Source organism: Zootoca vivipara, chromosome 4 (genome assembly GCF_963506605.1).
Source record: "Zootoca vivipara chromosome 4, rZooViv1.1, whole genome shotgun sequence".
Lineage (NCBI taxonomy): Eukaryota > Metazoa > Chordata > Lepidosauria > Squamata > Lacertidae > Zootoca > Zootoca vivipara.
Window position 1 is genome coordinate 48,113,179 of NC_083279.1, and position 109,679 is coordinate 48,222,857.

Genomic DNA, 109,679 nt, shown 5'->3' on the forward strand with positions numbered 1-109,679 from the left:
GTGAAACCACCATCATGTTTCATCATGGGGAATCTGTGTGCTGCTGTTGAGGGCCCCCCACTCCTTTAGGAGGGAGGTAATCTCTGGGGAGGATGCATGTTGGCAGAGCCAATCCCTTCTCTCTCTGTCTGTCTCTCAATCTCCTAGTCTCTCTCTGTGCCACCTCCTTTGTTCTAATCTGCTCCCTGAGATTAGGGGAGCGTGGAATGAGCAAGGGAAGAATGTGTGGCTCTGAAACATGCTGCGAATGTCTTTCTGGATAAAAGCACAAAAAGAAAGATCATCTCAACAGTATCATCTGAATTACAGCTCAAAAACAGCACACTGTGTGTGGTTAAATGGAAAAGAGGACTTTTAGCAGAGCTGTTTTAAGTTAGACCTGGTAGGACATGAAGGTCGTGTGGCAATAAAATGAAAACTCCTGTTATGGACGCAGATACAACACCAGTCCCTGTTTGGTTTTCTTAGCCTTGTCTACCTTTCATTTCAACTTCTACAGCGTGCACATGAGTTTTCATGGGAACAAAGTGTTTTGGTTTTCCTTGTAAGATTAGTCCTATTTGCAACATTATATGTATGTTCAAATTTTGTGCTGCAAATGGTTTCAATCAAAAGATAAATGAATTCGATTATACAATGTTTCCATTTACCTTTAAGAGGAGCTTTCATATCCCCTGAGGATGCGATTCCCCCCTGGCTACGGTTACTATAGTGAATCTTTCAGTGCCGTGGAAACAAGTCAAAAGAGGTTTTCAGCGAAGGACTCAAAATAGATTTGCCAGCCATTTTGGACAACAGAAAATATTTTCAACACCCTTTTGCATCATTTGTCAGATGGGGGATTTTCCTACCCTTTGGGGCATTTTTTACTTCTTGGATATGGTTGGTAGTCTTTTACTTTTGTCTTAGTTTTCTAAAAATCTGTTACATTCTGCTCAATTCACACCTCAGATTCCTTATCATGATACCCAAAATATTTGAACCTTCCCTTCCCTAAATTCAGTTGTCCCAACCATTTCTATTTTTTCCCCTCTGTCTCATTTCTTTTTGTACATTTATTTGAATACAAAGTAAAATGAAATTCATCCATAAAGCAGCTTCTTGCTTATTGGTTGTGTGGTTTGTTACTGACCACTATTTGCTGGTAACACTAACTGTAAAAAAAAAACCAAAAACAACTTGAAGATACAAAGTTGTAAGCGTTGGTTGCTTTGTTTTATATTTGTACCACTCTCTGGACAAACCCACCTCTCTGATCTCCTCTAGACCATCCTGATTGGAATTACTGAGGGTTAAGACAGACCCAATGTGGCTTGCAGGTGTCAGATCCCTGGCTGCACACCTACCCACCCACCCCCACCACAAAAGGAAAAATAAAAGCTATTTTAGTACCCAGTGGCTGGGTTCCAAGGCATATCACACTCCACCACTGCCCACTGTCCAGCAGTCTAAGAAGATGGGACATCCCTAGTCCAGGTACCCAAATAATATTCTTTTTCATCAGTGACTTTGAACTGTACTGTCATATTACCCCTACCTAGCTCCAAATGTGTTAGGCAGAGTCTATCATTATGAAGCAAATAGATGGAGAGGGATGAGTCCGTCTGTTTTGAAAGAGCAATTGCCTGGGGCTACACTCTCTAGCGCTCTTGTTATCTAGCCTGCATGCTTAACACATGGCCCATAACTGCATAAGTTCATTAAGCTGATCTGAAAATAATTTTGGGTATGTGTGTAAAGACAGGACAGCTACCATCTTAAGGATATTTATCTGCATATCTCCTCACTTCTAAAAAATTATTCCACCCATCCTAGTAAGTTATAAACCTTGTTTTAAACAGAACTCTCTTATTTGCTAGTTCCTATTACGATCAATATTCAAAGTTTGTCTGTAGTATAATTGCTGGCCTATGATGTACATGTGTTTGGCAGGGAGGGCGGGAGGTATGGATAACTGGAGATAGTGAGAAGCAGTGGAAATTTAAATTAATGGAAGCATCTGTAATGTTGGACACTCCATTAGTACACTGAGAACACATGACCTTCTCTAAATGACCTTGCATCTTCTTCTGCGCATGTAACTCAAGGCTCTGACTTTAACAAGCCATAACCTGCACAGCTCCCATAGCACCTTATTAACTTGTTTATCCTTTCCATACTTTTGCATTCAAGTAAAACATGTTACATAATGATTATAAAAACAAAATCAAACATATATGTGCCTTCAAATTAGTATATTTATAAAGTGTCCATTTACTATGGGTTTTTTTATATCTGTTTTAAAAAAACAGTTGTTTTTTTTATATGTGTAAACACCCAAAGGCAGTGTGACACCGACAACTGAATTTGGAATAGTTTTATTTTTCTCATGTGTGTGATTCACTTGGAAAGAGCTAAATGATAAATTACAGTTTGTGAACTATCGGGGGCAGATCCCGCGGGCAATTCATATCCTGTGTTCATTACATGTCCTTTTTTAAATTATGATTTATTTTGGCTCAATTGCTAATACTGCTGAATAAAGCAAAGTAGCAGCCACAAAACTGACAGGTTTACAAATATAGTTAAGTATAAAACAGTGAATTTGCATTCACCAGAAGCTAAGCTTGAATCTGATAAGTTCTCCTGTCAACATCAATAGCAGCTACTTCAAGGAAATTTACCCTATAAGGAAATATAGGATTTTGTAGTTGCTAAAAGGGATTAAGAAAATTCAACATTATTTTCAGCTACTGACAGCCTTTGTTTCAGAGTTCTACACAGGCTTTATACACCCACACAAGAAAGGGGTAAATGTCCATTATCTAAATATACCTTGATTTTTTTACCTAAATTCATTCAAACTTTAGGGAGAAGAAAATTGTTATCTTTATTCCCCCCCCCCCAGAGTGCATCTAACAGTATGTGCTTCCTTCCAATCTATTCATAATTTTGTAGTGCTGAGGTATATAGATAAAATGGATTTTCTTAGTAGTGACACCTTAAAAGTGGAATGTCCTCCTTTTGGAAGTCTACCTGGCACTAACATAGCCTCCAACATTTATCTGATGAAAATTGGGACATCCTATTCCATCATCATCATCATCATGTTAATATTTATACCCTGCCCATCTGACTACGTTGCCCCCGCCATGTATTTAGGAGTGCCTGGCATGCTATGGTCCATGGGGTCATGAAGAGTTGGACACGACTAAATGACTAAACAACAACAATAAATACATAATAAATACCTTTCAAATACATAATAAATACATTTTATACATAATAAAATATGAAACATTAAAAAACCTACAGGGTTGGCTTCAGATGTCTTCTAAAGGTTATATAGTCACTTATCTCATTTGCTTGGGAGTCACAAAACTCCATACCCTCCAACATTTCTTCGATGAAAATAGGAAAAGTAGGACATTCCGGGATCAAATCAGAAACCAGGATGGCTTCTGTATATCTGGGATTCTCCCTGGAAAATAGGGGCACTTGTGGAGTTTGCAGTAATGGTTTAATCTTTTTGCCATCAGCTCCAATTCCCATCCCCCCCGGTACTTTTAAATACTGTGATTTAATAGCAGCTATTGGTTTTAAGAAATGTAAGTAATTGGAGCATTAGTTTTATCTTCTCCTCTGGTGAAATGCAATGTTTGCATATGTTTGTAACCCACCCTGTGGTCAAGAATGATAACGATAAAAATCTACATACGATAGATTGTAGATAAATTCTTTCACCTCTGCAACACATCAGATACAGAGCAGATTCTGTCAAACTGGCTGAAAGCTCATTTATATAACTGTTATTCACCAGACATCTCACCCTTTCAGGCTTAAATAACATGCTAAAAGAAGTTTTTTACAATGAAAGCGACCAGGTCTTGAAAGATCATAACTGAAATTACAAAGTGATACCTGTATTTTAAAAAGAGTCAGCTGTTTGTGAACAGCTCCAAGGATGTCCTTAGAGGAAGCCTACAACCACTTCAAAACAGACTTTAAGGACTGGGTCAATTATAAAGGTGACCGACTCTGGGGTTGCGGCACTTATCTCGTTTTACTGGCCGAGGGAGCCAGCATACAGCTTCCGGGTCATGTGGCCAGCATGACAAAGCTGCTTCTGGCAAACCAGAGCAGCACACGGAAATGCCGTTTACCTTCCCGCTGTAGCGGTTCCTATTTATCTACTCGCACTTTGACGTGCTTTCGAACTGCTAGGTTGGCAGGAGCAGGGACCGAGCAACGGGAGCTTACCCCATCGCAGGGATTCGAACCGCCGACCTTCTGATCGGCAAGCCCTAGGCTCTGTGGTTTAACCCACAGTGCCACCCGCATCCCAAAGTTAATTATATTATGTGCTATACACCTTTCAAAAATGTAGTTCATTGGGAGTAGGGAAATAATATATTTAACATCTCCCCAGTATAGAAAAAAAATTGTGTGCATGAAAACCTGCCAGAGGAAGGGTTTTTAGGGTCAATCTAAGTTTGATTCAGGAGGTCCTCTTTATCAATATCTTATATTTTTGCTCTTAAGTTCAAAACAGACATGCATGCTAAGGAGAATCAGACAGGCTGCAATGCGAGGGGAGGGGAGGTTTAATCCAGTCCCTTGCTGCCACCACCATTTTTCTGACTGAAACTATGCAGCCCAGCTGCACACCAGCCCTACCAATAGGCAGAGGTGGCAGCCTCCGCTGAGGGTTCCCCAGATGCACTATTTCCATCCTCCTGAGCTGGGGTGCCCTAGAGGCAAAAGTGCTTGTTTCTTGTTGACCTGGGCTGTCTTTCTGCCATGTATTGCGATGTATTTGGGAAAGGCACTTGACCAGGTCAGCAGAGAGGCAAACGGCCCAAGCCATGCACTCCAGAAAGTATTGCCCATGTATTGCTGTGCTCATGAAACACATGCTGGCATTTCCAGCATATTTGAGGGAGCAGGGGGCAGGTGGAGAGGGAAGCCAATTTTGGTGAGGTATTCAACGACAAGAGTTGTGCTATCCTTCACTCCCTAAGCTAGCCTGCTGCCCTCAGACACAGTGGAAGATGGTGTCTCATCATCACCTACCTGTTTGTGGATACAGGGAGTACACCTCAGACAGCAAAACATTTCAGGCCAGTCATGATTATATTCCTCCTCTCCCCACCTCCAAAAAGAAAAAAGAAAGTCTGCTAAATCCCCATGAGACAAATAGCATTTTGGTGATATAATTTAGATCAGAAAACATGGCAGAAGAAAAGGTTAAACTCCTCCCCTGCGCTGAGGCCCCGATCCCCACCCACCCCGCTTTGATTTAACAATAAACCAACCAACCATGAGAAAACCTTTCTACAGATATCCCACATCACATCTAGTTTGGTTCTTAGCTCAGCCTTCGTCCTAATGTTTTAACTTACTATGAGCAGAGAGAATGATAGAATAAAATCTTTATCTATGATATGCTATCTTTCTATTGGCAGGGAGCGGTTTCGGGTTTTTTACATTTTGAGGACGCACACAAAATAAGCCCAAGGTTTTCTCTTTAAAGCCTTCTGAATGTTATATGCACAAACCTCTTACACACAGAGAAATGGTGTTCCATTACTGCAAGTCCTGCCAAGAAACCTAATCCCTAAAGCCTTGTTAACAGGAAAATAACAGCTGTACATAACTACTATACTAATGAAGCAAAAATGTTTACAATTACCATTTTCATTGACTTTTTTTCCAGGGTGTGTGTTTGACTTCTCTACAGTTATGGTATGAACACAGTTTTTTAAAAAAATAAATAAATAAATAAAATGTAATTTTTGCTTTGAAATTTTAGAATTTGTACCTCAGGAGGGTTTTGATAGTTCAGTATATTTCAAGAAAATATACTTAAACCAAAAAAAGTTTGGTAGACTTTACTCAGAAGCAGTTCCACTGAATTCAGTACTAAGCATTTTCAGATTGTACAGCAAATCCCATTTGAATCAACAGGATTGTATGTGTCCAGATCAATTTTACTTCAATAAACATAGCTAATTTTCTTTGGATTTCATCCATCTCTGAGATACTGTACTCTGCCATAATTCTATGCACATCTACCCAGATGTCCACCGAGTTAATGTGTTACAGATGGAAGACAGTCTCTAAGTCTCCATTTGTTTTTAGTACTTTGTAATGGCTAAACAATTTTTAAAAAATGCAATATGTAAACAACTGTAAGTACATTATTGTGCTTTTGGCTCATGGTGTTTGTTTGTGTGTGTGTGTGTGTGTGTGTGTGTGTGTGTGTGAGAGAGAGAGAGAGAGAGAGAGAGAGAGAGAGAGAGAGAGAGAGAGAGGTTTTTTAAAATGTTTTTTATTAAAAGATTTTCATGGGTAACAAAAGAACATACAGAAAAAGAAGGGCTGGAACTCCCCATGAATGCCTCCCTTTTCTCTTATACAGTACTGGCAATGGCACCCACAGGAGAGGTACTGTACAGGAACTGTTTCAGCGAGTTCCAGCTGAAAAAAGCCCTGGTTATAGTCTGAGACATTGTTGCAATAGGCCAGGCACGTCCAACAGTTAGATTGTGATCTACTGGTAGATCACTTGATGTCTGTGGTAGATCACTGGCTCCCCCCAAACAAGCTCAACAACTTTGGCTCCTTTAAAAAAATTCAACAGTGTTAGCCTGCACCCCCCCCCAAAAAAACAAGGCTGTCCTTCTTTAATAAAGCTCAACAACTTTGACCTGAACCCCCAAAAGGGGGGTAGATCACTGCCAGTTTTTAACTCTATGAGGTAGATCATGGTGTCTTGGGAGTTGGCCACCCCTGTAATAGGCAATATGGGGTTGACAGGGTGGGGTGGGGGAGAGAACTGGGGGGAGAGAGAGCCAGAAAATCTAACCTCTAGGGATCACCACAACACATTATATGTGAGAATGTCTGAAGACAGTTCAGAAACTTCAGCTGGTGCAGAATCCAGTGGCTGGTGCTGAATTGCTCACGGGGGCAAGACAGTTTGAGCAAATGACGTTAATCATGGCCCAACCACACTGATTCCCAATTAGTTTCCGGAGCCAGTTCAAAGTGCTGGTTTTGACCTATAAAGCCTTAAACGGCTCAGGACAGCAATACCCCGAGGACCGCTTCTATGAACCAACCTGGGCTCAGTGATCATCATCTGAGGCCCTTCTTCATGTGCAATGGGCCTTTTATGCAGTGATTCCATGCTTGTGGAATGCTCTCCCCAGAGAGGACTGCCTGGTGCCATCTTCAGGCGCCAGACAAAAACTTTATAAGTTGGCCTTTAACTATGTGTAGCCTTTATTTAATGTATTTCTCTTTCCTCTTGGTTTTAATATACTGTATAGTAAGCCCAGGGGACCCATGTGGCGCTGTGGTTAAACCACTGAGCCTAGGGCAGTGATGGTGAACCTATGACACGCGTGTCAGATGTGACACGCAGAGCCCTCACTGCTGGCACACGCCCCATCGACCCATTCCTGTTGTTGTTGTCCCCCCCCCCCATTTGTTCTCCCGCTCCTCCAACTTGTCTCCGCGGATCCCTTTTTGTTGTTGTTGTTGCTGGTAGCCAGAGATTGGTTTTTAACCCCTTCTGTGCTGTTTTTTCTGGCACTTTGGCAGACTATGATTGGGTGTGGTTAAACCACTGAGCCTAGGGCAGTGATGGTGAACCTATGACACGCGTGTCAGATGTGACACGCAGAGCCCTCACTGCTGGCACACGCCCCATCGACCCATTCCTGTTGTTGTTGTCCCCCCCCCCATTTGTTCTCCCGCTCCTCCAACTTGTCTCCGCGGATCCTTTTTTGTTGTTGTTGTTGCTGGTCGCCAGAGATTGGTTTTTAACCCCTTCTGTGCTGTTTTTTCTGGCACTTTGGCAGACTATGATTGGGCTTGCTGATCAGAAGGTCGGCGGTTCGAATCCCTGTGACGGGGTGGGCTCCCGTTGCTTGGTCCCAGCTCCTGCCAACCTAGCAGTTCGAAAGCACCCGCTACAGCGGGAAGGTAAACGGCGTTTCCATGTGCTGCTCTGGTTTGCCAGAAGCGGCTTTGTCATGCTGGCCACATGACCTGGAAGCTATACACTGGCTCCCTCGGCCAATAATGTGAGATGAGCGCGCAACCCCAGAGTCGGTCACGACTGGACCTAATGGTCAGGGGTCCCTTTACCTTTATAGTAAGCCCACAATTTATGCACATTTAATTTGTGCACATCTAGCTTTACAAGCATGGTAATAAATAAATAAAATGGTTGTGGAAAGGGGCCAGGATTCTGGAGAAAATGACTTTGGCAATCCCACTCCAGAACATAACCCCCACATAAGTTATCATTGTATCATAGAATTGTAGAGTTGGAAGGGACCATGAGGGTCATCTAGTCAATCCCCTGCAATGCAGGAATCTTTTGCGCAACCTTCAGATTAAGAGTCTAATGCTCTACCTACGATGCTAGTCCTTTCCTGGGGTTGCAGGCTACTGTATCTATGTGGGGTTTATTGTCTGTTTGTTTGGTTCTAAGTTGCTTTGGATGACAAACTTAATGAATATAACTTATACAAACTTAATAAATAAAACAAATAAACTTATACAGAGAATGCACCGAATCAAGATTCCCTGGTAACAAGGGCAGCTACAGAAACTGAAAACCACAACTCAATTAAGTTGCATTCATTTTGCTGTTCTCACAAATCATGGGAGAGCAGCATGAATTCTTCACACATGCTAAAAGCATGTTTGCGCTTGTCCCGTGCCAGGTTATTTTCACATCTTGTGTGTGCTTTTTTCAATAAACAAAATTCAAAGGCGCAATCCAGCTGCTCAGCAGGCTTGGGATTCGCACTGGATACGAGGCACGGAAAGGCCTCGCCTGTGTAAACTCCCTGAAAATTAACTTGACGCTGAATCAGAGCCTCGTTTCCCTCTGCATTTGCGGGTGGGAAGGGGAACCTCGCCTTGATCAGCGGCAGGGCTGCAAGACTGAAACGCGTTCAGCAGGGGCACCGGCTGCTTTTAAGAGCCAGCTCGCACTATAAAGTCTTTGACTCCAGGAGGACGAAAATAGATGCCACTTATTATTGGCGTTTCCCAAGGCACAAGCGGCATTTTATTAAGAAAACAAAGACTGCTGGAAAGATATTTATCCCCCCCCCCCTTCTTTCTTCAGAACTCACACAGGCAGCAAGTTTCCACCCGGGAGTTTTTAGCTGACAGAGGCGCGCGCGTGTGTGTCGCGTATCCTGCCGCGGGAAGTGCTTACTAAGGGGAATCCACAGAGGAAAGTCTCCCTTCCTCATTCTTTTTTTAAAAAGGGGGGGGCCGCCTTGTGTCGGCTTCATGTCCCTTAGGCCTCTTCCTGCTGAGTTCCCGCCGCCCTTAGCAACGACCAGCGCCGCCCGCTCCCCGACTTGGCTTAGGCGGCCAATGCAGGGAGCGCTCGCTGGCAGTGGGGAGGAAAAACATCGCCCGCAATTGCTATGACACCCCATTAAACACCAACACGCTCCACCACCATTTCGGGCAATTTATGCTCCCTTGCCGCCGCCGCCCCGCCTGGCGCTGACCAATCGGAATGTTGCACACGTGACGAGCGTTCACTGCGATGACCTCATCCCTGGTGTGGGATGACGTCAAATTCAAGATGGATGGAATCACGGCGGTGGCGGCAGCGCGCGCGGGTGAATCGTAAAAGGAGGCGCCCGGAGAGTGGGGGGAAGGAAGGGGGGAGCCTGTCCAGCGGCGGAGAAGGTGAGTAGCGGGCCCCAGGTCCTGCCCGCTCAAGGCGGGTCTCCCCCCACCCTGCACAAAGGCGTGGGTTTCCCCATGCACAAAGGCGTCTTTTCCTGACGTAACTCTGAGGTATGTTTCCCCCCCCCCTCCACCGTGTAAGGGCTGCGGTCCCTGAGCTCTCATTTGCGCCTGCGCCGGTTACAAAACGGGTTCCCACCCCTTTGCGGCGCATGCGTCGATCCCAGCAGCCTCACTCATGGTATGGAATACGCATGCCCTTGTATTCCGCTGGGTGTCTACTACGCATGTCTGTTGCCCGCTCTCGGTGCATGGTTACTTCTTTTCACTGCGCCTGTGCGTTGCCCATACGGACACAGTTGACCGCACACCCGCTATGCTCGGGGTAGTCCCTGTGGGTGGGGTGAAAGAGGGTTTGGTGAGCGTGCGCAGGAAAATGGGTGTGGTGGGCTGTTGAGCCTTATGATGTCATTCTGGGTAAGGAGTAGGGGGGAATTGCTCTCTGCAGAAGGAAAAGGGTGCTAATGTGCCCTCTCATACGTCTTGAGATGCTAGCATTTGGAGATGGAGGTTCAAGCACAAATAGAATCTGCACCCTGTGCATAGCTGCCAAGTTTTCCCTTTTCTCGCGAGGAAGCCTATTCAGCATAAGGGAATTTCCCTTAAAAAAAGGGAGAACTTGGCAGCTATGACCCTGTGACATACTTTCCCCCAAACCAACATACACGTGGGTTGGTTCTAGTTATGCAGGAGGATTCTGGGGAGCGCTTTGGTGATAATAGCCATATGTGATTTTGCTTTTGTTTTATCACTTGCTCACCCCTCTTAATGAAAATAGTTATGGGTTTGAACTTACACTGGTACCTGAGAAACTATGATTTAGGTTTGTCCTTGTTGGTCTAGGTTACTACTGCTTTGTTAACTCCCCGATTTTTGTATTTTACAGTACAATCTTATGCATGTCAACTCTAAAGTATGCCCTATAGACTTCAAATGGGCTTACTCCCAGGTAAGTTGGTATGGAATTGAAGCCTTACTGTAATATTGTGATGATTTTTGATTATTATTATTTTAATCAGAATTGTGCTTTATTGTCATGTACTGTAATTGAATCAGATAAAATAGCATTATCTCATCATTGCTTTATAGTCAAGAAGTCAAAAATAAAAAGAGAGAGAAATGAGAAATCATAGCACAGAGGCATATGTATGTACAGATAAATAAACTATTTATTAATGGATAGAGTGGAAGAATATGTGGTGATAAATTCTTTAAAAATGGTGAGTAGAATCGAAAATGAGATAATATTAAGCAGAACATCTAAAATGGAAAGTCTCCAAATGAAAGAGCTGTTTAATGATCAAATCACTGTGATTGAGTTATAGGGGTAAATATTATCTTCAGTTTTCTCATTCCATTGACTTATGAAAAAAATCCAGTGCTCTGTGGACTTATTCTCATGTTGATCTATGTCTTCTCTTCTTAGATGTGCATTTTAATGCATCCTATTACTTGTCATTTATTTTCCAACCAGACTTTTAACTGAACACATGCTTTGATCTTCCTGTATTTTGCAATGTAAATTCCGGCAAGAGCTAGGAGAGTTACAATTGCTTCAAAATCAATTACTCTCACTTCAGATTTCAGGCACCAAAGAGAATATTTTATGGTGTATATATATATCTTGGGGCAGGGGGAGGGGACTTTTGTAGTTTAAAGTTAGGATATAAATGTGATAAAGAAATACAGTGTGGTGCTATCCAATACCATTGCCTGCTGAAATCAACTTGACCATACTGATGCCAAATCCAGCCACACAGACCAACAAGAACTAACTTGAGATCCAGCTAGGTCAGCTATAGAATCTGCAACTTCAATCCCAGAACTGTTTTCATTACAAGGTTCCAGCCCTGAGATACACGAAAATAAAGTGCATCTGGCCATGTCCTGTGTGCTGTCCAGCCGTCTTTTGAATAACTACAACCAGCCCATACAAATAAAGCATTCTGTTTAGATTTAATTTCAGTAGGCCCAAGCAGATGCACCAGAATGGCTTCATGTGGAACATGAGTTTTGTGATACATCTAGCAAATGTATGTCCCAATATGATACAATGGTGTCTAGTCATCTAAGTGAAAACTGATTGTGTATACAAATAAAACAACCCCATAACACACAAAGTAACACAAAAGAATCTGAGGAATAGAGGGTTACTGTTCATTGCAGGAGCAGGTGACAAAATAACAATGCCATCAGTTTCAGCCAATATCATTCCTAAAATGGTCTGAACAAGATGATGAAATTCAAGTAAATGAGATGGGCAGGTTTTCCTGGATAAAGTTGCTTTATACTGTATGTAGGTGCCACAACTGAAAAGGCCCTGCCACTTATGCTCAGCCATCACAGCCAAGTACAGGGGAAGAAGCATGTGTTAATAAAAATGGACCACTTCTGCTCTGCCCCCTTCCCACTTTAGTCACACAAAGGCACAAAGTTTAAACAATCCAAAATCCTAGGAAAACAAAAGTGCTGTTGGAGTACAGTTGTTCCTTTCCCAACATGCTTTGCCATTTCACTGGGAAGGCAGTCATGGAGAAGAAGCCCTTGGTGTGAATTTCTTGGCCACACCACAGGAAAGAGAATCCCCAACTCAGAGTGGCCATCCTGTGCTCCCAAGGTGAGGCAGAAGGCATCCTTGGGCATCACAGTCAGACATCACCTAACGTGGCTATAATAGACCTCCAAGTGAGGGCCACCAAGTGTTTCTCTCTTGAAGTCCTGCCTGTGTCAAAGACCCTTTGTGAAAAGCTAAAATGAAGATTGATGACAAGATTATTACCCCCCCCCTCCCACTTTGCCTCTCTTGTGCTTGAGTAATGCAGGCTGCTTTCTCCATGCTCTGCTCTAATACTTGAAGTGAACTAAGCTGGGGAGAGCAGTTGAAAGATGTGAAGTGCGGGTGGGGTGGGTTTTTCCTCACAATGTGTTCAGTTGTATGCGTTGGGCTTCATTACATGTGCTTTAGGCTTAGTAGGAGATGAGAACTAAAGTGGAACCTTTGAAGGAAGAGAGAAGTTGCCTCATGAAGGTGTTCTGTATGAGCATTCTTGACATAAGGAGTGGAAGGGAGAAAGAGCACAGTTGTTTAAGTGAGCAGGAAACCTTTAAATAGCTGGCAGAGTGGAGTGAAGGCCACGGGTAGTGATATATCAAGATACAGTAGTGTAGATAACATGCTTCAAAGCCATGGAGGACTGCACTTCAAAGGTGAGGCTGAGGTGTTTTTACGCAAATGGACAAGAAACCAGTGCAGGTGTTTTTGCAGGATGTCACATACTGTAGGCCAGGCATCCCCAAACTTCGTCCCTCCAGATGTTTTGGACTACATTTCCCATCTTCCCCAATCTCTGGTCCTGTTAGCTAGGGATCATGGGAGTTGTAGGCCAAAACATCTGGAGGGCTGCAGTTTGGGGGTGCCTGCTGTAGGCTGAACAGCAACATTGGTAAACAGGTCTTGCTTCAGTACCCAGCATAGTGAACTAAATTCTGGGCCTCACCAGCTCCAGGAGACCCACTTGGGCTGTTGCTGACCACTTTAAAAATGTTTTTTTATATAAAAAAAAACCAAAAGCAAATGGATGGCCCTGTGCTGTGCAGATGTGGTGGTGAAAAGATACAGCCAGTGCTGCAGTGATCATCTTTGTAAACCTGGGGAAGTGCTTGATAAATCTGAGGTAGGACTAAGGGGCGCAACTTGCTCAGGGGCCTCCTCTCTCGTGCCTGACACTGCTAAGCAGGGGGAAAGAAAACAAAGCCAAAACCTGACTTGTAATATAAGAACATGGGCAGAATGAGTGGGAGCAAAATTTTGTTCATGGCTGGCCACTTGTGGACGTTTGAAGGAAACAAACCACAGGCCCATGTGTTCGCACATTGTGACATGCCCTGTACAGCGCAGTAATGGAGGAGGAGCAAAGCACCTGAAAATGTGAAACTTTCACACATAGATAAGTTTTTTTCAAGCAAGCTGTTTTATCTCCCCCAGATCATCTGAGATGCAGGCCTGAAAGTAACTGCAAATTAAGGAAGAAATTCAATCCTGAATCTTTCTGTTGTTTTTGAGCATATTCTAAATTCAAGAAGAGAGAAGGAAGGTCTTATGGTATGTTTTATTTTTAAATTACATTTGTTTCAAGATTATACTTTTTTGAGAAATTTCATTGTTGGTGGGACAGGGGGACACTGCTGGAATGGGAGCCCTGGCAGACACACTTTGCAGGGTAGAAGTGAGGGTGAAGGGACAGTTTCTGTTCTTCTGTCTTTTCTTTTTCTTTTTAAAAGACATTTTATTAAATTTTCCAAATAAACACATTAAACAAAAATAAACACAACATCACATTTAAAAACCAAGAAAACACACACAAGTTTTCTCTTTTTAAACAATTATTTCCAAATTTCTAATTCCCAATGCTCTGCCGAGCTTAGACTTCCCTCCCTCCCCTCATTTGGTTTTCTTTCCAACTCTTGTCTCGCAGTTCCTTATTCCTTATTTAAAGTCAATTCGTAGGATTTATTTCAGTCCTGCAAGTGTCTTTAAACTTCTACAGTTCTTTTCCATATATTCCACAAATTTACTCCAGTCTTTTTGGAACTTTGTTTCCCCCTGGTTTCGGATCCTGCAAGTCAGCCTTGCTAATTCCGCATAGTCTATCATTTTTGTCTGCCACTCTTCAATTGTCGGTAAATCTTGAGTTTTCCATTTTTGGGCTAACAAATTCCTAGCCGTGGTTGTCGCATACAAAAATATTATATAATCCTCCTTTGCAGTTCTTCTGTCTTTTCTGGGCATTCCCTCCTTCCTTCACTCTCCATTTTGGAACTGTTCCCACTTTTTCCACTGGGAGGGAAATCACTTAGGTGAGCTCCAGGGGAGGCATATGTTTTCCCTAGTTTGGGGAGCAGTATTTCCAGGGGCTGGGAATTCTATGGGTCTTTCAGAGCCATTCCTTCACCATATCTGCCACCAGCATACCCCTTTTGTGACTCTTCTCGTGTTGGAAGTCCATTGTCAATGATGCAAGAGCGTTGGAGGTTTTCATGTCAAGCGGGTGCTACCCAAGGTTGGACCTTCCCCTCTGGGGTCAAATCTCTCTCTCCACCCTTGGAGTGGGAGGTCTGAAACACTCTATGGCCCCTGAAATGCTTTCCCAAAGGACATAGCATTGGAGGATAATAGTAAAATTAGCTGGAGAAAAGCTAGCCCATTTTGGATGCAAGGCTAAACTATAGCTAAGCCTTACATGAATGGGCAGAGGGAACCTGCAGTTTGTGTTACTAGGCTACATCTCTAATCATTTACAGCCATTGGCCATTCTCGTTGGGGCTGATGGATGTTGTAGTCCCACACAGGTTTCCACTGCTGAATTATATAAATAAGAACTGTTCCTAAAGTTTCCTTCACTTCTTTTCTGCTGCATAACTCATGATACATGAGCAGGTTCAACCCTCCTGCTCTTGACACAGCCTTCTAACCTGAGTCAACCTTGCTCTAACACACAATCCTATACATGTTTATCTGGAGGAAAGTTCCCTCTGAATTCAGTGAGACTTAACTTATCAGTCCACTATCTTACTGAGCAGTAACCTTTTTTTCTCTCTTTTTTTTTTAAAGAAGAATCCTCTTGGGTTTTCTTGCTTGGGCTGGAACAAAATTATAATAGGATTGCCTATATAATTGTTTGCATAATTCATTGTCATTGGCCTAGCATAAATATATAATCTACAACTTTTTAGAAAAGTTGTTCATGTAATCCTTGCGACAGTTGTTTCATGAGGCTGTCAGTAAAAAAAAAAAAAAGGATGGAACAATACTTGCCTTAAGCTATGCATGTCAGATACAAAAGGCTCAGTTTCCCAAACATTGGGCTGGAGCCAGACTAGGTTAGTTGCGCTTGATTACCATTGAAAGCAATGGGATATAAGTCATATTGATTACAATTTGAACAGACTAATTTAGTATCGATCCAAGCCAGCCTGCACATGTGTACAGTGGGATTGAAACTATACAGCACAGTCCATGTTTACTTAGCAATAAGTTCTGCTGTGTTGACTATATCTTTCTCCTTCGTAAGTATATTTAGAACTGTGCCCTTAATATTTGGTTAGAAATTCCAGAATCTGACTTTAAAGTATTTACATGCAGTTTGCTTTCATATTTTGGGTTCTTTTTTTGTTACAGAACAGGAGGGAATACCTAAACAATTTTTTTTGAACTCTGCTAGCTACTGTATGTAGTAATCACTACATTGGGCTGCCTTTTTTTTAAAGATAAGTTAGCTTTCATATGCCTAGAATCGTATCTGGTTGTTGTTGTTTGCATTTATGAATTGCTACTGATAAGGCATCCTGGAGTGATTTGCAATACAATAAAACATATATAAAACAGTTAAAACAATTGCATATATAAAAACAGCTACTGTATATATAAAACAGGCCTGTTGTAGTGGCTTACTGTGGGAGGAATTCAATCTGCGCCCTTCTGTTTATTCTGTGTGTGCAAGCATTGCTGCCAGATGGAAAATCCCCCCTCTCCTCCTTCCTCATGTTGTTCTGGGGTTTGACCTGGCTTTCCAGAGTGGATTTGGGAAGAGAAATGCCCACACGGCACTAAAGGAAGCCTTTGTGATGGCTTTTGTTAACACACCAGGTTAGTTGAATCAGGGTCGATGTATTGCTGTTTTAACTCCCATGGTGTATTAGGCATATCATCTTCCCTCTGTCTCCAAAGGAAAACAGATTACTATTTATATATTGATCTTTCAGCCTGTTACTGGAGAAGAAACTCCTACTTTTACAGCTTTCTTGCTTTCTTTTTTGTAAATGTACCTAAACACTATTGGTTTTATTTTTTCTTGTCTTTCAGGTATACCTAAATCATGGAGGGACTCTTGCATTATATAAATCCAGCACATGCTATTTCTCTCCTAAGTGCTTTAAATGAGGAACGACTAAAAGGGCAACTTTGTGATGTTGTTCTGATAGTGGGAGACCAAAAATTTCGAGCTCATAAAAATGTTCTGGCTGCCAGCAGTGAATATTTTCAGTCTCTGTTCACTAAAAAAGAAAATGAGTCTCAATCAGTGTTTCAGCTTGACTTTTGTGAACCAGATACTTTCGACAATGTATTAAACTACATTTACTCATCATCCTTGTTTGTTGAGAAAAGTAGCCTTGCTGGTGTGCAAGAAGTGGGCTACAGTCTTGGAATTTCCTTTCTTACTAACATTGTTTCCAAAAGTCCTCAAATTCCATTGCCTGCATGTCCTATTAAGAAAATATTTTTCCAAGAGGATGATGAAAGCAATTCCCAGAAAAGGAGTGTCATAGTTTGTCAGAGCAAAAATGAAGCACAGGGAAAAAATGTTGGTCAAACCCCACATGATGTAAGCCATAATTCTAAGTCCTCGTCCTCAGTTACTGTCAAACCTAAGCGGCCACAATCTACACAGCCAATTGAGTTTCTACATAGCCTATCGCAAAATGAAAGGAGATGGCTGAAAGACAGTTCTTTAAGATATTCCAAGTCCCATGAACATTCTTCGGCTACAGCAGATGATCAAAGCAGAACTAAAAGGGATGCAGTATTGTCACAGAAAACATCAGTAGAGAAAGAAGTGGCAGCAGATGAAGCAGGAGGAAGTGATCAGTTCCTAAGAGGAAAGGCAGCAGAAGTACCTTTGAAAAGACCTTGTCCACCAGTCTTATCATTACGTAGCTCATCCGAATCCACATTTTTGTTGAGAGAGACAGGAAAAGGAGCTGGTCCAGGGGAAGACAGGAATTTGCTATACTATTCAAAGTTAGGATTAGTGATCCCATCGAAGGTATCTGGTCCTGCGAACCAAAGTGTTGACAGGAGTGGGCCACTTGTAAAAAGTCTCCTTCGAAGGTCATTGTCCATGGATAGTCAAGTTCCTGTTTATTCTCCTTCTGTTGACTTCAAGTTTTCTCAAGGACCTTCAGTGGTGAACAACACACAAGGGAGAATGTTAAATGTAATGTCACAAAAGCCATCTGTGAAAGAGTCTTCGGGAGAGGCAGCTTCTAATGACAAGACACATGTAATGTACCCCCATCGCCTTAGGTCCTTTAGTGCCTCCCAGTCTGGAGACAGGGAGGTTGCTTCACCTCTTAGAGAAATACGGATTAAAACAGAACCTAGCAGTCCACTTTCAGAGCCTTCTGAAATAATAAGAATTACTGTTGGGGATGCTTCATCATCTTCCATTAAGATCAATGCTTTTAAAACAGAAGATGATCATAAGGTTCTCAGTAGACTCCCAGCTAAAAGGAGGTTTCAAGCAGACAGAAGGCTACCACTCAAAAAAATTAAAGTGGATGAACATGCTTCCCCTGGGTCCGAGGACAATTTTGAGGAAAACTCAAATCCTAAACCCCGTGATGCTGATTTCCCAGATTCTGACATTAGCAAAGATGAATATAGTGAGCTGGAAGAAACAAAGCCTAACAAAAAGTTTAAGTGCAAACATTGCCTTAAGATATTCAGGTCAACAGCAGGCCTTCATCGTCATGTCAATATGTACCACAACCCTGAAAAACCCTATTCTTGTGATATTTGTGATAAGAGATTTCATACAAACTTCAAAGTTTGGACGCATTGCCAGACACAGCATGGAATTGTGAAGAACCCTTCGCCGGCTTCCAGTTCCCACGCTATCTTGGATGAAAAGTTCCAAAGGAAATTAATTGATATAGTGAGGGAGCGAGAGATTAAAAAGGCCCTGATCGTCAAGCTAAGGCGTGGCAAGCAAGGTTTTCAAGGACAGGCTGGTTCACAAGCACAGCAAGTCATCAAAAGAAACCTGAGGTCGAGAACCAGAGGAGCCTATATATGTACCTACTGTGGGAAGGCATATCGCTTCCTCTCACAGTTCAAGCAGCATATAAAAATGCATCCAGGGGAAAAAGCAGTTGGAGGAAATAAGCCACTTAAGCCCAAAGAGGAACCTCGCATCGAAAGCCCAGTAGAAAACAAAAAAGTTTACCAGTGCCGCCTTTGTCATGCTAAGTTTCCCTCTCTTCTTGAACAGGGGAATCATGAGCGGCTCTGCCGGAATGCAACCGTCTGCCCATACTGCAGCCTCCGTTTTTCTTCTCTAAGCCTGAAGCATGACCATGAAATGGCATGCGAATACAAGAAGCTCACCTGTGTAGAATGTATGCGCACTTTCAAATCCTCTTTCAGTATTTGGCGTCACCAGGTTGAGGTTCACAATCAAAATACCATGACTCCGACAGAGAATCTGTCTCTGCCGGTCCTGGAACACAACGGCGAAGTGAGCGGCACTTCCAGGCTGCATTCTCAGCTGGAGCCGAACAAGACGAACAGCTTCGTTGCAGCCAAAGAAGACAGCGTGTTCAGCGACTCCTCTGAGCAGATTAATTTTGACTCGGAAGATTCCTCATGCCTCCCCGAAGATCTGAGCATCTCCAAGCAGTTTAAAATCCAAATCAAAGAAGAGCCTGCAGATGATTTAGAAGAGGAGGTCTCTGAAGGCAACCAGGAACACAAGGAAACCATCTCCAATAAAGACACTGGCTTGTGGCCTTGTGAAAAATGTGGGAAAATCTTTACAGTACACAAGCAGCTAGAGCGCCACCAGGAGCTTTTGTGTTCTGTGAAGCCCTTCATTTGCCATGTATGCAACAAGGCCTTCCGCACAAATTTCCGCCTGTGGAGTCATTTCCAGTCCCACATGGCACAAGCTACAGAGGAGCCTGTGCGAAAGGAACCTGAGATTTACGCACCAGCTAATTCTCCGTCGCCCCCACCTTTGCCTCCTCCCCCACCCCTTCCCAAAATACAACCTTTGGAACCCGATAGCCCTACTGGGTTGTCAGAAACTCCTTCAGCTACTGAGAAATTATTTGTCCCTCAGGAATCGGACACACTCTTTTACCACGCTCCACCACTTTCAGCGATCACTTTCAAAAGACAGTATATGTGCAAACTCTGCCATAGGACATTCAAAACTGCATTTAGTCTTTGGAGTCATGAACAGACACACAATTAAAAGAAAAAGGCATAAAGAATGCCTACAATGGATTTTTAAGATTTAATTTCCCTGATGTTTCTGAAGTTACAGCATTTGAAATGAAGTTTTTATATACACAGTATATATAAAGGGACAAGAACCCTCAGCAATTAAATTTGACATTTGTGGTGCAGCTTTGGATGTGGAGATTAAGGTAAACTCAATTTATTGTTAGTAAATTGCTCATATTTTAAGGCATTGTGGTCTAGGATCTCCTACTTAATGAATAATTGCATTCATTTAAATCTGGTTACATGTTCTTCAGCCTGTGAGCCTGGTATATATGGATTTATATAAAATGGCAACAGCAAGTTAAAAGAGTTTAGAATAATGCAAATCCTGAAAAATGTTTATTGTTTTCACAGAGATTAATTCTCTCATGGGCGCCATAGAAATATTGGTCATTCATTTGATGTTAAGGGAAGAAATTGAGAATTTTGCTGTGTTGACCTTGATCTTATTGAACGTTAGCAATAACAAATAAAACCTCGTTTGCGTTAACTTGACCCTTATTGAAAACTGATTAACATGGAGTTTTTTGGTTACTGAAATTTTCTGTATGGATATTGTGCAAGATACAATACAATTAAATGTTAGCAATATGTGAATATTTGGATTTTTATATATAAAGTAGCAGCCAGCCTGCTTCCAGCCATTTTAAAGCATTTTTGAAGGAAGAGTATCAAAATGAAGATGCTTTATTTGGGCCTCAGAGGCCGATATTCTATAGATATTTTGGTAACTAGACAATGTGCTAAGCAACTGCCAACTGATATCCTAATGCAAACTATATTACTGTTTTAAATACAAAACAGCATTGAGTGGATGTTGAAAATTAAGTTGTGCTTTGTTTCTTCTGATTTGTATTGGTGTGGATGTGTTTTATTACAGTGGAATGTATGACTATGCTAGTTCTGAAAAGGAGAAGCAAATGCAATTTTTTTGGTGGTGAGCTCTGCTGAGACTACAAGAAAGTTTTTTGGGGGGAAGTTCAGATGTAAATATTTACATATGTATAAGTGAATAAAATAAAAACACAGAACCTATATTAAATATAACTAGTTCGGAAAGGAAAATACAGTACCACAAATGTATTTCACAAATAATGAGCAGAATGTTTCTCTTACCCTGTATCATACTTTGAATATCTTTTCGTTTTGTACTTAAATAATAATAATAAAAAGATTGTTTAAAGCATATGAAGTACAATCCAATGCTCACTTAGGCATGCTTAAGGCCTATGGGTTGGATTCAACGCTGTTGTTCCACTTGTACCGCAGACTTCTACTTGTGCAATAGAATGTCCCCCATTCACCTGCAGACCCCTCAAAATCTGCTCCAGAGGCTTGGGGGACCCTACCGAGTAGATTTTGGGGGAGTAACAGGGGGGAGATAAAGTTTTGTTGTGCAAACGGAATTCTGTCACACAGCGTTTGATAGGACTCGTTGATTTTTGTGGGTCTATTTTTGTGGTGACATGCGGTCATTCTTACTGTGTAAAGAGCATGTAAATTCCACTTCATCCAGTGCAATTTACACACACACCTATTTATAGGACAGGGGTAGCCATATACCTTTTCCAAAGATCCATGTGTGCTTAGATTATATGCACAAATTCTCGTACACATTAAGTTTTCTCATACCTGTTGAAATAAAGGCAGAAACCATTGGGTAGGCAAGTTCTGTGTGCACTTTGGTACTCATGCAGTTGGAAAAGACTACTGGAGTTGGGTCATTGAGTTGAAGCAGGGCACTTGCTCCCAAATGGCAGAGTGGCATCATTAATACAGATATCTGCCAGGAAGCTCTTGCGGTTTTGTTTCCTACTCAGGAATTGACATTTAAAACTAATGAATTGCTAGTTGCATTTTAAACTTACGGTAATCTAATAGACTTGCCCTCACGGTTCATTCTAAGGTATGAACGCTGTAGTTGAATTCTTAGCTTTTGGAAAAGCTAAGTGGGAAAGTGGGAAAAGACAATAAACTTTGGTGTTCAGCACCAAGTAATTATGAGATTCATTAAAAGGAGTGAGAACTTGGTTCTTGAGTTCATGTAGAGCGGGAGTAACAACTGCCACCCCAATTTTAACTGAATTTATTTTTCAGGAATTATATTGATATCAATAGAATCAACTTCCATGCCAGTCCGGAAAGAACAACATCATAGCACATTTCCTAAGATTTACTACAAATTTGGAAAATAGTAGTAAAGAACCTAGTAGTACTTCCCATTAAGAAGTAATTTTGATCTATTTAATGCCATTAATGTGAAATATGGTTGGGGTTTTTTTTACTTGTTTTCTGAAGACTAGTGTATTAGAAGCTGCTTTTGAAACCCAGCTATATATTAAAAGCATGGGGAACTGCTCTTCAGAAATGCAAATAAAATAGCTCATTACCTGCATGGATCTTCCATGGCTCCGTTTTAAGATCCAACAGGGTGTGAGGCATACAAAAGTTTGATCTTTCTTTCCCAAACACTTAAGATTTTGCATGGCTTTCAAGTGGAATAAGAACATCAAGTGATAAAAGCATGAGTTGTGGCTTCGAACCCCATGTGGCGTAAAAGATTCCTGCACTGCTGGGGGTTGGACGAGATGATCTTCTGGGTCCCTTTCAGCTCTGCAATCCTGTGATTCTGTGCCGTGCAATAGAACAGCCAATTCTAAAAGTGGGAGCGGGGCCTATTGATTAGGAGCGAGACCTTTTTCTTTGGGCTATAAGCAAATATTTGTATCAAAACTCTGCTTATTCCATACTTAAAAGGTATTTAGGGCAGTATGCTCAGGGCTTTTCTCACACATTCCAGAATACCTTACCCATATCTGTGTGTAGCACATAAATACCTTCTGCAGAAATAGTAGAACCTTTTCCAACTGCTGTGACGAGAAATTTATGCTAGTTGCATCTTTTCTCCTTTAGTTTACACGTTGCGTGTCTCCATATGTTTATCTGCCTAGAGATGGGTATGACTACTCATATGTAGACAGCAACGGAAAGTGCAACTCAACCTGCCTACAGTTTGTCCATTGGTTTTATACTATGCGGTCAGTTTCATTCATCAGAACTTCACTGATGTTAGTTATAGAATTTGTATTAATTTCAATGGATTGGAGTCCATATCGTCCTTTCTAGATACCAGTATTTTATACTAGCAGGGCTCCTGTGCCTTTAAGCAGCTATGGAGCAGACATTTCCCCCAGCTTTGACTCCATACTGGGAATAGCTTCACCTGTTGAATTTCTGCTTACAAGCCTTGCCAAAACCAGGTCCCCCCACCTCAGTCCTAGAAAAGGGAAATATGCCTTCATAGCAGTGCTTTGTTAACTGAACCCTCAAGCATCTAGAAAAGGGAAGCCTGTCTAATAAGTGCTTCACTAACTTAATCCTTAGGCAGAAACTTCAACAGGAGTTCTGCTATATTACTATTTGGGTTATAGTAAGGTAATAAAACCTAAATAACTAGGAGTTTAAAGACTACGATATGCTTTTTAAGAAGTGGGGCTTTTTCTTACAAAAATAATACTAAGGATTTTTGTTAGTTTCTAATGTTAGGTCTGTTTTTGTTACCTTTTTCACATCAGTTCTCTGTTTTTTAAAAAATAAAATAAAAACCCTGCCTCTCAGAATACTTTTTGGGTACATGTTTATAGACAGAGGTTTTCCCTCTAGGTTTTTAATCCAATACTTTAAAAAGCTGTAAGAGTGTTTATTTTGCTGGACATGGAATAAATATGCTTCTGCTTAAAGATTAATATATGTTTTAAAAGTTATAAATTATGGAATATGTTGCTTATTATATACCTTAAATCTTCAAGGAATATATTTAGTTTGACCATAATAAAAATAAAATGAAAAGTATTGATTCGTTATTTATCATGTTTAATTCTGCAATGCTCTAATAAAATACTAAAATAGTCTCATTCTACACAAGAAAAGGCTTTGGCCTTTTGTTTGAGTATATATTTTTATCAAATAAATTTCACAGTCTCTCAAACTGAGGGATTTGGATATTAACATGAGAAAAATATGCAGATTTTAAATACATATTTTACAATACTTATTTAGGTCTGTTGCTAAAATGGACGAAATTCAGCCCTGCTCCAAATAGTCACTTAAATGAGAATTTAATGTCAACATGTTCAGAAGTAGCCCTTGAAATTAAAGTAATTTCAGACTTTTGTAATAAGAGTATTCCTCCAGAAAAGATTAATCAACATCTGGAAATGGACATTTAATTCTGAAAGCACCAATACTTGAAAAAGTGATTTATTATTATTATTTCATTATTTATACCCCGCCCATCTGGCTGGGCCTCCCCCGCCACTCTCGGCGGCTTCCAACAAGTACCAAAATACATTAAAATATCACAGATTAAAAACTTCCCTAAACAGGGCTGCCTTTAGGTGTTTTCTGAATGTCAGGTAGTTGTTTATCTCCTTGACCTCCGATGGAAGGGCGTTCCACAGGGCGGGTGCCACTACCAAGAAGGCCCTCTGTCTGGTTCCCTGTAGCTTTGCTTCTCGCAGTGAGGGAACCGCCAGAAGGCCCTCGGCGCTGGACCTCAGTGTCCGGGTAGAACGATGGGCGCAGAGACACTCCTTCAGGTATACTGGATTTTGTTTTAAGCAAGTGCTTTGCTGAATTCTTTCTACAAATAAATAGTAACTGTGGAAAAAACCTCAGTATTTCTCTAAAAAGGCTACGTTTTTAGCTAGCATGTAGGTATTTAAACATACTAAGGAAATGTAGCATTACTTTCCCATCTACCTTTGTTGGATTTTTCTGTATGGAAAGGAAGGGTTATGAAAACCTTTTATATATATATAAATAGATGCTTAAGTTATTCTCCCCACCCCACCCCACCCCCACAAAGCAACTACTGTATATTCCTGCATATAAGACTACTTTTTAACCCAGGAAAATCTTCTCAAAAGTCGGGGGTCGTCTTATACGCCGGGTCGTATTTCTTATACGGCGAGTATATCCCTAACTCTATATTTTAACTGGAAAAGTTGAGGGTCGTCTTATACGCCGGGTCGTCTTAGTACGCTGGAAAATACGGTATTGATGGCTCACTTCGAATAGCCACACTTAGGTCAATGGGATAATTTCAGAGAATTGCATCTGGGTGTCACCCTTGTGATTATATATTGGGATACCTTTACTTTATTTACTCTCCTATATTTACTAGGGCAGTACACATGATCTTGCCAGATCCCAAACCAAATTCAAGTTGAACTGGGGTGCAGCTGGATTGGATTGAGGCAGCCCCAGGTCAGATCAGGTCCACCTGGGGTGATCTGGGAGTGTCAAGGGCAGGGGCAGATGTGCAGGCAACCTGCATGTGTTATCCCCCACCCCACCCAATGACCATGCTTAATCAGGGTTTTTAAACCTAATTAAACGCTGTGTACAGACTTGGGTTGGTAGGGGTCCAGATCAGAGTTGCTTCAATCCCAGGTCAGATCAGGGCCTGCTCCAAAGCAAATAGTTACCTCTCTCACATTACAGAGTTTTCCAAATTATTGTTGTAATTCCTGGATTCAGAAGTGGGGAATCCAAAAAAAAAATTGCATTTAGCAACTTTGATTCCAAACTAGTTCGATGTATTGTTTAGACCACAACTTCAATGAAATTTTTTCTGCATCTTTAGCATCATGTCTGAATCTTGACTATTGGGTTAGATCAGGCATAGGCAAACTCAGCCCTCCAGATGTTTTGGGACTACAACTCCCATCATCCTTGTTAGCTAGGGATGATGGGAGTTGTAATCCCAAAATATCTGGAGGGCTGAGTTTGCCTATGCCTGGGTTAGAGACACAAAAGATTATTTTTTAAGAGCTGAAGGTGGTTCTCCCACAGTTATATTTGATTCAGGAGATCTTTCAAGTTTCTAAAATGAAAAACCTTTCAAACCTGTTTATCAGCGCCATAGGAAGGTGTATCATCATAGGTAAAAAATGCCTTTACCATGTTTCTCTGGAAGCGTGTTTTTATATCTTCTTCAACCCTAACCCATTGTCATTAGCAGCTGGTATGTGCCTATAGTCCTCTGTAACATTGTTTACATTTTCTTGCCTCAGTATTAGGGTAAAATAAACGTACATTTCTTTTTCCTACAGTGGTAACTAGTTCATCAGTACTGAAACCTTGTATAGAGCTGAACTTTACTGTAACAGTCTGGGCTGTAGTGTTGTATACAGGTAACTCACAGCTTACGTGCATTTAACTTGTGCGCATTCAACTTTACACTCTTGGCAAATAAAAAACAAGTAAAAGGGGTCATCTGGTGGGGGGGGCCTTTGGCAATTCCACTCGCCATTGCACTCCATGTGTTTTGACTATATGTGATTTTGGCTTTATGTGTTATTCCTGGAACTTAACCCCCGTGTAAGTTAAGAGTTGCCTATATTCTTATCTCAAAGATTTTGTATGGCTTAACTTGACCTGTGAAGGAACACTATCAAGATGAGCACTCCATGAGGTCCTTAACCATTTTACCACTTTATATTATGAAAAAACTATCTAAATTATAGGCCTCCTATGGCGATATCATTTATTTTTAAAGGACCACTGTTGTCAATAGAGCTAAATCTGCTTCTAATTGCGGCATTGACACTTATATGGTAAACAATTAAATGCCTACATGTGAATATTGCTAATTCTTTTTATATCTCTTGAACCCGATTGTGTGGACTGCACCAAGTTCTTGGTTTTTGTGTCTGTTACATTTTAATTTAGTTTTGCATTTCATAGCACTTTTTTTGGTTATACATACTGCCAGTTACCTTTCAGCTGTCTGTGAACTGGTTGCTAATTTATTTTATCCCCTTCCTACAGCCAAAGGTCAAATTTAAATGGCTTGAGGGAAGTTTCAAAAGAAAATTAACAAAAAAGGCTGATTTTTCTTAATAGTATTCCTATCTACTCTGGGGCTTCTTTAAAAGGGCAATTGGAGTAGCCATCACCAATATGCAAAAAGGACTGTAATTTAACTTCTATTGACATTGCTTCTGATCTCAAACTAAAGATATATACAAATTTCATTAAAAAGGGTCTGTTTTTATAATTATTTATATATTGTAGGCATTATACTGGTTTAATAAATCTGTGCTGAATTTTAAGTAGCAATCCAATTAACTTTTTTAGGACTGAGAAATCCTGTTTTCAGAATCCCTTCTTTTAATGTAACGTTGCTGCTTTGTATTACTTTTCTACTGTATGTTTTCTTTACCTAGATCTTTATTAAGAAAATTTGGAGTAAAATAAACATGTTCTTTCGAGTGATTCTGTCTCATGGGAGTCTAATATGAAATAGGCTGCCAAGTGCTCCAGTTCTCATTAGGTGGCAGTAAGACCCTGTGATAGCAGAGGAACTTATCACTAGTTTAACGTGTTGCAGCATTGGGATACATAAATTTTGTATTTTCATGCTGTGAACTGCCCTGAGATATTTGGATGAAGAGAGTAGTATACAAATTTAATAAATTTCAGAAGTGTCACATGCAGCCCAGTTGCATGCAGGAGTGCTTCCAGGGCCACCTGCCCTGTCCTTTCCACCCTTCCCCCTCTGCCACTACAGTTCCTCCTTCCCTTTGCAGTAGTTTTCCCTGTTGCCCTGCCTGTGTAGTTGCTTAAAGGCGCACTCTGATTCTTGGGATCAATAGCTAGGCCAGCATAGTCTCCTTCCCTGCTCTTGGCTCCCATGTTTATAATGGAAGCTGGCAGCCCAGGCAACTGATGCTGAGATCTCATTAAAATCCAGCTGTGCAGTGAAATTAAACGGCATTTTTTTCTTTAGCACTTAAAAATCCAAGCAATTGTTTTACTGTTAAGATAAGCAGCAGCTTAGATGGGCGCCCTGGGTTCCATACTGGGGTGTCAGAGAGCCAGGACACTTCATTCCCTCCCTCTGTTCTCCTATGGCTGCTTTCAGGAGGAGAAAATTAGCTTTTGAGATTCTTCCCTGCTTTAGTTGGACAACCAGAAACCTGATGAAATGATCTGCTACAGGCATGTGAGGTCCTTCCAGGGATGTTTTGGGTTAAGTGTAAGCTTAACCCAAGTATTTTTGGTTATTTTAAACCTACCTTCTAACCATATGTCTCACCTGCCCCTTCACATTTATATATCTTAGCAGGTACCACTGTAATACAGACCCATAATGGGGCGGGTGTGCTGATGTACAACTTTTCCTAATGTGTAAACATGCTGCATGGAGTTGACTGGAGAATGCATAGAGTACTTTCAAAAAGCATTTTCCCCACAGAGGATGCACGACAAGAAAAAATTGTTTTATTTTACATAATCTCAATAACTCAAACAATAAGCATAAAACAATATACAAATACTTAGAAATTACAATTTATCACTTATATAGGTAAGCATACTGTGTCCATGCTTCTCTGCTGTTTTCTTGTTATAGGTGCCAAAAATCACACCAGACCATACATGTATATAACAGTCTGACCTTTAGCCTCCTTCAGTTTGTTCTTGCCAAACTTTTCCAAACCGAGGCAGCTTTTCTGTTCTTGCCAAACTTTTCTAAGCCGAGGCAGCTCCCTTTAGCTCAGGGGTCCCCAGACTTACCGTGCGGCGGGCCGGTGCCCGCCGCGCCGACCGCGCGGTGGGCCGGAGGGCAGGGGAGTGCGCGCGCAGCGGGCCGGAGGGCGGGGGAGTGCGCGCCCGTGCGCATGCGCACACGCGCCCGTGCGGGGAAAAAATCACCGAAAATCGCTTGTGCGCATGCGTATGGGCCTCCCCTGACCCGGAAGTGCACCAGAAATGACCTCTTCCGGGTCAGGAGAGGCCCATACGCATGCGCACAAAGGATTTTCGGCGATTTTTTGGCGATTTTTTAGATCGCCGCTGCGCCGCGCGCCGTGAGAGCGGGCGGCGGAAGCGGGCGGCGGGGGTCGTCGCGGGCCGGATTGGAAGGCCGATTGGGCCGCATCCGGCCCGGGGGCCGTAGTTTGGGGACCCCTGCTTTAGCTCTTCCCAAAACCTGGCCACCTTTCGAGGAGCTGCCATCGAAAAATGCCCTATCCACTTTTTAGGTCTATATTTTGTCAAAGCTGTCACATTTCTGTTTTTTGGTCTTGTGGTACATTGTTAAAGGTAAAGGGACCCCTGACCATTAGGTCCAGTCGTGACCGACTCTGGGGTTGCGGCGCTCATCTCGCGAGGGAGCCAGCGTGCAGCTTCCAGGTCATGTGTCCAGCATGACAAAGCCGCTTCTGGCGAACCAGAGCAGCACATGGAAACGCTGTTTACCTTCCCGCTGTAGCGGTACCTATTTATCTACTTGCACTTTGGTGTGCTTTCAAACTGCTAGGTTGGCAAGAGCTGGGACCGAGCAATGGGAGCTCACCCTGTCGCAGGGATTTGAACCACCGACCTTCTGATCGGCAAGCCCTAGGCTCAGTGGTGTAACCCACAGCGCCACCTGCGTCCCTCATGGTACATTGTTGTCGTTGTCATTTAGTCATGTCTGACTCTTCGTGACCCCATGGACCATAGCACGCCAGGCACTCCTGTCTTCCACTGCCTCCCGCAGTTTGGTCAAACTCATTGTTATGCAGCATCAAACCACTTGCTTCAACTGTCAGTCAAAGAGGTGACCCAAACATTAATCCACATGTTCTATGTGTGAATATTCAGACAAACAGCTGACCAATTTTAGGGAAATGCCTTTTGCTTAGCAGTTATACCTATGTGGGGTCTTGGCTCACCATCTTTAAATAAGGCCAATCAATTTATCTGGGAACTTCAATAACACTTTGTGGGGTTTTTTTTGGCATTATTAAAGTAAGGGTCTTATCAAAGAATATGCCCTAAAACAATACGATTTTGGCCTGCCTCGAAACCTTGACAGCACTACGCAAAAGGGCTAATAAGCCCCAGAGATGCACCGCAAGGCTGCGCGCGCAGGCTGAAATCGGACCTGACATCTGAGATGGTTTCCCATTGTCCAGGCCGCTGGGCGGCCACTTCCGCAGGCTTGGCCGGAGGAAAGGTGGGCGCAACTGCTGCCCGCTGCTGCGCCTTTAAGGGCTGTGAGGTGCCGGCTGGGAAGGGCGGCCGAGGGATAAGGAGCCGCTGCTGCCCGGTCCGCGTGAGAGGGGAGGGGATTTCCTCCTCCCTCCCCTTCTCCTCCCCACAGGCGGCGGGGCAGCTTAGCTGAGAGCGGGACGACAAATCCCTCGACGCGCGGAGGCAGGACAGCTGCTGGGCCCCGAGGAGCCCCGCACGTCGCGCAGGGTTGCCCGGAGAGGAGCAGAGCGAGGGCAGGATGCGGCTGCTGGCTCCTCCGCTTCCCAGGGCCGAGGAGTGCGCTTTGTTGGCGGCGCTTCTGAAGGCGCGCTTTGCTGCTGCTGCTGCTGCTTCTCCTCCTCTTCTTCCCGGCCGGCGGCTGCGGTAGCTGCGCGCGTGTGGCGCTGCTTGAAGGCTCGGCTGGGCAGGTCCTGCCCTGTGACGCGGGCTCCTCCTCCTCCTCCTCGCGTCCCGCTCGCTGCTGGCTCCTCGCTCGGGCGACTTCTCTCTCGCGCCCTTCGCTGCTGAGGGAGGCGAATGTCCTTCGCGAGCCCTTCCGTCGCCAGGGCGCCTCGGCCGGAGCCGCTGCTCGCTCTCGCCCCTCAGGAGAGGGGATTCTTCGTTGTGGGCGGGCGGCAGCGCGGAAGAGCCCGATGCCTTGATGCTCGCGGGGAGGCGGGGAGGGATCCTGCTGCTGCCATGTGAGGAGGCTTCCCCCGCCGCTCGCCTAATTATGGTCAGTCATGTCTTGGCTGGCTTACTGGCTGGGCGAGCTGCAGCGCCTCTCGCTGCTCTCCTTGTTCGCGGCCGCCTTGACCGTGCTCGCCGTCTACCTGGTGCAGTGGGGCCTGGGCGCTCTGCGGCAAGGCGCGAGGAGGAAGCCCTCGCCGACGCCTGAACTTCTTCTGCCCGAGGACGAGGGTCCCCTCTTCGCCTGGCTGCTGTCTCTCAGCAGCTGGAGGAGCCAGTGGCAGAAAGCCTGGATAGCGGCGCTTAACCGGGAAGCCAAAGCAAGGGAGGTAAGACGGAGAAAGAATCGAGGGGATCTCTGAGCGGTTCCTTAGCCGTAGGGAGCTGGGCTCGCCATCTGCTTCCCTTCTCACCTCGCTGGTCGCGATCTTGCTTCGCCAAACTGTCATATAGATCTGCAACTCGGGAGAAGAGGACTTCGTGCACCTGAGGAAGCGCACCGTGGTCCAGGGAAGCTTCCGCCATCGTCATACTTTAGTTAGTCTTGGAGGGGCCACGGCAAGACTGCGTGCTGTTTTTGCTGCAAACAGACTACAGGGGATACGCTCAGGCGCTCTGCAGTCTGGAATTTAGCAACGACAAATGTTGTTTACAGAGGGGCGGGGGCAGAGAACTTGCACTCAAGTCAAGGTGCCATGAGAATTGCACCGTAAAAGTTGCTCGATTCTTAAGTGTTGTGGGTTGCACTGGTTGCACTGATCTGAGAGCAGGCGATTTTCGTTGACCACACACTGGCAGGATCTTTCAGCTTTGCTTAGGGAGTGGACTTGATGTCAACAGAGAGTGGTTGATAAGGGCCCAAGCATAAATTAATTGGGGCTGTACAGTTCCTTAAAATCAGTGAGACTTTGTGTGGAATGATCAGTGTCATTTTGTTTAATCTAAAATCTAAAAAAAGGGATCTTTTCCTCCTGGCTACCAGACAACAATTTGCAAGTAGGTTATGTATAGGCTCTATAGGTTTTCTTACATTTTTGGAAAATGGAGCAATTTCTTCACTATTGTTTGTGACTTTGTTCACTTACCTTATCCTTTAAAACTCCTATCCCAAGAGTTCATTAAGCCATCCTTTTCTCCCACCTATGGGCATAGACATGATTTAGGAGGGAACAGGCTTTTTGTTAGGGGAGACAGAACTGAGTTATCTGTGATGAAATTGGTCGGTTAAGTATTTTTTTTATTTACTTACTTGATCTAGGGGGGTAGCTGCCCCCCCGAGCTCTCTTTATTATTATTTCTCTTATGTTTTTGTTTCATGAAATTTATATAAAATATAAATCAAAGCAGTTGTGCCATGCATAGTCATCTAGCCCATTGGTCTGCAACTGGTAGGTCATGACCTGCTTGTGGATCATGGCCTGAGCCAAGGTGGGTTGCAAAAGGAGCACTACCACCAGAGGCATACCTAGGGTCCCTTATTGGTGCCCGCCCCTGAAAAATCACTTTACTGCACCCCTTTGTGTGAAGGATGGGAAGCTTATCCTGCATTTCAGTGCTTCGCCACATACATATATACACTGATAGGTGATTTTTGCTCATGAGCCCCCCAGGCCTGCAACCCCGATGAAGGCCAGTTTCACCAACCCTTAGGCATGCCTCTGACTAGCACCCTGCAATTATATGTATGGTAAAAGGTTAATAAATGTGTCCCCAAATGCATGTTTGGCTTAAAACTGGGTCCTAGGTCAGGAAAGGTTAATGATACCTGACCTAGCACGTTCCTTGTCTGTGTTCCTTTAGATCAGGCATCCCCAAACTGTGGCCCTCCAGATGTTTTGGCCTACAACTCCCATGAGCTAACAGGACCAGTGGTCGGGAAGATGGGATTTGTAGTCCAAAACATCTGGAGGGCCGAAGTTTGGGGATGCCTGCTTTAGATCTTAATATCTTTAAAACAAAACAAAAAAACCCCCTGCAAATTGAACTGTAAATTGTGAGGGGGGTCAAAGGCTAGGAAGCAAGCACACTGTAGGAAAGCTGATAGGAAACTAACAATGCCTTGCATGCGTACATCCTTTCCAAGAAAGCAACTGCATCCTTTTTCTTTTGATGAGTTCACTGCCTGGCAGTGCAATGTGTTTTTACTCTCTCACTGAGCCGTCCAACTCACAACAATGCTGTCATCAGGAAGCCAGTGAAACTCTGATTTGCTTCTTCTGTTTCATCACAGACTCGAGAAGAATGTTAATGTAACAACTGAGCATATGCAACATATAATAAGCAGTTGGTAGTTAAATGTGACTTCATTGCTAATGTTGCAAGTTCAAGAGATAACACACACACACACACACACACACACACACACACACACACACAGAGGCTTGAAATCCTAAATTTTTAGCAATGCAGATGGCTACTAAATTCTTCATATTTCCATGAAGGGGTGTGCGAGCTTTTATTTATTTTACTTATTTGTTACGTGACAAATGTGAACAGGTCATTAAAATCGCATCATACATGACTGGAAGTGCAAAAGAGAAAGGTAAATGTACCCAGTCTTAAGTGACCATGACTCTTTAAAAAAATGTTTTTATTAAAACACTACTTCAGGTATACTGGGCCAAGGCCGTTTAGGGCTTTAAAGGTCAGCACCAACACTTTGAATTGTGCTCGGAAACGAACTGGGAGCCAATGTAGGTCTTTCAGGACTGGTGTTATATGGTCTCGGCTGCTGCTCCCAGTCACCAGTCTAGCTGCCGCATTCTGGATAAGTTGTAGAGTGGGGGAGTTCATGTGAATGCTTTGAACACTCTAAAATGCTGTATAATGCTAAGTAACTTGTTGGTAAAATTACTCTGTTTAGTATTGTCAGTATGGGGTAGACATGGACTGCTCTCAGGGGTTACAGTAGTTCTTAAAACTACAGTGGTACCTCAGGTTACAGACGCTTCAGGTTACAGACTCTGTTAACCCAGAAATAGTACCTCGGGTTAAGAACTTTGCTTCAGGATGAGAATAGAAATCGTGTGGCGGCAGCAGTGGGAGGCCCCATTAGCTAAAGTGGTACCTCAAGTTAAGAACAGTTTCAGGTTAAGAATGGACCTCCAGAACGAATTAAGTTTACAGTGGTACCCTGGGTTAAGAACTTATGTCCACCACAGTATTAAGTAGCCATTACTTGGTTTCTGTTTATACTGAAGTAATAATTAGGTGACACAGTTAGGTGATGATCTTGTATCCACATGATTTATGACACACATTACTAAGCAAGATAAATATAAGTTGCTTTTTGGCTCTTCTAATATAAGCAGTTGAGATTCTCAGACACCTAATTCAGATTAAATCAAGCAGCTGTTATAGCAAGCATATTTGCATACTTAATTGTCAAATATTTCTTCCTAAATTTAGTCCTGTTCTAGGACTTGGAATTTAGCTGAACATCCAGTTGTTTGGGGTTCTTTGGAATCTGTGAACTTCAATTATAACATATACTCTGAAACTCATGCCAAAAAGGGAACTAAGAACGTCAGAGCCTGCTAGATCAGGCCAATGACCCATCTAGTCTAGCATCCTGTTCTCACCATGTTCATCCAGATGACTGTGGGAAACTCTCAAGGAGGACTTGAGCTCAAGAGCATTCTTCCTTCCTGTGGTTTCCAGCAACTGGAACTCAGAAGCATTTCTGCCTTTGGCTATGGAAACTATTTCAAATAAATGTTACTTTTCTCCCCCAGGACTCCCGCTTGTTTACATTTGAAGAACATGCAGCTCCTCAGCCTCTGGAGCTTGTGGTACAACATGTTGTAAGTGTGGTAAAGTCTGCTGATGAAAAGGTGAGCTTGCTTTACCTGCTAGTTCCTTACTTTGTGGGTCTCTTGTCTCGTTTTCCCATCCCCACCAAAATGTAGGTATTTGAATTTCTGAACTCTAGAATTTCTGAGTCAAGGACAATTTTTAAATGATACGTATCTGTCAGTGTAACAATTTATTTTCTTTATTGGACTGCACACCCAATCTTTGTCTGCCTGTCTCTGTCTGCCTTTTTCTTTTATGGTCATTAGTATACACAAATAAAGTGGTCTGTACTAAAAATGCAGTATGCCCCTATGCAACTGGTTAATAACTTGCCCTCTTATAAACTGCATCCCATAAAATATAAGCTATACAAATATAAAGACCAGGAATGAATATATACTTGTAAGGGCTGCATTTTGTTTTTCTAAGAAGCATATGCATAGTGTTTTAGCATCTGGTGTTAAGATAGAAGCCCTGCGAATTCACAGAAAGCCCTAGTTAGAATCTGAAATAATAATAAAAATGTTATATTTTAAGAACTCTGTCTTTGTTAGTAATATGCCAACCGACTTGGTTGTCAGGCTTTGGAATCTACATAGTCTTTAATTTAACTGGTACTACAAAATATTTTAGGACTGCTTTTTTGCAAGGCTGTTCTCACTGGAGTGTATCTGAAATCGCTCCAGTGAAGAAAATTATTTGCAAATCAGGCACAAGTATGCTAGGAATTGACATACCAGTGTCTCCATGAGAAGCAAACAAGAGCACAAGTCCTTCTGGCTTCACAATCTTTGAGTTTGTTGCAGAAGTACCCCGGTAATAATATCAAAACAGGAGGAAGGATCAAGGGTTCAATTTAATCCCTTGTAAACAAGCCTAGTAGGAGGTATGCGTTCATCTTGTAGGCTGGCCTTTCTGGATGGGGTTACACTTTTATCTCTCTGTTCCTGCTGTTCTTAGCTTAAGGCACACCCTGAACAAAGTTCACATAATTTTGTCTGCAATTCCTAACTGTTGTGAACTGTGGGAGTGGCATTCTGCAGACTTTTCACTTCATTGTTAAATACATGGTTTTCTCTAGCAGTGGGTGTGTCCTCTCAGTCACGTGCCTGTAAATATTGATAACAGAAAATCATACGGTAGCAATAATCCTCTTTATAATTTTCTTGCTATGGCCAGGATTATCTTATATTGAAAAAAGGGGGGGGGAATGCCCAATACAATGTGAAGACTTCTTCAGTAACAGCCTGAAGTAGCATAACTATTCCTGCACACTGTGCCTTGTTAACCCATTTCTTTGTTGGAATACTTTACTGCTAATGAATGGCTTCCTAGCACTAGTGAAATTAAGGAGATGTGGGCCTGATCAGTACAAGGAAGAAATATCACTTGAACTGTCTTCAGGCATTTTGTTAGCTAACTCATTCCTCAACCGGAGTTAACATTTGATCAGAACAGCGGCAGCCCCCTGTCACTGTCTCATCACTGCATGTTAACATAAACACACTTGTCGAATGCCCAATGAGTACTTTAGAGACCTAGTTATGCTGTTTGATACATAGATATTCAGCCCTCTCCCTGAGTTCCTTTCAGTAGATTCTGGTCTAGACCCTAAAAGAGTATAGACCACTTAATTTGCCCCCGAAAACATCACAGTTGGGGAAAATTGTAAGTGTTGCAATTTTAGTAACCATAGTGACAATTTAAGGCATAAATCCCATGTATGCTTACCTGGGAATAAGACCTACTGAGCTTAAAATACTTCTTTAAGCTGATATATAACACCAGTGGAATCACAGTAAGGAGTTCCCTGCTTGTTGTTATACAGTCTGTCCTGAGAGTATTGTATGAGTTGGCTGTTGAGTGGAGAGTTGGATATTTGTGGTCTTTTCTTTTTTGTAGCAAAATACAACGTTTATAAGGACTAGTAATGTAACAATATCACTACGCCCAGAAGTATGTGTTTATGGTTTTCACTAACTATCAATACAGTCTTGCCCAATTTGCTACTTGTGATGTTTCTCACAAAATGTTTGGCTAAATTGTGCATCATGCTGGTAAATAAACAACCTTTTCCATGTTAGCTATGTAAAAATTTGCACAGATCTCTTAATTACAGGATTAATGACTAGGGTTATGCCACTCTGCTTTTGAAAGTTAGCAGACAAGAAATAGTTAATAGGAATTACAAGGCAAACCTGTTCTTGGGAAAGAGAATAGGTTGAGAAAGAGAAATATGTGCTTATAATAGCCTTTGCCATTATTATTTGCAAAGGTTGTGGGAAAGGAACCAGGGGCAGGGAGAAAATGCTGTACTCTTGCAGCTAAGCCTAGAGGCGAATAGTGGTGGTTCATTGGTTTTCAGCAGAAATCAGACTAATAATGGTAATGAGAAAGCGTCTTCTTAATTTTGTCTGACCATCCTGACCTAACCTTCACAAATCTCTCTGTGGCCGTAAAGCAAGCAAGTAAAATAATTGTGTATTCTAATAGGATGTTGAAAATCTGTCAGTCACATGATTTCGCATTAGAGGCTGATTGTATTAATAACTAAACTTAGAGCAACAAACAGTCTGGACATGATTTACAAATTTTAAAGATACTGATTTCAGTTAAATGGCATGGCGGAGAAAAAAGTGAGGGGGTTCTGCTTCTGCCTGTGTAAAGGGTTCCCCCCTCTCTAATGAAGCAGAGCAACCGGTCTGTTAAAAGCATGTTGCAGAAAAATAACTGAGCTAGTTCCCTAACTTAATATATCTTCCTGTTAAATTTCATTTTCTGGTTATTTCATTTGACACCACTCGTCTCCCTACCACCACACACACACACACACACACACACACACACACATTCAAAATTCCATAGAAAGTTGAGGGTGTCAGTTGTGAAGGAAAGGAAAATGAAGCGGCTGGGGAGAGAGTAGGAACTGACCTGCTGAAGCCCCAAACAGCTTGTATCCTGGTTGGTGGGGGCGGGGCCAGAAACTCCCTGAACAATCCATGGCAGTTTCAGGAGGGAGGGAAGAAAAAACGCCCACCTCTTCCCTTTCCCTAGAAACTTCCTTATTCTCCAATACAGAGCAAGGCAGGGTGGAGAGATTGGGCTCAGGGCTAGCTCTACATAGCAACATAGGATGGAAGGGTGTCGGGAATGTGGGAAAGGGGGGTGGAAATCTCTATTCCTCTCTCCCCTCCCCTACAAATCCCAATTACTTAATGGAACCTTGAATGCTCTTTTCAGAGGCTGGGCATATAATGCACCATTTTGTGTTGCAGCTCCTCACTTGTTTGTTCTATTTCTGTCTTTAGAAGAATACAATTTTGGTTCTAAAATTAGACTTTTTGATACAATGGACAATATTATATGCTGGTTGTATTCACCTGAGGAGGTGGGGGAGAAGCCTCCTTTAATTTTAGACCACATGCATTGTCACAATGAAGGTTTGAACTCTACTGTCAGTGAGTGACAGTCAGTTACATAAATGCACATAGTAGTCTCCTGTATAAATGTGTGTATGCAGTCTCTAAAGCTAAGTTTTATTTTTATTCCAGGTGGTCTCTTGTAATGTAATTGGAAATGCCTTTCATTTTATTGTCAGTATGCCCAATCCTTCTTCTGTTTCTTCATCTGTTACTTCGGAATGTCAGTCTTACAGTGTAAAGCTGTCTCCACTTCATTTGCAGGTAAATTTTTGAATTTGCTTTGCTAAATCTTACCTATAGTTTTATTTAATTCTATTATTAGGTTAGCCCAGATAGTCTAGTAAGTGGAACTCTTTCAAAAGTCCTCCTCAAGTTTAATATTGACTGCATTTGAAGAATGCTGCTAGCCATGGTTTAGAGATGTAGGCTCAACTATTCCTCCTCCCCTTGCATGCAAGGCTTAAGTCATTACTTCCTTATTGAATCAAACCATAGTTTGCCAGTACATCTGAACTTAAAAACTATAGTTTGACTGAACCCTCAGAACCAGGATTCTAAATATAAACCGATATGGAGACATTATGAAATGTTGTGTCCCTAATATGCAGTTAATGACTGCTGTGGCTCAGCTTTTAGCAAGCGTGAATTATAAATTATGGCAGGTTAAATTGATCTAATTGTTTATGGTTATCAAGGAATTATGTGGGTGACTGGGCTCCCTTTGTGGCTATATATATCTACAAGCACAAAATATTCAGAGACTGACAATGGGAAATTCCCAGTACTTGCTTGATGAATTGCAACCATTGTGAACTGCTGGAAGAACTAGTATAGGCACCCCCCAACTTTGGCCCTCCAGATGTTTTGGACTACAATTCCCATCATCCCTGAACACTGGTCCTCTTAGCTAGGGATCATGGGAGTTGATGGGCCAAAACATCTGGAGGGCCACAGTCTGGGGATGCCTGAACTAGTAGAATTAGGGTACAAGATCTGTTAATGGACAAAACTAAAATGGTAATGGTATCGTATTTACAGCTGAAACTTTCAATGAAATCCAAAGAGGAAGACATTCAGGTCAAGTGGTCTTTCAGCTGGACCTCAGAAACAAACACTGAAATTAAGCCTACTAAAGTACAGGAGGTAAGTCTGTTAGCATTTGCTTGTGTCTAGCATGATTTCCATCAAAACTACATGTTAAATTAATGAAAATGTTTGCAGTAGCTTATACAAATTTGATTCTAACTTTTAAAATAATCACTAATACCTTGATCTGACACCTGGAAGGACTGCTTCCAAGGCAGATTACTTAGGAGCAGGATGTATAGCTGCAATCCATGGCATACTGGTTTGGAAGCATGGCTCTTTGAAATGATTAAAATTAAATGTTTAGGTGTCAGTTTTGCATGAGTAATTATAAGCCACTGCTTCCAATGCTCACCTTTAATAATAGTCTACAGATATTTTAATCTTTGCCACACTACAGAGAACAGTGATTAACTCCACACACCCAACGAGACTTCTTTTACATCCCCCCCCCTTGAGGATTAGTTTCCACCACACATCAAGCTTGGAAGACTTAAAAGCACTTTGTGGTGCAACAAAAAGGGCCGCTGTTTGCCCCAAATTATGTATTGGGGGGATGTTATGGTTGGCTTTCTCATCCTACAAGGGGACTTTTAAAGCTCTCTCTTCTAAAAGTCAAGGTTTAGAGACCCCACCTGAGCAGCAGTTTTTATGGGGGTCATGCTACTAAAATATCACATAGGAGTCAGGATTGGATTTAGCTTCTGTGTCTCCCACTGAATATTCAGAAATAGAAAAGGGGCAAATACTGGTATTTAAGTTGTTGCAGCGCACCTTTTAGGGGTAAGAATAAGGAGGTTAGCAGAGGGGTATACATGACTGAAGTATTGAAGAACAGTGTGTGTTCAAAGGGTGTTGGCAACATGCATACATGACCTGTGTCTTACCCTGGTCTTGGCTAAAGATGATATTCTGTTGGTCCTGTGTCTTAGTCATTATCCACAGCTAAATGTTGCACATGGATCGGCATCTGCACAAAGGAATTGCTTTTAAAAAAATGCAGAGAATTGTCAAGGTTGTTCAGAGTAAATGCTGCATTCTCCATAAATAGTCATAATGCAGCATTATGACCACAGACCCTACTTGGTGAGCAATGTGGATCAGCAATTTTGTTAATGACTTGTGGGGCCTTGCCAGGAAGTAAGCCAATCAGTGTGATCTCTTGCTTGGATCTTGGCTGATAACCACCGCTATGTTTTAGACTTGGCTTTTGACAATGTTGCTCTAATTGAGTGCATCATGGCTTTACAAACTGCTCTGACTATTTCCCTTTGCTGTAAGTAAGAGCATAGGAAAGGAGCTTATGTCTACACATATTTCCATTTTCCTGAGGCAACCTAAGCCCAGTGTTCCACGAGCAGAGAAGTGGAGCAAAAATCTGTTTTTGTTCAGTACAGTGCATGTAGAGCAATATAGCTGTACAGTGGAACCTCGGTTTATGAACACCTCGGTTTATGAATTTTCGGTTTATGAACGCCGCAGACCCATCTGGAACAGATTAATTCACTTTCCATTACTTTTAATGGGAAAGTTCGCTTCAGTTTATGAACGCTTCAGTTTATGAACAGACTTCCGGAACCAATTACACCCATGTTTCAGTTTATGAACGCTTCAGTTTAAGTACTTCGCGGACCCGTCTGGAACAGATTAATCCACTTTCCATTACTTTCAATGGGAAAGTTCGCTTCAGTTTATGAACGGTTACTCCACGGACCGTCTGGAACGGATTAATCCACTTTCCATTACTTTCAATGGGAAAGTTCGCTTCAGTTTATGAACGCTTCAGTTTATGAACAGACTTCCGGAACCAATTGTGTTCATAAACCGAGGTACCACTGTAGTGTCTTTCGAAAGCGAACCAAGCTTCTGAATTTTACAAGCAGTGCAATGTATCAATGTATTCTTCCTTTTTAGGACCAGACAGCTGGGGCCTGTGCAGTATCAGAAACACTTAAAGGTGTGCTGCGGTATCTCATAAATTCAGCATCTCCCTCTGTGATTCTGAGTACAAAACCTACAGATGTAAAGGCATTGCAGGTATTTATCTATTTTTATTTTAAAGTCTGTTTTTTGTTTTGTTTTTTTGTCGCTGCTGTGCCTCCATCTTCATTACTGCTGTGGTAAGTTATGACTCAGGGCTTTGGCTAAATCTGTTTGTCCAATTCACACATATGTATGACTGTTGGAAGTTAATTGATGTGAACATAAATTGCTTGGAGTTTATCTAAAATAATCTTATTTGTTTTGCTTCCTTTTAATAGAATGTACAAAAAACAGGTGTTGTGCCTCAGGGCACCAGTCCTCCTAAACCTCCAAGGGCTCATGAACTAAAACTGATGATGAAAAGCATCAAAGCTACACTGACCAATCAAAGCACTGCGGGTAAATAACTTGGCTTTCCTTCCCTTTGTCCCCGTATTATAATCTCTTAATTCTGCAAAAATTACAAGCAGTGGTCATAATTATATCCCATAATTGCAGAGAAAGGTTTGGGTTTTGCCTCAGGGATACATAGTTTACTTGACTGGTTGAGATTTGGTTTATTTTTTCCCCTCTCTGAAGCTTCAGGATTTTGTATGTAGGGTGGAGAACTCTCACAGGGAGGCACATCCGTATGGCATGCTAACACCTCAAACAAATTGCTTTCTTTTCTTTTGAGTTGCAGTTCCATGTGTGGACTCCAGGCCCTTAGGAGACATTTCTCAACACTCTTGCCAAAATAAAATCCCCAGAGTTGCTTCTGAGGTTAGGAAAGAACTTGCCTTGCACTCTGAACACTGGGTGACCCATACCCCCACTGGGAAGCACCCCAGAGAGATGTGATCTTTATCTTTTATGTAGAGTGCACTCTTCATTGATCTCTGTCATATGGGCCTTCTATAATAATACTTCTTAAAAATATTATTTTTAACTTCAGTATGGAAAAATATTTCTCTCCAGCCATCCTTTTTCATACCTTACATTGCTCATATGTTGCTTCACTGCTGACAGTATTTTAGTAACTGAAACACTTTCTTCTGTTGCATTAACTAGAAGTGCCTTACACAACTCAAAACATCAGAACAGCCAAAAGCTATAGGTGGAATTACACTGTGTGTGCTGTGAACTGTGTAGCATGTTTACGAGAAGCTGACTTAAAAACTTGCCCATCAGGTTTTGTAAGGTTCTACAAGTCTATGCTTGCTTGTTTCCCTAACTTCAGGGCAGGCCAGAGTTAAGGGTAGAGCTCTTCACCTTGACTTTGCATACTGTTTTTAACTGAGTGTTACTCCTGCTTTCCAAATCTTGGCCTAATTTGGATGATAATTGATCTTGGAGCAGTATAGTCTTGCTTTTGTTGTGATTTGAATCGTGGTTTGGTTGTATTTTTCCTAAGGAAGCCCTAGATGAATGGCTAACAGGATCTTTGAGTCTCCTGAGCAGCTTTCAAACATTAAAACAGGTTTTTTTTAAAGCATACATCTATAATTGCATTTCTTGCTACTAAGGGCTTGAATCAAAAGGGAAATGGAGGCTTTTGTTTTGAAAATAATCTGTATTTGCCATTGTGCATACAGAACATTCCCCTGCCCAAAGATGGAATGATTAAGCTTCTGCTCACAGGAACCTTCCCGAGTTCCTAACTTCATTCTTGTAACTTTGCACCTGCATTGTTGTCCTGTAGATAACAAACCTTGCATTGCTAGCCATGTTGGTACAGGCTATACTTCTCACACAACTCCCAAAGAGTTTCTTGGATCAGGTCTCCTGCCAGTAGTTCACTCAAATGTGAAAAGCAATTCTTACTTGAAACAAACTCCTCATCTTTTGCCTTCATTGCAGGTGGAATTAGCCCGATATGTGTAATTCAGCTCAATGACCCTTTGCAGAAGTTTTCAAGTTCTGCAGCCAATAGTCCCATGGACTTCTCTTGGAAAGATGAATTCATCTTGTAAGTACTGGTTTTAATAACACTTTAATAAGCACAATGGAAAATGTCACACCTTCTATTACCCTCCAGATGTCACTATGGGGCAGTGGGAAATCCTATCTGCTAAGCATTCATAAGTTATCATATTTCCTTAATATTCTAGTGCAAATGCATTTGGGGGGGAGTCTTAGCTGCTGTTTGTTTTAAACAAACACAGGTGGTGCTTGGGTTGTCCAGTGAAGAGTGATTAAATAAGAGAGGTTGTATTTTCTTAACTGTTAGCAGCTTAATACATTTTCAGTATTGCTGAAGACATTACAGTGGTCTTACCAAATATGTTCTTTTCTACTTTTTGGTAAATTTGACATACTGCAATAAGTGAGGTGTGTGGAGAGGTAAGTTTTTTTATTTTTCTTGCAAGGTTCTTTTACCTTTTAGCAGCTGTTTTGGCAGATAGGAATCCACCTTATGAAACTTTCCAGGATGTGGATAGGCTGTAGTCAGTAACATATATCGCAAAATATGAAATTATATGACTGTCTGAACAATGTTTAAAATGCATTTTTTCTGTTCACAGTGAATTAAATGCCAAATCAAAAGAACTGCAAGTAAAGATTGTAGAAAAAGAGGGACTGGATAGTAAGTATTGCAGATAAATTCATTTACTGTATATGTCTAATCTTTTATTTCTGAAACAACAACAACAATCTAATAGGATGCTGATCTACTAGTAGATTCATGTACAGGTAGATTTCAGTGCATTTTTCTTTTCAATGCAGGTGGTTTCTCAGCTCTGGCTGCTGTACCTTTGGACTTGTTCAGGAGACAGCCTTCTGGACACAAAGGTTTTGCACTGAACAGTCAGCTCGGCAGTAGTAGCTCTACTGTAGGATCCATTACTGCAGAGGTAGAATTTTAAGTTTATAAGCTGGCTTCTCAAACTAGTTTTTTCCTCCTGACCCAACCAGTTTTAATCAGCTCCCAACTTAACTTAGACAAGCACCCTGTGTTCTTGCTTTCAGGCAGCTATTGAGAACTAAGGGCTTTCCCTGAAATATGACTCAGGTGTATACTGAATTTGCATAATTTGGTGCTTTTAAGATTTGTTTTAAAATTGTTAACATTGTCTATCTATTGTACACCACTTTGGAAACGTTTAAAAGGTCATAGAATTATTGAGTTGGAAGGGCCCACAAGGGTCCTCTAGTCCAACACAGTTTATAAATTCTTTCAGTAAATGGTACACATTTATACCAGTGCAAAGTAGCTAACGATAATGCAAAATTTTCTTTTTTTTATGTACATGATTTCCAAAAATCAGTGGGACTATGGTCATACATTGCAGGTTTTTCCCTTATATGTGGCCTATCCAAATTTTGTCACCAATTTATCCCTACTGAACTGTCCTTAATTGAATTTTAAAATCCTAACTATTTTTCTTCTTTAGTTCTTATACATAGAACCTTCAGAGTCTAGAACCTTGCAAGTTCCCCCCAAGATTCCTGTTGCAAAAGTAGAGACAGATCGAACTGTGATGCCCTGTGGGACTGTGATCACTACTGTTACTGCTGTGAAAGCCAAGCCTTTAATAGAAGGGAGACCATCTATTCTGCATTCAGGTGAAAGAATAGAACACAACTTTGGATTGCTCCCAAAGCTTGACTTTAAAAAAAAAAGCAAAAAAAAAGAGCAGCAATTCTTTGGTACATATTTAAGTTGTATGAAAGGCAGGTAACTAATTACCTAATTATCTGTGGCCCTGGTACATGATGACGTCACACAAGGTTGGTTCCTGTACCAGTACAGTGGTACCTCGGTTTACAAACAGTCCTGTTTACGAAAGCCTCCATTCACGAACGCTGCGGACCCGGAAGTGTTTACATCCGGGTTCTGCGGCGTCAGATGCGCAGACATGATCTGCGCAGCTCACGCATGCGCAGAAGCACTCTATCGGCGCTTCCCACACGCGCAGAAGTGTGCCTTCGGGGAGCGAATGCCTCTGTTTACGAACGCCTCAGTGGAACGGATTGTGTTCGTAAACCGAGATTCCACAGTATAGCCTGGTATTGAGTTCTGCAAATAGCTGCATGATGAGTTCAAAAATTCATACTCTTTATCATCTAGCCAAATGCTTTAAGTACATATGCCAGCATGTGTAAATACTGAAATATTGTTGAAAACAAGGAATTAATTTGGAAAAAGAGTGCGATTTTTTTCATACACTTTCAGGAGGTGAAGGGTACAAGGAGTAAAAATTTCAAAAATATTGTAAGAAGCTGCTACCATAAGAATTTCCATGAGGTTTATTTTCTTAATTTTTGTGCATGGATAGCTTCGCCAAGTATTACCAAGTTGGCACAACTGGTGCTGTTGTACTGGGGGCCACAGTGCAGGGGGTGCTAAATGAATGCTGTAGAATGGAGCAAGAGAAGTGGGGAGAGTCACACAGGGAGCAGCTGAAATTTGAGAGCCCAAATTCTGCCACTGACCAAGCACTTAAAGGTAAAGGGACCCCTGACCGTTAGGTCCAGTCGTGGACGACTCTGGGGCGCTCATCTCGCTTTACTGGCCGAGGGAGCTGACATACAGCTTCCGGGTCATGTGGCCAGCATGACAAAGCCACTTCTGGTGAACCAGAGCAGCGCACAGAAACACCATTTAACTTCCTGTGCTTTCGAACTGCTAGGTTGGCAGGAGGACCAAGCACTTACCTTTGTACTCAAGAGATGCATTTTGAACAGTCCTTGGAAATGAATGAGAAGTAAAAATGTATTGGTGACCAGATGAAAGGCAGGCTGCCATCAGGAGACTTGGAAACTTAAAGACATCTGCAATACATTCTTTCTTTATCGTTGTGTATGTTTGTTTGGTTTTTTGTGTGTGTGTGTGTGTTAGATATATTGTAGCACAGACAAGAAAACAAGAGAAGGTCTGCAGCATGTGTTCAACTTTAGAACCATTTGTTTTCTTTAGTCCTGAGACTATATTCATGCGCGCATGCGCACGCGCGCGCACACACACACACACACACACAATATTGATTGAATGTCCAAGTAATAAAATCCTATTGCAGTAATAAAGAAGATTGATTGTTACTTTTACTAATTTATGGGAAGTCTGTTTAAAATCTGTCATGTCAGTCCTTCAGACTGCAAGTGGAGAGATCTACCAGGCATGAATTATAAATTTACTATACTGTAGTATAAAAGGCATCTGTGCAATGTAACTCTAGGCTCACTTTCAGAATAAGTGTGAAAGTGCTAACACTAGCTGAATGGCTCGAATCACAATAAAATTAATCTGGCTTGCAGTTTTCACAAATTGTCAAGATTGTCCAGTTCTGTTTATTGAACTCGTGTCCAGGTTTTGCATCCATGACCTAGTGAGGTAGCTTTTAAAATGTGCCAAAAAATATATAGAAACTCGAAAAATAAAGACCAATTGTAAACCGCTGGTCTGTGAGTCGTTCCAATATATGTACCTGTTTCACCCAGCAAGACTGTTATCAGTTTTGGTGAAAGGATTTTGGAAGTGAGAAATGTCATGGGAGGGAAGAATTAAAAATGCACTTCCTAGTGTTTAGATTCGATCTGGAAATCCCCAGAGCTGTTTTTAAGGGTTTTGTTTTGGTTTTTGAAGTTGCCAGTAGATCGAATCATATCTTGCCTAGTAGACCTTTATTAAGGAATATATTTTGAAATATGCAGTTGAGATAATAACTGATACTCTGTATATTAGATTCACCAATGCGAAGTCCTGTTAGAACAAAGGTGATTGAAAAGGATTTGTCTGTTCAGGCAATCCATTGCCGAAATACTTCTTCAGTAAGCAAGGCTTTATCATCATCAGATACAGGTAAGTTATGGCTGAGAGAACTCTGCTATGGTTGTAAGGCAGCTCCTTACCTAATGCATCAGAATGTAAACCTTATGTCTTGTTTTACTTGTGCAAGAGCTCACAGAGACATTTAAAAATATTAACATGTAAATAAATAGCATTAAGTCTGAAAGTTGGTCTGTCTCTATAAACACAACTCGAGGGTCAGAGCTGAATTATTATTATTTATTAAATTCCTATATCACCCCTCATCCAAGTACCACAGGGTGGTTTACAATATAAAAACACAAAAATACACAACATAGTAACAAACAAAAACAGTACCCTCCCTCCCAGTTTAAAAGGCCATAGACTGGCTAATTAAACAAAGGCCTGGGAAAAGAGGAATGTTTCTGCCTGGCACCAGAAATATGTAACAAAGGTGCCAGGTGAGTCTTCCTGGGGAGAGCATTGCACAGGCAGGGAGCCACCACAGAAAATGCCTGTTCTTGTGTTGCTGCCCTCCATATCTTTCACAGAGGGGGATATACGAAGAAGGGCCTCCGATGATGACTGCAGGTTTCGGGCTGGTTCATATGGGGAGAGGCAGTCCTTGAGGAATTGCAGTCCTGAGCTGTTTAAGGCTTTATAGGTCGAAACCAGCATTTCAGTGGAGTGTGCACTGGCAAAAATATTGGTAAATCAAGGCTTAGTTTACATAAATAACTGGCTTTCTACTAGGTACTAAAATATTCCTGCTTTGATTCTTTGTGTCTTCAGTTGTTGCCTGCATCTTCTCATTCTCTTAACCGCGTTCTTTTCAGAGCTGCTGGTGTTGAATGGCACAGATCCTGTGGCTGAGGTAGCCATTCGGCAACTAAGTGAATCTGCAAAGCAAAAACTCAAGTCTCCCAGGAAGAAAAGCACAATCATAATATCAGGGGTGTCAAAGGTAAGATTAGTCAGCATCCCCTGAACCCCACCCTTTACATAATTTCCCCCCTCCCTCCTAGAATTTACTTTAAAAACTAAATAAATTTCTTGCTCAAAAGGGCAGAATAACCAAAAAATCCCCCAAGGGTTTGGACATGCCTAAAACAGCTCCTCGGTTCCTATACATTTTTCTCAACCAGTTTTATCTCTGCATCTCTTTTGTTTTACTGTTCCAGACTAATTTATCTCAGGATACTGAAGCTGCACTCATGATGGACTATGCGGCAACCATGGATGGCTCCTATAAGCAAGATGAGTCTTTCAGTGTAGAAGGGTCTCTTGCACAGTCTCCTTCCAATGAAAAACTCTCACTGTATGTATCCCAAACAATACCCGCCCATGAAGATCCCCAGGAAAATAGCCATGATGCCTGGACTTTAGATGACAGTAGCGAGCAATGGCAGAGCAATGCACTACTAGACCAAGACTGTGATAAGATGTCTGGGAGCTCCATAAGCATCTCGGAACCTGGAACTGTGAAGAAATCCAAAGGTAATGTGATTTCTCTTGGAGCTTTTTCTTTAAAAAAAAAAAATGAGCACACTTTTTAAGCAGTTTCATGACCTTTTCATAATTAGTGCTACATATAAACTTGTTTAAGAACACCAACTTCTCCCCTATTCTAGTGCATTTATTCATCTCTCTGCCTTAGTAAATGGGTGCTGTACCTCATTCAAAAGTGGTACCCTTGAGAAAGTACAGTTTTGGCAAAAAAAGGTATCTACATAAAAGGGCTTCTAAAGAACGTTGTACTCGGCCCTATATTTATTACTTGTTTTATATAGTTTTATTTATGAAACATATATCCTGTCCTTTCTTCCAAAGCAGGCCAGGGCAGCCAAGTGTTTAGACTCAAATCTTTTTATAAGTTTTCTATAATTGCAAGAATTTCAATGAGCAATTCTTGTAAAATGCCCACATATTACTTTAGTTTCCGTTGTACTTCAATAATTCATTCAAGTTATACCATCTTTATTTTTCTTACTAAAAAAACCCAGCTTTAATATATCCTAAATAAAGGTGTTCAAGCACTTTAATAAGAGCTGTTGCACACTACACAATTAGTAAGCACATCATGGGTACCCGTGCAGTGTGTACTGGCAGCATACCCTGTAACATGAGAGATGGCTGTATGTTCTCTCTTTAAAATTATGTGCAGTCTATGAATACATACTAACTACAGTTCCCACCAATGCATACAAACAACCCAAGGCAAGTCCTGTGACACTTTAATTGAAAGTGGTGAGTTTGTACAACTTTGTATGTGAAGCAGCTCTAAGAGCGCCACATGCAAAAGGATGACTTCTTATATGCAGTGCCTTTTTTCTTTAAAAATGTTCAGGGGTACACTCATTTGGACTCAAGAAAATCACCATTTTATAGTTCAAATTGGGGGAAAATACAGTAAATGGACAAAAGTACAAAGATTAACAAAATGTTTAGGGGTATGTGTACCCCTCCGTCCCCCCAGGAAAAAACACTGGTTATATGAATTCTAAATTTGGTAGAAAAAACCCAGTGTCAGTAGGTGCTCTTTAAAAATGCAATAGTGTGACAGCATTACAGTGTGGGTGGTGGTTCTTTTTAATCTTAGATTGAGAAGTTCAAGAGGAGGGATTTTTAAAAAATGGAAAACCAGGGTGTTTTTTAATATACCGTATATATAAGGAAGACAGGAGTGCCTGGCGTGCTCTGGTCCATGGGGTCACGAAGAGTCGGACACGACTAAACGACTAAACAACAAATATATAAGGAAGACAAATATGTAAAGCATAACTTCAGGTTCTCAGCCATTGTTACTAAACTCAATATAACCTGGAACTTGCATATTTTGAATCTTCATTATATTTACCTCCTTACCTATATTTCTGACTCCAACTTTCTTACCTATTCTCTTTGTAAACATAAGTGGACCACTATGCCAACCAGAATTAATTGCCTACACAGTAAGTTATCTGTCTTGATGTTTTGAGAGTGTGTAGCTTTACTGTGAGACACTTAATATAACTTGAACCTTTTACTTAAAAAAGAAAACCAAACCAGAAACATTTCATCTGTTTTTTTCATGGCTATACTGATTACCCCTCCAAAAGGTGTTTGTAGACATAGCCATTAATATAGGTTGTAGCTCTAGCTTAGTTGGTACAGCTGTTAGTCTGTGTGAATGAATTTTCCTTAAGAAAACTGGAGAAATTGTCATTTCCTCTGCTTGCTGCTTTTGCCCTCTTCCCCCAAAGTCCTTCCTCCCTGCCAGCTAGGCTCAGGTATCAGAAGTAGGCCCAGCCAGAAGAAAAGCTTCTATGAAAAATGGTCACAGATGGAAGGCAGTGAGTGGGGAGAGAATTCAGCACCCTTGGCTTGCATGTTCCTTTGGTGCTTTAAATCCCACCCACTCCCTGCAGAAGTGAGCTGCATCAGAAGACAAAAGGACTGTCACATATCATTTCAAGTCACTTGCAAAGCTCTTGTCATTCTGAACAGCAATGTACAGAATCTAGTCCGTTTGGAGCTAGAATTCATAAACTGTGGAAATATAACACTCATGCATGGAGGTGCTGTGAAAGAGAGAATTTTCTCTCAAAGCCAAGCTCTTCGTAACATGTTACAAACTTAGTTATTGTATCAAGAGAACAAAAGAGGTGTGTGTGCATAGTAACGGCCACTCCCCCCCCCTTTAAACAAATAAAACTAAAAAGGAATTGGCCACTCGCATGTGCTTTGATATTCCAGCTGAACTATTTAAAATTTTAAAAGATGATGCTGTTAAGGTGCTACACCCAATATGCCAGCAAGTTTGGAAAACTCAGCAATGGCCAGAGGATTGGAGAAGATCAGTCTACATCCCAATTCCAAAGAAGGGCAGTGCCAAAGAATGCTCCAACTACCGCACAATTGCCCTCATTTCACACGCTAGCAAGGTTATGCTTAAAATTCTACAAGGCAGGCTTAGGCAGTATGTGGACCGAGAACTCCCAGAAGTGCAAGCTGGATTTCGAAAGGGCAGAGGAACCAGAGACCAAATAGCAAACATGCGCTGGATTATGGAGAAAGCTAGAGAGTTCCAGAAAAACGTCTACTTCTGCTTCATTGACTATGCAAAAGCCTTTGACTGTGTCGACCACAGCAAACTATGGCAAGTTCTTAAAGAAATGGGAGTGCCTGATCACCTCATCTGTCTCCTGAGAAATCTCTATGTGGGACAAGAAGCTACAGTTAGAACTGGATATGGAACAACGGATTGGTTCAAAATTGGGAAAGGAGTACGACAAGGTTGTATATTGTCTCCCTGCTTATTTAACTTATATGCAGAATTCATCATGCGAAAGGCTGGACTAGATGAATCCCAAGCCGGAATTAAGATTGCCGGAAGAAATATCAACAACCTCAGATATGCAGATGGCACAACCTTGATGGCAGAAAGTGAGGAGGAATTAAAGAACCTTTTAATGAGGGTGAAAGAGGAGAGCGCAAAATATGGTCTGAAGCTCAACATCAAAAAAACCAAGATCATGGCCACTGGTCCCATCACCTCCTGGCAAATAGAAGGGGAAGAAATGGAGGCAGTGAGAGATTTTACTTTCTTGGGCTCCTTGATCACTGCAGATGGTGACAGCAGTCACGAAATTAAAAGACGCCTGCTTCTTGGGAGAAAAGCAATGACAAACCTAGACAGCATCTTAAAAAGCAGAGACATCACCTTGCCGACAAAGGTCCGTATAGTTAAAGCTATGGTTTTCCCAGTAGTGATGTATGGAAGTGAGAGCTGGACCATAAAGAAGGCTGATCGCCGAAGAATTGATGCTTTTGAATTATGGTGCTGGAGGAGACTCTTGAGAGTCCCATGGACTGCTAGAAGATCAAACCTATCCATTCTTAAGGAAATCAGCCCTGAGTGCTCCCTGGAAGGACAGATCGTGAAGCTGAGGCTCCAATACTTTGGCCACCTCATGAGAATAGAAGAATCCTTGGAAAAGACCCTGATGTTGGGAAAGATTGAGGGCACTAGGAGAAGGGGACGACAGAGGACAAGATGGTTGGACAGTGTTCTCGAAGCTACGAACATGAGTTTGACCAAACTACGGGAGGCAGTGCAAGACAGGAGTGCCTGGCGTGCTATGGTCCATGGGGTCACGAAGAGTCGGACACGACTAAACGACTAAACAACAACAACAACAACAATGTGCTTTGAAAGGGAAGTAGTTGTTTGCATGTGTGTGTGTATGCCTTCATGTCTACTGCAATAAGAGAATATTTTGTACTCTGCAAATTCTAGTATCCAAAGAAGCCCAAAAGTCATTCTGCACTAGAGATGTGAAGTCTCCTCCTTCTGGATAGGACCATTTTCTCATTGTGCTCACAGAACATTTCTTTGCATGACTTGGCTTCCTGGAATGTACCCTTTACGCATTTGTAGTCAGTACTTAATTTATGAGCGGAGAGGTGCTTATTCCGGAGCTTGCTGGATGCTATGTCCTTTGCCATGAAAGCTCTTCTTTTCAGTCCCAGATGTGTTTGGCTTGGTTGTGATTGGTTCGTACTGAGGAGAAAGTACCCTGATCTGCACGATCCATGCTCTGTAACCCTGACAAGTGGAATACGTATATACATTTTTTAAATAGTGGATGGTGGGAGTGCATGGCAGCTCCTCCTCCCACAAACCCACCTTACAAGAGATTATACTTTCTTGTTGCCTGGAATGAGCTGGCTGGATATTTTAACTGCAGATGGCATGATGGGACACAATACAACTTTAGCAAATGAAGTAGCTGCTTTCTACACCACAAATGGGTGCCACAGACAACAGCAGGCATTGTGTGTGTGCATGCAAAGCTGGGCTCCTGTGTTGCATGCTGACACAACTGCATTGCAGCATTTGTTTGAGTAGTCAGTTACCTGGTACTGGGTAGAGTGGGCAGCTAGTGTTGAGGCATCGTGTGCCATGTGAGGGGTGTGTGCCATGTGGTTTGCCCTTTGCCCCTTAAATTAGCCATCTACACTCAAGTGCAGTGGAGGGGAAGACAGGTGCATCAACCCGTCCTTTGCCTTAGACAGCAAAATGTATTTGGCCAGTCATGCCTAAAACTAAATCCCAACAGCACAGAGTAAACCATGTTGTTGCCTAGGAATCTATAAAGTGAGATTGTTAGATATGATCCAACAAAGAGGCTTTTAACACCATGTGACTTATTTGTCTACAGGTTCATCCAAATTAAAGGTGGTAGCATAATCATTTGCTTTAAGACCTCTAAAGCTAATGGCCCCTGATGTTCAGGTTCTTGGTGCTATTGATCAGTACTATGGATGGGAGACTGCACCAATACTTGCATTGTAGTTGGAGGGAAGGGGGGGAAGGAGGAGTATAAACTGATTTTCTGAAGCCTGACCAATCAGGTTGCTCATAAAAACTAGTGTTGTCACCTGCCTAGTCTGAAACTGGATTGACCATTTATTTACTTAGAGAAGTAATTCTTTGTCATTTTTAGCATACATTTTGGTAAAAATTATTGGACATAGTTAACATGAATCAACATGCGCAGAACAAGCAATTCCTTTGAAGGGAGCTGTACTCTGAGGTGGCAGTTGTAAACTGTGCTAGACTGGGGCTGTAAATCTCCCTGGCAAAATATGTCTTAACAGTGTGGAACAACCTGTTTGCAAAATTTAGCATTAACACACTAAGGTAAAGGAATTCTTCATTTAGAATCGTAGCTTCATTTTGTGCTGGTTACATACCTGCTTAGCCTCTTTGCATAATCCTATGCAATAAAAATAATGCTACTTTCAACATATCATTGCACTGATTCCTTTTCCACACGCATCTTATACTTACTTTCTATACCTGAAGGATTAAATACATTATAGAAATAAAATAAACCTGAAAATGTCATTTCTTGAAAGTAGCTATGGACACTTATGCCAGATACCCTGACCTTTAAAAAAAGCAATTGGTAAAAATTTTTTATCAAATACGTTTTGCTGACTTCATGAACTAGAGAAATAAAGCATCAGTTCCATTTCTCTATATGTAATAGCCATCTAGCCCTAAGCAGCTGTACACTGAAGTAAGAGTGGGTCTTGCTTTGTGGTTTAATATGTTTATCATTGTAGCTTGTCACTAGGGGAAATATCCCCCTAAAGCTAAGCACTCTGAACTATTAATTTCATAAGGAGAGAGTGAATAACTTTAATTCTCCTATCTGAGCCTTGAAGTTTAATGTCAGGAAGACTAGGTCTGTGGGTGATACCCAACTAAGTTGTGCTTGGAGAAGACACACTGAATCAATGGATTTTATTTTCAGTCCATTTATTTCAGTGGGTCTGATTTTGAGTATGACTTAGTTGGATATCGCTGTCTGTTTATAAACAACTTAACTGAGGGTCCTTACTATATAGAATGCTTTTCTTTGTCCTGTCCTGTCTTTTCTACTTACCTACAGTTGTATAAAAGTTACATTGGCATGAAGTGATTTAAATGTGTATACTCCATAAGCCTTTCTAATAGGTGTACACCTTCTAATATATACTTTTATGGAAAATAAAAGGCCTGTTACATTTATTCTCAGGTATGGTCCTAAAGTGATACAGCTGAATTCTTACACTTTCACATAATTGTCAGACAAACTGCTACCGAAATATTTGGGGTAGTTTCCAGTAATGATGAAGTGTTAGCAGTGTGAGCTATGAGCAAGATCTCCAGATTTCATATAGACCCTGAGCTACGGTATGACTAAATGGCAATAGGAGAACCAGGAGAACCACCATACAGTATTGGCCTTAGCTTCCTCCCCTGAGAGAATAGTGACTCGCCTCATAGGGTTGTTGTGGATGATTGAAATAAATTACCGTAAATACTCAGAGCTATATAAATGCTATGTACTACTATTGGTATTCTAGCACATCTACTAAAATATATAATTGGGACTATGCTTTCTACTTCTGTTTTAAAAAAAGAAAGTCAATGACTAAAAAAGAAAAGAGAAATTGGATTGAAAGTGGGGCAGGTGCTTTGCTTAGGGAGTGTTACTATTTCAGATAAAGGCTACTTAATAAAGAAACCGTAACCTACTAAAATGTTTCGCCTCTTCCCTATTGCAGGTGGGCTATTAAAAAAGAGTGCAAAGCTATTTTTCCTCCGACGGCACCATCAAAAAGACCCAGGAATGAGCCAGTCACATAATGACCTCATCTACCTAGAGCAACCCACATTGGATGGTACTCGAAAAAAAGGGGGGACTTTAACACGCATTTTGAACAAGAAAATTCTCTTCAAAAGCAAGAGCAAGAGCAAACTGAACGGCACATCAGTTGAACCGTATGCATAGAGCCTGGTAGTACATGCCAAATGTATATGACCTGCACATGAGCAACTGTTTACAGAAATATAAACTATTATATGCTTACTGAGATTCACTAATGCTGTGGTCCATGGAAAAGGCTGGGCAGCAAAGCAGGGACATGGTATTGGTTAGAAGACTTATGGCTATTTTACAGAGCCAGTGTGGTGTAGTGGTTAAGAGCGGTAGACTCGTAATCTGGGGAACCGGGTTCGCGTCTCCGCTCCTCCACATGCAGCTGCTGGGTGACCTTGGGCTAGTCACACTTCTCTGAAGTCTCTCAGCCCCACTCACCTCACAGAGTGTTTGTTGTGGGGGAGGAAGGGAAAGGAGAATGTTAGCCACTTTGAGACTCCTTCGGGTAGTGATAAAGCGGGATATCAAATCCAAACAACAACTCCTCCTCCTCCTCCTCCTCCTCCTCCTCCTCCTCCTCCTCCTCTTCTTCTTCTTCTTCTTCTTCTTCTTCTTCTTCTTCTTCTTCTTCTTCTTCTTCTTCTTCTTCTTCTTCTTCTTCTTCTTCTTCTTCCTTGGAAGTAAGTGCATTGAAATCAGCATGCCTTAGTTCAAAAACACTTCTTTTTAGATATCAGGCTTAAAATACAGTACCAGGGAGCTTTGGTGGACAATTGTCTGCATGAATGTATGTTAATAGTGGCATATAATGGTTGTGCTTTAAAGAAAATGCAATGAAGAGTAGCAATACAAATTTTAAACAGGGTATCGAGCTGTAGAAGTGGAAAGAGCAAAGAAACCCTGATCCAGATGTTCTGAAGTGGAATACGTGCATTTGCAAAGCAATCCAGTATATAATTACAGTGGTACCTCAACATCCGAACGCTTTGACTTCTGAAGGTTTCGACTCCCGAAGTCGACAACCCCAGAAGTCTTTTCGTGAAACCGCGCTTCGCGCATGCACACAAGCGGCGCTTCGACATCCGAAAACCTCGACTTACGAAGATGGCCACGGAACGGATCATCTTCGTAAGTCGAGGTACCACTGTACTCGGAAGTGATTCCTGCAGTATGCAGAGCAGCTTAATCCCAGGTGCAGAGAATTGCAGCCTCAGAATGTTACTGGAAGGAGAAATGAAATACTGAGTGGGGTAGCCTGATGGAATAATAATTGCTAAAGCTGTGTAAATTAGACTTGCTTTTGATATAGTAGCCATACAAACTTGTAATTTATGCAATTATTATGACTCTTAATTTTAATATGTGCATATATTATGAAAAAAACATTTTATTTTTAAGATGGTATGCTGATAAATGACTTTTAAATTATCTGTTATCCTTTGAGAGATCTGCATTGCCAGTGCAACACTGTAGTTCGGGGAGCCCACCATTTGTTAAACAAATGTACCCCATCATAACAAAAGTAATGACTGACAATACAGTATGTTTAGTCTTTTTTCTTTCTCATTCCCATTTTGGAGCTAAATGCACACATTGAGGGATGTCTGTATTTCAGTATTGAAATAGTTTGCTGTTTAAAATATCAACAAGGCTGGGGAATCTTTACTGACTGGAAGACAAGGGGGGAAATAATACATGTGTATAGCTTTAAACTGACATTCGTATTATATATATTTCTTACTGAAATTGTAAACGTTAGCCTATTTTAATCATTCTGACTTCATTGGGACTTTGGAACAGGTGGCTTGATTGAAATAAACAATCAACCCTTGTAAACTTTTATTCAGGCAAAATCTATACCAATACCACTGCTGCATATAACCACTGAATCAAGAGAGATCATTGGGATGAGGGATACTGCTTCTGATATGCATTAGTGGTTTGCATAAGTTATGATGGTTTGGATGCAGCATTCTAAAGACCAATATGCAAAAGAAGGCTGTTGAGGTGAAGCAACAGTTTCCAGTATGTTGGGCAAATGCTAGCTTCTAATATGAAAGCTTATTATAGATGGACTGTTAAGAGTATTAACTTATAAAAATGAAATATTTGTGTATAAGCACCATGTGATCCTAGTTAACACTTTCTTGGAGGTAAGGCCCATTTCATAATGGATGGGGCTTGCTTCCATGTAAGTGAATTTAGGATGGATTGCAAATGTGTTCAGTTATTATTTTGCTTTATTGTATAGCTTGACGATGGCACATAAGTGGAATGAAATGCAAAACTGTTTTTAGAAAGAGAAGCACTTGTTGCTCTAACTTACAAATACTTGAAGACATTTAAAAACTATTTGAAAACCTTAAAGCTCTGTTGCTGGATTTAAAAAAAAATGCCAAAAGTGCATTGTGTAGCTTCATTACTGCATGCTTCCTTTTACATATCCCCACCCCCACTTCCATTTTGTTTTTAGCAGCCCAAAGGCAAAGATGCAGCCTGTCTTTTCCCATTGGTTAATAGGGAGGGGGTTGTTGTTTTGCAGTACACGTAACTTGCAACTTACACACTTCTAACATGTGCTGTTTCAACTTTTTGCAGTTGAAGGCTGGCTGGTTGGAATCGTACAAATTAAATGCACAAAAGGCAGAGAGATTTTAAGTTCCCATACTTGTTTACTTGGCTCTCAGAGGCTCTCTTGAGCAGCGTTTCTCAACTGCTGTTCCGCGGCACACTAGTGTGCCGTAAGACGCTGGCTGGTGTGCCCCGACGTGCGGCGGCGAGAAGGGCGATTTGCATTGTCACGTGCCTGGCGGCCGCCAATTAACAACGCTAACCCACCGGAAAACAATATTTATCCTCCTCTTTCCCAAAGCTCAGTGCAAACGAGCCTGGCGGCCGCCAATACACAGCACTGACCCGCCGGAAAGCAATATTTGGCAAGTGTTTCTTACAGTCATAATTATAATATAGGGTGGCACAGAGTTAAATTTTTTAACTTTTTTAATGGTGGTGTGCCTCGTGATTTTTTTCACGGAACAAGTGTGCCGTGGCCCCAAAAAGGTTGAGAAACACTGCTCTTGAGAACTCTCTCTAGCTTGGTGGGCGGTCTGTGTGTGTGTTCGCCAAGACCTGTTCAGTGTTCCAGAGGGAAAGACTGTTCACTTAGGGGCAGTTCTAAGAGGGTGCTTTGAGTATGTCAGGGGTGGGTTGTGCTATGTACCATCCCCTCACCTAAGGTGTGAGTTACTTGTATTTTTTAAACAGCTCTTTTGTGCAGAACTGCCCTTGCACAAAACAGCTATGTTAAAAAAACAACTGCCCTTGCAGCTCCAGGAACATGAAAGCAAAAGTGGAGAAAGGAAGCAACATACTTCCACGTGAGTGACTCCAAACCCTTACCTTGCTTGGAGTGGCATACATTTATTTGACTGCTCATTTATGCAAACAGTGGGTTAAATTAAATAAAAAAATTCCTTCAGTAGCACCTTAAAGACCAACTAAGTTTTTATTTTGGTATGAGCTTTCGTGTGCATGCACACTTCGTCAGATACTATAGATTGTTACTATCATAATCCACCTGGGACCCTGGGGTGAAGAGTGGGCAATCATGCTAATAATACACTGGAAAACTTGATTTTAAAAAAAAAAGACTTAAAAGGTGTGTGTGCACACAAGTGCCTGTCTGCATGTCCACAGGGGACCACCAGGCTTCCAGAACTTAAGGTAGGTGAAGTACTAATTGAGAGTTGAGGGGAGGGAACAACACAGTGTGAATACAACCTTGTTATTGGCATTTGTTTCGAGAGACAATGGTGTGTATCTCATGGGAGTGAAGTCAAATCAATGTGTTAGCGGCACCAAATTGACCTCCCCGGAGTGCAAGCCTGGGCAGTGTGGATACAACCATCTCACTTGTTGGATTATCCCACCTCAATACTGGTTTGCACTCTGGTTTGTGCTCATGAGTAGACAAAGGTCCACGAATGCTCACATGGGAACTAACCTATGAATGTATTAACACACTAAGTGTGCACCAAGCTTAGCTGAAAAAAGAAAATTACCAACCTTTTACCTGCATTGCAAGTAAAAAAAAAAAGATCAACACCTATCTCCCATTGCAAAGGGGTCTAGAAGACTCTTTGGAAAAACTCCAGAAGATTTTGCCAAAATATCATTTTCATAACACACAGGGCACCTCAGACAAAAATGGATGAAGCTTCTGTATTCTAAACTGCTGTGTGCCCCCCCCAATATATAGTTTTCCCAGACCCCTTAAAGATGGGGAGAAATCCTAACGGGGGTGGGCACAATTTGAGTGATAGAGCCGTTGGCATTGAATGCTCTCCTATTCCAGCTGCTCTGGATGGAATTTAAAAGCCTGTTTTAAAAGAGAAATTTAACTGTTCTGGTAAAACGCAAGCAGTGAAGGAGCCAGACGAAACTTTCAGGGGAGGGCGTGGTATCCCGTCCTCCCCAAGAGGATATTATCTACGGCTAATACCTGAAAGACGGAGAAAAGGGATGCTGGGGGTGTGGGAGGTCTCAGTTCTTGGGCAGGATGAAATGGACGAAGGCGGTCGGTCCCTCAACTAACCTAAACCCAAGCCTTTGGTTTTAATAAAGGTCAACACCAGCACTGCTGATTGCTCTCAGAATAAGCTGGTACCCCAATAAGTGGAACCCAATGTCTCATCCGCCCCTAAACATCTGTCTCTGTCTGACACGTCGAACCGTTTGGACGCGCAACTTTCCATGTGCATTCCGACGCGGTTATGGAGCCCTGCAAAAGGTTGCGCTACGACGTCTCCTTCCTCAATGTCATCCAGCACTTCGTTGCCTTTAAAAAAAACGAAAATGCACGGCATGTTTTTTTCAAAAGCGAGTCCCTCGTCAGTTCCAGGGGAGGCCACTCTGTCCACCCGCTGCAAATCTAGTGTGTAAAGAGGGCGGCAACCAACACCGCTTAACCGAAACTGTAATCCTGGGCAGGTGCCAGGATTTCACCCGTGCTCAGCTTTGCCAGGCGGTGGCGCGCATGTACGCGTGTCACACAGCGCTGCTCATCCTCCTTCTATATCCCTCTCTTGGCTGCTGCTGTCGCAATACACCTTCTGCCCTTTCCTCTTCTTAGCACAAAGCGGCTCAGCAGAAGGCGCTCGGCTGCCACTCTCTCCATCCACCTCGCCGGCCCGCCCAGGTTTCACTGCCTCCGCAACAGCAACATTTCTCCACCCAACCCCACCCCGACTCCCTGAACTACGATTCCCATGGTGCCTCGCGAACAACAAAGCTCCAGCTTCCGGTGGCGCGTGGTTTCCGGCTCGGATCGGAACCTGGAGCCCGGATTCGATCCGGGTGTGAACATTCCAAAAGCAGGTAACGCAGCCCCCCCTCCCCCACCCTCCCGCCTCGCCGCGCGCCGCCCCCTCGTCGCCGGGAGCCGCCCTCGCCCCTCGCGCGGGGACTCTGGGCCGGCGGGCCCCCACTGGCGCGAGCGGGGCGCTTCTCGGGGAGGCGCGGCGGGGCCCCCGGCAGCGGCCGCGGCGGCGCCTGCTGCTCCCTCCCCTCCGTCCCGCTCTCTTCCTCCACGCCGCCTGTTCTTTGTTACAGGCAGGAGCCGCCTGCGGCCGCGCGGCGTGGAGGGGGCGAGGCGGGTCCGAAGCAAAACCCGGCGGAGCCGCTCCCGGATCCCCAGCCCAACCCAGGCAGCCGCCCGCCCGCCAACCCCGTGCGGGCAAGGCTCGCCTGGCGCCGCCGTCCTGGACTGCGGTTCTCTGCCGCCCCGCGCCCTTTCCTCCTTTCCCCTCCAACCCTCGCCGGACCTGGGTGGGGCAGCCCCTGTGCTCTGGGTGGGAGAGGGCGGTGCACCCGAAGAGGCAAGGCTCTTCCCTGGGGCTGGGAATGGAAGGGCTCCGGCTTGCCCGGGTGCAGGACAAAGCGCCCTCCCTTCCCCGCCGTGCCTGCGCTTGGTGCAAGGCAGGCGTCGCTCTCGCGAAGGGGGCGTGTGGAGGTGGCCTGCGATTCGGAGAGGTGCGGGACCCGCAGGCAGCGCTTTCTCCCGCGGATTGTGCCCCCTCTCTGGCGCCCGCTTGGTCCTTTTGTGCCACATACACAAGGTCACACGCACGCGCGCGGACCTTGGGGAAATTCGGCATATCTGGCATGTCCTGTTCTTGCAGTCGCGTTTTCCCAATGCATTGAAACAATGTGGGTTTCTTTGAAATAAACATTTAAAATGCTCTTTTTAAAAAATCTCCACTCGCCCCGGTTGAGAAGTAGATCTGGTAGAATAGCTTGCTGATTATGCCGATGATATTATATTCTGTTCTCATGATATTTTAAATATTAAATATATGCTTGAGTCAGGTATTTCCCCCATTCTCCAATCATCCATTTGGTTATAAGGAGTTACTATTGGAACTGTATTTCATCCTCTGATGTGGATGGGCTGGCAAAGGTTTCTTAGCCAGGCAGATGCATCCAGTGGCATAAATTGCTCTCTTTTTATTACATTTTTCAAAATACTAGTTTAATCATGCGGGTCATGTCCATGTTTGAAAATAAATGTGAAAACTGCAAGTTTAACTGGTTTTAATAAAAAAGACATAGAATGCAGATGCAGTGTTTCTTGACCTGTTTACCTGGATCGAGGGCCACATACTACACCGTGTCAAAAATATTAACATGTCAGAAAGGAGTGTGGGAAGTGACCCGTCATGTGTGGTTTGTAAAATCCCCAAGATGGAATTTAGAGTAGGATTATTGTTCATGTACTAATCTGATATGGGGGTGGTGACTTTTATTTCCAATTTTTGGATTAATACTTTGCACTCTGGCTTGTGTAATGTCATGGAGTGTTTTCAAGGGAAACTGCCGATTTCCATAGTGCATTTATTTTTTCCACTTCACACATGCTGAGGAAGTTAATTAAGGCTACATGTTCCAACAACTGTTGATAGTAGATATAAAGGGGGAGGTATGTTTGTTCAATAAATTTTATGGTTTAATGGTGCCCACAGCGTACTTGATGATTGATACATTCAACTACAAGATGCATGGGTGCCATTGTATGGTCCTAAAACACCATTGGAACCCATGAAGTTAACTATTAGAGGGCCATTTAAGTTGGCAAAGATGCTTCAAAATAATCTCATATAAAATTGAAACCAATACTATAATATTCAATAAGTGAGCAAAATAAAATATTGGAAAGCATTTTTCTTGTTTCCTTGCACAAATTCAGATAATAGTTAATCCATTAATCCACTTGCAGTCTCTTTCCTCTCCTGTTATTGATGTAAATAAACTTTCTCTAATACCTTTAACCGTGCAAATACTTGCACGTTTATTTATCTTAAAATCTCATCTAGTTGAAGGATTAGCATTGGACTGTTTACTAAGTATCAGGTGTCTGTTTTCTCAGCTATACTCAGATATGATCTCACTCTTTTGATGCTGCTTTTTAAATTAGTTCCTCACCTATCTTGCCCTAAGAAAAATGTACCAATTAGCAGTTTACTGCAAGTTATTATCTGTGTTTATTCACTGATGCTATTTCTGTAGTCATGTAGCCTTGATATCAGTATGATTATTCATTTATATTTTTTTCAAAATGAAAGCATTGCAATAAAATTAATTAGTATGGTGCATTTGAATTTTGCCTTGCGTGTCAATGGGAAGCTAATGTATTAAAAATACGAAAAAGAAGAAAAGAAAAACCATAGTGCTAACAGCAGTTAATAAGCACTGAAAATTGCCACAAATGTATAAATACTGCAACCAAGTATATTGACTCTGTATTGACTGCTTTTGTCAACATGTTGATTTGCAACTTAAAGACTGTATAGTGCAGTGTTTCAGACACCCTTCCCACCTGTCATCTATATGGCTCAGCTGGTTAGTGTGTGGTACTGATAATGCCAAGGTTGTAGGTTCGATCCACATGTGGGGTAGCTGCACATTCCTGCATTGTAGGGGGTTGGGCTAGATGATCCTTGGAACTCTTCCAACTATGATTCTAATTTTGGACTGTCCAGGGTTCATTCTTGTCATACCACTTGTGTCCCAAAGTCAATGTTTGGGACAGTAGTACTAGAGCAGGGTTTCCCAAACTTGGGTCTCCAGCTGTTTTGGGACTACAATTCCCACCATCTCGTGACTACTGGTCCTGCTAGCTAGGGATGGTGGGAGTTGTAGCCCAAAAACAGCTGGAGACCCAAGTTTGGGAAACTGTGCTAGAGGAAGGTGGAGGTCAAAACACAATTATAGTCAAGTCTGCTCCTTTTCCTGGACATGTCTTGTTTAGGATCCTGGTGCTTCTGGGATGTTTACAAGCAGGGTGTAATGGCATGCGATATTCAGAAGAATACTCCTGGGTATGGAGGCGCCATTTAGCTGTCATATATTAGCTATGGAGAGAATATCATTTGAATTTAATCACTTTTTGAGCCATCCAAGCTAACAGACTTACGGGGTACTTGTTACATAAGATACACACTTGAAATGATTTGCCCACAAATCAAAACAACATGAGAGTCAAAATAGTGTTTCCAGAGAGCTAGGATTAGTTGTACTGGGCATCCATGGACATCAATGTTGTGGAAAACATGTTTGCTGCTACATAAAATTGTGAAGCACCCCTTATTCACTTAGTCCAGGCATGGCCAAACTTGACCCTCCAGATGTTTTTGGGACTACAACTCCCATCATCCCTAGCTAACAGGACCAGTGGTTAGGGATGATGGGAATTGTAGTCCCAAAACAGCTGGAGGGCCAAGTTTGGCCATGCCTGACTTAGTCCCTATATCTATTAGGAGAAACATCCTGTGCCCTACAAGTTCAGAGGTAGTTGGTGAATATCATGCTTAACCACATGGGCGTTCTAGGTAATTAAGCCAAAGTGAACTGCCAGGGTCCTTTATGCTTTCAGGTAAATATACACAAATAAAAAATGATTACTGGAAATACAGGTGAAACTTGGAATATTAGAATATCGTCGAAAAGTGCATTTATTTCAGTAATGCAACTTATTATTTTTTATTTTAATTTCAATTTTTACAATTTTTCTTTTGGAAATTCCACAGTAATAAAACAAATAGTTACAATAATACAAAAATAAACATCACTATTACATTTCATTAATTACATTCCATTTATAATTGACCGGCCTAACGACAAATCATTACAAGTACAACAAATAAAGGCTTGACATATCCTGCTTTGTATGTCATGCATCTATCTCATATATTGGTTTCACCTTTTAAGTTGTGTTACTGAAATAAATGCACTTTTCGGCGATATTCTAATTTTACGAGTTTCACCTGTAATTGAAATCGAGCTCTTTCTGTTTTGTAGATTGCCTCTCCATAAGCAAAAGCTTAAGAGCCCTCTTAAGAAGTGCCATTACTATGCCCTTGCTTGTCTTTTCTGCACTCAGGAGTTTCATTTCCAGAAGACGCCCAAATAAATACCAGTTTTGGCCCCTCTCCGTTTTTACCTATTGCAGTTATGTGCAAAACATTTCAGAACAGAACCTGCTGTTTCTGAAAGTACCAGATTGAAAGCTTAGAAGCGGTCGCCAATGATGGGTGGGGAGACTGAGTATCTGAGTGAGCAGCAAGTGTCATCTTAGAAATAAAAACTTCAGACATATTCTTCAGATTGTGGTGGATTGTCTGTCGCTCCAAGTGTCTGTCGCCTCAAGGTGCAATGTGTGAATCCCAGTTGTACTAGTTTTGTACAAGAAAGCTGACATTAACCCTTCCGCAAAAAGTAGTGTTTCTTGGGCTACCAGGAGCCTTCAGTTTTCTCGATAGCAGCACCCCCTGTGGTTTGCATGTCGTGCCAGGTCAAACTATGGTTTAGCGCAGTGTTTCCCAAACTTGGGTCTCCAGCGGCTTTTGGACTACAGCTCCCATCATCCCTAACTTGCAAAACCAGTGGTCAGGGATGATGGGAATTGTAGTCCAAAAGCAGGTGGAGACCCAAGTTTGGGAAACGCTGGTTTAGCAGGACCATGCAGCCTCCAGGGAGGAGCTCACAGCTGCCTTGCCCTTCACTGGTCCTTTTCGCTGCCATACTGCACTGAGCTGAACCAAAGCTGGACTGCAACAGTAAGTACTGGGCTCTGAGAATCATATAATTTCTGGAGAATATTGGGTCATAAGAGATGTGTAATTCCTCCCCACAGAGGTGCATCTGACACTTTCATTGCATTGCTTTTGTTGTATGCTGAAGATGCATCTCTACCCTGTTCTTTTTACACTTGAGATACATATAATTTAGGACCCACTCTAGTTGTGATAGAAAATATTTTTAGACTGTTTTCAGTGATGTATCTTATATTGATATAACCTGCCCTGGAACGTTCTGGTGAAGGGCATATAAATCGTTGTAAAATGAGCCAACAATCCTGCCATTTGCTGTTTCAGGAAACAGTACTGAGAATAATAACCCTTTACCAGCTGTTTGATCCTTCCAAATGTCCCATTACATGCAGAGTTTCATAGGAACTTATCGTGGAAATCAATACATTTCAAATTATTACATTTTGATACTTTTGGGTGGTCTTAGGAGGTTTTCATATTTCCACATATGTTGATCTCATGTTTTTCTTTGCAACCTCAAAGCTAGGTACCTCACTTTTATTTTTATTTTTCAAGTGAAGGCCATTTGTAAATGGGATTGGCTAGGGCTTTCCACCATATGTATAAGATCACATGGAATGGACATGTGCCGTACATAGCTCTGTAAATGCTTTTTCCTGTATGGAAGTTATGTTTGTTTAGGGGACTTGTCATGTTCTGCAACTCAGACACAAGGTTGAGTGTTAAATTTTCAAGTTATCGTGCACAGCGTTCTTAAAACAATAACATTAGTGGATGGTGGGAAGGCTGTAGCTCAGAGATAGAGCACCTACCATCTCTAGGCAGTGCTAGGAATATCCCATTTGAAACCCTGGAGAACTGCCAATCAATGTAGACAATATCTGACTGATGGTCTGACTCAATAGAATGTAGTTCCTTTAATGTTGTGAGTTATGTTCTGTGTTTAACTGTAGGGAGTAATATAACCCTTTAGAAATCAATAGCAAAACTCCAGCCGAATGTAACCTGGGGCCTGTTTTTATCCAGCCTCTTCTAGGCGTAAAAAAGCACTTTCATTAGTATCTTGGAATCCACATATTTCGGGTAGGTGAGCCTTTTGCTATGAAGTGCCTAATAGTCTCATTGGAATCTTTGTCTCTTCTGTTTTCAAAGGTCTCCGAAATGGCAGAGGATGGCAGCAAGGAGGCCGTGCTTATCTGTAAGTATCCAAGAATACTTCTGCATTAAGTATGCCTCTGAATATTAATTATCAGTGAGAGCCAAATGAGGGCTATTGCACACATATCCTACTTTGGGCTCTTTGCCACCTGTCCTGTGTTCAAAATAGAAGAGACGGTGGATGTCCGATCCCGGCACCCAGTAAAATGCGGACAATTTAAGTGGTTGTGTTCCATTTAGGAGAGGCTGAGCCAGTGTAGTCAGGAACTGAGCAGGCACAGCAAACAGTCTGCCATGCATTGTAGATTTTCTGGGGATATTTACTAAGACCTTTTGCTACTGCTATAGGAGGTATTAGTAGGCACATTGGCAAGCTATAAAGGTGAACAAATGCAAGCACATCTACGTAGTCTTCCTCTTGTCTGGGGATGAGACCTGAGAGGTTAAAATAGGATTTACAGAAAAGATGGGGGGATTGGAGAGGGGGAAAGAAGCATGGTGTTCAATACTATAAATGACTGGTTCTCAAAACTTTTTTCTCTGAGTCATACTTTCAGAATAAAAATTTGATTGTGCCACACTGAATTTTGTAGTGATTAGAAATACATTGGGGGAAACAAAAAGAAACAACAACTAGTAGTGCTTGATTTATAACATAGAACACAACTACTTTATAATATCATCATGGGAAACCAGAAAGTATGAAACAATGCAGCTAAGAACTTGAATCATTCCCAAACTATAATGATAAACGCATCTTCTCTAGCACTATGTTTTAATGGTGATTTTAGCTCACAACTAGGATTGTCCTCAGTATCATTTGATGTTCTTGCTGTCATTTTGAAAAGATACCCATCCATATTCTGCAAATAATAAAAAATATTTTGATACTATACTATAGTGAAATGTTTAAATGTTTCTTTGATTGTCCTTGAATCTTCTCGCTACACTTGCCATCCTTTCCTGCCACACCAGTTTGGGGCACCACAACCTTTCAGAACCGCTGCCATAAATGCATGGGCCCAGATTGCATTGTTGATTTACAGATTTTATCTGAGATATCAGCTGTTCAATCTGGGCATACACACACTGAATTTTACATGTGAACACCCTCTCAAACAGTACGCCTGGGCATTGGTGTCTGGTGATATCAAAGGTGGGATAAGTGCACTTGTTTGGCATGGGGTGAAAGGTGTGTTTTGCTCCCTACTACATGGAAGAGAGCAATCTAGGTAAAGTTATTATAAGGGATTAAAGATGCACCAGAGAGGAGTATGGAGAAGTTTGAGATGCATGTGCTTGGAAAATGCACATTTTTTGCAGTTCTGTGGGAAGCTTTTGAATAATCCTTAGTAGGATTTCTTGTTCGCTGTGGGAATTTAAGTGGTGAGGGGGATGGTACTTAATTCATAGCAACTGACACCACAGATTCATAGCTTCAAGCAGTCTCATTTTAGAAGCCGAACAATTTGTTTTGTTTCGTTATTGTGCTGTTCTGTGTTTTTTCTTCATGCACCATCACAGTAAATAAATACTGAGGGGTTAGAACAGCACTAATAGCTTTGCAGATGCCCCCAAGGCATAAAAGAGCATGCAAGAGTGCTGTTTAGTTGTGATGACTCTGCAGTGCTGACAGCTGTGGTGCTTTCTTCCGCTTTTTTTTACCAGCAAGTCTAAGATACTACTAAAAAAAATACAGGATGACTTGTAGCAGGACTACAAGAGACATCATTTGAGAGCAAAATAGTGAGTTGCAGTAGTGATGGTTTGAAAGCAGAAGACCAGGGATTGGAAGACCAGGGATTGTGAGGCCACCAGGAGGTTCCAGCTGGTGCAGAATGTAGCAGCTTGGGAGCATACTACTGCCAACATATAACTCCTTGCCTGTGGGGTTTACACTGACTGCCAAGTTCAAGGTGTCGGCATATACCATGCAGGGCCAGGTTATATACCCAGTAGGACACTGTGGTTGGTGGGAGACCTCTCTTACAAGTTCCAAGGATCTCAGAAGCCTGCACTACTGTAACTCGGAGCAGGGCTTTCAATGGGCTTTTCCAGCTGGACGAATGGATCTTTGCCATGGGTGCCTGTTTTGCTCTCCCCGCCCCCCAAATATATCTTGTGCATTGCCTCAAGACCTGTGCATGGAGGATAATTAATAAATAAGCTCTCTGTAGGCTGTGTCGGTGCAGGTCTAAAATTTGAATAAGTGAAAGGTAAGATTGGAAGCAACTTTCCTTGGCGCAAAAGACAATTAGAGGTGATGCTGGACGTGCTTTCTGACTAAGATCCAAAGAAAAGAGATGGAAGCCGAGCCACGGCTTTCAAAGAGGATTGGGCAGGTGTGTGGAGGACAAGGCTATCGGAGGCTACTCTCCACAATGCCTTTGTTCTACTTCCACTGTGGGAAACAGTTGCTGGAACCCAGAAGTTTGGAGAACGCTGCTGCACCTAACTCCTGCTTGCAGACTTTCCCCGGGCATCTGGTTGGCCACTTTGAGAAAAGGGATGCTGGACTAGAGGGTCTTGATTCAACGGGGCTCTTTTTATAACATTATATTTGGCTTAGCATGTTATTCAGGCCTGCATAAGCTCTCTCGGAGGACAATGGGGAATTGGAAACTGCCTTGTACCGAGTAAGACCATTGTTCCGTAAACTTGGTGACTTCAGCAGTTCCCTAGGATCTCAGACTCAACTGGAGATGGCAGGGATTGAACTTCTGCATATAAAGCATTTGCGCTCCTCCCTCGCTACAGCTCCTCCCCAACCAGGAGGCAAGGAATAAAGCAGCTGTGAGGAGGGAAGCCTGCACACTCATGTGGTGTCTTGCCCACGGTTGTTTACAGGCCTGGGGCTCTTCAAAATAAGGCTCTGGGTTCATCTGAAGCTCAGTCGATGGAGCTTTTTTTATTCTGAAGTTCTTTCCCTGCATACAACCACAGCCAGGCTAGCATTCTTTATCCCCGAATTCGCCCTGCCAGTCTCTGCAAGTCCTGGGCCTGTGCTTAGAACAGGGCATTCTGAAAAGCATGGCCTGGATGATGGAATGGATCTACTATTTCAAAAAAAAGGGAAAAGCAGCTATGGCTGTAAACATAACTCACTCCTAGAGATGTTTGCTCCTTCTGTGGAGCCTGGGAAAATGGTGATGCCTCTTGGTTGCTGGAATAGCCTTTGCTCTGAACAATGAAGAGACAGAACTTGACGTAAATTAAGCTGGAACGGTTACAAAACAGTCTGGTGAAAGGTGTTTGTGTAACATCCAGAAGAAAGCGGCTTTGCACGCATTGATTCAGAGAATATGAATATTATTTTCCAGCCAGAATCGGTTATGCCAAGTGTTGCTTCCCCTTCCTCTTAAGCATCCTTCCTCGACTGACAAAACTATAATTGTTAGACATTTATTAAAAGCCTATTTTCTTTGGGAATTTTTGCAGGTGCTGTTATAGCCTGATAACACAAGTGCCGTTTTATTCCTTATTTATCCCTGGGATGAGTTGAACTATACTATTGATTCAAACAAGTACTGTATGTGGCCACCGGGTAATTGAATATCACAGTTGTTGGAGTACACTGTGAAGGTCCATGGCTACCTGCTTTTTCTTTTGTCTGCTTTCAGGGTGTGAAGATTGCAATCAGCATCATGATTCGGAATGTCCAGAACTGGGCCCAGTGGTGATGGTCAAAGACTCCTTTGTGCTAAGTCGGGCAAGGTAAGCCAACTCTTGCCTTGTTGGCTTGCTTAATTTTAAAGTAAATGAAGCCAAGTGCAAAAGGGAGTCTTCTGTTCTCACTTGTTTTGCTTCTAGTGTCACATTTTGAACTAGGAATGCTCCCAGTCTTGGAGAACTCACATGCATGTAACTTTAAATGTCTCCCAAACAACTCTAAGCCGCAAGTTCTCATTCTGGAGTGTTTTCAGCAGCATGAGAAGATGGGGGGCCAAATAGTCCTGCCAGCCAGGGCAGAGTATTATGGCTAGATCATCCCTTTTAACCTTTGCCTTTTCCTATATGTAGATGACAGCTTTCTGGCATTTATTGCAGCGAGGGAGAAAAGCAAGGCTAATCACATTTGTGTCAGTGGAGCATGTGGATTGTACAATGTGAACGACACAAAAACGGAATTTGCAGATGACTCAGTTTAGTTGTATCTAAGTCATTGTGCAAGCAGATACCCTGCAAATCTGCTCTGGGGATTCCTTCAACCCTCCAGGGCAGATTTGGGGGTGGTCTGGGGTGTGTCCCGGGGAAGGAGAGAGGGAGGGGAAATTCCATTGAAGTCATTGCCTGAGTGCAGAGACTTCAGTTGGGTACAACCCTTTCTTCTAAGTGGACTAGTCTTGTTTGGAAGCATGAGAAGCAGAGAAAATGCCTTTCGTTGGCAAAGGACACAATACTTGGATGGCAGATCGGTTTTCTCCTCAGTCATTGGTCATGCTAATAAATTGTCAATAAAAACAGCAACTTGAGGTGAAGATCTTCTTCTTAGGTAGCCTAAGCATCTTTGTTTGCACTTCTCTTAATTATTAGTATTACTAATGCTATTTATAGCATGCCTCAGTGTAGCATGATGTGCATTTTCTACCATAAAACCTGAGACTCAGGATCACTTAAGAGTTTTGATTTCCTACATGGAAATAACTTTAGTGTAGGGGAAAGTGTGTGTAGATCTGCACAGGGTTTTCGTGTCTTTTCCCATATGCAGGGGCGTAGGAAGATAGGGGCAAGGGGTGCCATCGTGGGCGCCCGCCCCACCCCCAAAACACACTCCCCGCCCCTGGAACGTGTGTCACGCCCCTCCGGGAGGTGCACCCCACCCCCAGAACGGGCGCCAGCCCCGCCTCCGCCCCCAGTGCCGGAGCATGAAGCTCCGCCACTGCCCATATGGAAGTGCTTGCTGAGGAAGCACTCTGTGATCAAGCACATGCATTGAATGCAGATCGTCCCAAGTTCAGTTCCTGGCATTTTCCATTAAAAGGATCAAGTAGCAGGTGATGGGATAGGCCTCTGCCTGAATAGCCTGCCAATCAGAGCAGGCAATATTTGTCGAAATGGACAAATGCTCCAACCTGGCATAAGGTTGCTACCTATGTTTATATAGAAAAAATAATTTTTGAAATGGTCCTGAGGAATTGCTGATTACCACTCACTAGAGAGCTGTTGAACCCATTCATAGGCAATTACTGACCCTCATACTATATAACAATGTAGTATTGTAGTATGTCAATGTAGAAAGTTTATATAGAAAATTTGTCACTGAGGAAAGAGGCCCATCCAGATTTTCTTTTACACCACGATTTCCAGGCACAGACCCGTGCTTTAAAGCTCCATGTCTGAGTGGTGTTCCCCCCCCCTTCCTTTCTGTGCTTTCTGTGGGGGAACCTGCATTTTAATGCTGAATTGGTGCAAATGGCAATCTATGTCAATTGCCGTTTGCTCCGACTTAATGGTAAAATGTGGGTTTCCCCACAGAAATTGCCAGAACAACAATAAAAAGACCACTTGAACACAGAGGGTTAAAGCCCGTACCTGTGCCTTAAAATTATGGCACAGATGGAAATCTGGATGAGCCCTCAGCTCTTCCCTGTGGATGTCAGGGCTGATTTTTTTCTTCTGTGGATGCTGGCAGATCTTTTGTACAGTCAACTCTTTTATACATCAAAATATTCATTTCTTAGATCATCCCTTCCCTCCAACCTGGAGATCAGGCAAGTTGAAGATGGGATTGAAGGCGTTTTTGCAGTAACACAGCTGGTGAAGCGTACCCAGTTTGGCCCCTTTGAATCAAAGAGAGTTACCAAACTGGAAAAGGAGTCAGCATTTCCATTAAAGGTACATTGACGCTGTCTGGGTTGGTGATAATGTGAAGGCACTAAGAAATGGAGCAACCAGGCTCTACCATTGTCTGAACGTGTATTTGCTTCATTTGGTTCTTTTTTTAGTTAGCCAGTTCATTCATTAATCATTCTCTGCCTGTCTGCCCCCCCCCTCTCTCTCTCTCTCACACACACACACAGAGAGAGTAGCTTTTTCAGTACCAATAGCTAATGCTATAGTGTTTTTGTTTGAATGGCATGCAGCAATCTTCTGGTTTTAGTTCCATCTGTTAACTTTCAACTTGGCAGACCTCTTATGGGGAAAGATGGAGCAAGGACTATGGAGTGGACCTGATCCTAGCAGGGCTTGCTTTTTGTACCAAATTTGAAAGGCTCAAAATACTAGCCCGGGTGGCACAGGAACAGTTGGGAGTGCACTGTAAGACACCTGATAGTTCCTTTGCAGCCGTGACTTTCTGTGCCCCACATTGATGGGGAAGGTTTGCATTCACTTTGCCTGTATCTGTGAAGTCAGGGGTATGAAATAAAAGCCACTGTACCATGGAAGCCAGATTCTTCCTCTCATGTCGTCACAGTAATGTCTAGATGCACGGACCGCATGGGCAGGTCATACTATGGTAACAAAAATGCATCCTTGTCTACGGCTATTTAATAATAATAATAATAATAATAATAATAATAATAATAAATTATTTATACCCCACCCATCTGGCTGGGTTTTCCCAGCCACCATGGGTGGCTTCCAATCAAATATGAAAAACAATACAGCATTAGACATTAAAAACTTCCCTAAACAGGGCCACCTTCAGTTGTCTTTTAAAAGCAAAATAGTTGCTTATTGCCTTGACATCTGATGGGAGGGTGTTCCACAGGGTAGGCGCCACTACTGAGAAGGCCCTCTGCCTGGTTCCCTGTAACCTCACTTCTCGCAGTGAGGGAACTGCCAGAAGGCCCTCGGCACTGGACCTCAGTGTCCGGGCTGGACGATGGGGGTGGAGACACTCCAAGGGCTTTAAAGGTCAGCACCAGAACTTTGAATTGTGCTCGGAAGCGTACTTATTAGTTGATCATTACTGCAAAGTTTGAATTCCCTCTTTGCACGGGTGTCTATTAGGTTTTTCAGAAGGATGGACCTCTAGTGTATTTTGATACATCTAATGAAGATGATTGCAACTGGATGATGATGGTGAGGCCAGCCAACCAATACGAACACCAGAACCTGTCTGCCTTCCAGCATGATAATGACATTTACTTCACTACATCCCGGGACATCCCACCAGGCACAGAGTTACGAGTGTGGTACGCCGCTTTCTACGCCAAAAAAATGGAAAAGCCCGTTCTAAAGCAAGTTTCTAGCGTTGCCAATGGTACGTTGGGTTGCTTCGTGGATGGGTGGCGGGTAGTTTTTTTTTTAACTATTTCAAAAAAATGTTCCCACTTTCTCTGTGGGGCTTATTTCATGCAAACATCTCCCTCACATGAAAATAAATTGATAGAATCTATGTCCTGGTTCGTATTATACGTTACACGTAATGGAATGCTTCCTTTGATTGATCTTTTCTACTTTTAAATATAAAACAGCTTCCAAGGATCTGAGTTTCAGCAGAGGCACACCAGGCATTGTAACAGCAATGTGGTTAGTAGGAAAATAAACTAATGCAAACATTGTTTCTCTGACAGACGTTTGTTTAGTAGTGATGGAATGTGACCAAGAAGAAAACAAAATTACTTCGAAGCCTCCCTGTTCCAGTGGCACTTATTCTCTCAAAAAATTAAAACTCTCACGTTCTAAACTTTCAGGTATGGAAACTCTACGGTTCTTGTTGTGCGAACACTACATAACCAAATCACCTGTTAGAGCAGAGCTTCCCAAACTTTTCATGTTGCTGACACGCTTTTTAGACATGGGTCATTTTGTGACACAGTAATTCAGTTTTACTAGCAAACAGAATGTTAAACTAACCCCTTTCCAGCCCTGGGAGGAGTATGGGGCGAGTTCACACGCACACATACACACTGCAGCCAACACACTAATGTGTCATGACACACAGTTTGGAAAGCTCTGTATTAGAGAAAAATCTGATGGCGTATGATAGCGCTTGAGGTGAAACTGATCTCTGATGGGTATTGAAGGAACGGTTTAAACCTGATATTTTGAATGTCTAGACCGGGGTTGGGTGGGTGAAATGGGGGCTGTGGCCTTCCAAATGTTACTGCACCACTGGCCATGCTGCCTGGGGCTCATGAAAGATGGGGTTACTAACAACATCCAGAGGACCACAGGCTTCCCATCCCTAGTCTAGAGCTTGCTGCTCAGTTTGTTTAAGATACTAAGCCCCTAATTTTTGTTTGTTGTGATGTAGTGAGCTCTCTAGAAAGTAGTGAGGCGCTGAAGCAGAGTCCAGCCAGTTGCCATTTTAGAGCAGGGGTGGGGAACCCGTGGTCCTCTATATGTTGTCTGGCTCCATTTCCCCATCCATGTGTCAGTGTTTTCGAAAGCTTTCCAATAAACCCAGCTGATGATGAGCAAAAGCGAGGCACTGTTAAGATCCACATTTCCACAGGCGTATTTTTTAAAGGTTGAATGTGTTTACAGCTACAGTAGTTTGGCTTGTGTTTTCGAAAGAGAGCATTTGAATAGTTCATTTCTTTGCCTCTTATCTTTAGACAGGGGTGGGGAACCTCGGGCCCAGAAACCACATGTGGCCCTCCAGAGCTCTCTATCTGGCCCCTGGGGCTCTCCCCAGGGCACACCTTTAGCAAACCTGCTCCAGTCCCTCGCCATGTGCTTTTGATTGGCAGGAATTTGTCCTTGAATGGTGATAATCCCCCCAGTTGAAAGCACTGTCGAAATGAAGGTTTGTACTATGGCACGAGGTCCGCTCTCCTCAAAAAGGGTCAAAAGTCTACTGTGCCTTAAGTAACTCTCTGGGGCTGAAATCCAGCATAATGCAATTGAATTTCCCTCCCTGTGTCTCAACCCCCTGGACTCCAAATCTGTGGTATGACAGAAAGTCCCTGAACCTTCTGAAATATATTATGAATGCTGCATGGGAGGGGAAGAGAGTAACGAGAAGTCCCCTTTTGCAAGTAGAAATCCATTCTACTTGTGCATGGACACAGCCTTGGGTTATGGTCTAGAATTCGTAATGAATTGAACAAGTGCAGGATGATTTGCTTCTAGAACTCTAGGGGATACATAAGAAGATAATTCCATAATACTTCAAATTACACATTGTGAAGAACTTCTACCCTCCCCTTCCCCGTATTCCAAGAAGTATAGTTAACCATATAGTAGTGACTGACCTGAAATGCAAGTAGCTACCTAAGGAAATGGACTCAGTTCTCAATCTAGACAGAAAGAAACTTAATGTCTACCAGAAATAAAAGAAATATTATGACTGTCATACCACTGGGCTTTTCCCATGGGATTTCAGAGGAATTGTATATTATATCCAGACCTGTTATTAACAGAGTTAATTGAAGTTCAAAGTGCTTGAGGTGTATGTTTTCAGAGACAGGATAGCACTTAATACCACTCATTTGTGCCTTTGAAACTCTCCTCCCATGCAGTTGGCTACAAATAAAGAATGCAATTCCTGTGAAGTTGTTTGGTTCTTTTTGTTTAAGTGATTCCTGTGGATTCATGGTGCAGGGTCTAACATCACACCATGAGATAGGAATAGATTCCCCTCCTTCCCTGTCACCTTCAGCATTCTGTGTTATCCTAATCTTCTCCATAGGGGAGGAAGGATAAGCTCCATTTGTACTGGTGGAAGTCCATTCTGTAAATGGGGCACAACAGCTGGATATTGCCCATTGACTGTGTTGAACAGGGGTCAGCAAACGTTTTCAGCAGGAGGCCAGTCCACTGTCCCTCAGACCTTGTGGGGGGGCGGACTATATTTTGAAAAGAAAAAAAATGAACGAATTCCTATGCCCCACAAATAACCCAGAGATGCATTTTAAATAAAAGCACACATTCTACTCATGTAAAAACATGCTGATTCCCGGACCTTCCGCAGCCGGATTTAGAAGGCAATTGGGCTGGATCTGGGCCCCGGGCCTTAGTTTGCCTACCCATGGCGTTGAATATTAGTAGACTGTCTGCAACAGCAGTCTTGTCACAACTTTGTACAGAGGTTGGGTTTGGAATATTGTTGACTTTAGGTGGCATTCAATGTAAATGAAGGGAAGGCCTTTCACTGCTTTTTGTCTCATCGCTCTTCCCTTGCAGAGCATCGCCGGAGTCACTTGGAGCAAGCCAAAGGAGCTCCACAGAGCAACCAAAATGATGCAGTTCCAGAAAAGGTTATGGAGGCCCCCCCTGCAGACCAGCCCGTAGCCCGTGAAAGTGCCAACACCTCAGTGGAAGGGAAAAGAAAACCACGAAGGGGCAGGAAGCCCAAAGTGGCAAGACCAGAAACTCCCATTGTGATTGTGGACAATAAAGACTCTTCTGGTGAGCCCAGAAACTACTAAAAGTAGCTATCAGTGATACTTCATTTCAGGGGTGGGGAAAACTTTTCACCCAGTGGGCCAGATGGTCGTGTTTCCCCCCACCCTCAGGCCATGCTTGATAGGTAGGCCTAGCTGCCCACCTGTCATGTGAATCCAGTCACAGTAGCATCTGGTGAGCTTTTTGCATGCAGGACTCCCTTCAAAGTGCTACCTCCCCAGCAATTCATATGGGGCTTTATAGGCTAATTGGTGGCATCTGCAGCTGAAGCAAGTTTTTACCTGTCCTACACCTGACATCATATATGATATAGGTGGTTATGATGTGGCCAAAATAGCCTCGCAGGTGGGTCTAATTAGGCCAATGGGACTACAATTCCCACCATCCCTGGCCACTGGTCCTGTTAGCTAGGGATGATGGGAGTTGTAGTCCAAAAACTGCTGGAGGGCCTTTGGCCAATACTGCCCTAAGCGAATTACTTTGCATTACCAGCCACTTTGTTTAACAGGCAGAGGGCATGAAGAAGCTGAATTTTACATTTTATGACATATTTGCCTTGGGGAGCTAAATTTATTAAGAAGTGGTGTATCACAGCACATGAGCATATTGAAGTGCCTTGTACTGAGCCATCTAGTCCGGTATTGCCTTCCCTGTCTAACTCTGGCTCTCTGAGGCAGGTGTGGGAAACTTTTGGCTTTCCAGATGTGGCCGAACTGTTGCCCTAGTCATTGTCTTTGGCTTAACTAGGGTGTGCACGAACCATTAAGCTCAGTGTCTTGTATGGTTGTATATTAAGAGTTCATAACTGATAGGCCTTTCCTGATAACAATGAATTCATTTGACAGAGGAACATGTTGCTGAAATTATAACGGAGATTCCACCTGATGACATAGCTCTTCCTCCTACAGAAGAAGCAAGGTTTATGGAGGTGGTGTTAGCGAAGATACCCAGTACTGCAAACAGTAGGAATTCTATATCGAAGTAAGTCCCTCCAGAAAAGGCAAATGCTAAAATGCTGAATCCAGTTTTACTTTTCCATTTGAATCTAATCTTGCTCTTCCATGAATGGAAAGGCTCCTTCTGTTTGTAGACATGACTCACATTCAGCAGGAATTCCAGCTAGAGGAGGGTTTGGTGATTTTCTCTATCTTCTCTCTAGCCATCCCTTCCCTCCCATACTGTTCTACGGGTTCCACAACCTTTTGGAGTAGATATTCAGAAGGTATATGGGGTTAAAGGAAAAAACAGGAATCCTAACCATACGTGACCTTCCACTCCCAGCAATTCTGATCCCACCGGAACACCTTTATTATCTTGGACATAATGAAACATGATTAAAAAGTGATCATTTGCACTAACATAAGCAGACCAAAACTCTGCTTATTTGAAGGAAAATATAAAAATCCAATTCAGTCTGTGATAATAGACCCATGGTGAAATTTTGTACCCTAACGATGATACCGTACTTTTCTGTGTATAAGCCTAGGTTTTTTTACTAATAAATAATGTTAAAAGGGGGGCGGTCGTCTTATACACAGGGCAATCTCCCCCCATTTTCTTAATGTTGAGTCCCCCAGAATAGGGAAGGTCTTATGCACGGGGGTGTCTTATACACTGAAAAATACAGTGGAACCTCAGTTTACGAACACAATTGGTTCCAGAAGTCTGTTCATAAACCGAAGTGTTCATAAACCGAAGCGAACTTTCCCATTGAAAGTAATGGGAAGTTGATTAATCCGTTCTAGACGAGGAAAAACACCCCCTAAAGCAGCAGGGCCTTTGCTCCGATGCCTTCGCAGAGGCCGGGAGGCATCCGAGCGAAGGCCCGGCCTCCCCGAAGGCATCGGACGCTCAGTAGGCCTCGGACACCTCGGTTTACTAACTTCCGGGTTAGGATAGTTCGTAAACCGAAAGTTCGTAAATCGAGGTGTTCGTAAACCGAGGTTCCACTGTACGGTAATTGGTTTTATTTTAGATAATTCCCTTGAGCAAATGTACACAGTGGTAGTTCATATGGGGGAGAGGTGGTCCTTGAGGTATTTCAGTCCTGAGACAATATTGCTTCTAGAGTGTATGGCAGATCATCTCTTTGAAAGAGCCCCCATGGAAAGCTAACACAGCAGAGAGGAGCTTCATATGTAGGGAGCTCCTGCTATAGGATGCTGGCCAGTGAGAGGACTATGCCAGCACCCTGTCCTGTTCCAAAGGGTTGCTAATAAATGAATCCTACAGTAGGCTGACTGTACGAGAAGAGCACAGATAAGAGATATGATAAATAGTAACAGGACGCTGAGGTGGTGTTTGTGCAACACAGTGAACTGCTTCGTTGTTACCTGCCTCTTTCTTTCCAATCTGGCAGGTTTTCTCACCATCAAAGCTCCATGTCCCTCAAGAGGAGCTTGCTCCTCTCCAGCCGACATGGGATGCGGCGCAAGATGATCAAGCAACTTGGGGAACACAAGCGCGTCTATCAGTGTAACATCTGCAGCAAGATGTTCCAGAACAGCAGCAATCTCAGCAGGCACATCCGCTCTCATGGTGGGTGCAGGTGGGGGGTCACCTGGTTTTGTTTTCAGAGCTCCCACAACTCATGGCTGCAGTCGAAGAGAGTTCTCCAATCTAGCAGAAAAACAAAATTAAAAGAAGTTTTATATGATGGGATGTTGAAGCAGTACCTAAGAAGATGGGCTGCAGATTTTCACCTATTAGAGTAGCAGTTTAGTTGGATAAGCAGGTGACTTAACTCTGTCTTCTTGTGATTGATCCCTTAGGTGACAAATTGTTTAAGTGTGAAGAATGTGCCAAGCTTTTCAGTCGAAAAGAGAGTTTGAAGCAGCATGTTTCATACAAGCACAGTAGGAATGAGGTTTGTATGGGTCTCCATCAGCAAGCCATTGTGCGATGAAAATGGGTTACACACCATGATAGGTAGGCAAGGTCTGCAGATCTCAGAATGGGCCTTCTCCTACCTGTAGTTATTTGTTTGTAGAAAAATCTGGTGCCTTTACTTGTACAAAAGCTTAAGAACCTCAGAAATTACCATAGAAACCTCTCCTATAAATTTTCTGGGGTTTTTTTTGTGGGAGGGGTGACAGCTCTGTTGGGGAAACAAATCAAAGAAAATGATTGTTTGAAAAGTATGAATTTCATATGTTTGGACATATTTATTGTGATTCCTTTTCTGTTTTCTACTTTTTAATCCTCAGGTTGACAATGAATACAGGTACAAGTGTGCTACATGTGAAAAAGCTTTTCGGATAGAGAGTGCGTTAGAATTCCACAACTGCAGAACAGGTATGATGATAATCAAACCACGTTACCTAAGTCACATGAAATGGTCTGGAATTGTAGTAAGGAGGGAGTAATAGAAGTCATCTGGACATTCTGTTTTTATTGTTTATGCAGACAAAACTATAGCCTGCTTTTAAAATACCTGGTATACATAAAATAAAATGTAAAAACTATCAATAACATGCAGATAAAATCAGCAAAACTGTAAAAGGAAGTATTCATAACGAGAGACGTTGAGGATTGGATTCTTCTGCATGTAAGACAGATATTCTACCACTGAACTGCAACGCTTCCCATAATCACCATCAAATGCGTGTGCAGGGTAGAGTGCTGTATCGGTACAGTATCCAAATTATTGTAGGGAATCACTATGCTGATCCACCACACTGGCCCACCAAGGTGGCTCAGCACAGAACCATCTACATTGATAAGCATCAATTATTTGGTAATATCCAAGTGGTGTCGCAACTGGCATGCCAGATACCATTGGCACAAGCTACAGCAGACACTCTCACAGCAATGCCCTACTTTTGGAGACAGGGGCTTGCGTTTAAAACGGGTAGTGTAGGATTAGACAAGAGGAAGCTGCTTGTTGGTTTTCAGAGATGGCCCCTGCTTGAGTTGCACAGCTGGATTCCACAGCTTATTCTTAGAAACAACTAAATGGTTTTTTAAAACTGCATTTACGAAATCTGTCCTTCTTCCCCTTTTTCATCCAGACGACAAGACCTTTCAGTGTGAGATGTGCTTCAGGTTTTTTTCCACAAACAGCAACCTCTCAAAACACAAGAAGAAACATGGGGACAAGAAATTTGCTTGCGAGATCTGCAACAAGTTGTTCTACCGGAAGGATGTCATGTTGGATCACCAGAGGAGGCACCTGGAAGGTAAGTACATTTGTGATGGATCTTCTTCCTGGACTTTTAATAATTTTTCCCTTTCCCCTATGGCAATCATTTTAAAATTCGAAGGATGGCACACTAAGGCTGGTTCTTTTCTTCATTCATGGTAATGAATCACTGGAATTGAGGGTGAGAAGGCTTTGAACCATCCAAGTGTAGCTATCTGTCTGACAAGTATGATCTAAATTGTTCATTATTCAGGATGAGATTTAAGGGCTATTCACGATGACCCCCCTTTTACATGAAAAACTCTGGTATGTCCTTAAGTTGCATCTAGATAGCTGAACCATTGTGCTTGCAGTGGAAATATGGGGTTAGAGTGTTGGACTACGACCAGGAAACCCAGGTTCAGATTCCCAGTCAACCAAAATACTCACGGCTTGGCCTTGGGTCAGTCCCTTTCTTAGCCCAACCTGCCTAATAAATAAATAAAATAGATGGCATGCATGAGGCACAAATCATTGCACAACCAAGGTGCTACCTCTCAGCCCAATACCCATGTTTGTTTATGTGCAAACCTGAAATTAAGCAGCACTTAAGCAGTCATTTCCATGCATTGCTGTATTGATTATGGTGTGCATTATTCATAGAAGTAGGAAACCTGGTTTATTCTTTCTTTGTTCTTTTTTTGGTGGGAACTGTTCTCTTAAGGAGTGAGGCGTGTGAAAAGAGAGGACTTTGAGCACAGCACAGAGAACATGGTTCGCTACAAGAAAGAACCTTCTGGGTGCCCTGTTTGTGGAAAGGTAGGATTTTCCATTGACTTACATTAGTAGAACTTTTGTTTCAAACCACAGGCATACTCTCACACATTAATTTTTTTTGTCGTGCTTTTAACACGCAACAATTCAGAACGTGTTCTGAATGAGTTCCCAAAATCCATACAACTATGGCAAACTTTTCCAGTCTGTGTAACTGACATGAGGTTAGCAGAGACGGCAAAGTCCACACAGATTAATGTTGCACAAGCAACTGGGTGACCTTCCTTCCTTTTTCTTGGATGCTTTTTGATGGGTGATAGTTGAGAGAGAAGCAAAGCAGGGGAAGCTACCACATGAGCATGGTCCCAGTGGTCTTCTGACAGACACAGTCAAAGAATCGTGAGAGATTGTGCTGTTAAGTCCCATAGGTTGAGCTCCACACACACACACACACACACAGCATGTGGAATGGTGTTCTGCTACTTAAGAAGTTCCAACTCAAAGTCCCCTTGGGCATGCAGAACTAGATATGCAATGCTTTGGGTTCTAACCTGTGGCTTGTTCATCCATCCAACCATTCATTGGTATTGTGACCTTATTTGGTCAGCTGCTGGCTATTAAGAACTTTGTTGTTAAGTTGGATGTTATTACTATGGAACGGAAGTCACCCTCCTTATTATGGCAGTGAAAAAAGTGTCGGACCCAGAGTTAAGATATGTGCAGTGCAATTCTGTACAAGTTTATTTGGGTATAAATCCTAATTACAGTGGTACCTCGGGTTACAGGCGCTTCAGGTTACAGACTCCGCTAACCCGGAAGTAGTACCTCAGGTTAAGAACTTTGCTTCAGGATGAGAACAGAAATTGTGCAGCGGCAGCGGGAGGCCCCATAAGCTAAAGTGGTACCTCAGGTTAAGAACAGTTTCAGGTTAAGATCGGACCTCCAGCATGAATTAAGTTCTTAACCAGAGGTACCACTGTAGTTCAATGTGGCTTATTCTCACATAAATATTCATAGGATTACTTGCTAGAATCAAATCCCTGCTAAGAGACATTCTCAAGAAATGGTCTTGGTGCAAGGCTGCCGTGCCCTTTTCGGCATTAGTTCATAATATTCAAAGGGAAATTAATAGTCATCGTTAGGTTGTTATGAAAACAATCATAATAAAATGTACAGTGCAATGCACATTAAAAGTGTTGTGAAAATGACAAAAAAATAGGAAAACAGATTTAATAAAATCTTAAACTTTGATTTGAAAATGAAGTTATAGAGATCAACTGGAAAACTTTGTGGGTAGTTCTGTATTAGAATTCAAAGTTTAATTGTTGGGCAGTTCTCTAGCTGGTTTAGTCAGGGAATAAGTCAGGCATCCCCAAACTGCGGCCCTCCAGATGTTTTGGCCTACAACTCCCATGATCCCTAGCTAACAGGAACAGTGGTCAGGGATGATGGGAATTGTAGTACAAAACATCTGGAGGGCCGAAGTTTGGGGATGCCTGGAATAAGTTCTAATCTTGAGTAATGTCACCTAACTTTAATTCAAAGTATGAACCAAGGGTATTTTAGATCTCTCACATGTGACAGGAAAACAGAATTCACCTGCTAACATCTTTCTTCCCCTTCAGGTATTTTCATGTAGGAGCAATATGAACAAGCACCTCCTGACCCATGGAGATAAGAAATACACCTGTGAGATTTGTGGCCGCAAATTCTTCAGAGTAGATGTGCTCAGAGATCATATTCATGTTCATTTTAAGGTACAATGTTTAACAAACTTGACAGTGCTCAGTGTGAGGTGATTCAGAACTGGAGCTGTGTAGGGTTATGAAGAAGCTACCAAGGAGAATTGGGAAACCATTAAAATAAGAGGAGCAGTGGTTTAGCAAGCGATAAAGGCTGAAGGCCAATTTGGAAATCATGAGACCAACCATGTGGCATTGGTTGCTTCAGCTTTCCTTAAGACTGAATTATGAGCGATACAATAGATTAAGCAATAATATTCCCATTTAAAGATATTGCAGCAAGTCTGCAATAACGTTTAGAATCGGAAAGGAGCTCAGTAGTGGACCGGGGGAAAGGGCCATTTTTTTCCTATCCTCTGTCAATTCAATACGACTAAGGTATGAAGAATAGTTAGCATCTGTTGAAAGAGGGAGCATCATTGAAGGGAACATGCAGAAGATTCAGCGAATGTAATATCTTAGCAGATTTAGTTTTTGAAAGGTTTGGTTTTTGACACTTAACAAGCAGCAAGGCATAGGCAAGAAGGCGATATATTTCACTATTTAGTGGTTTTGCACAAAGCTTAGTCATCTGAAAACCGGCAACAGAACAACAAGCCATAATTAGGATAGTTCTGGTTTGTTATTTATGTAAATTCAGCTGCGAAACAAGTGAGACTATTGTTTTTCCTTGTTTCGGAGGACTTAATACGGTAGAGACATGATGGCTGTGTTTACTTAGTTTTTTTTTTTGGTCAGACAACATTTTGAGTTTGCACTTCCACTCTGTATAGGACATAGCAATCATGGATGACCACCAGAGAGAAGAGTTCATTGGCAAAATCGGAATATCTTCAGAGGAGAACGATGAAAACTCAGATGGAAGTGTGGATTCTGAGCCTCACAAGTATAGCTGCAAAAGGTGCCAGGTAGTTTTACTCCTTTCAAACATTTTGCAGTGGGAATGGAGTGGGAGAGTTGGGTTGCTAAAAGAAATGTTGAAAATAGTGAAAAGATGTTCAGCTATGTTCCCTGACCCAGAACTCTGTGTCTTTTCTGGTGTGTTTGTGTATATGGAGCTCTTGCACATGCAGTCAATAGCATTCATTTCAGTGGCAGCAGGAGATCTGAACATACACTTGAAAATGTGCTGCCTCTGTTGAAATAATCAAGGTAGACCTTGCAAACTGGAAGGCTGATTGAGACTCAGCTAATCAAGGGCCTTAACCCACAAGTATTGGCAAAAGAGAGGAATTCTTCTCTTATTCACACAGTATCTGTCATTCAAATACATTTAATTTCAGGCAATGTTAGTTAAGCACTTTACTTTAAAAAGAAAAAAAATGAAAGTAGGTTTCCATCACTGTAAGGATATCATGATTTCGTTTGGGTTTTTTTATTAAAAAAACACCGCTCCATCTTTCTTTATTGCTATGTTAGGAAGTCCTGCCTGTTTACATGTAAAATGTGAGATAGGCCATTGCCACTTCATGCCTGTCTTGTATAAACAGGAGCTGTCTGGCTGATTGTGGAAGGAAGGTGGCTGAAATTGTTAATAATATTAGTCCGGTTTCCAGCTCGCCTCTTCCACAGAGGTTTGTGTGGAATTTTGCTGAAACAAGCATCCAATTTCCTTTACATATTCTTTGTTGATAATTCTAGAAGTCCACAGCTAACAAATTAGCTGGCTAAATAAAATCTTATTCCATTGCCTCCTCTGCACCTTTCCTTCAGCGTCTTTGGATCTGCAATCTTTGCCCCTTTATAGCTTCCCTGCCTCCCAGGTGCAGTCTTTAGCTATCTCCTGCATGACCTATTAATCCCAGCCAAACTAGCAATAGTGCCTTCCCTTACAGAAATTGGGCTGAAAACGGCTTTTATTCCCTTAGAAACCAAAGATCCTGAGCCATCATATAAACCGCACCAAACAGTGGTATAGTCTTCAGTGCCACATTGCAGAAATCAACACAGATATTGTCTGATTATTAGCTAGCCTTGTTGTTTATTTCAATGCTGCAATAGCTTGTGGTTACTATTTCCAAAGGTTGTCCACATCTCCCCAGTGTGGTGCATTCACTGTTCTTTCATTCTTCAGTTGACGTTTGGCCGAGGAAAAGAGTACCTGAAACACATTATGGAAGTTCACAAGGAGAAAGGCTATGGCTGTAGCATCTGCAACAGACGCTTTGCCTTGAAGGCAACTTACCATGCGCACATGGTCATTCATCGGGAGAACCTGCCAGACCCCAATGTGCAGAAGTAAGGAGATAAGTCTGACAAAACTAAATCAAGGATGCAGTCTTGCCAGATGGGCATGGGGAAAATACATTGACTTCAGTGGAACCTACACATGAATTAGAGGCAGGACTGCAAGCAGAGAGTGATTTCTTAGCAATGGTTGTGGAGCCTTAGCAAAGAAGATCAGTCAGAGACAGACCTGAGGGAAATGGTGGACTGTGGCCTACTTAAAGTGTGTTTACCTTGCAAAAGTAACTGAATAGTTTTGCACATGTGCTCCAAAAGCAGCAGCTACTGTCCCCCCCCCTCTACCCCGTGGAGAGGGTGCAGTTTTGAAGTGTGATACTCACAGGTTAATAATGACCATGGCAGCAAACGAAGATGGGAAATTCTGGAATGTAATTAGTGAAAGAATATTATGAGTGTGGAAGCACAATGTTCTGCTTCAGACAAGGTTTGTGTGTGTGGCAAAGGGTGGGAGATGAGAGGCAGCATTTCCAGGGCACATACAGGTGAAACTCGGAAAATCAGAATATCGTGGAAAAGTGCATTTATTTCAATAATGCAACTTATTATTTTTATTTTTATTTTTAATTTTTACAAATGCTTTCTATTGGAAATTCCACAGTAATAAAACAAATAGTTACAATAAAAAAAATAAACATCGCTATTACATTTCATTAATTACATTCCATTTATAATTGACCCGCCTAATGACAATTACAATTACAACAAATAAAGGCTTGACATATCTTGCTTTGCATGTCATGCATCTATCTCATATATTCACCTTTTAAATTGCGTTACTAAAATAAATGCACTTCTCGACGATATTCTAATTTTCCGAGTTTCACCTGTATGTCAACTTGACCATGCTTTGGATTTGCCCTGGTTTATATCCTATACAGCAAGAAGCTGCAAAGAAAAAGCCCAGCTCAAGAAACTGCTAAGACAGTGGGCATTGCATGGACTTAGCAGTAAAGCAAAGTATAGCATTAAGATGAGACACAGAAGGGAATAATGTAAAAGCTTTCAATTCAGTTTTGGCCTGGATGACATAGCAAACTGTGGTCAAACCCAGATCAACTGTTGCTATTCTTAACTATGGTTTGCTGTAACAAGCCAACTTCAAGTCACAATTTAAGAAGCTGACTTCTTAATACAGTTTACTGTTGGGATATTATGCTATAGTGTGGTTAATCTTAAATGGAAGCTTCTGATCTCCTCCTTGCTGATTCACAATAGTGAGAGAACATGCAAGCCCAAGGCTTGACTGCCTTTGTAACACTAAACCATAGCATGATGTCCAAATCAAGCCACTGTAGTTTAAAAAAGAAAAGAAGGTGTGATGCTACTTAAATATTTCTAGATGGATAAGTCAATACAGTATTTTTTTATATACTTACAAGAAAAGTTTTTTTAAAACTGTAAAGCCATGCACAACATAAAAATCCTAAGCACTTGTAACACATTACAAGTGTTCACTTGTAATGCACAGAAATTTGAAAATCTGTATTCCTGAACCCATGAGCTAATGCAGGGACTATTGTCTAGGTAGAGAGACAAATATAACTTGGTTTTCTACATCCCTCAAAAGTGTAGTGTTACTCTATTAATGAACTGTTTCAGATAATTTTGTTCTTCAAATAAAAGTACACCTTTCAGATAATCGATTTTCAATTAATTAGAAAAAAGGATGTCTCTAGCTGATTTTTATTTCCTATTTTAGATATATCCATCCATGTGAAATCTGTGGAAGGATTTTTAACAGCATAGGGAATTTAGAACGGCATAAACTTATTCATACAGGTAGACTCCTTTTATTACTGTTCTTTCAATAACAAATATTTTCTTGTGCTTTTTTAAAAAAAATCGTAATTGAAACCTGTTTGTTGGGAACATAGACTGTGATGGATTAATTCTGTGCTGAGAAAATTCTGCATTAAAAATTGCCCCCAAATAGCGTTTTTTTCTTGTGAGGGTGGGAAGATTGGGGGGGGGGGATTCATCAGTGTACAGAAAGTGTCCATCATTATATTAGCTGCAACTCATGAAGTCTACAGAACCAATGCAATTTGCCGAGCATTTTACAGTTCATTGTGCTTTGGGCGCATCTTCTCATATTCCCCTGGCTTCTCTCTATTGACTCTGTGCACTTGCTGTCCACCTGGCAAGGGGGAGTGATGTGCCTGCTAGTGTTATCATGGAAACCTCTGCCTTGCAGGTGGACAAGTCAAATGGGATATTCTTTCTCTTTAGGAGAGGACGCATTTCTCATTCAGTTCTGTAGCCTCAAGACTCAGTGCAGTTCAGTGCATCTCTTATTTTTGTAATTTGCCTCAGTCATGCTGATCATAGCTTCCCTCCCCATCTGTCTCTCATCCCCTCTCCTTCTGTTCCTTGTTGCCTCTTTGATCTGCATCTTCTTTCCACAACTCTTTTTAGAGGCTCCTTTACAGCTTTCCATGTATCTTTTCCCTGTTTCTATCTCTTTCCACACCAGTTCGTAAAACCCTTTTATTTTGAGAGTGGGAGGGACGACCGCTGAAAGGGTTGACTTCATTTTTACTTGCACGCAAAACCTAACGTTCCCCACCCCACCCCAGTCCCCTTAAAATGGCAATTTGCTTTATTTTATTTTTAAGGTGTGAAAAATCATGCCTGTGAACAGTGCGGTAAATCATTTGCAAGGAAGGACATGCTGAAAGAGCACATGAGAGTCCATGATAATATTCGAGAATATCTGTGCGCAGAATGTGGCAAAGGTATGAAATGCCGCTTTTGTATCCCTAAGTAAATGGTACATGGTAAAAAAATAGTTATTTCAGAATATGAATCTACCTTGATCATCAGAGTGATTCCTTTCAAATTACTGGAACCATTCTTTTTGCGTTTATACTGTACTGATCAGGAATCTGGGGTGCCTAATGTTTGTTTAATTTTTCATGAGAAGTTGCTCTGTCGCAAAGCACATCTTATTTCTGGGCCTATGTGTGCCTGGGTGATGTGGCACTGCAGGACTGTGGGTAGTGGCTTTTTCTTCATTGGTTGTGAACATGCTTCATTAAGGACGTGAATGCTATACTGAGCCAGACTATTGCTCTGTCTAGCCCAGTATTTTCTGCAATCGCTACCTTCCAGCAATTCTCCAGTGTTTCAGATAGAGGACATTGCCAGCTGTATGTGGAAATTCCAGAGAACAGACCCTGGGATCTTTTCTGCACAAAGCTGACACTCACAAATCAGGGATGTTATAACTGTGCCTAAGATGTAGCAGGAAATTTACCAGGAAATTTACTCCTTATAGGAGTACTGGGTGTGGGTTCAAATCCCCACCCAGCAAGTAACTATCTCTTAACCTACCCTACCCTACAGGGTGGCTGTGTGGACTGAAGGGCCTGGGGAACTCTGCCCACTGTCCTGAATTTTGTGGAGGAAGCATAGGATGCAAATGTAGTTATTAATAATAATGACAGAATTGGCTGTGAACAAGAAGCGTAAGTGTCTTTAAGACTTATTGCAGAGGAAGTCCCATTGATTTTGTTGGATCTTGTTTCTAAGTGTTTCATTTAATCAGTGAATAATTTAAAATATTTGCATCCCAGCCCATCCTACATGCAGGGTGGTTTTAAATTCCCACTTAAAGCAAGCAAACACCTGTATCGATGCCGTCTTATTTAAAACACCTGTAACTTCCCAGTATTTGCATGCTTGTGTTTTCTACAGCTGCTTGCTCTGCAAGCCCCTTTCTGCGATAACACATGTTGTCTGGATGGCACGATTCAGTGTGTGAATGTTCCTGCCTTGCATCAGTGGGATTAAACAGGACAGCCTTTTGCCCTCTTGCCATTCTGTGGTGGTTTTCCACTTCACTTGAATTCCAAGAGCCGCCTTGAAACGTCGAGAATTACTTCTTAGGCTTTTCAAAGACAGCAGCTGAATGGACAGGATTCTTTAAATAAATAAACTGGCACACACGTGCATGCTGAGCCTCACTATTCCCAATAAAGAGCCTTTCAGAGATCTTTCATTGCCCTTTTTCACGGCTCTCTTGAAGCTTTTGGGTGAATTGTTTTCTGAAACAGACCATGGTTCAGCCAGCTGGTACAGAACAGGCGTTCTCTTCAAGTTCCCTTAGAGGTGGCCATTGGCTTGGAACATTCTCGTGCAGAGTCTTTTCCTTGGCATGCCTCTCGAGCAGAGGGTGTGGAAAGGGCTTCCCCACCATGTTTAAGCCTTGACTTTATCCCTTACAGGCATGAAAACAAAACACGCCTTGCGGCACCACATGAAGCTTCACAAAGGGATAAAGGAGTACGAATGCATGGAGTGTCATCGGAAGTTTGCACAGAAAGTCAACATGCTGAAGCACTACAAAAGGCACACAGGTGAACACCACGGAGAGGAGGAACTCCACAGCCCTTGCACAGGGCAAGATAATTTGCCGCAGAGTCAATGGGGAAGAGTGTGTCAGGTTGCAGTTTTACTTGCCCTAGACCCTTTATCAAATTTCCAGGTTCCTGTGGGAGTGTGCAAATGTGTACAGGCACACATATAGATGTTGACTGTGGTTAATACCATTAGCCCCTTAAAAAAAACCACACACACACAATGTACCCACATAACTTTGTCCATAACTATTTATGGTTAATATAGGTAGAAAGCTAGAGGAAGATGCCTGCATTTTTTAAACATGTGAAGAGATGGAAAACTCTTAGTGCTTTCAAAATGAAGAGCTGAAATCTTTGCTCTGAGGAGAACTGTGACTATGTAGTCTTTTGTCAATAAATTCCATTTTGCTTATTTCTACTTTTAAGGGCTCCTTGATTTCATGAATACAGTCGTACCTTGGTTCTCGAACGGAATCCATTCCGGAAGTCTGTTTGACTTCCAAAACGTTTAATAACCAAGGCGGGCTTCCGATTGGCTGCAGGAGCTTCTTGCAGACAATCAGAAGCTGCGTCGGACGTTTGGCTTCCAAAAAACGTTCACAAACTGGAACACTTACTTCCGGGTTTGCAGTGTTCAGGAGCCAAAACCTTCGAGTCACAAGGCATTCGAGAACCAAGGTACAACTGTACTGTACTAATAGTGCAATTTTGAGGTTTTCTAGGTGTAGGTGGGACTCACAGACTTAAGTGATTGCGAGAGTCTCCAGTTGCAGCTTCTTCTGTCAGCGTGACTTGTGCCAAAGCTTATTTGTTCCATTTCATAAATTGTATACCCTGCTGGATTGTGGGAGTTCTAGCCTAGCAAAATCTGGAGGGTGTCAGGTTCTTCACCTCTGTGCAAATGTTAAGAAGTTTGGGGAACCAGATGGAGCCCTGCATAAATGCCAAAAAGTTAATAAGCCCCCCCCCCCACGCACACGCTGCCTGGAATCTGCTCTCCATTTAGCATTTACTACACTGCTTATCTTAGCAAACACCAGCATGACTTTGGGCCTAAAGGAACAATTAATTGGCCATTCCTTTTGTAGCACACAATTTCACATTTGCCATAAGGAACTGTGGGTGATTTTGGTACTTAACCTAGTTTCTAATTAGCAGGAATCAAAGATTTCATGTGTGAGCTCTGTGGGAAGACGTTTAGCGAGAGGAATACAATGGAGACCCATAAGCTCATTCACACAGGTAATGTTTGGCTGGAACTCTATGCCACTGATTCTAAAATTTCCTTTACAAAGATAAATGCTAAGACCCTAGGTCAGGGTTTCCCAAACTTGGGTCCCCAGCTGTTTTGGGACTACAGTTTCCATCATCCCTGACCACTGGTCCTGCTAGCTAGGAATGATGGGAGTTGTACTCCAGAAACAGCGAAAGACCCAAGTTTGGGAAACCCTGCTCTAGATTTTGCACTTACAGTGTACCCCCCAGTGGCATGCAGAATACATAGCCCTGAATCTAACCTCTCTTTTATAGAAGGCTGAAAAACAGAAATGTTTTTTAAGGTAGCTTGGTTGGTATACTGTAAGAAACGTGCCTACAATTATATATTTCCCTTGAAGCACTAACAGCTGCCTGACATCCATATTAGTCTCATATCCATATTAGTCTGTTGCAGCAAAAACACTGGAGTCTCTTAGCACCTTTCACAAATCTGTTATCTAATTATTGTGGACTAGAGTTGACTTCATCAGGTGCATTGAGCACTATCCTAACTTGGCAGTTATGAATGCACATCTGCGGCAGATGTTTGGTGCTGAGGTTAGCGGGAAGTGCAGTGCAAAAGAACACATTAAACTGTTCCATTAAACAAATGTGTGCAATATCATTCCAATGACCATTCACAAAGCAGTGTGGATGATGTTGTCACGGCTAAAAATTGGCCGCTGTTTCTTTAATGCTAAAAGAACTAAGTCAGCGGCCTACAATGACTCATGTAGCCCCTCACCTAATTGTACCTGTATATATAGAGTGGTCAATGTTAGTTTGGTGGGTTGGTTGGTAGCTGGTTGTGTTTGGTGTTGGTCATGGTTGGAGGAGTTTTTATAACAAAAGCAGCATTCTGCAAAGTTTTTTGATCAAGGACTCTTTGTGCCGACTAGGGTCCAAGGACCAGGCAAAGCAGGCAAAGGAGGTCAGAACCTTTGCTATATTTTTTCAAAACACTGACAGGTGTAATGCAAAACATGTAATGCAAGGCATTGGTGATCTGACACCTGTAGTAGAATTTTTAAAAACCTGTTAATCTTGAATCAGACCACACCTTATAAGAACTGAACTTTCTGATTCCTGGTAATTCAGTGGCTTCACACTGGAGCTTCTCTGTGAAGCTTCCTTTGAACATAATTGTAACAGCCTGTGTTTGGTGCACTTCAGTTCCCTCTGATCTCATTGCTTTCTATTCCACCCTGCCCTGCCCCCCAAAACCCATGTATACATATATCTGCCGACTTGGGGTAAGCTTTAATACATCTGATGGGGTGGTCTCTAGTCCATGAAAGTTTATGCCATAATAAACCTGTTAGTCTTGAAGGTGCCACCAGACTTCTTTTTGTTTCATCCATATGACAGCAAGTCTCATGTCAACTATTTGACATAATTCAGACTTTGAGGGGAAGTTGAGCCACATTCCCTCATCTGCAGTAAACCACATTGGTTCAGGTTTGCTAAAGTTAGTAATATCAGATCCTGTCAGCCCCTGATCTCAGAAGGCAAATACAGCCTGATTGTTGTCCCCAGATGCCCAAGTGTCACATTTCCATGGAACTCATCACTCTGCTTTAACTTCCAGTCCATCCTAATTAGTATGTAAGTGTCTCCCAATTATGCAAGGTTCCATACCTTATATCTCTTTAAAAAATGGAAAGCCCGTAGTTGAAATGTTGTAATATTAAGATGCCCTACTTGAAAATTAATGCTCAACTTCTTGTTTCACTTGCTACTACTAGTGGGAAAGCAATGGACATGCTCAGTGTGTGATAAAAAGTACGTCACAGAGTACATGCTTCAGAAGCACATTCAGCTAACTCACGATAAGGTAGAAGCGCAGAGTTGTCAGCTCTGCGGGACGAAGGTTTCCACCAGAGCTTCAATGAGTCGTCACATGAGGCGAAAACATCCAGAGGTGAGTTTGATGACAGATTAAGAGTTTGTGATTCTTGCTGACTTCCTGGGGAGACGCATCCTTTACATGTTACGGTACCTTGCTCTGAATTTTTAATTTTTGTGCAGCTTTGTTGTGATGGCTGCCAACACTTGCTTTTCACATCTTAGGAATGCCAGTTCTTAATACAGCACACACCACTTATTGATTATTTTGGGCAGAAAACAGAACTTGTAGCACTAACACTGGTGTGTTCCTTTAAAATGCTGCACACAGATTAAAAACAAAACAGCCCAGTCCCAATCCAGAGGTTGACATTTAGAAGGCATAATGTAAGTAGAAAAGGGATGAGGAACACAAGTTCAGGGTTCCTTATGTAGTGGATACAATGACCAGCTTGAATGGAAAACATTCAGAAGGACCCAAAAGGTAGCTAGCCTTAGTTGAGCTGATAGAGTGACTAGCCAGATTTGAATGGCTGTATAAAATGTAATATACATATATGATATAAAACATAATATAAAACAAACCAATCTGCCTGTTACATATAAGCATAACTGTTCCTTATACACAATTGCAGGGTAATACTACTATAAATATGTTATTCCTTCATATAAATATTGTTTTCCAGGTGCTTTCAGTTAGAATTGATGACTTGGATCAGCTCTCAGAAACCACAACTGTTGATGCTTCATCTATAGGAATTGTACAGGTAAAATGCAAGTGTAGCCTGATATTAACGCTTTTGTTACCTTTTGGGGGCATTCAAAGTACCCATGTGCCAGCTCCACCCCCCAGTATTCCCACATGTGCCAGCTTCAGCCCGGACCTTCCTGCATTTAGTGGGAAAGGTCTGAAGGGAGATTCCAAGCATATTCTGCTGAATGCGCTCAGAAGACTTCAGGAAAAGGTTCCCCACCCTTGGGCTTAAGCCCACTTTACCAGGTGCATGAAATGTTGTCCTACGTTGCCAGATACACATCAGTACAGAGGGAAAAAACAAGGGTACAGCCTGACATTTCTGTGTAGTAGAAATCTATGCAAAATAAGCACACTGACCATTCACAACATCAGCACAAATCTTCCTGCCTTTGCTGCACTAATAAACACGCGTAGCATGAAAGGAAACCATAGTCTCAATTGAGTCCTCAACAGATCAAATCAAACTTACTGATTTATTTATTTTTTAAATTCAGCAGTTTTGAACAGGAATTTCTCCTGATGTTGAAGTGTTGAATTAGTGACATTGTGCTTTCATTGAAAACTCCCCTTACAGTCAGACCTAGCCCTGGAACCGGGAGAGTTACCGGAAGGCAAGCATATGAAGGCTCATAAACGTGGTCATAAACGAAAGCATAAGCCCGATGAAGAGGAAGAAACCCAAGTGCCTGAGGATTCTGCCTTCAGTGAATACACAGAGAAAGAAGTGGAATTCACAGGGAATGTGGGAGATGAGACCAATTCAGCTGTGCAAAGCATTCAGCAGGTGAGTGCCCTTTACCAAGGAATCTGGAGAAGGTGATAATTACCAAAAAAAAAAGTGGCTTTATATCCTAGGAATATTAAAAGGTATTTTAATGTATGTATGGAATTTTTCAGTAGGAGAATTTGTGGAAATCTCACCAGTATAATATGTAGGGGAGAGGAAGGAAGAGATCCCTGGTGGCTGAAATCCCCTGAAAATTCATTATGCCTCTGTATGCAGAGTCAGTGTCAGTTGCTAAGTTCATTTCTATGTGAGCAAATATTAGGTTGCGTTCTGGGGACGTCTGCTAAGGCACCATTTAGATCAAACATCTCTCATGGTGCAAACACTGATTACCTCATTGTTGACGTTGGGGAGGAATAGACTTTGCCCCAACCGCACTAGACCCTTCAATGCAACCACTTTCTTTCTTCAGTAGGAATGGATACAACCAGTAGCCTGGGCCCCTCTTCATTTTGTAGGGTTGCCATGTGTCCGGATTTTCCCAGACACGTCCGGGAATCAGACAGCATTTTGGTGTCCAGGGGGGATTTTCGCGAAATTGGCAAAATGTCTGAGAAAACCTGGATGTATGGCAAGGGGGAATTATTTTGGTTTTTTAAAAATCATTTAAAAATCCCCCAAAGCCCCCAAACTTATGGCAGCCGTATTGTTTTGCCCTGCAGTCACCATAGCCTTGCTCGTCTCTTGGCCCAGGTAACTATGACCAACTTAGCTTGATGGTGAGATACAAGCGAAGTATTTTGTTCTGAAAAGTAATTTCAATTTCAAAACATATTGCAATGGGAGGGGGATCAGAAATACCATCACCACATGACTGGAAATACCAGAGTTAAAGAAATCCAGATTTTTCTAATCTGAGAGAATTTTGCCCTCAATTTGGGGAACTCGACTGAAAGTATTGCCTGAATTGCCAGTAGTGGTGATCACCTTTGATGGAAATTAATTTATTATTATTAACAACAACAACAACAACAACAACAACAACAACAACATTTATACCCCGCCCATCTGGCTGGGTTTCTCCAGCCACTCTGGGTGGCTTCCAACAGGATATTAAAAATTCAATCAAACATTAAAAACTTCTCTCAACAGGGCTGCCTTCAGATGTCTTCTAAAAGTCAGATAGTTTTTTGTTTCCTTGACATCTGATGGGAGGGCGTTCCACAGGGTGGGCGCCACTATGTATGACCTAAATCCACGAAGTGCACTGATTTATCACCGTTTGCTTTCAACCCTGTAATATAACAACAGATATTGTATGAGGGGTGGAAGGAAGACCTTCTGCTACAGCCTTCCCCAACTTTGTGCCCTTCATATGGTTGGAACCACAGCACCCATCAGACGTGGCCACTGGCCATGCAGGCTGGGCTGATGAGAGCTGCAGTCCAAAGTATCCGGTGGCCACCAGCTTGGAGGGAAAGCTATTCTATTATAGTGGGGTAGGAGAACTGAAAGTAATGACAATGTATTTCACATCTTGCAACTAATAGTATCAGGAACCACATGGGTAGAGGAGTCCAAAAACCCAGGACACAATTTTCCACAGTCGTCTAGCTGCTATGGTGGCTCATTTACCAGAATTAATGTATTTAGCATTAACTCTGGAAGTGTATACTAGATTCTGACCAAACTAAGCCTCCTGGAGCTAGAAAAGGCCTGTTTTCGTGTTGCCAACCTCCAGACCGCTCCATGGAGGAGACACACGAAGAAGTCCTCAGGTGATGATCAGAGAGTGTGGGTTGGTTTATATGATATACTCGTTCCCACCATGCCATTGGCAGGCAAAAAAGAGAGGTAGCAAAGTTGACTGTCCCTCACAGCATGCATTTCTAGTGCTAACAGTTGCTCTAAAAACGATCACTACAGATAAATCTGAATTTTTCAATTCTCTCTCTTTTTTTCCAGGTGGTGGTGACTCTCGGAGACCCAAATGTCACAGCCCCTTCTAGCTCTGTTGGCCTGACCAATATTAGTGTTACCCCCGTCACTACACCAGCTGGAACCCAGTTTACAAACCTGCAGCCTGTGGCTGTGGGCCACCTGGCTACTCCCGAGCGCCAGTTGCAGCTAGACAATTCCATCCTCACTGTGACGTTTGATACAGTCACCGGTTCTGCCATGTTGCACGGCAACCGCCAAAATGATATCCAGATACAGTCGCAGCCTGAGCCGGCAAACCCCCAGTCAGTCGCCCATTTTATAAACCTGACTACTCTGGTGAACTCCATCGCTCCGTTAGGGAGCCAGATATCGGAACAGCATCCCTTAACCTGGAGGGCGGTGCCTCAAACGGATGCCCTTCAAACGCAGGCCCAGCCCACACAGCAGCAGCAGCAGCAGCAGCAGGCGGGGCAGCCACAGGTTCAAACAGAACAGCAGCAGCAGCAGATGTACAGCTACTAACTTATACTTGAAAGGAGACACCAAACTGTGAAGGGGCTTGTAGGAGCCCATGGGACACATACACCGAAGAATCGATTGCTGGAAACCAAACAGAGGTGGAGGAAAGAGCGCATGCAATAAGGGCATGCTGATGTTGGCCCAACAGCTTGAAAGGCAGAGGCCTTGAGAGTCGCTACCAACACCGCCAGCCCTGTTCAAAATATGGGGTGAAATCAGCTGCTGGGAATAGCGAGAAGTCTGAGGTCTTGGGGGTTGTGGTACATTTGGCAAGGAGACAGGGAAATAAGAAGCAGTATCTTCTAAAACCGCACAGCAAGAGCGTTTAAGTGTAACGGTCACACTGAGTTAGGTTGCGACTAACTTGACAGCGGGATGTAAGGATGGAATTGAGCAAATAAGAAATGTTTTTGTTTTCCTTAGACCATTCCTGTATCTAATGGAACGTTTGGGAAAAATAAGTGGGTGGGGATAGTCCGTGATGTGAAATATGCCTCATTTCATGAATCATTTCCATGTTGGTGGTGAAGAACCCACTTTACCAGTAAGACAGCTTGGGTTGTCACCTGGGGGGGAAAATAGCCAGTCCGATGTTAGAGCAACATTTATGGTCTTCTGTTTAGTAAAATTAAAACTTGAATCAAGCTTGTTGTGGACTAAACACTTAATGTGATAATTTAGAATCGTTTACAGAACTGCTTGTTGATTAAATATTACATTTAGCTAATAGATCTGAAAGACCAGTTCTTCCCATTGAAACTGACTTTGCCAATTAGTCTTCTATCATGTCATAAATATTTGGGAGTCATTGTTCGATATTACCCTTTGCACTTCATACTGTATTCTTGGTGGGTATTTACAAATTAAGGGGCACTTTTTAAAGTGATCTCATGTATCTTTTGATTACTTTCTTCGTAATAACTGATACATGATTTTGCTCGGAGGAAATCTGAAATGCACAGCAACAAATTGCCTGGGTGCAAGTCACAATATAATACCGATTGTAGGTTATATTGACCACAAGGAGGCAGCCTAGACTAAAGCTAATGAAAATCACTTGCTTTGATAAAGTTAGGTAGTTATAGAGCTGTTGTGTCATCTGTTCAGGCAGAAGAGGATGTGTTTTGTTTTGCATCTGTATTCAATGTATCTGCCATATCATGTGTTTAAATACAAATTCAGTCTTCATCTTTTATGGAATGACTTAAAGAGCGTACCATCAGAAAATGAAGGAGGAGCCCAGCAGTAGACAAAGAAGGGAATGAATAAGCATTTCTTTTGCCTTTGCCTTTGTGAACAACTGTTCTAGCTAAGACATAAAGGAAAAATAAGATTTGACAATTGACTGATGATTTCCTCACAGTAACATTTGCTCTCAACTGTATGCCATTATTTACAGAAACTTTTCTAACCTTCCAGTACACATCATAGGAACAAGTTGCATGCTAAAGTTGTGTACTTATGGAACCTGAGAAAAAGAAATTGCAGTTTGGAGTGCCCTTGGGTGCCAGCCAGTCATGTTCTTTCCCAGGAGACTTCACTGCATACCCTTACGTTTTCCATCCCTGAAGGAGCGTCTCCACCCCCATCGTTCTGCCCGGACACTGAGGTCCAGTACCGAGGGCCTTCTGGTGGTTCCCTCGTTGCGAGAAGCCAAGTTGCAGGGAACCAGGCAGAGGGCCTTCTCAGTGGTGGCGCCCGCCCTGTGGAACGCCCTCCCATCAGATGTCAAAGAGAAAAACAGCTACCAGATTTTTAGAAGACATCTGAAGGCAGCCCTGTTTAGGGAGGCTTTTAATGTTTAATAGATTCTTTTATTTTATTTTTCTGTTGGAAGCCGCCCAGAGTGGCTGGGGAAACCCAGCCAGATGGGCGGGGTATAAATAAATAATAATTATTATTATGGTTATTATTATTATTATTATCCCGCTGCCTGCCAACAGCATTCTGTGCCCTCTGAGCATGCTCAGTCCTCACCGAGCTGTTTTTCAGAGCCGCTTTTTATTTTGTACTTTTTGAAATCTTGGGGTTCCACAAAGCTTGCTGATGCATGGATGGTGCGCACCCCCTTTGGTCCTGGGTTCAGTCTCCAGCAGATGGGGCTGGGAATTTCCCCTATCTGAGATCCTGGAGAGATCCCATTCAGTTTAGACATTATTGAGCTAGGGGGATCAATGGTGTGACTCAGTTAAAGGCAGCTGCCTGTCTTCCTGTGCTTTAGTATGTAGCAGTACTGGGGAACCTGTGGCCTTACAGATGTTGCACTACAACACCCATCTGCCCTGACTACTGCCCTGGCTGGCTGATGGGAGTTAAACTGCAGCAGCATCTGGAGGGGCACTGCTGGTATACAGGATTTCTAGTCAATATTGCAGTTCAGATGGTTGGCCAACCCCCTACCTTCCATCTTCATTTCCTCCATTCATGGCTAGTGTGCAAAGTTGAAAGCTTCACAGATACACAACAGTCTCGTTTTGCTTGGGCATCTGCCACACTGCCTTTGGAAATTGGGGCCGGGGGGCGGGTGTTGCTCATCACAGGCCTCCAAATTTGTTTCATCTATTGGGATCCAGGCTGACCCTTTATCACCACTGTCTCTCAGGAATATACCGTGTTTCTCATATTATAAGTCATGTCTTATATTATTTTTTTCCTGAAAAAAACACAGCATGGCTTATTTTCAAGGGATGTCTTAATTAAAAAATAAGTACCGGTACCAGTATCTGTACAGACCACAGACCTGCTCCCACCGGGTCTTCGCGCGCGGCAGGCAGAGGCTGCAGCCGGGTCCTGGGGCTGCGTGCGCGGCAGGCAGAAGCTGCAGCCGGGTCCTGGGGCTGCGCGCGCGGCAGGCAGAGGCTGCAGCCGGGTCCTGGGGCTGCGCGCGCGGCAGGCAGAGGCTGCAGCCGGGTCCTGGGGCTGCGCGCGCGGCAGGCAGAGGCTGCAGCCGGGTCCCGGGGCTGCGCGCGCAAAGGCTACAGCCGGGTTCTGGGGCTGCACGCGCTGCGCGCTGAGGCTGCAGCCAGGTCTCGGGGGTTAACGCGGCAGCAGCAACCCTTCTTTGCCACAGACCTTCTTCCACCACCCGGTACGGCTTATTTTCGAGGTATGCCTTATATTTTTCCACCTCAGGAAAATCCTGCCATGCCTTATTTTGTAGGGATGCCTTAAAATATGAGAAACACGGTAGGTACAGCATGATGGAACCAAAGCATCGTGCAAGCTGTGGTGTAGTGGTTAGAATGTTGGGCTAGGGCTTGGGAGACTAGGGTTCAAATCCCTGCTCAGCCATGAAGCTCACTAGATGACCTTGGGCCAGTCACTTGCCTCTCAGCCGTACCTACTTCACAGGGTTCTCATGAGGATATAATGGGGAGGAGAAGAATGATGTATGCCGTCATGAGCTCCTTGGAAGAAATTTGGGATAGGAATGTAATAAATAATAAACAAATTCTTAGGAATGGGAAACTAAGGAAAGCAGTGTCTTCTCTCTATTAGTACAGACAACATTGCTTATAGCCACTTGATAATGATTTACTCCTAATCACCTGGTGGTATGAACCAGATAATGTGCTTATTCAAATAGTTTCATGCACACTGTGGAAAGTTACAAACTGGTATATGATCAAGTATTTTAAGAGCTCCAAAGCCACAGGTAATACCTTGATTAGAACAAAGTAAAATGCCAAGCAAATTTAACAATGATTTAGTTAGCCCTAGTAAAGGTATTACCTTACTATGACTTTGAGATTACACACACACACACACACACACACACACACACACACACACACACACACCATGGACCAGCACAGTTGCCTCCAGTAAGTACTCCCAGTTAGCTAAATGCTGTGAACACCCTGTTTTTTCAAAAGCCAAGCCATGGACCCCCTACTTTCGAAATTTTCATTTATCTGGTAGTTTTTGTTATGTGAATAGTGCCCCTGGACCACTAGTTGGGAACCACTGCTTTAAAAAGTCATCAGAGAGAAACTCCTGGGCAGGTATCCAATGAAATAGTTCCATTAACTCAATGGCTGCACAACAGGACTCCCCCTCCCTCAACCCCCAACCCTGTGCCCTCCCCAAATCTGCTTTGGAGGGTTGAAGGAGCCCACAGAACAGATTTAAGTGGTGCACAAGGAGAAGGAAAGGAGGTTCTGTTGCACAGCCAGATGTCCTTATGGCAACAGAACTACAGTGGTACCTCTACTTACGAATTTAATGCGTTCCGGATGCATATTTGTAAGTCGAAAAAAATTGTAAGTCGAATCCCATAGGAATGCATTGGGAGAAAAAAATCGTAAGTCGAAGCAACCCTATCTAAAAATTCGTAAGTAGAAAAAATCCTATCCTATCTAAACCGCATCCAAGATGGCGGATGGAGCTCCATTCGTAAGTACGGTAGAAACATTCGTAAGTAGAGTTATTCGTAAGTAGAGGTACCACTGTACTTCATTGGATACTGCCCCTTAGGTGCAAGAAATTACTCAAGATGTTTCCCCTGACAGATGCCTTTCCCAGCTTTCATGTACAATCCTGCCATGTTTTGTTTTGTTTTAGGAAATGGTTATCAGCAGATAGAAGTCTGTATGAACAAGGAACAATGAGTTAGATACATGCATAACATGACTAATAAAATACTATCTGTTCCAGCTTCTGCAAAACAACAACAACACACATATAGAAGATAATACCAAGAAGGGCTAAAGTTTCACTGCCAAACAATGATATCTATGTATTGTGTTCTGTAGTTAGTCGTCTTGATAAGCACAGGTTCGAGATGGGTCATCAGAGAGGTGCAGGCCCTTCCCTGACCTCTGGCAAGGGGCCTTATGATTGCATCAGGAGGTAATGCAGTCACAAATCACTTCACTTTCCACTGTACTCCTTAAGCTTTCTCGTTCCCCCTCAAGGCCTTTTTCTGAGGCACCCTAATGCATACTGTGAACTGAACTAACATTCTTTCCTTTCTTTTGATCTGCTTGCTCCTAGGGATCCCACAAGTCAACACGTCCTTAATGTTACTTCACAAAAGGAATCTTGTAAACTTTTAATTATGGAGGCTCATTATTCCAAACTTCAAGTATCATTGGGAAAGTGGTCCTCACAATTAGATATTCATACAGCTAAATGTCAGCTTTAATTTGCATTTTAAATTTATTTTTTTATTTTAAAATATACAGTGCTACGGCTTATTATCTGCCATTATCATTTTAAGCTCTTCCTCTTTGAATTAGATATATATGGGGTCACCAAAAACTTATAAGTGTGTGGAGCTTCTAAAGGTCCTAATTTGGTCCTGATTCCTGCTGTTGCACTTCCAACAATTTCAACTTAGAAGATAAACCTATGTCTGGGCTGTACTGTGTGTAGAGTCAGCAGCTCCTGCAACTTTTAATATTGGTAAAGAAGTTACAGGCCGATCAGCTTACTAAGTGTGATAAGTACAGTGGTACCTCGGTTTACAATGACGATCCGTTCCGGGGAGCCGGTCGCTCCCCGAGTTCGTCGCTCCCCGAAGGCACACTTCTGCGCATGCGCAAAGCGCTGATAGAGCGCTTCTGCGCATGCGCACGCTGCGCAGATCGCTTCTGCGCATCCACACACGGAGAACCCAGATGTAAATACTTCCGGGTCCGCGGCGGTCGCTCTCCGAGTTTGTCGTAAACTGAGGCAGTCACAAACCAAGGTTCCACTGTAAGCTCTATGCAAAGCACTTCCTTAACAAGTTCACAGAATGGCTAGAAAAGGAAGATATCCTGGCAATTGAACAGGCGGGCTTCAGAACCGGCAGGTCCACAATAGACCACTGCCTAATGTTACAACACCTCATAGACAAGTACAAATCAAGAGGGCAGGCCTCACTATACACTGTCTTCGTAGACCTAAAAGCAGCCTTCGATACTGTTTCCAGAACTAGACTCTTGGACAGACTACAGGGCACCACAATTGATAGATGGCTTCTGCTACTAATTCAGGCACTGCACACAAACACAGCTCTCAGAGTCAGGTGCAGCCATCTAGGACACCTAACAGACCCCATTAAAACCTACAGGCAAGGGTGCCTTTTGGCCCCTCTATTATTTAACTTTTATTTAAATAACTTAGTAGCCGCACTAAATGACTTAGAACTCCATCCACCGAAGCTTGCAAACCGGCACATTTCGGTCTTGTTATATGTCGATGAAGCGGTAATTCTATCTAGAACTCCTATCGGACTCAAAAGGGCGCTAAGAATACTCGCTACATACTGTGAATCCAAACGTCTCAAAATCAACTATCAAAAAACCAAGATACTAGCCTTTGGGAAAAAAACAAAGCTTAGAAGCTGGGAACTTCAAGGCCACAAATTAGAACAAGTCACAAACTACAAATATCTTGGAATGGTGATACAGGCCTCAGGATTCAACAAACTCCACACAAATTCTACCAAGAGCTCCGCGGAAAAAACCGCAAACTGCATCCTCAAATGTTTTAGAGCCCAAGGGGGATTTTTTTGTCCCCGTGGCCCTGAAACTATTCAAGGCCAAAACGTTGGCACAGCTCCTTTATGGAGCCTTTCTGGGCCCACCTTCCTCTACCTTCTCCCCTCTGGAGAGTGTGCAATCTAAATTTCTTAGAGCTCTCCTACATGTCTCCAGATGCGTCTCAAACGCATGGGTTAGACTAGAAACGGGGATGATGAGAGTGGAGGCTTTCATCTGCCTATCATCAATTTACAAATGGCTGACACTAAATCTGCCTCCCCCCCAAGGAATAGCTCCATTGATCCTCTGCGGTCAGTTCCAGTCAGGCTGGCTGATAGCAGTCCTGAATACTCTCCAGAAAATGGGCTTTGCTCCCCAAGCCCTCTTAACTATGGGGTTGAGCCAAGCAAAAGCCACAGTCAGACAATAGACATTGAGAGACAACAGGACTGCTCAAGATGCCCTGAATACAAAATTGGAGAAACTGAGAGATATATAGCCGCTCCGGCAGCTTACCTCTCCTTTCTCTTAGCCAAGAATGCAAGAAGGGTTTTCACACCTGCCAGAAGCTCGGCCTGCCCACGCCTGTCCTGGAAGGATCTTACAAAAAAGTCACATCTGCTCAAAGACTCTGCCTGCTCATTGGGGGAAATAGGTAGCCCAGAGCACCTTTTCTTTAGATGTCCCTTCTATGAAGAGGCACGCAGGGAGACCCTGGACTCCATACTGGTGAGGTTAGTTGACACCCCGGAAAAGCAAATATACGACATGCTCCTGTTAGGCAAAGACCAGAAGACAACCTGGACGGTCGCCAGATTCTGTGTCCAGATCTGCAGACAGAGACCTTCCCCTGAGACAAACCAGTTCATTTCAAAGTCCCTAATTCCGGTTCCCCGAGCGACCCAGGGCCAGTTCTCTGCAGCAGCTTTTCTAAAGTTTTAAGCATTTTTATGCTCATTGCATTTATAAATATTAATTTTATTGTTGTATAAAGTTTTTTATATGTGTTTTGTACTTCGGGACTGTTCTCCCAAATGTGTTTTCAAAAGCTGGTCTTTGACCGTAATAAAATTATCATTCATTGGTAAAGAAGACGGTTCCTGTTCTGTGTAGCTATTAAAATATATAGGAGTTCTGTCCTCTTTTTCATCTAGCTACCCTAGCTGAGCTCTCTCCCAGCTTCAAGCTTTTAGAATTTCAACTGGTGTTGCCCACATATCTGAACTAAATGTGATGTCATCGTTTTCTTCCATTTTAACAAAATGTCCATACCACTCGATTTTAAGAAAACCTCTAAGCGGCTTACAAATCACCAAAACAAAATATTAAATTTTTACTTCCCATTTGCACAGCAAGTAGCACCCCACGTGTATGTATCAAGGCTAACTATGAAAAAAGCCTGCTTGTGATCTCAGAGCCAGCTGCTTATGTGGAACTAATGAGGAAAATAGCTATATGCAGGAGAGCATGAGTCATGCAAGAAACACTCTGCTTTGTTGTTTTATGGTGTATGAAGTCAAGATCTGCTAATTTTAGCCCTAACCCTGCAAGTTTTAAAGGAGATCCTTTCTGCACGGAGGAGGTGGAATCTAGCCCAATGAGCGATGATAAACTTGTGTCCATGTGCACTAATGCAAGTTAAAACTACTTACAGAACCAGAAGAAAGAATGGGAAACTTGCTCCAGGGGGCAAATATATCTTATCTTCACTCCGTCTCCTCCCTCTTCTGCTATTTTCCCATGCTATGCGGCAGATCTCAACATGCTCACATTTTTCCTGCGGGCATAAGCTTACTTTTGTGGTTATTTGAATGAGAAAAATGGGCTTAAAGAGACTGAAAATTTCCAGAAGCAGAGAGAGAGAGAGAGAGAGAGAGAGAGAGAGAGAGAGAGAGAGAGAGAGAGAGAGAGAGAATGACAGAGAGAGAGATGAGAGATATATAATGTGTAATGTGCAATGAGTGGGTTCCTGGTATGAGAATCTCTGTGTGGTGGAATCTCTTACTCTCTGGCATGTAATAAAGAAATATTTCCGGGCAGCAAATAGGCAGCCAAGTAACCAGCAAATGACTTCCTGATACATTTCAGCATACTCAGAAAAGTGCAATCCTATGATTGATGAGAGTGTTCATGGGGCCATAGGATAGGGTGCACATAAGAGATGGAGGGGGGCTTTGGGTCCAGCAGATCCAAATACCTCCTTTTCACCTGACATGTCCCTAGAACTGGTGGGGGGGGGAGGCAATACGCCAGCCTGGCATTTTTATTATTTCTGCCGTTGTAACTATGGGAGGTGAATGTGTGTAAGCCAAAGGAAAGACACAGATACTCTCAGTCCTGCTAGCACTGTTCTGCCCATGCCAGGAAAAGGTGTCAGAGGACCAGCCATGTTAGCTCAAAACAATAACAAATACTCTTGTGGCAGCTTAGAAACTTAACAGGCTCCTTGTATACTTTTTTGTGACCAAATAAGACATCACCTTGCCGACAAAGGTCCGTATAGTTAAAGCTATGGTTTTCCCAGTAGTGATGTATGGAAGTGAGAGCTGGACCATAAAGAAGGCTGATCGCCGAAGAATTGATGCTTTTGAATTATGGTGCTGGAGGAGACTCTTGAGAGTCCCATGGACTGCAAGAAGATCAAACCTATCCATTCTGAAGGAAATCAGCCCGGAGTGCTCACTGGAAGGACAGATCCTGAAGCTGAGGCTCCAATACTTTGGCCACCTCATGAGAAGAGAAGACTCCCTGGAAAAGACCCTGATGTTGGGAAAGATTGTGTTATGAAAAATGTACCCCAAAATGCGTTGCCTTTTAAGAAGGACAGACGCGGGTCGGAAGCTCCAAAATTTGCACTAAGTTCAGCTCCGCCGGGAAAATGACAGAGACCACACGATGCTGTCAGGAAAAACAAACTGATCCCTTTATTGCAGAATGCAAAGCTACAGCTGTAGGGTCCCTGCCTCTGGAAAGAAGGAAGGAACCCCGGAAAATGGTAAAGTCCCCTTATATACCCTCCTGTCCCTGCATGGAAATCTCTGGACTGGGAGGGAGGGGGAGACAAGGGCGACGGGTGGGGGATCGGATTAGCTGGGTGCGGAGATGACTTTTCCTTTCAGATGGAGAGATGTCCATCGCTCTTCTCCTGTCGCTGATGGTGCTCCCTGTTGTTTGGCAGGAAGGGCAATCAGTCGAGATGGGTGCAGAGGTGGTGCAGTTCCTGGCGATTTCCGTGGGGTGGAAGTCCGCCCGGCAGGTGTTTTCCTCCAGGCCATGGAAGGGTGGGCTACGTTGAGGATGGCAATTTATCTGAATAAAGTTGTTCCAGCTAATCCCTCTATTGTCCGTGTGTCCTTGAATGGGTATAGGGTGGTAGTAGGGCAAGGTTCAGGTAGGTTGGGATCATACAGGGTTCATACAGAAAATATACCTGGAAAACATACCTAATACAGGGATTTCTAATTAAAAGGTAGCAGTCCTGACATATACAGTTCTAAGATATAAAACAGCAACTCTAATACAGAGAGATACTAGCAATTCTAATACAGAGGCAGCGGATAGAGATTTCATGGTAAGAGAACATATAATAGGCTGTATTATTAACTTGAGTAGAAAAGTGTCACTTTGGATTTGGGCGGTTCCCCCCCCCCTTCTTCTGGAAACATTGTTTTGTTCTGGGCGGAGGGGAGGTGGAGAGGGGAAATGTGTGAGTTTATGCTAACTGTTGTGCATATGCAGATCCTTAAGCCTTCCTTCAGGCAGGGTCACGTCCTAGCGGGAGGGGTGGGGAGACAGGGAAGATGGCATTGAACAGGATTCTGGGTATTGCAGCTGTCAAATTCTGTCACCCCTCTCTGTTCATTAATAATGGTGTCCTGCAAACCCCCCCCCAATATGATTTTATAACAATTGAGGGCACTAGGAGAAGGGGACGATAGAGGACGAGATGGTTGGACAGTGTTCTCGAAGCTACGAACATGAGTTTGACCAAACTGCGGGAGACAGTGGAAGACAGGAGTGCCTGGCATGCTATGGTCCATGGGGTCACGAAGAGTCGGACACGACTAAACGACTAAACAACAACAACAACAACAACAACAACAAAATATCACAAGAAGCAAAGAAATAACAATGTTGGTGTCTTCTTTTTTGTCATTCTCATTGGCCGTACAAACATTTAGGGCTGTCTGATTCACGCAATACAATTCTGTGGTCGTATACCAGGGTCTGCATCATTCTTGGGGAGCTGCTAGGGCCTCGCTGCCCTGGCAGGGCCCACTGTTGATGCCTAGCACTCCAAGCAGCACTGGACAACTTGGTCCAACCAATTTTTACATTTCCCACAATGTCCCCAACCTGGTGTCATTCTGGAGCATTGTGGAAAATTCAGCAGGGTTACTGGACCCAGCTGCCCAGTGCCACTTGGAACAGTGCCAGGGAAGCCCACCAGGGCCAACGGATGGAGGAGAGGACACTTTGCCTAGACTCCCACATATCTAGACCTGGCCTTGTTGTAAATTTTGCCTGCATGTGCCCATATGTGAAACAAGAAATCGGCATGGTGGACTGTCACAGCAACTCTTTTTTTCAGACACTGAAATTACAGGAATTGCTGCTATCCATATGGTGATCACCTGGTTCACACATTATATATCTCCATACAAGTGCATACATACCCAGGGAACACTTAAATACTGGTAGCTTAGGAGATGGAAAAGTCTGTTGTGTAAATACAGTGTCAGAGTAGCTGGGTTCTGCTTCAATTGCTAGTGATAAACGTTCCTAGATAAGGCAAGTTAATAAATGGAATAATACACCTTGTCTACTAAGCTTCTCGGTGTGTGGAAAAAACCCATTATTTCTTGCTATTGGCTATTTGAGCACTTGTTTGGAAATGTACTACAGCCATCTTTACCACTGCTACTTCTTCTGGTGATTGGTTATGAAAACACCCCTAACAAGTAGCTAACAGATTTCTGGGTGGGATTTGAGGACACGTAGTCTGCTTCCCCTTTGATAATAATGCTATGCTAATATTTCAGGGTGCATAGCAGTCCTGTAGCCTGGCTTACATACCAGAAGTACCTGTGCCTTTCTTTTTGTGCAGATTGGGGGAAAGTAATGTGCATGAAATTAGAAGAATGAATGCCATTTTAATATTTATGCATGTATTATGTATGTATATGGGGACGCGGGTGGCGCTGTGGGTTAAACCACAGAGCCTAGGGCTTGCCGATTAGGTCAGCATTCAAATCCCTGTGATGGGGTGAGCTCCCATTGCTCGGTCCCAGCTCCTGCCAACCTAGCAGTTTGAAAGCATGTCAAAGTGCAAGTAGATAAATAGGTACCATTCCAAGCGGGAAGGTAAACAGTATTTCCGTGTGCTGCTCTGGTTCACCATGCTGGCCACATGACCTGGAAGCTGTACCTGGTCCCTCGGCCAATAACACGAGGTGAGCGCCGCAACCCCAGTCGGTCACAACTGGACCTAATGGTCAGGGGGCCCTTTACCTTTATGTATGTACACATCAGTTTATAAAAGGGAGAGTGTTGTTGTATTCAGGTTCTGCTTGTGGGTTCCCTACAGGCATCTGGCTTGCCACAGTGAGAACAGGACACTGGACTAAATGGGCCATTGGTCTGATCCTGAAGAGCTCTTCTTATGTTCTTATGAGTAGCAGTAAATATATCCATGCCTTAAAAGATTTACAATTCAGAAGCTATTTCTGGGATAGGCTTTGTTAGGGAATTTTATAGGGGGGGGCCACCCAAACGAGGCTTCATTTGGGAATCAAGATTGGCACAAATGCCCTCAAGGGGACCCCATTTGATCCTACAACACCACTCTAGTATCGCACCAACACGAACCCCCTCAAGATGAAGCCCTGAGTAATAAAGGCTCCCTTTCCTACCCTTTCTCTGTTGCCTGAGACTCTATGTAACCATATTTCTTTATGAATGAATACTGTGTATCTTTATTTCTAAATGAAACTCCCTTTTTCTACTCTGGCCAAGGGCTCTCAGGGATGCAGGGAACAGCCATAATCCCTTAAGCAAGAAGTCAGGTAGCCAGGGTGGTGCTCCTCTGCATATCCATAATCCATTCAGGTACCATCTCCTGCCATTCCCAACCCTCCGAAGCCAGAGGCAATACTCACACCTGGACCCATTGTTTTTCACCGCCAGGTACTCAAGGATCCCCTCCCAGATACTTACTGGTACTTGCTTAACAATGTCCTGGGACATCGTGCATTGTTACCTTATGTTAATCCTGTTTACCTCCTGTTTAAAGGTAAAGGGACCCCTGACCATTAGGTCCAGTCGTGACCGACTCTGGGGTTGCGCGCTCATCTCGCATTATTGGCCGAGGGAGCCGGCGTATAGCTTCCAGGTCATGTGGTCAGCATGACAAAGCCGCTTCTGGCAAACCAGAGCAGCACATGGAAACGCCGTTTACCTTCCCGCTGTAGCGGTTCCTATTTATCTACTTGCATTTTGACATGCTTTCGAACTGCTAGGTTGGCAGGAGCTGGGACCAAGCAACGGGAGCTCACCCTGTCACAGGGATTCGAACCGCCGACCTTCTGATCA

The 109,679-nt window shown here is 42.7% G+C and overlaps 3 protein-coding genes across 6 annotated transcripts; all 3 read left to right on the forward strand.

Annotated features, from left to right (window-relative positions):
• The first annotated feature begins 16,646 nt into the window (after positions 1-16,646).
• ZBTB21 (zinc finger and BTB domain containing 21) lies at positions 16,647-25,534 on the forward strand. The gene has a single exon (XM_060273557.1). The coding sequence runs from the start codon at positions 16,647-16,649 to the stop codon at positions 19,803-19,805; it is 3,159 nt and encodes a 1,052-aa protein (XP_060129540.1). The 3' UTR covers positions 19,806-25,534.
• A 4,390-nt stretch (positions 25,535-29,924) lies between these two features.
• On the forward strand, positions 29,925-56,320 carry C2CD2 (C2 calcium dependent domain containing 2). Its single transcript, XM_035115725.2, has 14 exons — positions 29,925-30,882; positions 34,288-34,386; positions 37,900-38,031; positions 38,809-38,913; positions 40,771-40,893; positions 41,118-41,238; positions 42,679-42,787; positions 43,344-43,405; positions 43,546-43,673; positions 44,214-44,385; positions 46,505-46,621; positions 47,407-47,534; positions 47,752-48,067; positions 54,671-56,320. The coding sequence occupies exons 1-14, from the start codon at positions 30,607-30,609 to the stop codon at positions 54,895-54,897; spliced, it is 2,115 nt and encodes a 704-aa protein (XP_034971616.2). The 5' UTR covers positions 29,925-30,606; the 3' UTR covers positions 54,898-56,320.
• Positions 56,321-56,470: 150 nt separating this feature from the next.
• Positions 56,471-97,189, forward strand: PRDM15 (PR/SET domain 15). 4 transcript variants are annotated; one of them, XM_035115206.2, is made up of 24 exons: positions 56,471-60,141; positions 66,024-66,069; positions 69,650-69,743; positions 71,711-71,864; positions 72,984-73,236; positions 73,550-73,669; positions 76,107-76,331; positions 77,174-77,309; positions 78,688-78,866; positions 79,100-79,194; positions 79,535-79,622; positions 80,339-80,506; positions 81,173-81,267; positions 82,848-82,979; positions 83,738-83,872; positions 85,039-85,202; positions 86,911-86,990; positions 87,827-87,946; positions 89,438-89,569; positions 90,728-90,814; positions 92,575-92,750; positions 93,361-93,441; positions 94,006-94,215; positions 96,124-97,189. In XM_035115206.2, the coding sequence occupies exons 2-24, from the start codon at positions 66,033-66,035 to the stop codon at positions 96,619-96,621; spliced, it is 3,459 nt and encodes a 1,152-aa protein (XP_034971097.1). In that variant the 5' UTR covers positions 56,471-60,141; positions 66,024-66,032; the 3' UTR covers positions 96,622-97,189. The 4 variants fall into 4 exon arrangements, with proteins under 4 accessions (XP_034971097.1, XP_034971096.1, XP_060129542.1 ...); XM_035115205.2 differs by lacking the exon at positions 56,471-60,141 and having other exon boundaries at positions 60,395-66,069; XM_060273559.1 differs by lacking the exon at positions 56,471-60,141 and having other exon boundaries at positions 60,395-66,069; positions 90,731-90,814.
• Positions 97,190-109,679: the final 12,490 nt, after the last annotated feature.

What these genes read in the sequence shown, in the direction of transcription:
- C2CD2 (XM_035115725.2), top strand. Translation starts at nt 30,607, where the DNA reads ATGTCTTGGCTGGCTTACTGGCTGGGCGAGCTGCAGCGCCTCTCGCTG. An exon ending in GGGAAGCCAAAGCAAGGGAG is followed by an intron (nt 30,883 to 34,287) that starts GTAAGACGGAGA and finishes TTTCTCCCCCAG; the next exon opens with GACTCCCGCTTGTTTACATT. An exon ending in TAAAGTCTGCTGATGAAAAG is followed by an intron (nt 34,387 to 37,899) that starts GTGAGCTTGCTT and finishes TTTTTATTCCAG; the next exon opens with GTGGTCTCTTGTAATGTAAT.
- ZBTB21 (XM_060273557.1), top strand. Translation starts at nt 16,647, where the DNA reads ATGGAGGGACTCTTGCATTATATAAATCCAGCACATGCTATTTCTCTC.
- PRDM15 (XM_035115205.2), top strand. Translation starts at nt 65,973, where the DNA reads ATGAAGTGCCTAATAGTCTCATTGGAATCTTTGTCTCTTCTGTTTTCA. An exon ending in CTCACGTTCTAAACTTTCAG is followed by an intron (nt 73,670 to 76,106) that starts GTATGGAAACTC and finishes CTTCCCTTGCAG; the next exon opens with AGCATCGCCGGAGTCACTTG. An exon ending in CAGGCACATCCGCTCTCATG is followed by an intron (nt 78,867 to 79,099) that starts GTGGGTGCAGGT and finishes TTGATCCCTTAG; the next exon opens with GTGACAAATTGTTTAAGTGT.